Source organism: Paroedura picta, chromosome 6 (assembly GCF_049243985.1).
Source record: "Paroedura picta isolate Pp20150507F chromosome 6, Ppicta_v3.0, whole genome shotgun sequence".
NCBI classification, from domain to species: Eukaryota; Metazoa; Chordata; class Lepidosauria; order Squamata; family Gekkonidae; genus Paroedura; species Paroedura picta.
In genome coordinates, this window is record NC_135374.1 from 66,680,909 (window position 1) to 66,825,087 (window position 144,179).

At 43.4% G+C, this 144,179-nt stretch overlaps 1 long non-coding RNA gene across 1 annotated transcript; it reads right to left on the bottom strand.

Moving 5' to 3' along the window:
- Positions 1–18,828: 18,828 nt before the first annotated feature.
- Positions 18,829–79,440, bottom strand: LOC143840704 (uncharacterized). Its single transcript, XR_013232332.1, has 3 exons — positions 79,303–79,440; positions 27,333–27,437; positions 18,829–20,422 (listed from the first exon to the last, which is right to left on the bottom strand). It is a non-coding gene; the product is annotated as an uncharacterized LOC143840704 (long non-coding RNA).
- Between the last annotated feature and the right edge of the window lie 64,739 nt (positions 79,441–144,179).

Here is a 144,179-nt window from a genome sequence, read left to right on the forward strand (position 1 = left end):
GGCTACGGGGTGGAGACTGTGCTGGTCGCCTTGACAGATGATATCCAGCACCAACTAGATCAGGGCAGTTTGGTTGTTCTCATGATGCACAATCTGTTGGCTGCGTTTGATGTGGTCCACCATGAGTTACTGGTGCACCGCCTTGCCAGGGCCAGGATTCGAGGGACTGCCCTTCAGTGGCCATGCTCCTTTCTCCAGCACCAGATACAGTGGGTGGTAGCGAGAGAACTGTTATTGTATCCCTATCAACTCTCTCACATTATTTAACATCTTTATGCACCCTCTGGCACATCTGGCCTGGAGTTTTGGTCTGGATTGTCATCAATATGCAGATAACACCCAGCTCTATCTCTTGATGGACAGCCCGGACTCTCCTCCCCCCCAGATACATTTGTCAGATGTTTGGAAGCCATGACTGGATGGTTAGAGCAGAGTCACCTGAAACTCAACCCCTGCAAGATGGAGGTTCTGTAGCTGGGCAGGAAGGCGGTGGGTCAGGAAGTGTGCCTACCAATCTCACCCTCAGCCAGGAATTTGGGGGTGATCTTGGATGCCTCTATTGATGGAGACCGAGGTCATGGAAGTAGACCACATGGCATTTTACCATCTTCGTCAAGTGAGGCTACCAGCACCCTACCTGCCCTCAGACTGTCTGGTCGGTAATTTATGCAATGGTCACCTCTGTAATGTAATGCTGTAATATAGTGTAATTTCTGTAATGCTCCCTACAGAGGTCTACCCTTGTCCTTGACATGGAAATTGCAGCTGGTGCAGAATATAGCTGCTAGGCCCATATCCTGCTGGTTCTGGAAGGAGGGAGAGGCCATCCACAGAGTTGTTCCACCCCATACCCCCAATCTATCCCCCGTTGTATTCCTGAATGCAATGGTCTTTGCCCCTAATAAATAAATAAACTTCAAAGTTTGAGATAGAGATATTGGTCAAAGATTCTGGCACATGTATGGATCACATCATACAGATGTTTTGATTTTTCTAGTGTAATCTGCTAAAGTCATATGCTACTAACATAGCAAACATTTTTAGTCTCTAGAATTGTTTTATGATAACACTCATTTGCGACAAAGAAACATTAAAAATGATAAAGTACTGCTATAGAAGAGTTTTGTTTTGAACTATATCCAGAACATTTAAAATGTGAGCACTGAATTAATGAAAAAGACTATTCCTTTATGAGACTAGTCTATGAAAGCTCCAAAAATTCCAAGTCATATTTCGGGGAGGGGGGGGGGTCCTGGAATGAGTTACCTTTAAAGCATTTTAAAGATACGTAGATATTCCACGTTTCCTTTCAAGATTTACACATAGAATAGAAATCCTGCATGTAAGGTATTCGTTGTCCCTTGGTCCAAGGTTATTGGGACTTTTGCACTTGTCTTGGTCCTGAGCCCTTCAAGAAAATAGAGCTGCAGAGTAACGGACTGTTTTGAAAGTATGCAGTTATTTGTTACCTTTGTGGATGAGGCATGGATTCAGACTCACAGTTCTTTGAGGTTTATTTACAAATATTACTAAACATTATAAAGTTGAAGTTGCGTGCAGACAATGTACTCCTAGCTGATTGGCTCTCCCTGTGGGTGTGCTGCCAACAGAATCTTAGAGTTGAAGGGACCTCCAGGATTCCTGCACAATACAGGAACTCACAACTACCAGTCCACCCATAGTGACTCCATATTCATACCCCAGAGGAAATTCACTTACTATCTCATAGTGGTGATCAGCCATTCCCTGGGTATGCAAGGAAGGACCACAAGAGACAAACACAGGCACATCCCTTCCTGCCCACCCACTCACAATCTGCCTAAGTTCATAAAGTTCATTTCTGGCAGATGACTATCTGGCCTCTGCTTAAAAACTTCCAAAGGAGGAGAACCCACCACCTCCCGAGGAAGCATGTTCTACTGAGAAACCACTCTGTCAGGAACTTCTTCCGGATGTTTAGCCAAAAATTCTTTTGAAGTAATTTCAGCCCATTGGTTCTGGTACGACCCTCTGGGGTAAGAGAAACAACTCTGCCCCATTTTCTATATGACAGCCCTTCAAGTATTTGAAGATGGTTATCATACCATCTCTACCAATGAGGGCCAGTCCAAATTGTGTGCAGAGAACTAACTCCATACATGATTGGCCTTCCTTGGGGGTATACCACCAATAGGGAGGGAGCAGTCAGTGATGGACAATCAGTTCAAATTGCACTCTGCCAATGACAGTCAATCAGTTCAAATTGCACTCTGCCAATGATGACCAATCTGTTCAAATTGTATGCAGACAGCTTACTCCCTATCTGATTGGCCCTCTTGGGGGTGTGCTACCAGTAGGGAGAGAGCACTCTTCCAATGAGGGCCAATCATGGGGATTATCTGTCCTCTTCTCTTTGTGCTGCTTGCCGGGTGGAAAAAATGCTGGCCTATCTGAAAGGTTCTGCTGATGGTAAGTTGCCCCATCCTCAGCCTCTTTCCATCCTCCATCTCCCCTAGGCAAGGGAGGAAAGCTCATTGCTTAATTGGCTCATGTGAGTCAGGTGGGCTGAGGTTGGGCAGATAAATGAGGAGCTCTTGCAACAACTTTGGATTCTAAACCCTGGTTTTCTGCAGTTTCATTCCCTCCTGCTGGTCAGAGCTCTCTGCCTGTTGAACATTTGTTTGGGATATTCATCCAGCTGAGGCTCAGGTGAAACTGGAAGCTCCTGGCAAGGCTTTTCCTCTGGGGAGTCTTTCCTAACAGGGTCTGGGCTCACAACATTTCTCCATGGCCCTTCAGCTGGCCTTCAGAGTACTTTTTTCTTTCTTCTACTCTCCCTCTCCTCAGAGGGGCTGGGAGGGATCCAGCAGCCTTCCACATCAAGCCTGGCCCTTAGGAGATGGAGGATGGGAAGGAGGCAACCCCTCACAACCTCCCCTGCCTGGCCTGCCCTTTGGGAGAGGGGGGTGGGGTGGGAAGGAGGTAGCCCATCCCCCATAGCCTTCCCCAAGCAGCCTGGTCTTTGGGAAATGTGACGGTGGGTGGAAAAGAGGTAGCCCATCCCCTGTGGCCTTCCCCACCCAGTTTGGCCTTTGGGAGATGTGGGGGAGGGGTTGGGAAGAAGGCAGCCCCCTGCAGCATTCCTTGCCTGGCCCAGCCTTTGGGAAACTTGGGGGGGGGCAGTAAGATGGCAGCCCACACCTCCATGGCCTGCCTGGCCTGGCCTTTGGAAGATGAGGGGTTTGATTGTAAGGTGCGGACAGTGACCTGTGTAGACACTGTTGCATGGGGGTGGGGGTGGGGTGGGAGGGCCAGTGCCCTTCCTAAGTAGCTGTTTTATCCAGGAGAACTGATACCTTCCTTCCTTCCCTCCTTCCTTCCTTCACCCCCTTCCTTTCTCTCTTTCTTTCTCTGTCTCTTCCTCTCTCTTTCATTCTGTCTTTCATCTTCTTGAAGGTTTCCAGAAACCCACCTGGAAGTTGGCAACCCAGCTGGCTTCATATGGAAGAGGAGTCAGGAATCAAATGTAGTTCTTGAGATTAGAATCTGTTACTCTTTAACCACTTCACCACACTGGATCTCAAGACTGAGCAGGGAGCGGGCCAGAACTCAGGAGGGTCACAATGTAGGTGTATGTGCTAGCACCTAGTATATTCCAGGGTGCAATGGGCTTTGCCTCTTGTCAATAATAATAATAATGATGATGATGATGATGATGATGATGATAATAATAACAGCCCCTTTAACTTTCTTTGAGATTGCCCTGTTAGAGGCAGACGTTCTTGTTTAAGTATAAACAAACCATGTGAAATGCAAAGGTAGCGAATGGAAACATCAGGTTCTATTCTCAGGTCCCTTGGTCTTCCAAATGAGAGTGGCAACCATTTAGGTTCCTCTGTGCTGTACCTTAACTTGAAAGCTGCTTTCTTCGCTTCGCAGGATTGAATCCACATTCCATTTAAGTAAAGGGCAAAATTCCTAGTTATTTACCGTATGTTCTGTATTAAAACAATAGGCTGCACTCAGTTACAACCCATGATGTGCATTATAAACTCAGGTAATCATGCCAACCCAGGCAGAAGTGGATCTTAGGTAGATGACTGGTGTCTATTCAGGGCCTGAAAAGGCAGAAGGCACTTAATGTATCCGTTCCAATCTATTTCATGGTATACCCATTCTGGGTAAAGTGACCTGCAAAGTTTATGTGATTATACTGGCTTAGCACAAGAATGCTTGCAAATAAGAGGGTATTCCCATTTAAGTGTGCTTTATGTAGCACCTGAAAAACAATGGTCTAGATTAGTGTTAGTTATTGCAAAGCATTTACTTCAAGCTTCTGTTAATTGAGTTGCTGCAGTGTTATGGCTAGTATACTGGACTGGCTTTTCCTCCCCGCAACTGTGTAAAAATGTAAGAGCTTTGGATGTGATAAGGTACATAAGCTGTCAATTTGTAGTAATGAGATTTTTTTTTAAGTCCAGGTATTTCCTGTTGCTAGACCCACCTGCATTCCTGCACTTGGGCATGAACCACAATTTTACCACTGAATAGATTTTCTTTTCATTGTCATATTAATTTGCAACTCATTAATTGTGACAGAACTGAGGTGCTGCACTGATGCAGATTTGCATATTCATGAGTAACATATTAAACAAATAAGATCTCCCTGGCTTAAGTAGCACCCAAAGTAATGCAGCACAGTACATTACACCAGCCTGGATGTTTTATTTATTATGTTAATAGAATCAGATGATTTGAAGAATTAAGTAAATAATGCACAATTTTAAAATTCAGGATCATTTAAAAATTATTCACTGACCATCATTAGCTGTGGCTTCCCCAAATACCTATATCTGGTAAAATAGTTGTATTTGGGTTGATTAGGCCAGGTATGCATGGTAATTCTCCTCTTACACTTAGAATTGGTCCCCTTAGTATGTTGTTGTTATTGTTAGGTGCAAAGTCATGTCTGACCCATCGCGACCCCATGGACAATGATCCTCCAGGCCTTCCTGTCCTCTACCATTCCCCGGAGTCCATTTAAGCTCGCACCCCTTAGTATAAGATGCCATATATGACATGACCCTTCAAAAATCACCTTCTTTAGAACTGGAGCAATTTCTTGTGTGTTCTCTTTCATAGATACATCTGCCTGACACACATGTGCCTTCTTTGAGTTACACCTCTGATGCCTTATCCTTTATTCCTATGATAGTGTTTGGGGATCACTTTGTTCTGAAAAAGGCAACTGATCTTGACAATTCTTTGGCTGTACAGCTCCCAAAAGAACGACCCACAGATATCAGGAGTCATCAGTTGTATCTTGTATCTGCCTGTCATCTCTTCTAATTGCTCTATAGATGACTTGCATGTGATGCTTGCCCAACATAGCATTCAGATCTGTATGGATACCAGTATACTATAAGGATCCCAGTACCATAAAGGCTTTTCATTTTATGAGAGTCTATTTTTAGTATCTGTAACAAATGTCTACATCTTTTTTCTGGTTTTGATTTTACATGGTCTTTGAAGTTCCTATGTGTGGATCAGCATTTATGGCAGCTGTATAAGGACATTGGCTCAGGGAGCTGCGCTTGAAGGAAAGTGGCTGTGGGCACAGAGTGGAGAAAGGAGAGAGAAGCCCATGGCAAGGAAGTGCATGCCAACTGCAAGCCTGCCGGGAAGAACTCAAGAAAGAGGAGATGCTTAAGGAGAGAAGGGAGAAAGTGGCAAGACAGCCTCGGAATGATGCAAGGGCATGCCAAGCAAAGCAGAAAAACAAAAGTTGTCCCCAAAGATTTTAGGTACTAGGAGAGGCAAGACTCCTCAGTATATCATATCTCAGAGTTTGAGGAATCAGCTATATAGTAGGGAATTGTAGGGTCCTGCTTCTCTAGCATATTAACTGGCTAGCTGCCATCTGCAGTAGCATGCCTAGGATGGAATGGGAATAACTTCTAAGGATTTTGCAGCTGCAGTTTTAAAATGCTTCAGAATGAGGGCTGATCATACAATGACTACACAGTAAAAATGAGTGAGTTGGGGTTGAGATAGATGGAAGAAGTGAAATTGGGGGAATGAAGCTTTATTCTAACTAATACTGTTAGACCAATTTCATTCCAAACTACCCAAGAAGCTGAAATGTCTACTAAAGGATAAAAAGCCAAAAAGATGCTCCTGAAGCATCAAAAACTGTGGATCAGCTGGTGTTAAACTGAGAGTAGTTGGACTGGAGGATTTCCCAATTGGGAAGGGAAAGGGTTTCAGAGGGGTGGAAAGGAGCCTTTGCACCTGTAGAGGTTAGGAAAGCCTCTTATTGAATAGTGGGTTCAATGAGGCATGGAGTTGCTCGTGTGCCAAAACATCAGCTTTATTGATTGCACACAACTGAATGAACAAACAGACCACCACTGGAACTTATATACAGTTTAGGGGTTCCCACCAAAGCTTGTGATTGGCCCTAAGCAGGTTGGATCCTGCATGCCAGCCAATGGCAATCATGTATCCCCCACTAGGAACCTGCTCCCAGTCTCTGTTAATCCACATACACAACACCCCTAATAGGAATAATTGGAACTGACTCCAGGTTGGAAAATGCTGTAACTGTGGAGGGAAAGACTGACGTGGGGGCTGCCTGCCCAAAGTTACAAGCAGAGACCTCCAACCTGCTCTGCAATCACTAGCCACTAAGAGGGTGAATGTGGAACAAGTGAATAACTTTTCACCATCTTGGAGCCAGTGGAAGTCTGGGAAGATGTTGGGTCCTTGGGTGTTTCCACAGGGGTCACAACTCATGCTGTCTCTTTTAGCCTCCCACACAATCAACTCAGATGGCTGGATGTCCTCTCCCTCTCTCTCTCTCTCTCTCTCTCTCTCTGTCTCTGTCTCTCTCTCTCTCTCTCATGTCAGGGGAATGGAATCCTGATAGAAGACTAATTTATTTTGGGAGACACTGATACAGATGCCTCTGTAACCCTTGTGTGCATTGATCTGGTGGCTGATTCTGATACCAAGTCCAACATACTGTCCAGCATGGAGGAGGTTAATGGTTCAACAACACGCCTCCTGTTGTGCTGTGAAATGCTTGTGAAATGGAGAGGATGGATAATCTTCATAGAGAGGGATATCACAAAGGATCCGTATAGTCCTGTCTTCCTTGGCCAGTACATTCTTGGTAGCCAATGCAGTAAATGTGGTAACACAGTCAAACCGAAGTAGGGGTGGAGCAGTATGGGAAAGAAAGCATCTCTACTAGCCTAGTGGGAGGACATAGCTCAGGTTATTGCAAAAGCGGGAGGAAGATAGATGACCCAGGAGGAGGAGGGTTCTCTCCAAGGGGGGAAAGGTATAATTCTACATCAGGGATTGTGGAACTTCATGGTGACAAAGTGCATCTGGCTCTCTACAAAGAAATACAGACACAGAAGGTGAGGGTTTCACAGGCTGTATGGCTAACATTGACTCAAATGAGCAAATAGCTGAGTACTTAGGACAGTGGTTCTCAACCTATCTGATGTCGCAACCCCCCTTTGGGTTGCCAAGGAGGTTGTAGGGTTGCATGCTCCGGCCACTTCAGTGATCACAGAAGCCTGAGGCGGCCAGTGCCATGGCGCAGAGGGGAGAGGTGGCGCCGGCACAATAGCCAGCACCAATGCACCAGTCAGTGGCCACATGCAGGCACAGAGCTCTGCGCCTGCGTACGGGCACTGCCACCAGCACCAGCACCTCTCCCCTCTGTGCTGCGGCGCTGGCCACCTCTGTCTTCCATGATCATCAAATTGGCTGGAGCACGCGGGAGCACACAACCCTTGCGCCTTTAGGAAGGCAGTGGTGGCAGCAGCTTCTGTGACCCCTGGAAAAAGGGTCAATCAACCCCCAAAGGGGTCGCAACCCCTGGGTTGAGAACCGCTGGCTTAGGAGAACAGGAGAAGATCCTAGAGGAGGTTTGGAGTGACACTAGTTTGGGAGCACTTTACCAAGGATCCTTAGATCAGGAAGTGAAATGTTCTGTGACACTCTCAGAGCAAGTAGGGCAGATTAAATAGGGTCCCGTTGCCACAGGACAGACAAGTCCTGGGTAGCAGTTATCCAGCTTGTGGTTCCTGAAAATTACAGGAAAAGACTCATTAAGTTGGCTCATGGTATTCTGTATGCAGGACATCTGGGAATCAACATGATTAGGCAGAATATTTTGTTTAATTTCTACTGGCCCAAGTAATCACATAATGGGAGAGACTATTGTAAATCTTGCCAGCAAGTGGGCAAGAGTGGATGCTAGATGAAGGTTCCTTTGCAGTCTCTTCCTACCATAGAAGAGGCATTTTAGCAGATAGCTATTGACATAGTTGGATCTTGCCCAAAGCCTACACAGACAAGAGAGAGATTTACTCTGTAGTGGATCATGTCACAAGACTGTGCTGTTAGATTTAACCAAAGTAACCAAACTGGCTGAGGTTCTAGTGAAAGTTTTCTCTTAGTTTGTTCCACTGAGATTTTGACATAATTACTTGTCTGAGTTGAGAGAATGTCTCTTACAGAGTTGTGCGCTGAAGCATCTAAAGACAACTACTTACCACCCCTACTCAAATGATTTGACAGAGTTTGAAAGAAATGCTCAGGGCTTATGTTGATTTGCCTTTCTCTCCTTTAGAATTCATGTTGGGAGGAAAGTCAATGGCCTGTTGAATCTCATAAAGGGGAGCTGGGAAGAGAAAATTCCTAAGGCTGAGAACCTTGTGATAGATTATATCTTAAACTTCATATAATGGCTTTAAAAGATGAGTGTTGTCAAGGTGAACTCGGCTGAGGCTCAGAAAAACCAGAGTAGCTGGTATGGCAAAATGTCTATGACCGATTATGCACGGCGGCAACTACACCGAGCTGCTGCCATGCCATTGTGCCAGAGCCGAAAGCCCCGCCATCCCCTGATTATAGACAGGGGTGGAGCTTCCGGGGCACATGCCGGCTACCCCGGCGCAACGGCCCTGCACAGGCAACACGGAGCCGGAAGCGCAGGGCGCACGCTAAAGTGCCAGCAGCGGCAGGCACAGGTTTTTAAAAGCCCACTTAAGAACTTTTCTTATTAGTTTGGCAGTTACTGTTCTCTCCAGCGTTTTCATGGCAGACAATACAGGGTGGTTTGCCAGTGCCTTCCCCAGTCATTACCATTTACCCCCCAGCAAACTGGGTATTCATTTTACCGTCCTCGGAAGGATGGAAGTCTGAGTCAACCTTGAGCCGGCTGCTGGGATTGAACTCCCAGCCTCATGGGCAGAGTTTCAGACTGCATGTCTGCTGCCTTACCACTCTGTGCCACAAGAGGCTCTGAGACTAAGACTAAGAGGACACAAAACTCCAAGATGTAGTGGAATGTGTGCAGGTCCCTTCCCAGGGATCAATTTGGTAGGGTGATGTCATGAACATCCAACATGTGAGAACACAGTTCACAATTCATACTTAGATCTTACTGCATGAAAAATAAACATTTGGCAAATTTTGATGATTCCATTTTGGTTCTGAATCATGTTTAGTTGGCCTAAACTAAATGAAATTAATGCTTTTTCTTCCCATAGGTCAGCCTGTGATTTACTGGGATAGAGGTAGCACTAGAACATAAATGAAAGCACTCACTTTAGGATTAGGTATTATAGGCATAAGCAAACTTGCTATTTTCTATGGGAATCACATAAATTCCACCCCATCCTATTTCATATTTTTCTAACTTTTGAATACTTTGAACATTGAGTTCCCTGAGACTGGTAATCAGCGCAGATGTCAAAGCACTGGCTGGATGTGGGCCGTCCAAGATGAGCCAGAGGGTGCATGTAAATGTTAAAAAGATTGACAGAGTATTGCCCCCTGCGGTACTCCCCATGGGAGCCCAAAAGGGGCTGACAATTCATCCCCCACAGCAACCCTCTGTGTTCGGTTCTGGAGAAAGGATACCAGCCATTATAGCGCAGACCCCTAATCTTCATCAAATTTTGATGAAGTGGATCTCCATACCTGGAAGTATTGTAGTCCAGAAATTGTTAACCTTGGGGCACTGCATTTGTTGATGTATGTGGAAGAGCTCTGATGGCAAAACATTCTAGATACCTGCGCTCAGTGTGGTGTAATGGAAGTTGGACCAGGACTCGGGTGACTTGGGTTCAAAATGTTCTCTTTAACACAACTCATTGGCTTTGAGGGGCTTGAGGGGGTGGGTGGAGGCATTGGGCAGTCTCCCCTCCCTCCCTGCCATGCACAGTAGCTCAAATACTTTGGCCACTTCATGAGAAGGAAGGACTCCCTGGAGAAGAGCCTAATGCTGGGAGCGATTGAGGGCAAAAGAAGAAGAGGACGACATAGAATGAGGTGGTTGGATGCAGTCACTGCGAGCTTAAATGGACTCCGGGGAGTGGTAGAGGACTGGAAGGCCTGGAGGATCATTGCCCATGGGGTCACGATGGGTCGGACACAATTTTGCACCTAACAACAACAAATGTATCCTCTCAATGACCTATGAGGAGGGTGAGCTACAGTGACCAACCCAAGATCAACCAGTTTGCTTGGTCATTGATAAAGGATTTGAACTCCATCTTGTATGTTCAAATACAGCATGAATATTATACCACCATTATCTTTCCTTAAGATTTGCTTTTAAAAGATTACAAATGATTACAGTGATACAATCAGCAACTTAGTGATGGTTCTGAGTTTTAACAAATAAAAATGACTGATTACTCAAAACTAACTTTTTGTTATACTCTCATCTTTAGCTTGTATGTAGATATCGGAAAGGTGGGAGCCATTCACACGAACTTTATCTTACAAAAATCAGTGGAAAATCCCTATTGATCATGCAGGATTGTAAAGTATAAATCAAGATTAGTAGACATGTTAATTTATATGCAATAGTAGAAAATAATTAGTCCAGTAGCATTTTAAAGACTACTAAGTGAGCAGTGACTCGTGAAAGATATCCTATTACATTATTTTTTAGTCTTTAGGTGATACTGGACTCTTGTAACTTTTACTGCAATATATAGTCTCTTGATTTCAAATAATGTAATTCTATCCTGGTATTCCACATAGGTAGACAGCACTGTTGTGCATAATTTACAAAGAAGAAAAAAATATTTTAATCAGTCTTTTCCAACCTTTTTACTGTGGAGAGGCCCCTGAAATAATTTTTCAGACTTTGAGGAACACCAGAAGTGATGACAGCTGGCCACATCCCCAGAAATGACATCACTACCCACACCCTTAGCCCTCCTTTTGTTCCTCCCCCTGCCTTTACTACTACTATGTTGGCTGTGCCTCATGTAGGTTGGAAAAAAGAGCTGAGAAGACAGACCCCCCCATACCATGCCACTTCAGAGCTCCCATTGACCCCCTCAGAACTCCTGCAGACCCCTAGAGGTCCATGGACTCCTGGTTGGGAATCCCTGATGTAGATTATGACTTTCTAAACCTGTTTTTAGGGTTTTAGCAGAAAGTTTGCTAATCTACACTATTTCTAGATGTTTCTTCATCCTGGCCTTTCATGGTGTATAAGCAAATAGAACATTTTGTAGGACAAGAGTTGGAAAACATGCACTGAAATGAATGAAGCTTGTAAAGAGTTTGTACATACACTGAGTTCAGCATATCTTGAAAAATAGGTCCACCACTTCAATATTTGCCTGTAATGAAGTTCTGGTAGCAGAAAAAATAAAACCAAAATTAAGTGACTCTGTGTATCTGTTGTATAATTTATAAGAGAAGATCCTTCCTATCCCACAAATGAGATTCTCAGGGACTATGTTTTGAGTTGAAATCAATGTAAGTATCATCCAAACATAATAATGGTCCCAAACATATGGTACAACTATGTTAAAGAATCCAAACAAAGCCAGGAAACAGCATATGTTCCCTTGAATGTGGGGCCATATTGATGAGTGGTTATCTAAACTTTATTTAGGGGTACAGAGGGTGTTTCTGAGATATTTAGCTTTCATTTCTTTAAAGAAGTGAAAGTTTATCATGAAAACATATACAGTTTCTTATAGAGTTTTAGAAGTGAAAAGTTCATGGAACTCTTTAAAGAATCAGTTTCCTTTATTGGAGAGATCACAGGAAACATAAACCACACAAAACTAGGTTCATTTATGTTTACTGAAATTAATGGGCTAATGAAGCGTTTCTCAACCTTTTTTATTATTAAGAACTCCCCAAAACATTCTTCAGGCTTCAAAACCCTCCAGAATTGGCGTGACTGTACAGAATATGGTTGGGAAGCAAAGCTGTGTACATGCCCACACAGCCCCCCTTCCCCCCCCCCAGGCTCATCACTGCCCATTTTGGAAGAGGGGGGAAATGAGCTGACATGACCATATATGGTCATATTAACTCATAAACGTGTAACAATTCTTTTTAAAATGTAAAAATTAACTCCCACCCATTTGGGAAATCTTTCCAGGGCTATTAAGACACCTAGGCTTGAGGAAACCGGGGCTAATGCATTCGTAACACTATGTTGGATTGTTGTCATGGTATTTTTGAATTATCTATTAGTGATTGACCAATTTAGGCTCCCAAATGATGATGATGCATGTGGACCTGGAGAGCCTCCCAAAGGCCGTCACCGCCAGCTGGGAAGAAAAAGGAAAGTGTATTGTCTCTCTGTGTTTTTTTATTTGGAGAGAGGAAAATTTAAACCTGCCAATGATTTTCCTTTTTTTCTTTTACAGATGTGAGATTTTTCTGCACACTTAGGGTGTCCCTCAAGTTTGCAGAAACATCTGTTTAGTGTCAGTGTGGCTCCCCTGCAAATACTTTGGATCAGATGTGCTCTACAAGTTCTGTCCTGGGAGCTCAGTCTCCAACCACATGGGAGTCACGCCTGGCTCAGTGACAGGAGAGCCACTCCATCCTGGAGCCACTTCCTGCAACTGCAGCTGTTGCATTAGAGGAGGAGGAAGAAAAGAATTGGGGGTAATATCGACAAGAATGGAGAGCACAAGAAATAGAGTGGAGAAAGGAGGAGGGATAGATTGTTGGAGAAGGGGGGCAAATGGGAGAGTGGGAGGTTGACAGAGAGAAAGAGGAGAGTGTGCCAGAGAAAAGGAGGATGAAAAAGAAGAGGAAGAATGTTGGAGAAGGAGGATGAAGAAAGGAAGGAAAAAGGGGGGAGGGATGCACCTTTGTTGCAAGTTTCTTGTGGGTCTCCACTTCTGAGGGTCAGTCATCCCTATGCATTGGTGTGAGCTATTGATGACTCACTAATTAGTGTTGATCGTCCCCATAAGTGATTAGGCTAACAGAGAATCTAAAAGACTAAAAAAGCAATTACCCCAGTGCTTTTGCTATACTCCATTCCCTTTCTAACATGCCCTCCAATATAAGTGAAATATTGCAACATGCTTCCAGGAAATACTAAGAATTACAGCTGGATAAGAGCATAATTTATGGATTGTAAGGTCCCTGGTTCAAATCTGATGAGCCAGGAATTACTAGGTGGCCTTAGGCAAACATCTGCCATTATCTGCATTAGGAAGATGAAAAACAGTCTATATTTGTTAATGTGTGCCTAGCAAATATTAACTTTCATACATTATTATTATTGTAATATTACTTCCAGCTCCTTGATAAGTATGCAAAGCATCTTAGAACAAATCATTAAAACCTAGCTGTTGAAAACAGATAATAATAAATAAAAAGCAATAAGGAAAAAAAGCAACTCATAAAATATGCTAGCAATAAAACAAACACATAAAGTCACTATCAAAACAGTCAGCCACAGCAGAATAAAAAAGAGAAAATCAATAGGCAGGAAAGAGCCAAAAAAAAGAAATGTTCAATGGTAGAAGTAGCTGTGGATCTAGCCAAGTTCTACTCTTTGAGCTGGGAGCTCTTCCAACCAAAGACATTGCAGCAGACAGGCCATAACATTATGTGATATGGTTTGAACATTAAGGCATGTAGGAATGCTAAGCATTGTAATGGTTATTGTGACAGTTATGATAACAAAGATGTGGCAGGGTACAAGACAACGGAAGCACCGTTTACATGAAAGCATCTCAACTTGTTTGACCTTTGGTGACTTCTTCTTCAAGTCTGTACACAATCCTGAGGCGGTTCCTCTTTTGGGACTATATTAGGGAACACAGAACAGTTGCAAGGGGAGGTACAAAAACTGCAAGAAGTTGTGCAAGAATAGGCAATACCACCTGTGATGTTCAAAGCATTTGGCAGTAATTTTCTTTTTAAAGGTGGCCTTGATAGGGATTTTGATATTGTCCAAATATTGGATAAACATTTTCTGAAACAAGCTTGAGAGGCATGCAAGAGTGGAGTTGAACAAAACAAATATATAACATCATCCTTTCAGTTTATTTTGAAATATATCTCAAGAGCTGTCCAAGGCAACTTCGATACCAGTTGCAGCCATATGTGCAGTGTGATGGGTTTTTGTATGAGATTCAAAGGCAAAACACATGACTTTGGGACAGTAAAATGTATTTGCTTTATATGGTGTTCAGGTGTAGAAGAGGTTTAGCAGAACTTTGGTTTAATGCTGGACAGGACTGCAGAACACCATAAATGACAGCTTTTAAATATTTTGGTGTAGGTTTGGGAGTAAAATGTTTTGCTCTATTTGAGAATGAAGCAAAGAGAGATAAGATGAATGGTGTCTGAACTTTCTCTCTTTAGTTCTCTAATATTCATTAACCACAAAATGCCAGGATTGCAGGGATAGAGTGCTGCTTGAGGGCAATTCAGCTCAGCCCTCTGAAATTATTATACCTCAATATTTCTCAATTGTGAGCCAGCCTATTCCTTTACCTGCAGCTCAAGAAGCTTTTACCTTGAACTGAAAGGAAAGATATAAACATTTGAATAAATAAATACTTGTCCTGTGAAACTCTTGCTGCCTATGGCAGTTGCAGGAGACCCACACTTGGCCAACACACATTAATGTCCTTTATAGATGAATATTTGCAGGTGCATCAAGATGGGAAGATGAAATACAGCTGTATATTCAGATGTGAACAAATCAATAAAAAAAAACACTATAACTGACTTTTTTGTGAAAAAGGACTGCTGATAAAATTTTGGATTCTTTGTCCATTATTCCAGCACTGGGCTGTTTGGCTTAGTGGTCAGAGGGCAGGGTAAGAGTGAGTCAGCAGATAATTTACAGTAATTGCAGGGATGTTTTTCAATCAGCAGTTACCTAGATCTTGCCAAACAAAAGGACTGCACTGATCTTTCCAAAATGTTTATGTCATTCCTTCTGCTGGCTCAGTTGCTTTGCCATGGGTTTAATGTGATACAAGCATCAGCTCCTGTTTGCTTGCTGTTTTGTTTGGTACCGCCCCTTGCTAGTTACAGAGGCCGCCATTTTGCTTGCATGGTGTGCTATTCAGGCCTGGGTGGACTGAGGCAAATGTTTTGCTTGCAGCTCTGTGAGTTGAGGCAAAAACTATCCCAAGCAACACATGCTTGTCATCTCTCAATAACGTGTGGGTGTGGCAGTCAATAATATGAGGGACAGACAGAGCTAAACTAGATGACTAGCAAGAGATCTGCAATGAGGATTGAAGATCTCGCAACATTTTCAATTTTCCTTAAAAGCTGTGGGGAGGGGGGCATTTGGATTGGTTCTTTGCGGAGGAATAAGAGGGATAATCCTTATTATAATGCCACTTTCGAAAGAGAACTCTTTCCCCTCCCTTTTATTAGGCAGGTGAGGAAAAAAGAAGGACAACTTTCAGAGTTCATCAAATGAAGTTGTGTTCAATAGAGCAGTGGTCCCCAACCCCCGGTCTGGGGACCAGTACCAATCCGTGGATCAGTCGGTACCGGGCCGCAGCTCCTCCTCGTCTTCCTCCCCAGCTGCTGCCTCGGGAGCTGCCCTGCCACTCTGCCACCGGCTCACCTTTGGTGCTTTCCAGCGGCTGCCATGGCTGGGCTCCCCTCTGGTGTGGTACTGCATAGCTACAGCTGGCAGCGCCCCCCAGCGGGCAGCAGGAAGTCAGGGGCACCAGCAGGAAAGGAAGTGGAGCAGGAGTTCAGGCAGCGGCAACGTCCCTCGGCAAAAGACTACCCCCCCCCCGGGCCTCAGTAAAATTGTCAAGCGTTGACTGGTCCGCGGTGACAAAAAGGTTGGGGACCACTGCAATAGAGAAGAGTCGTTGGATATTTATGAGAGTGATAAGTGCCCATGTACCTAGCCTGTTTAGCACCGAGGGTAGATAATCTGACACTGCCCTCCTTCTATTCTGGGTGATGCTACAGGCATGGCATCCTCACCTGATGTCAATATGATGGGTACCACAATTCACGGTGGTCTTTATGGTGCAGCAAGACTCTTGGTTATTTGGGGACTCTAGTCCATAAAATAATTTAATGGTTGTTTTTTTTAAAAAAAACTGTCAGTCTTTTGGGAGCTACAAGACTTCCTTAGCAACCAGTGGAGCTCCTGAGGGGACTGTGGTTCTGAAACATTCACTGAAGCAGAGTCCTTTTATCTTGGCAGAGTAGGCTTGAGAAGGTTCAGATGGAACCAGAGCTAGCCATTCTCCTTGGAGGGAAAGACGGCTGGCTTTCTTTCCTCCCAGATTCTGAAACCACATCACTCAACATACTCCTTGAGCTGGCCCTATTCAGATGGGATGTAAGCATAATGGCGATTTTGATGTCTATGTCTGGGTCCCTTTCTCTTTGACTCTACAGTTTTTCTCTGCTTATTTATAAAATTATAGCCATTTCTTCCAGGAGGTTCGTGATTCTTCTACGAGGTTCGTGATTGATGATTGGTCTCTGATATTATGAGTAGCTGATAAGTGAGTTTGAACTATGAGGTCACTGAGCTGGGGGCTCAGAGTGTGATAACTCTGGTCAGGGGTTGTAAAAACAATGCTCTTGTTGAGCCATGCAGATGGGATTAGTGTTTGCCTAAACTCCAGGTGGAGATACAGTCAGGCTCTCACCTGTACAGGCATAATGACTCACCTTGATCAGTGGACATGGAGATAGGCAAGAACAATGAGGGTCATTAGTGTGACAGTAGGCTTCACTTGAGATAGACATAAGAAGATTTAAATGGTTAAAGCTTCTCTAGAGACAATCTGATGGTTTGGGTGGGAGGAACACTGGTCCTATTGTACTTCCCATAACTGCCCATTTAGGTTTAAGAGGAAATTCAGAAGGGAATTTCCCCCATCTTTTTCTAGCAGACAAGGTGGAGTCCAGTCTGACCTCCTTGATCAAGAAATACATCCAACAACTTTTTCACAGTCAGAGTAGTTCAGCAGTGGAATAGGCTGCCTAAGGAGGTGGTGAGCTCCCCCTCACTGGCAGTCTTCAAGCAAAGGTTGGATACACACTTTTCTTGGATGCTTTAGGATGATGTGGGCTGATCCTGCGTAGAGCAGAGGGTTGGACTAGATGGCCTGTATGGCCCCTTCGAACTCTATGATTCTATGATTCTAACTTTCCATACTGAGTATCTGTCAGTCTGGTCTCTGTGTGTGCCAGCCTGCACCGTGCCAGATATGTGCCAGGCATATGGAAGTGACTTCTTGAAGACTGCCTCCTATTTGGGGGCACCTGCAACCTTAAGGGATTTTAATATGCATTACAAGGATGGTGGATGCCGATGGAGTGTTCTTAGTAGTCTGTTATCTATGGCCTCAGCACAGACAAAATGAAAAACGTATGAGAACAAAATCTGCCTCAGTTGGTACCTTTAAGAACAACAGTTTTATTTTGGGTATAAGCTTTTGAGTGCATGTACACTTCTTCAGATACCAACAGTATCTGCTGCTTCAGACCAACACAGCAACCACCCTGAATCTATCTGCAAAACCCATGGTTGAATGAAGCAGAAGACAGCGTTTCTCTGCGGTCGGGTGGGGATAGGGGACTGAGGCATCTGTGTTTTCTCTCAAGGGTGGTTGTGTGTGTGACAAAGTCCTCCTCTGCGCCTCCTATCAGGGAGTCTCCAGCCGTCCTGTTGACTTAACCCCAAGGGAGGAGTCGATGGCCGGGGCCTCCCTCCCCTTCGGGAGTGCAGAGGGCTTCATCGCAGTCCAGGAAGAAAAAGGTCCAGGTGGCTGCAGGGCGCTTGCAAACTCGCAGCCTTCTCTGAAAGCTCGCCCCGCTAGGCAGGGACTCTCCGTAACATCGGCGCGCGCCCCACTCTCCGCCTCCAACTTCAGCGCGTCTTACTTCTTTCGCGCTGCGCTGCCTTTGGTCTCAACCGCAAACCAAACCTCTCTTGCGCGCGCACGCGGGAGAAGAAGGAAGGGCGCATGGCGTTTGGCCACGGCCCCCAAGCCTTCCCTTGAGTGCGCATGCGAGAGGGAAAGGCGCTCGCCGGTGCAGAAGAGTGAATTTGCCAATGGCAAAGCCCAAGCCGAAAGTCAAGCTTGGCGGACGGGCTCTTTGGGCGAGGGAGCTCTCCCTCAGGGACCGAGACGGTCCCCCCTCCCCGCCCGCCACCTTGGTACGCCCCTGCGGATATCAAAAGAGGGGACTGTGCGCGTGTCTACTTTCCGCGGGGGAGCGAACGTGCTGCTGGCTCCTGGGCTGTCCGGATCATTCAGCGTTTTGTCTCCCAGCTAGGCTTGCATCTGGCACTGGAGCCAGGCCGGCGGGGAGGGGGGATTTCACTCCCCTCCCCCAGGTGTTCTTCCATCTCCAGAGCGCTCCTGCCACTTGCGACATGAATGGTGGTTGTCCTCTTGAGTCCGTGCCTTCCCAGTCGGGAAGGGAGAAAAAAGGGCTACAAGAGAAAATGTACTTAATATTGAAACCAATAAAAATGAGATGAATAAAGAAAACTAATAGCTTTGATTTCTGGAAAATTCAGTGTGGTTTTTTATTTATAAAAAGAACAACAATCCAGAACAATGTTTTTAAATCCCCGAACAGAGACGGTAGAGAGTGGGAGACTGGACTCAGCAGAAAAGGAAGGTATTGAGGAGGGGAAGGGGAAGAAGCAATGAGGGGGGGGGGAGGGAAGGGCTGATTGGTGAAGTGGATGTGGCACCTGTGAATCAGGCTCCCCTGCCTAACATTAAGGCTGCAACTGTAACCCCACTTTCCTAGGAATGTTTCCTTGAGTAAAATAGGATTTACCATGCATAGGTTTGCTATCTAAATCTACCTGCCAAAAGTCAGCCAGGATGGTCACCCAGATTGCAGAGTGGCAAAGAGAGCAAAACAAAACAAAATTCAGGCAGTGCATCTTCATTGTAAAACCAATTCAAATGGTTCAAACAAATATGTTATGGCACATGCAAAGAGGAAGGAAGGTGAGATGCATCCCAATTCCCTTAGCCATAATGATCTATATACTGCTGGAGAATTTCTTCTCTGTCTCTGATAAGGAGATCAGTTGGTTCTGAGATTCTTGGTATGCAAGTATGATTTCTCCAGCTAAAACGTCACTCTGTATTTCAGTAGCACTTCAGCACCATTCAATATCCTCTTAGAAAATAGATACCAGGCTCATGTGGCACAATCTATTTTTATCATGCTGATCTTGTGTAGAGTTATATATGTAACATTTTCTTTTCCTTCTCAAAATACAATTCCTTTAATATTTGCTCTGGGACCTTATTCTCCATTGAACCAGCTCTGTTTCTCAGGACACAAATCTTGTGTTTATGGGAGGGGGGGGGTCAGTGGACTACTTGGCAGTTACTCTGGGGGCTTAATACCCACATTCATACCCTTCTTTTCACCTTTTGTTATGGCCTCCCTCTCCTTTACATTCAAATATTCTCAAAGAAAAGCCCCTGGTGCTTCCTCCCTTAGCACCCAGACACTGGACTTTGTATTTGAACAGAATATGTGACAACTGTTTGCTAATGGAATCTGAAGTGTCAAACAAGCATAGGACTTTCTCAGGTTACAGATTCCCTCCACTGTGTTAATGAAGGAAGCTACTTATATACAAATAAATTGTGATAGATCTTAGATTAATGTTTTTGCTTTATATCCCAGTTACTTCCTCTAATAGGTAAATTGAACTTGGGCAATTTTTAAAAATTAATTAATTTTTTTTAAAAAAAATAGTTAATATTATGAAATTTCTGAGCCGTTTCACATGAAAAATGGAAGACAGCAGGAGTGTGTACGTGTGTGTGTGTGTGTGTGCGCGCGAGAGAGAGAGTGTGTGTGCAGCTGCAGGCTACCAAAGCTAGAGTGGTTGGGTGGAATATTAGTGCATGGAATGTTTGAAAAGAAAACCACCCTTGTCACAGGAACAGCAAGGAAATCCCCCTCACAATAAATAGGAAAGTAGCAGGCAAATCAAAAAGTCTCTCTCTCTGTGTGCACATGTGTATACTGGACATGGAGAATTGTTTCAAATTCCCTTAAGAGAACAGTTGCATACCCAAGCGGTATGGAAGAGAAAATTTCAGTAGGTGTCTAGGATTGTCACAGTCTGGAAGCAGCCAGAAATCTAAAAGACAAAAATGAAGCATAGCATAAGTATTCACATGACATATTAAGCGGTGCAAAGATGACATAATAGGATCCTACTTCTAGGAAGCTATACACAGCAGAAGATATTAAAGGTGCCTGTAATTGTGATGTCATTCTTCTGGACCTTTATATCTTTATATGCTGTATTATCCTGTGGGAAGATCACTACAGTGCATTATGTGGGATTTCCACTGTCAGTTCTTGCAACCAATTGTACCTGCCTTTCCCTGCTCTGTTGCTAATAGTATGGTTTTAATTAGGGGAACAGTAAGGGAGGGGGAGATTAGGCCTCCATTATTGAAACCATGGCCCTGATCCAATTTGTGCATCCCATGGTCACACAAAATATGCTGGGAGTTTTCTACACATAGTGCAGTTTGGCCCTTAAAAGTGGCCATAAAGCCAGGGGTTCTTAACCATGGATGGGCTTCAGGAGGTCTATGAACTGGGTGGCAAGAAATGATTCCCCCCATTTCCTTACTGTTACTTTGAAAATTGTGTGTATATGTGTATGTGTGTGTGTGTGTGGGGGGGGAAAGTATTTTTAATGTCAGATTATATTTTAAGGCATTGTTTGACTCCAAGCAAGTGTAGGGTGGCATGAGAAGCTTCGGTGCACAATCAGTAACGGAATAATCATCATTACCTAGTTATGACATCTAGTTTTTCATTCATAGGAATTATGTTAATATTAGGGGACTGAAAAATAGGGCCAATGCTGATGGTGCAAAATCAAGAAAAATTTACAAAAATTGCCTACATGTTTTTGCCAACAGGCTTCTGTGACTGGGGCAGCTCTTTGTTTATATCAGGTCATCATGAATTTTAAGGTAAAATATTAGTCTTTTTAAGTGTTCATTGTGATTTTTGCCTCCACTCCAGACCGTTGTTATAAGGATCACCTTAAGTCTGTACATTCTGAAAATACATTGGGCACGTCATTTGTTTATATGTATATGTGCATTTTTACGAGTTTAGGGAGCTCATAACTTTAATCAGATTTCCAGTGGGGTGTGTGACCCCCCCCCCCACAAAAAAGTTAAGAACTACTTCGCTAAAGCCAAGGGAAACCTCAGTGAACGTTGATTCAATGGAAATGACAAGCAGGACGATGGAGTGTATTTACATAGCTGGAAAATAAAAAGTTAGGAGCCTGAGTATATGAAGCAAATCAGAGAATTTGGAGCTAAATGGAAAGAGAAAGATGGAAGTTAGTGGGAAGAAGTCCTTTCAGGAATAAGGAGAAATTTAATACATGTCCCCCCTGTGTCAAAATCTAATCCAGGAACTTGAGCAAGAGGGGAAAAAGCACACTAAAGCAATTCTTTTCAAGCCTCAAAGCAATTAGAGGGTCACATATATTTGAGAATTTCAGTCTTTGTCTTTCTTACAACTGCCAATAATTTTTAGCAGGACAATAGCTCTCCCAGATCCATTGTCATTGTTTCACTCTTCTGCAAAACACTCATAAAATGTTTTCATTTTCTTGGGATTCACAAAATACGCAGCAAATGGAGCGCATTCGGCACTGTGCCTGAATCACAAGATTTTATTGTGAAAGTAATAGTGACTGCGGAAACAGACAGACTTTAAGGAGCATATTCTAGCCATCCAGCCCAACAATACATGGGTAGTTCTGGAGTTAAGATTTGATGATGGGAGGAATGGAAAGGGAGAAGTGACAAGGAGAGTGACATGGTGCAAAAGGAAGTCTAAATTATGACAGTAATCCAGATTCAGTCAGGAACACAACACGAGTTCCCTTCTCTGAGCTAGTGTCAATATAAAATACTAGATCAGGGTAGCCAACCTTTTTGACCGAAATGCTTAAGAAAAATGCAACACGTACTTATAGAAAGGTTATGGTTCCTGTAAACAAGAGGGGAGGGGAGGTAAGATTTGCACTTGGTCAGACACACTGCAGAAGTAGCATATAAACTATTTTTTTCATGTGATGGACTAATAGAGCTGGAGGTAGATCAAGATGGGTGGCATGTAGCACTAGAAAAGAGTCCAGTAGTACTTTAAAGAGTACCATAATTTGTGGTAGGGTATGAGCCTTTGTGAGCTACTGCTACTTCTCTACTTCAGATAAAATTAAATAAAACTGATTTAGAAATGCCAATACAAATTTTTTTTTGCTTTTAGTGTTCACACTTAGGAATGTACATATATGTACAATGTATGTTCCTAAAAATGTTTTGTGTGCAGAATCCTAGTGGATCCTAGTGGGCACAAAGGCACGAGCTGCAGAGTTATACTCAAACTTTCACTCTCAGAGATACCATGCTCCAGACTTTAATTTTAAGGACTACCCCGTCAGAATCCTGCTGGCTCCCAGCTTGTTCTTCATAAGAATATAAGAAGAGCACTTCTGGATCAGACTAGTGGTCCATCTTGTCCAGCATCTTGCTTTGCACAGTGGCTGATCAGTTGCCATAGAGGCCCAACAAACATGGCCAAGGCTTTTCCCTGATGCTGCTTCCCAGTACTGTTTTTCAGAGGTTTGGTTCCTCTGAGTATGGAGGTTAGCTCACCATAGATGGTAGCAATTGGTGGACATCTCCACTATGAACCTTTCAACACCCTTTTAAAATCATTTTTTAATTTTATTTGTTATATTTTTATACCGCTGTCCTTTATGGCTCAGGCCGGTTTGCAATAAATGTTTGTAGCTTGCAGAGTTATAGCTTGCAGCTCATAGCACATAGAACACAGAACACAAGAGCATCATAACAGTTTAAATTTGTAACACCTTGAACAGCAAACACTGGCAGGGGCTCATGGGAATTATAGTCCATGAACATCTGGAGGACCACAGGTTGACTACCCCTGTTCTACATGGTAGCCTTTTAAATATTTGAAGGTGGATATCAGATCCCCTCTCAGTCATCTCCTCTCCAGGCTAAACAGACCAAGCTCCCCCAACCTTTCCTTATACATCTTGGTCTCCAAACCCCTCACCATCTTTGTTGCCCTCCTCTGGACACATACCAGTTTGTCTACATCCCTCTTCAATTGTGGTGCCCAAAACTGAACACAATACTCCAAGTGAGGCTGAACCCTAGCGGAATAAAGCAGTACCTTCACCTCCTGAATTCTGGAATGATATTCCCTTTGATACAGCCCAAAATTCCATTTGTCTTTTTAGGTACCGAGTCACACTGCTGCATTATGTTCAATATATGGTCTACTAAGACTCCTAGATCCTTTTTGCACATGCTACTGCCAAGACAAGTCTCCCCCATCCTATATTGGTATATTTGGTTTTTCCTACCTAAATGTAGAACTTTACATTTGTTCCTATTGAATTTAATTTTATTCAGTTTAGCCCAGTTCTTGAGTTTATCAAGATCATCTTGTATCCTGATTCTGTCTTCAGTTGTGTTTGCTACCCCTCCCAGTTTAGTGTTGTCGGTGGATTAACTAAGTACCTCCTCTAATCCCTCATCCAAATCATGTATAAATATGTTGAACAACACGGGCCCCAGGACAGATCCCTGGGGCACTCCACTTGTCACTCTTCTCCAAGAGGATGCCGAACCATTATCAAGCACCCTTTGGGTACAATCTGTCAATCAATTATCAGTCCACCTGACAGAATTAGGATCCATACTGCATTTTACCAATTTGTCAGCAAGAATATCATATAAGAATTCCAAACTTAACCATAGTTTAACAGTTCATAATGTGCAGTGGCTGGTCAGGATTTGCCCTATATTGTCTCTGTTGAGCATAGCTGGTGATTGGGAGATGGCTTCTGGGTTGGTATTGTTCCGCTGACCTCAACCAAAGGTTTGGTGGAAGAGCTCCATTTGGCAGGCCCTGTGGAACTGTTTTAGCTCCTGCAGGTCTCTGGTCTCCATTAGGAGCTCATTCCACCAAGTGAGAACCAGGATGGAGAAGGGCCTGGTTCTGGTTGAGGCCAGGCACACCCCTTTGGGGCCAAAGATCACAAGTTTGTTGCTGCTCGAGGAGCACAGAGTTCTTTTTTTTTTGGGGGGGGGGAGATGTAAGCAGAGAGGCAGTCCCTCAAGTATACAGGACCCAGACTGCATTTAACCTTGAAGGTGATTACCAAGACCTTAAGCCTGATCCAGAATTCCATCAGTAGCCAGTGCAGCTGTTGGAGCAGGGGCTGAATATTGGCCCTCCAGGATGTTCCTGTGAGAACTCTGGCTGCTGTGTTCTGTGCTAATTGTAGTTTCCAGAGCAGGGATAAGGGTAGGCCTGCATAGAGTGAGTTGCAGAAATCTATTCTAGAGATGACTGTTGTGTGGATTACTGTGGATCACTAGGTGGGGCAGGGTAGGGTGCTAGTAGCTTAGCTTGGCATAGGTAGAAGACCACCAGCTGTGCTACTCTTGTGACCTGTTCTTCCATGGAGAGAGAGGTGTCGAAGGTCACACCCAGGGTCCTGGCTGAGTGTGCTACTGATAACTGCATTCCATCCAGGCAGGGCAGCCATGCTTCCTCAGAGGAACCCTTCCTACCAAACCACAGAATCTCCATCTTTGACAGAATGAGTTTCAGATGGCTCTGCTTGAGCCAGCCCATGACTTCTTCCAGATATCTGGCTAATGACTCCAGGGGCGAGTTAGGATAGCTGTCCATCGGGAGGAAGAGCTGAGTGTCATTGGGAGGGTTCCTAAGTGTGAACACTAAAAACAAAATAATTGATTTTTTTATATTGTCATTTACATGTACTGGCTATCTGTGTTGTGAGGGGGTTGAAAGGAGGCAGAGCCCTTTAAAGCAGTGGTCCGCAACCTTTCTAGGGCTGTGGACTGGTGGTGGTGGGGAGGGTGATTGCGCGGCCGCAAATGTGCATGAACGGCACTTACATGCATGCACGTTTGCAGCCGCGCATGGCGCAAACATGCATGCACTGCCCTGCTTCCCTCCCCCCCCCCCACAAAACAAAGCTTGCCGGGCCGCAAGCTAATCGTCTAATTTGCTTGCGGCCTGGGAATTTTCTTACTGCGGGTGGGGGGGCGGGGAGAGGGAGCCGCGGCCTGGCACCGGGCCATGGCCCAGTGGTTGGGGACCACCACTTTAAAGAGCTGATGAAGAAGAGTGAGTAGAGCTTCTCACTTGATTGCTAGGATTGGGCTGAAAGGGCATGGATATTGGGGCCTGGAGATTCTCAGACTGTAGAAGGCATGTCAGATTATATTATGTCTCTAGGCTGGAGGAGCCACTGTGCTCATGGAAGGTGGGCAGTGCAGGGCATGAGAGGCATGTGTGTGAAGGTGTAAAGGCAAGACCATCAGTGTGGGTTAGGAAAGGAACAGGAGGCAGCTGGGAAAGGAAGAGCTGTGAACTGCTCTGAGGACCTTGCTCTATGGAAATGCCTGAATAAACAGTGTGAAGATACAAACAACTGCATGTGAAATCCTTTGTGGAGAAGGTCCAGCCTGTTGAGACAACCAGTGGTAGCACTTCAGGTGGATGTGGAACACGGCCTGGAGACTATGCCATCACGACATTCACTGATAGCACATTTCCCCTTTTAATTATTTGTTGAGTAAAGAAGTACTTCCTTTTATCCATTCTGAATTCACTGCCCATTAACTTCATTGGGTGCCAGTGAGTTCTACTATTATTATATAAGAAGGAGAACAAATTCTATTCCTTTTCTCTAAACCATGAATAATTTCATAAACTTCTTTTATGGCCACCTCTTGCAGTCATCTTCCCCCCCCCCCCCCAATACTGAAAGATCTCAGAATCACCAGCCTTTTCTTCTAGGAAAGGTTGTTCAACCCCTCGATGATTTTGGTTGCTCAGTAGTTTTCATGGCTCTGCAATGTCCTTTTTGAGATACAGCAACCAGAACTGTACACATGATCCCAAATGAGGCTGCAACATCACTCTATACCAGTGGTTGTCAACCTTGGGTTGGGATCCCATTTGGAGTTGCCTGGCCCCTTCCCGGGGTCGCCAAATTGCCCGCTGCTGCCACAGTGGGTATTGGTGGCAGGAAGCGTGCGGCGGCGTGCGGCGGCGGCTGGTGGCAGCAGTGGGTGGGTGGGTGGGTGGGTGGCGGCAGCGGGCGGGGGCATGTGGAGGTGGCTGGTGGTGGTGGAGGCGCTGACTGGCAGCCAGCAGAGGTGGGCAGAGGCGGTGGAGCCATGGCAATGGCTGCCTCCTTGCTGCCTTGTTTGTTGTGCACATGTGTGCACACACTACCCGTTCACATGCGTTTCCAGTGCCCCATTGGCTCCTTCTGCAGCTGCCCAGCCTGCCCAGATGGTTGTGCTGGCGCCTGCTGAGGAATGCGCCGAACCACTTCCTTCAGCTCTTTTAGACCTAGCAAGAAAGCAACCCCCCAGGGTCCAAAAGTTGTCCTATCCCGCTCAACTCCGTCTGGCAAGTTGCGAAACCCCCCACAGTTAAAAGAAGGGAGAAAGGAGAGAAGCGGTGAACCAAGGGAGCAAGACGTGCTCCCAACACCGGCCTGGAGTGGGACAGCGAGCGATGTGGGGTCGCAACTAAGAAAAGGTTGAGAACCATTGCTCTATACCAGGGGTAGTCAAACTGCATCCCTCCAGATGTCCATGGACTACAATTCCCAAGGGCTCCTGGGAATTGTAGTCCATGGACATATGGAGGGCCGCAGTTTGACTACCCCTGCTCTATACATTGGCATTACAATATTTGCCATTTGCCATTCTCAATCCCTTTCCGAATAATCTCCAGTATGGAGTTTGCTTTTTTCATTGATGCCATGGACTGAATAGATATTTTCTTTGTACTATCCACTATAACTCCAAAATCTCTTTTAGTCATGGTGTCTGCCAATTTAGAATTCATCAGGATATGAATATATTCAAACTTACACTTACCAATTCCAAACTTCATTTGCCATGTTGTTGCCCACTCACCCAATTTGCATAGATCCTCCTGTAGCTCTTCATAATCCACTTTGGTTTTCATCATCCTGAATAATTTTGTATCTTCTGCAATCCTGGCTATTACGCAGCTCAGGTCTAATTACAAAGAATTTATGAACAAGTAAAGTAACACCATTCCCAACACTGATTCTTGTGGAACCACACTGTTCACTTCTCTTCATTGTTAGAACTGTCCATTTATCCCTGGTCTCTGCTCCTTGTCATTTAACCAATTTTTAATCTGTAAGAGGACCCATCCTTGTATTTCCATGACTGATATTTGGGAGTCTTTGATGAAATACATTCTCAAAATCTGGGTCAAAAAATGAAAAGCATGCCTGCTGGGTGGGGGATACGCTTCTAGGTAACACTGTGTGTGAACGAGACCTTGGGGTACTTGTGGACTGTAAACTAAACATGAGCAGGCAGTGTGATGCAGCGGTAAAAAAGGCAAATGCCATTTTGGGCTGTATCAACAGAGGCATCACATCAAAATCACAAGATGTCATAGTCCCATTGTATACGGCACTGGTCAGACCACACTTGGAGTACTGTGTGCAGTTCTGGAGGCCTCACTTCAAGAAGGACGTAGATAAAATTGAAAGGGTACAGAGGAGAGTGACGAAGATGATCTGGGGCTAAGGGACCAAGCCCTATGAAGATAGGTTGAGGGACTTGGGAAATTTCACAGTCAGAGTAGTTCAGCAGTGGAATAGGCTGCCTAAGGAGGTGGTGAGCTTCCCCTCACTGGCAGTCTTCAAGCAAAGGTTGGATACACACTTTTCTTGGATGCTTTAGGATGCTTAGAGCTAATCCTGCATTGAGCAGGGGGTTGGACTAGATGGCCTGTATGGCCCCTTCCAACTCTATGATTCTATGATTCTATGATTCTATTATTCTATGATTCAAAAGACCTTCGGATGTTCAAGTATATAATATCTATCAGATTACTATATAATGTCTATTAGATTACTATTATCCCTATGCTTGTGAACTTGTTCAAAGAATTCCAAAAGTTTGGTGAGCCAGGACTTGGCAGAAGCCCTGTTGATTTTCTCTCAGCAGATATTGTTGCTTGATATATGCTTAGTAATTCTCTCTTTAGTAACAGTCTCTACTAATTTACCTGGAGAAATTGACAGGATAAACTGGCCTGTAATTCCCTGGATTCCCTCTGGACCCCTCTTTAAAAATCAGTGTGACATTTGCTACTTTGCTACTTTCCAGTAATCTGGCATGAAAGTTTCTTTTTTATAGCACAAATGACACATAATTGTTAGCAGTTCAATGATTTCACATTAGAGTTCCTTAAGAACTCCTGGGTGTATGCTATTTGGACCTTCAGTCTGAGTAGTTCACCTAGTAATCCTAGAATTTCGTCTCTTGGCTAAATTCTTCAGACACACTTCCCCAACCAGCAACTCCAGAGTAAGTACATGCTCCACTTTTCCACAGTGAATTCAGATGCAGGTTTTCTGCCATATCCCCATCGTTAAGCAGTCCTTTAATTCCTTTGTCATCCATAAAACCAACCACCTCCTATCTATTTTCTGCTCCTGATATACTTAAATAAATGCTTTTCAATTTTTCTTTCAAAAACAGTAGGAAGTAAAAGGAACAGGAAAGAAGAAACACCCCTCAGAATCCAACAACTAATTTTTAAAAAGTATGTATAAAGTAAAAACATAAATTTAACAACTATGATGACAGATCTACATATAGAATCATAGAATCATAGAGTTGGAAGGCCATCTAGTCCAACCCCCTCCTCAACGCAGGATCAGCCCTAAGCATCCTAAAGCACCCAAGAAAAGTGTGTATCCACCATTTGCTGGAAGACTGCCAGTGAGGGGGACCTCACCACCTCCTTAGGCAGCCTATTCCACTGCTGAACTACTCTGACTGTGAAATTTCCCCCCCTGATATCTAGCCTATATTGTTGTACTTGTAGTTTAAACCCATTTCTGTACGTCCTTTCCTCTGCAGCCAACAGAAACAGCATCCTGCCCTCCTCCAAGTGACAACCTCCAAGTGACAATACTTAAAGAGGGCTATCATGTCCCCTCTCAACCTCCTTTTCTCTAGGCTGAACATTCCCAAGTCCCTCAACCTATCTTCATAGGGCTTGGTCCCTTTCTAAAAGGAGTGTGTCCTGTGAGTTATCATGCCAACAGCTAGATATTTTACTCAATCCTTTACTAAAGAGATGATGCTGTCTGAGTCCAGTGTATTGTAACATCATTTTTGCTCAATAAGACAAAACTTAAGATCTGTAGAGAGAACATGTATAAACTTTAAGGTCATGTCCTATTGGCTCACCAGATTAGAGGCTGCCATTCTTAATCACTACATCACGCTGACTTTATATGAATGCTGAACTTAATAGCTGTTTCCAATCCGTGCAACATCATCTACATCTTGCATCAGGTTTCAAGCCCTGGTCAAAACCAAGTACAGAGTCACTACCCTATAGTTGGTTCTGTGGGCAGCTATTCCAATACACAGTCATTTATAATGTCTAGAAACCTTGTTTCTGTGGCATGATTCAAGCAAACATTTGATCAGTTAATGCGAGGGTAGTTGAAGTCATCCACTATTATGACATCTTACATTTTAGTCACCTCACTTATTTCACCCTCCATCTCAAAGACTGCCTGACGCTTTTGATCAAAGGAATAATAGTACATCCCGTCTTTTAAGTAATACTTGGAGTACATAATTGCCACCCATAGTGATTCTGTGATGGAAATTTCTCTAATGTTTTCTAGTTTATTTGTTGCCATATCCTCTTGATTATAAAGAGCAATGCCACACCCAACTTGACTCTCCTTGTCCTGTCTATAGAACTCCTATCCAGGGATAACTGCCCCATTAATTTCCCCCATTCTACCCAATGTATCTATATTATCATTTAGCACCAAGCACTCTAGCTCATCTTGGCTCAGTGCTTCTAGCATGAGCATATAGGTACCTGTATTTCATTCCCCTCTCTAAGGATCCCCCACCAGCCCTCGTATTCTTCACAAAGCCATTCTACTGCCTTTAAGTTCTAGCCACCTCCCACCAATATTTTCTCAAGAATTTTTTACTTGCTGGGTGACCTTGGGACACTCATGTACTCTCAGCCTAACCTACTTTGTAGGGATGTTGTGAGGATAAATGGGAGGTGAGGAGAGCATGGTAAGTTGCTTTGGATCCCCACTGGGGAGAAAGGTAGGATCTAAATGAAATAAATAATGTTCCTGTTAGCTTTCTTCCTGGAGTTAGTTTAAAAGCTGCTCTGCCAGCTTTTTGATATTAAGTCCCAACAGCCTGGTTCTCCCTCAGTTCAAATGAAGGCTATTTTTTTTGTACCTCTCAGCTTCAACCTAAGGTTGACCTCCAGCATAGTCTGGGCAATGGGCCCATGCTGATCCCTTGAGCTGCATTCCCCTCACATCCACTGAAGTCACTTCACCCCCTTCTCTGAAGGCTGCTGTTGGAGTCATTACTCAAAACATCCTTGCATGCTGTTAATATTGTTACTGCATCACTCAAGGACCCTGTTCTTGCCTGTGTTTTTGACTTGACTTAACAGAGTAGCCATTAGGAAAACCTGAGGAGAAATTCAGGCCTTCAAAATATTATAAAGTATAAGTACATAAGAGATTCCTTCTCTGGGGCAACAATCTTATCATCTTCATAGCCTTGAGGTATCATATGTTGACAAAACATGTGGAACACCAATTTGATACTGATAAAGGCTCTTGCTTGTAGTTTTGTGTTAACAAGATGGAAAGGGATAGTCAAAAAGAGCAGAGTTTCAAGGCTGAGAGTGTGAGGGTGGCTTCAACCCCTGCTCTCCACTGTTTCTCAAAAAATAGCTGCCACTCAGCTGGGAGCCATTTAAATCCCTGTTTTCTACTCCCCATGAAAAGTTGCATGGAGCAAACAGCAGGGGTTTAATGACCCTCCACTTTTTGCTCCCTGCTGCTTTTCATGGGGAACCAAAAGCAGAGCTTTAAACTTTGAATGTCTCACAAATTGATATGAACTGGGTCAGTTTGCAAACCAACCTCCTAATTTGTATTCTTTCATGGTTCAGCCACAAACTGAACAACAAAAATTTGGTTTGTGCCCATCCCTAAACCCTAGATTCAAAAAGTGATGGCTACACAGCTTCTTTTTACTCCTCCATTTATTCCCCCATATCTCTCCATGTGCTTTGATTGGCTGGTTCTAAATTCTCTGGTATACAAACAGAATAAAAATGGAATTAACAGATGAAAGAGAAAAGGACCACAAGGTCCTTTCTGTCTGGTAACTTTGTAATCTGGTCTTGGAGCATCCTATCCAAGTCCTCCACCTGGCCTGGTGATCTATACCAGACTAACACCATAATACCAGTATTATTTTCTACTCCTTTTATTTTTACCCAAAGACTCTCAGCTGAACTCTCATGCTCTCTCATGCTCAGAAATCTCATGTTGACTTCATCTGTTTTCTGTTTCTCACATCAAGAGTTGCCAGCTCTGAGTAGGGAAGTCCTTGGAAATTTAGAGACAGGCAGTGTTTAGAAAGGGAGCTCTTCGGGGATATGGTGCCAGAGTCCACCCTCTGAAGCAGGCATTTTCTCCAGAGGAACTGATCTCTATACTACAGAGATCAGTTATAATTCTGGGGGGATCCAGGCCCTACTTGGGGTTTAGCAACTCTCAGAACATCAGAGAGGCAAACTGGTGCCACTGCAAAGGAAAGCAAGAAGCAAACTCAGCTAAAGGAGGGATTTAGTGGCTTTGATCCATACAGTTTTTGAAGTCCAAACCAGAAGTGACATGAGTACTGGGCATGCACGCCCACAGTGGGATAAGTGCCATTGTCCTGGGGTTATTTTTTCCTTGGGCTATTTGCCCTGGGAAAATGGGGTGGGGGTAGTAGGGAGGCTGATGCTCTCACTCTCCTAGTGCAATGATGTCTATGTACATTTGACTCTGGCATACTTGCACACTTTGTTTAAAGGCTGTAATCCCAGGCAAGTTGTGTTCAGGAGGGTGCCCAGACCAAACATTTGCCATATGATGCCAGAATGTTTAGTAAAACCTGAATTAATATACACACTTAGGGTAATTGGCTCATTGACTGTTGCTTCTTACAGTAGGTTTTCCATAGCTTAGAACAAACTCAATGCCCAGGAGCCTTAGTACCCTCTGGCATATATATATTGCTCGCTGCCCTGAGTTCGCCTTTGGTGGAGAGAGCAGGTTATAAATTTAAAGAAATAAAATAAAGAAATAAAACAATAAAACAATTTACCATGATGTGCAAGAGGCTTTGGATTACACCATAGCATCACACAAAGCTCTGTATTTTGCTTCAAAGCCTGCAAGGAAATCCTTTATTTCTTGCATTTATAACTTCCTGCAAAATGTTCAGACTGGAAGGCATGGCCTAATTTTATCTTCACAATAGCCCTGTGAAGTAAGGTAGACCTAAAGAGAGAGTGAAAACAAAGAGATTCCTATTGTGGTTTGAATACACAGCCATTGTCCAGGGAAAATATGTGTTTAAATAATTTCCACTATACTTGCAATGTAAGTTATCACTTTTCACCCAAACTGTGTCATAAGGTTACTCAGTGAGCTTCAGGGCTGAGAAGAGGTTCAGACCCAGGCCTCTGTCTTCCTACCTACATTACTCAGACACGAAGCTTAGAAGCCAAATATTCCATTGGTTCCTATGAAAATACCACATTTTCCCTAAATTACTTACCATTAGAGACACTCCAATAAATATTTTTCTGCATAGAGTACAAATGGCAGACAGGCAATGTACAGCATTCATATTATTGCCAAGAGATGGCAATTATCTCTGTGCGTGTTTTATTCCATTATTTGGTATCTAAGCCTATTGGAATGAATGGAACTGTTAGGTTTTTTGATGCTGCTTTCACATTTTTTATTTTTTAAAAGAATGTCTCTCATATGCAAAGCATTCTGTTGTTAATGTTTCCTTAGAGTTCCTGTTCATGTTCTGTATTGAATCTGTACTTCGGGGAGGGGGTGGGTACTTCTAGACCATATTAGAATGAATGAAATATGAAGCAGCACTATATTCACATCCAGCCTTTCCCAATCACCATTTTGGCTGACCTTCGGTGTTATGATAAAGCATGCAGGAGACATTGGCGTGTACAATCCATGTGCAATAGACAATGTGACTCATTAGCATTGAAAAATCCTAAAATCTTCAGTATGGTACACATTGTGTTTATTTGTCCTTAATCATCATTTATATATAGTTCAGTGCTTGTGTAAGGGCTCCTTTTGTCAGTGTTGCAGAGGTGACAAAGGAGGGGCAGGGGGAGTGTGTGTCATTCAGTTCCTTTGGAGAGGCTTTCAACCAGCACAATGGACTGGCTAGGAGGGAGGGAACGGATGCAGCAGAGATTTCTGGTCCTCATCTTCCCGGCAGCCTGTGCAAAAGCCTTCTCAGAGGCGCCAAACTGGCCATTTCCTAGCCCTAGCCCATTCCCTCAAATGTCCAGTGTTTGTGTTTCTTCCAGTGCTGGTATATGGGCAGAACTAAGGGAAGAGTTACAATTTTAACTAATGAAAATTGGGGGAGGGGCAGCTGATACCTTCTTAGAGACTGAAGTGCCAGCTACTGCCCTGGAATGTGCAATCTTGAATCAGAAGAGTGTTAAGTATGATTGAAAGGAGTGTGATCTTTGTACTGTATGCAGCATTAACTTCTACTGACTTAGAGGGGTGTCACTCTGTTTAGGAATACACCACCAGCCTCCCGTATACCACAGCACAGGATACTGTGCAGTCTACGAAACACACGCAAGAACTAAAGTCATGGCCCTCGTTAAAAATGTGTGTGATCTGTAAGAAGCCGAGGGCATCTTTCAAACCCAGGGACTTTAATGTTACAGGAAAAATAATAATAAAAAGAGGCTTTACCAAACTCTCTTCCACCTGCTGTAAACGAATGACACCATCAAAACGAATGACACTAAGCAGATGCTGTTCCTACAGAGAGGTAGGCCAGTGATTGTAGCAGTGTGATCCAACTGTCCCACGCACTACAGTCCACTCATCCCAAAGGACCATTCATCAAAACATGTTCCCTGTCTCCAAATCCCATCCTGCCCCCTACCCTGCTTTTTACGGGAGAGAACCGGTATTTTGACCATCAATCTAGACAAGATAAAGTGGTCTTTGGGTACTGTTTAGTTCCAAGGGGGCTATAAAAGGCAGATGGTCTCATTAGAAACAATTTATGCATATCTGTTTCTAAGAAGGGAGAATACTGCCAGAGTAGGTTGAGCTGTTTCACTGTACAGGAGGAAATATCATCGCTTGCGAATGTTTCCAGTTTGCAAAATAATGACCTATCTAAACTAGCTAAGCAACTAATTCCTCAAATCCTTGAAGGTTAGATGCCATTATTATCACATTGCTGGTCTCCTGGGCAAACAACTTCACATTCCTCAAAGTGCCATCTCAAGCTATTACATGTTGCAGGGAAGTCCCCTCTTAATGGTGTGGCAGCGCAAGTAACCCTGTGCAGAGGCCATCCTTTCTGCTGTTATTCCCAGTCTCCTGATAAAAATGCCTTGTTAATTAGCAAGGTGTTTCTAGCAAATGCAGTTGCTCACAGGCAGTTCCCAAGTTCCTCAGATGTGATTTACTACTAGGAAGCAGAGCTCAGTGTTGCCGAGTGTTGAGTTTCTTTAACTCTTATGTAACTGACTGCCAGGTATCATAGCTCACAATATGTGAAACATTTTTTCACTTCCCAAGACTTGTTTCTTTCTGTTCTTGACACTGTCCTCTGCCTTCAGAACTCATTTCTCCACACACTCACCCTCACTTACCCATCATGCCCTTCTGCTGACAGCTCCAAGCAGCGGTTTCTTTTTCTTTTACCGAAACACTGCAAGTTCAGCTCATCATGCCTGTCTAGTTTCTGGTGCTGCTGTTGTTATGGGTCAAAAAAGGCCTTGGGAAGTGGATATTGTGTGAGTGACAACAGCTAACATACCTTTTGATTCCCTTGTCTGTGTTTGTTTAAAGCAAGGGATATTCTCTGAACTGGAGGGATGCAAATTCCCAGGGCCATTTCGCACGGCTTCAAAGTAGCACAATGGTTGCTATTTGGAAACGCTACTAATTTGCCATAACCCACGACGTCGTAGACAATCTGCAACAATCCTGAAACCAATCAGCAAAAAGCGCTTCGTTGTGGCGCTTTCAGGGGAATCCAGAAAAGTGGATTCACCCTCCGGATAGCAATACACTCCTGCAACCAATCTGCAACAGTAGCGCTAAAGACCTGTGCGTTACCATTGTTGCTGGTTCTTCAAAGTCCCTCCCCCTGGCTCTCTCCTCCAAACTTCCGGCGAAGCGATCGCCATTTTTTTTTCTCGGAGCGAGTGGGGATAAACGCACCGGCGAGCCTCTTTCTGTTTAGAGGCTTCCCTGGCTTCAGTCCTTCACCTTTAGTCACTAAGCACAAACCACTGAAAAGCCCGTTTGCTGAAATAAAGTCCCTTTATTTTTTACAAATAAATTCAGCCGAAAATCAAGCCCGTGAGAGGGGGGGGGGATTTTTTTTTTATCACTCGAGGCAGCGTGCAAACGATCATACAATCAAACGACAGCTCACATTAGGCAGCTGGATGGGTCTCTCCGTAGCAACGAATCTACCTAGATTCGTTGCTATGGGTCGTTTTTTTTTTTTTAAACCTTTCTTAAAGGGAAAGGGGCTGTTTGGGAGCATGCTAACGGCTGCCCATTGGCTGCTTGACGGCCAGGGGCGGGACGAGCTTGGCAATAGCGCTTCCTTTCTAGCGATTTCTGCCGAGACCGGAAGCCTGTGGGAAACGCTAAAAAACGCAACTGATTCCACTACAAAGGCAGGTATGCATAACGACGAATTCCACTATTTTAAATGGCGATTTTTCATTCCGCAAACAATTTGCAACAAAGATCCCTGTGCGAAAAGGCCCCCATTGTTTTCAAACAGCTGAAGGAACTTTTGCAGACAATGCACAACTCATTCAGAAAAAGGTTTGTATCTCCATTAGTTATTTATGTTATTTTAAAAATATTTTAATGACTCCTTTCCATCTAATCATGTTCCACAAGGAAGTGAACATAAAAATCAACAACATTTAAGCAACTGAGAACATGATCAAAATGGTAACACAATTAAGTTAAAACACAAATAACCAACTGTAGAAAGAGGGCCAGGAACCAGCCAAAACAAAAAAGTCTTCACCTGCTGGCAAAAGACGCCAATACTGGAAGACAGATGAGTCTCCCTGGGGAGGGAATTCCAAAATTTGGGTGACTGAGAAGGCCTTTTCTTGGGTTGCCCCTGTCTAGCTTTAGAACATTGGTGGTATTTGTAACAGGGCCTCCAAGAGGTAGGTTCATATCAAAAGTGGTGGCCCTTAAATTACATTGGTTCTAGGACCTAGGGCTTTAAAAGTCCAAACTGAGACTGGAAGCAAATTAGAAGCCATTGTAGATGGAACAAGACTGCAATGATATGATCCCTATGACCCACTAAGCACTCTGGCTGATATCTTCTGTATCAACTGTAGCTTCCAGGCACTTTTCAAAGGCATTGATGTAATCCAGGGGTAGTCAACCTGTGGTCCTCCAGATGTCCATGGACTACAATTCCCACAAGCCCTTGCCAGAATTTGCTGGCAGGGGCTCATGGGAATTGTAGTCCATGGACATCTGGAGGACCACAGGCTGACTTCCCCTGATGTAATCTACCAAGGCATACACCACAGTGGTAAGATGTTTTCTGCCCAGGAAGGGCTGCAGCTGGCTTACCAGCAGAGCAGTCTACCTCCTCCTGTTGGCCAGAACCCAATAGGCTCCCGACCACCTGGGATAATTCTGAATAGTTACAATGTGCGGTTGCAATGGGGGGATATAAATATAGTTTCTTTGCCACCACCACCACCACCACTATGGAGTAGGATTTCCAGTGAGCTCAAGCCCATGCCTTGTCAGATTTGTCCCAAAATTTTCTCCACCATCAATCTGTCTCCCCAATCTTTTCATTGAGCTCAGTAAACTAAAAGACTGCTTGGGCTCTTTGATCTGAGAAAGGCGGCATGGGTGCAATCATATCAATTGCCTGGCAATTGTCAATTTTTCCATTCCAGAGGTCACCCAGGCCACTGAAAAGAAAACCAACCATATCAGCAGGAATACTGCTTGAAAAACTATATGGTACATCTTAATTGTCCCCCCACACCTGTGGAGAATTCATGTCCCTGTAAGTCTAAATCACAGCAAATAACAATCTGTCTTTGATTTTCAATCCCACCCCCACCCCCATCTTCAGATTGCATTCTTCCTTCCCAGATAGGTTTGCCAGCTCTCAGTTGGGAAATACATGGAAATTTTGGTGGTGGAGTCTGAGGAGGACAGGGTTTGGGGAATGGAGGGACTTCAATGGGATATAATGCCATAGAGCCCACCGTTCAGAGTGGTCATTTTCTGCAGGTGAACTGATCTCTGTTGCCTGGAGATAAGTTGTAACGCAGAGAGATCTCCAGCCACCAAATGGAGGTTGGGAACCCCAGATAAAGACTGTGCCCTGCACAGTGTGTGGGGCCTGGCATTAATGGAGACAGGCTCTTGGGTGTCATGGAAACCATGAAATCCTGAGCTACTCCTGACAAGGTAGCCTTGACATGGATCCTGAAATCTTCCAAGACAATCAGCCAACGAGTCCTGAACACCACCTCCAAGACCACTAACACAAGCTCAGGCAAGGAGAAAGTTTGGCAGCAGGGTGGTACAGAAACAGAATCCCAGGCCTGTCTCACATTCCCACCAAGAGACCGGGCAGCATCCTGAGGTGCTTTCTTACCACTCTTTCTTACCACTCCTCTGTTTCCACGCTGCTTTGTTAGCAATCCCTTGTTGTCCCATTTTTTTAATGCCCCCACCCCTTTCTGAGAAGTGTTTCCCCATGTTTCAGAAAGAGTGGGAGCCAATTCTTGAAAAAATGAGACAGCAAGGGATTGCATATGAAGCTGTGTGGAACCAAGGCAAAAATGGTAACAAAGAGAAATTAAACTGGAATATTAAGGCTGGACAAGGCATCAAGCCATGAGAACAGAATTTGGATAGACTACAAGGACCCCATTTCCCGTTCCACTAGGCCCATGGTAATATATCACTTGGTAGGGGGTATAGTTTGGAAAGGTTAATACCTCTCTCCTTTCCCCACCAGGTCTCAGTGATACCAGGGTACATTCTAATACCCAAAATGGGCTTTGCACATTCACAGTCATTTCCCTCCTTTTAGTTCTCCCTTTCTTTTTCCCAGGCAGAGAAAAGTCACATCTCTACCTTACTGAGAGCCGGATGCTTCATTCATTAATGTATCAGTTCAAAACTGCATGGGTTCTCAGGCACCGGAAGAAGCATATCAGAGCTAAATGTGAATGTAAATGCTGATTACTGCTGAGCCCTCATTCAAATCTTTAAAAAGTGCCCTTGTTCTACACATGCGTGTACATTGTTTGCTTTCACTGCATCTGGTGATTGCCCACTGAACAGATCAATCAACACTGTTGGAACACTCATCCTTTAAGTTGGGACAAAAGTTGTGTCCAGGATGTTATATCTATGAAACCTATTTACATGAAACCACTAAACATTGCAGAAATCTAGTAACAATCCAGAAGTATATCAACAAGCTCTGAGGCTCCTGCCTGTGAGAACCTATATTCTAGTAATTTCTGCCATTTTCAAGCACGGGCCACATCTCCATTGGCTTCTGCAGGAGAGAACAATACTTTCTGGGAGTATTTCACCTAGTCATCACATTTATTTAATTACACTATGTATTTAATTACATTATTTATAGTTTGCCTTACTCACTGAGATTCAAGGAAGAGTGTAAGTCAATGGAAGTGACAGGATGGGATATCCAACAGGCAATGTAATAAGATTATTGAAACCTGAAACCAAGCGCAAGTTGGAAACAAGGAGTGCCAGGAGTGAGGCACAATCTTTTTGGGGTGTACAGCAAGCGTATTTCTGAATGTTGTTGTCTATATACCCCAATTTTTCAAGCAAAATGATATGATAAAACCATGGAACTTCTAGATTGTTTGAAATCCTAATTTCAATGCATTTAGAGTGGTATAACTTTGCTTAGTATTGTCCTGCTAAAGGTTGCCCCTCCCAATTGCTTACTGTGATCTGGAGAAATTCTATAGCCATTTCCGCAAGGAGGGGTAAAAGGCGAGTGGCGCCCGCTTACAAATTTGGGATGGTAAACATCGTGTTTGCAGCCCTCCTCACAGGCTGACCCCTCCCTGTTTTCCCTCTACTCCATCACGGCTTTCTGCCTCCTGATGAGACTGCAAGGGAAAGCAACACCAACTTCTCCCTCCGCTCCTCGGCTTGTCAAGTACAGCAAGCCACTAATCACAACACAGCAGTTCTCTCATGGACTGAAACTTTCTTTGCCCCCAACCCTGAAATTATTATTTTTTAAAAGGCATTTCTGCATTGCTGTGCAGTAATGCCACAACACAGATGTATTTTTAAAATAGAAATCAGCACTGCCACATTGCTATGGAGAGACACCAGAACGATACAACATTACCCCCCCCCCCTTTTTGGGAAATGCCTTTTTGTGTTCTTTTTCACTTTATTTCTGTCTGGGTGGATTTATGAGATCATAAACATGATAACTGGAGCCCAAAAAGACATTTGGTGCTAATGCTTGGCTTTGCAACAAAGTTCTCAGACCCCATATGATTGGTAGAAGGCAGCCAGATCACCCCCCCCCCCATTCTCAACTCATTTCCCATGTCCAAAAAACATGAACGGGGCTGTTTTTGCCTGCTCCAGTTGTGAGAAAGCTGGACAGGTAACTGAAGCCTAAAAAGACATTTTTGTGCGAATGGTTGGCTTTAAAACAAGCTGCTCAGACCCCTGTATGATCAGGAGCATGATGCTGGATCACCCACCACCCTCTTTCCCAGCTCATTCACCACCCCCAGAAAACAGAAATGAGGTTGTGTTTTGCCTGCCTGATCCCAAAAAGACTGTGGACACTTTAAAGAAGATTTCATTTCACTTTTGATAATGTAGTTTGTGGTCACACTGCAACACAGACCGCACCATTAAAAAAAATACCCGTAGCTGGAAATTGAGAGGGGAGTATGGAACAAAGCTGCCAAGACTATTACGTGTTTCCCCCTCCATACAGTTTTATCCCTGGTTGCTCACTGGTGTTTTACCGATGGTTTGCACGATTTAGGGTGGTAAATCCAAGACATTTCTGCACATTGCCAAAAATACCGTTATACCAGCTCAGTGGTGTAGCGCTAAAGATTATTGCTCCTCTGGCCATTCCTCACCTTCTTGCCGTCTTGCTGCAGTCTGCCACCTTTTCAGGCTTCTTGCATTCTGCATGCCTGCTTGAAATGGCCAAAGAGAGCAACACACTTTACAGGCAACTCTCTTCTGCCTGTCAATCAAACCATGCAGCCAATCCCCTTCCTCAATTGACTAAAATGGGAATTTCAGCTTTTCCACCTTTCCAGGGGCCTGGAGGAGTGGAGGTTTGAGATACAGCTCTTCCCTGACTCCCCGCCAAATTTCAAAAGGATTGGTTCACACGGTCAGCTTCTAGAGGCTCCCGAAATGGGTGTCCCCATCCCTCCATTCTATTATATGGAGGGATGGGGCATCCACTTCGGGAGCCCCTAGAAGCTGACCTTGGACTAATCCTTTTAGGAGAAGGGAGAGGGAGGCGGGTGGGAACTGTAGGCAGAAGTAGCACTATTTCAGCTCTGCACATTTCCTTGGCGTGTGGCCTGCTGGTTGCTTTCTTCTAGCTTGTGCTTTTTAGCTTGGGGAATCCACTTTATGCAATTCCCCAGCTACCGCTTTAAAATGGAGGATGTAGCTACTAGTTTGGTGCTTAGATGCTGGATGTTGGCGATGTTGTGCAAAATGCCAAAATATGGCATCTGCAGAAGGTAAGCATTTCACTATATTTATGGCATACGGAAAAGCGCTCAGTTTTCTGGATTCCCAAAATTGTGATTTAAAAATGGCCAAATTGCAACCCAGCTACTGGACAGCTTTGGGATGTTGCCAACATCATGTGGAGGGGGCTCTATATACTGCAAATATGCAAAGGCTGTCCAGGAACATTTTCCTTGTGTGGAAATGACCAATATTATACTCTGGGAGTGGTAGGCACCCCACCTGCAGCTGCTGCTCCTGATCACAGTTTTTGGAAGGGTCCTAGTATTTACTTGGGCGGTCATAACTCAGACAAGCAAACAGTTTTCTTCAGTGGGGAACTAGAAAATATATATAAGGGTGCACTCCTCAATCCTTTGTCAGAGTTTTTTTCATACATTAAATTTTCCCAAACATAAATATTTTGATATTTTGTATTAGTGGATCCGTTCAAGTAGTTTATGCTGATTTCAGTGATTTACAGTGATGCTGCTTTAACTAAAATTCCAAGGTATCAGATATATTGCGATTGTTTATAAAACTAACAATAATTGATAAAAATATGATTAAAAAGAAACTAATTTTCAGTGGGAACTAATTTTCAGTGGGAACATACATTGAATAAAGAAATTAAACAGACATTGGATGATTTAACATTTTCCTGATGTGTTGGTTGTCTAGTTCATTACTCATTTGAAATCAACCAAGTCAATGCTATTTATTAAGGAACTCCAGCAACAGGTTCAGGAAAAAGCCTGCCAGGGACCATGTGCTTTTTTGCAGTCAGTAAAATGAATGGGTAATTTATAATAACCCAGAAACGTTTACAGTTGTGTAAAGCATTGAGCAAAGTGCAAAGGATAACCCCCCCTTTTTGTCAATGAATGTGAAAGCCAGCCCCCAACTAAATTAAAAACAGCATTCCTTTTACAAAGTGACACACCATCAAAGACAAAAACAGGTGAAGAAACCAGTGCCTGTCAAGTGTGCTGATCTTTACAACTCGTGAGTTCAACGCTAATGAGTTATGGGCAGGCCCACGAAAACATAATGTGTAAATTAGGAATTTAATGATGTGTAAGATTAAAAGCTGTGTGGGGCTGCATGAATTTAAGGCTGCCATCTTGTGTTCAAAGAGGAATTACTGGATCACACCACATCCCTTTCACTCTGCTTAAAAAGATTCTGTTATGCCCATTAGAAAGGGCATCAGGGTTCTTGGAGCTGCCAGCTGACAATATGAGCCCTTAGCAGCTTTCTCTGTAGCTCAGTGAGGAAATGAGAAAGAGCAAACAGAGCACAGGAAGATTAGTCCTCTATGCCTTAAGGAAGGTACAGCTTCATTCAGTACATGATTTCAACTGGGGCTGCACCTGCATTCATGAAGCAGCCCACTGGAATAAAATGTTCCTAAGAATCTCAGTTCTTACTTGGTACATATTCCTAGGCACATCTGCACACTTATGGAGACAACAGTTAAAGTGAATCCTTCAGGAAATGTTAGGCAGTGGGTAGCCAGCTTTAGAGCAGACAATTTGGGCAACACAATGCATTGTGTCTGAGCCTTTCAAGGTGATGGTTCTGACCATTTCTTTATGGAGGCAGATGTACCTCAACTCATTCCTCATTTTACAGCTACTGTTTTATGTACCAAAACATAGCTACAGCAAATTAAAGGTCTTCAACCTATGGAGCAGCTGTTAGTGTCTGTAATTTATGGAGATGTCAGTTATTCTCCTGTGTCTCCTTCATATCCTGCAGAAAGGTGCCTGTACCAATGAGGAGAAAACATGAAAATGTCATGTACTGGAAATTGTATGCTTTTACGATTTAGATTGGCTAGTACAGCCTTTCTGAAACTTTTGGAAACACCTGAACATTTTTTCCGACTTCAAAGCATATTGGAAGTGGTCATCAGGCCACTCCTCTCTGCCACACTCCAGAAATGATGTCACTCAGACTTCTCTCTCTCTCTCTCTCTCTCTCTCTCTCTCTCTCTCTCTCTCTCTCTCTCTCCATACACACAAACACATACACAAATCCTGGTAAAAACCAAACTCTTTAAAAATAAACCTCTAAAAAAAGCTATCCAAGCCAGGCCACCCTACCTGTAATCCAAGGCCCAGTGCTTACTATGAGCCTTCTACAGCCTGGTGTCTGGCTGCGGGCAGGCACGAGGCTACAGAAAGCCCCTCTTCTCACCATCCAAGGCTCAGAGCTCACCTGGGGTCTTCTACTATCTAGTGCCTGACTCCTGGTGGGTGCAAGATTGTAGGAGGCCCCTCTCCTTGCCACCAGGAGTGGTTTAAGGATTTGTGGGGCCCATAGCACCAGACTAAGTTTAAGGATTTGTGGGGCCCTAGCGGAATACAAATTCAAGGGGGAGAAGCCAGACTGAGGGCAGAGGGGACCCCTACAGTGGAAAACGATGTCACTCCAAGTGTCTTTGAAGAGGGGAAAGGGGGGAGGAGAGAGGCTATGGCACTGATCCGTTGGGGGAAGGCATCATGAAGGGCCCCTGGAAACGTGAGGCTTGTAACATGTGGAACATGTGCTACATGGATAATTTGGCTTTGCCATGCCACCCAAGGCCCGAAGATCATATAAGGCCCCTCTGCTACCCCAAGTTAAAACAAAAGCCCCCCAAACTCAAAGAAGGATTCATTTAGCTCAACTCCAGCTGGCACCAATGACACATATCAACAATGTGGTAGGAACCTCAACTAGAACAGGTTTGAATGGCTGGGGCCCCTTCCATTTCTCACCTACTTCATGAAACTCTGAAGCTGTCCTGTGACTGCAGTATCGACTACCTTTTCCAGAAATGGCAGTTGGCTGGGTCAGAATAATCCAGTGTTCGTTTTTTCAAAAGTGACCTTACCACAGCCTCCTTTAAACTCTCTGGGAAAGTCCCTGTGTGGCCAGGGACAAGTTAATAATCTCCCAGAACAGGGCCTGGATTTCCACACCGCCAGGCTTCACCAGTCATGAAGGACATGGCTCAAGGGGCATGTGGGAGGCTGAAGGCCTGCCAGGATCCTGTCCACTTCAGCTAAGGAGAGCAGACTAAAGCGGTCCGAAATAAGATTTCTCAGGCAGCCAAGTGGCCTCCAGTTCTGTGACTGTATCAAAGTTGGCAGGCGAGTTGTGGCAGAGTGTCAAAATTTCCCTTGCAAAAAAGCTTGCTAAGGCCTCACAGCTCATATTCAATTGAGTAGTTTTGGACATCATCAAGGACATCATGATCAAACTATGCCAAACAGTTGTGCTGTTCTCTTTTTGTGGCCTTTATTGCCATCTCATAAGAATTCATAAGCATCTTACAAGATGTTCTTGACACTTTGTCGTTAGTTTTGCCAAACTTGCTCTAGTTGTCTCTACTCCTGCTTTTGTTTGTGCAGCTCATCAATGCCAAGAGTCTAGTTTTGGACAGAAGCAGAGCGGGTGTCAGGGAGCAATTTCATCGATAGCCATGGGGAGACGATTGTGCCAGTCCTTTACTAGAATCATAGAATCATAGAATCATAGAGTTGGAAGGGTCCATACAGGCCATCTAGTCCAACCTCCTGCTCAATTCAGGATTAGCCCTAAGCATCCTAAAGCATCCAAGAAAAGTGTGTATCCAACCTTTGCTTGAAGACTGCCAGTGAGGGGGAGCTCACCACCTCCTTAGGCAGCCTATTCCACTGCTGAACTACTCGGACTGTGAAAATGTTTTTCCTGATATCTAGCCTATATCGTTGTACTTGAAGTTTAAACCCATTACTGCGTGTCCTCTCCTTTGCAGCCAGCAGAAACAGCATCCTGCCCTCCTCCAAGTGACAACCTTTCAAATACTTAAAGAGGGCTATCATGTCCCCTCTCAACCTCCTTTTCTCCAGGCTGAACATTCCCAAGTCCCTCAACCTATCTTCATAGGGCTTGGTCCCTTGGCCCCAGATCATCTTCGTCGCTCTCCTCTGTACCCTTTCAATTTTATCTACGTCCTTCTTGAAGTGAGGCCTCCAGAACTGCACACAGTACTCCAAGTGTGGTCTGACCAGTGCCGTATACAATGGGACTATGACATATTGTGATTTTGATGTGATGCCTCTGTTGATACAGCCCAAAATGGCATTTGCCTTTTTTACCGCTGCATCACACTGCCTGCTCATTTGCCCATTTTTCCATTGTGTTCAGATCTCGTTGAACTCTGTCTCTATCTTCCGGAGTATTTGCCAGTCCTCCCAATTTGGTGTCATCTGCAAACTTGATGAGTAGTCCCTCCACCCCCTCATCTAGATCATTAATAAATATGTTAAAAAGTACCGGGCCAAGCACCGAGCCCTGAGGTACCCCGCTACTCATCAGTCTGATGAAACACCATTGACAACAACTCTTTGAGTGCGGTTCTCTAACCAATTCCCTATCCACCTGACTATCTGAAAATCCAGATTGCAGTCCTTCAATTTATCCATCAGAACATCATGGGGAACCTTGTCAAAAGCTTTACTAAAATCCAAGTAAATGACATCAACCGAATTTCCCCGATCCAGCAAACCTGTTACTTGGTCAAAAAAGGAAACCAGGTTGGTCTGGCAGGACCTGTTGGAGACAAATCCATGCTGACTTCCTTGGATCACCAAATTGTCCTCCAGATGTTTGCAGATTGCTCCCTTTAATATCTGCTCCATTATCTTCCCCACAACAGAGGTCAGACTCACTGGTCTGTAGTTTCCCGGGTCATCCTTCCTCCCTTTTTTGAAGATTGGAATAACATTTGCTCTCTTCCAGTCTTCCGGGACATCTCCAGTCCTTAAAGAGGTTCCGAAGATGATGGACAAGGGCTGTGCAAGTTCTCTGGAAAGTTCTTTGAGTACTCTTGGGTGCATTTCATCCGGACCAGGGGATTTGAACTCATCCAGTGCAGCTAAATGCCTCTCGACAACCTCTCTATCCATGTTAACCTGCCACCCAGACACTGTCCTTTGGCTATGGCCATCTCTAGATGTGCCTAAACACTTTGACCTATGGGGGAAAAAAAGTGTAAAATAGGCACTAAGTCTTTCTGCTTTCTCTGCATCTTCCATTAGAGTTTGTCCATCCGCACCCAACAGTGGGCCTATTGCCTCCTTTACTTTACGTTTGCTCCTCACATAACTGAAAAATCTTTTCTTGTTACAATGGGCTTCCCTGGCCAATCTGAGCTCACTCTCAGCTTTGGCCTTTCTTATGATTGATCTACAGTGCCTAGTAACTTGTAAGTACTCTTCTTTAGAGCTCTGTCCTTCCCTCCATTTCCTGAACATTTTCCTTTTCTTTCTTAGTTCCTTTTGAAGTTCTCTGTTCATCCAAATAGGCTTCTTAGAGCTCCTGCAGTGTTTTCGTTTTTTTGGGATAGTCATTGTAGCAGACACCAACCACCACGCTGTTTGTTTTCCCCTCGCTTATTTTCACCCAGATGCTTTCCACTGTAGATATGCTTCACTAGAATTTCCTGACAGGTAAGCCCTTTCCTCACATACAGTGCCACTCCTCCACCTCTTCGATCTATTCTGTTTTTTCTGAACAGTTCATATCCATCCACCATCCACCATTACAGTTCATATCCATCCACCATCCACCATTACATTCCAGTCCACCAAGTTTCTGTGATGCCTAGTAGATCATACCTTTCCATCAGCATGAGAAGTTCCAGCTCTTCCTTTTTATTGCCCATGCTTCGGGCATTAGTATAAAGACATCTGAATTCTTTTACTTTTGGTTCCTTATGAGCTGGCCTTGCCGGTTGGGCTGCCTCCGATCGTTTTCCTTCCATACACTCCCTATATTGATCGTCTCCTTCCCCTAGTGGCTTTAGTTTAAAGCTCTCCTGATGAATCTCCCCAGGTTCCTGCCAAACACATTCTTCCCCAGTTTCGATAAGTGCAGTCCATCAGGTGCTAGTAGGCCTTCCTCAAGAAAGCCTATCCCATGGTCCCAGAAACCAAACCTCTCCTGCCGGCACCAACTACGCAGCCAGTGATTCACCTCCATTCTCTTCCTCTCCCGACGCATTCCTCTTCCCTTGACAGGCAAGATTGAAGAGAATACCACTTGTGCCCCCATTTGCTTGAGCTTCCTCCCCAGATCCTGATAGTCTTTTTTAATAGGAGAGATGGTATTCAGGGACATGTCATTCGTTCCCACATGGATCATCACAGATTTGAGGAGTTTGGGCAGCCGTTCTGAAACATCTTTAATTTTCGCCCCTGGCAAGCAACACACCTCTCGGGTTAGGGGGTCGGGCCCAGCCACATGGCGATCCATTCCTCTTAGCAGGGAGTCTCCAATTACCAGTACTCTCCTTTTTTTTTCTTCTCAACTCCATTTCCTTCTGTCCCCGTGGCCTCTTCCCTTTGTCTTGGACTTTTTTTGGGGACCTCTTCCCTTGTTGACCCTTGCACCTCCTCTGCAAGGGCCTGAAATCTATTCTGGAGCTCCAAAGGCCCCGAGAACTGTCTCGCTCTTCGCCGTTGAGTCTTTTTCTGAACTGTCAGCAGAGGCTTCCTATTGTGGTCAATCTCCTTATCCTCTTCAGGACTAGTTGTATTGTCTTTATTTCGAGTTGCAGGGCTCTGGTCTATCAACTCCTCCCCTTTCTTACTTTGGGTCAGAGTAATAATTCTGTTTTCTAATCCCCTAATCTTTTCCTCCAAAAGTCTTACCAGCTTACACTTGGGGCAGCTGTAGTCCATATTGTCTTCTGGGAGGAAGGCAATCATGTCACACTCCCTGCAGATGATGGGATGAGTGTCCTGGAAGTCCATTGTAATGTCTAGGCAGTGCAAGTACTAGGGAAATATAATCTACTGATGCTAATTGCTCGGCCAAGAACCCGAGGCTAAGAGCCACAGGCCAAGAGCCCTTTGTCTCTCGCCTCTGGCGAGGAGCAGCCCTTTTTAATCCTCCCAACAATTACCCAGCAATCACCTCACCCAGGCAGCACAATAGCCTCACCTGGTCAGCAGCAACTCTCCCCAGTAGCTCTCTCCACGTGCTCTCAGTTGTCTGAGCGAACATTTTCTGAGTTGAACATTTTCTGAGTTGCTGGGGGGCACAGGATCCCTCAGAGCATTCCAGAATCCTATAGGATCTATGAGTTTCCCTGGGTAGGCATAAAATTTCTCTCTGCCACTATTATTTATTTATTTATTTATTTATTTATTTATTTATTTATTTATTTATTTATTTATTTATTTATTACAGGGAACAGGTGGATTACAGGTGGATTTTTTGTTAGTTCTGTTAGGGTAAGAACAGGGTATCAATACAATTTTAACTGGTATAATTTTTGCTGATTTGGATGAATGGTCTCTGTATCTGATAAAGTGAGCTCTGACCTGAAAAACTTATACTGCAATAATTTTTATTAGCTTTTAAGGTGCAAGTGAATGCCTGTTTAAGTTTGCTACTGAATATTTACACAGCTGCCCTTATGAAATGTCTGGATTTGTAACAGGATAAGATCTTTAATGTTAAAAAAGACCCTGAATATAATTTCTAATAAATATATTATTTCATTTATAAAAAGGTTTACATATGATGATAGGTTATCAAAAGGACCCTCCATGCAAGAAAAATGCTGTACTTTGCAAATACAACCCAATCACGTGATTTGTTTTGTTGAAATGTTGGAACTAGAAGTGGGTATAACAGGATATGTCTTGGGTTAATTTACATTGTTCCTTGTGGATCAGATGCAGAGGTCTGCTGTTAGAGAGAAATTATTGGAGCAGAACTTGTCTGTGGGGTTTCACATAGTGTTGTCAGGCCTCCTGCTATAATGGGAGGTAGCATTGTCAGGCCAAGCCAGAGAACTGGTGGAGGGGCTGGGGGCAGAGACATGATGAACAGTTCCTGGTGCCAGCATGACAGCATCACCCTCACAGAAAACCCAGAAGTGATAGGTCTAGAAACAGACAAGACAGTAGAGTTTCTGGAAATTCCTAGAACTACCTGCTATCTAGTTCCATAAGACTCATTTTTATTTGGTTTTAAATTTTATATTTCTTGGTCTTTCAATGGTCCTAAAAGATGGGAGTCAAATGTTTGGCAGGGGTGCAAAAGCTAGTTAGAATCAGCTCTACCCTCCAGCTTTAATTCAGAAAGTGAAAGTTGGTTGGCTATTCCCAGCCCTCTGAGATCACCCGAACCTTTAGAGTGATGCACAAGAAAACTGAGAACAGAGTTACAAGCTAGGTGGCAAAGTGAATGTCTCCTGGTTCAATGTTTACTATTTGCTGATAGTGAAGAAGAGTCTTTGCATGAATGTGTCTGAAAAGCTGGAGTGTGGCTATAAAGTCTCCTGTAAAGTGTGGATGCAACAAGTACAGCAGGTGCTGAATTGTCAAACCACTTTGACTCCTAGCAGTCTGATCCTGGACAGGATGACATTGCCTTGATTAATTTCTGGAAACCTGATTTTGGACTGGAATGACACTGAACTTTTGAAACCGCCCTTGGGCTTTTTATCTTTGGAGAACAGGAAAAGATACTGTAGCCTGACAAAAAAGCTGGACAACCCCCCCCCCCAAAAAAAAAATCACAACAAATAATGGACTATTTATCATATAACTTGGTGATATCAGATGGTAAATTTAAATGGGGAAGAGGAAATGGACAGTTGGATACTGAATTCATTAGCTAAGAACATTTAAAATCATAGTTCAGGGACAAATAGTTGTGAAAATAATCATTGTGGTCATGAAAGTATAATTAATGGGAAGAACCTATGTTTAACACTCCCATAACTGCATGATCCAAAGGAATGGAAGGGTGAACCTCTTTGTCTGGCCCATGCTAGTGGGTTTCTGTACTTTCCTGGCAAAACTTATTGTGCTGCATTTACTGCTATCAATTTCCTCCCTTATCATGATAACGTTTCTTCAGCACTCAAACTGCAGTTTACTCTTTTTGTGAAATGAGATTCTCGCTTCCATTCCGAGCTGACAATTCCATTAAGGCTTGGAGTGCTGTGCAGGCTGAAGCTGCATAGGTGGTATCGACCAATGGATAATTCCCATGACACTACTTTCAATGAATGGCATGCTCTCCTTCTGTAGTCACTCCAGTTTGTTAAAAGTGGGGTTTAAAACATTTTAACTGTATTTGCCTGACTTTAATAGCTGGTTACTCTTTGCTATACTACTCTAGCAGGAGTACTTAAGTAGACTTTAATTTTTTTGCATGCTAGGAGGAATAGTAACTACTACAGCAGCAACCCTTCTGGTGAAGGCCCCATTCTTTGCAAAATGACTTGGCTATTTTGTGAAACTTGTTTTTGATTGTACAACAAAATTACTTGCTGTTTCTGTGATTAATCTCTAGGCCTTAATCAAATATATTATTTTTCTTTGTAACTTACGAAGTAAAGTCCCTGACAGAGAAGGTGAATCCCCTCTTATCCACAGTTTGGAAACAGGATATTAGGGAAATAAAACAAGCATTCAATTCATATGTGTGGATTACTCCTCCTCCTCTCACATCAGGGTTGCCAATGAGGGTTTGATGGACAGCACTTTGAAAGATAGGTTCACATGAAGAGTTAAGAATCTTCATTCAGTAGAGAGAGCCAGAAAGACAGGCAGTTCTGAGTGCTCTGATTGGCCAGCAACAGCTGAGAGGGAGATAATATCCTGGTTCTGTGCTGAAAGAGAGTTCATTTGTTCTGAATTTGATTCTGACAGAACATGAGAGTCTCTGCTTAGCTGACCATCTACTTTGAGAAGAAACTCTAACTGGAGAACTAAGTTTTCAACTGACAGCTAAACCACACAGTGTCTGGACACCTAGAGAAGATATATGGCAATGGGAATTTGGGGAGTGAGGTGTAAATTCCCAATTTGGGCCAAATTAGAAGGAAAATTCATTTAAGAAAAGAAGGAGGATCCCTGACTAGTTAAAAAGGGGATATCAGGACAGTGTATTTCCTCAGACTCATGTGTGGAGGAATTCCTTCAGACTTCTTAGTAGGCAATGAGATACTGGTACTTCTAGGAAGGGGGAAAGTGTTGGTACAAGGAAAGAGGGCCCACATTCAAGAAGCCAAGGGAGTTCCAGAGAACTCAGTAGATAAAAAGATCAAAGAAAGGCAAACAGATGAGTTTTTAGACAAACACAGGTCCATTCTGCACGACTTCAAAGTAGCAGAAGGCTAGCATATTGTAAACGCTACTAATTTGCAGTTCCACAAGACGTCGCACACAATCTGCCACACTCCTGCAACAGTTCTGCAAAAAGCGATTTGTTGTAGCGCTTAAAGATAAATCGGGAAAAGTAGATTCACCCTCTGAAAAGCGCTACACTCTTGCAAACAATCTGCAACACTAGCGAAAAAGACCTGTGCATTCCCATTGTTGCGGTTCCAGCAAAGGCCCTTCCCCCTGGCTCTCTCCTCCGAACTTCCGGCGAAGCGATCGCCATATTTTTTTTCTCAGAGCGAGCAGAAAGCAACGAACCAGCAAGCCTTCATTCACCCAGCGAGGCTTCTCCGGCTGCAGTCCCTCCACAGAAGTGCTTTAAAGCTTCCCTAAGTCCCCAAGCACAACACAGCCCTGTTTGCCAGTTCCCTTTATTTTCGGCCAAAAATCGCGCCCGTGCAGGGGGGGGGGATTTTTTTTCACTCGGGGGAGCATGGTAACGATGAATCGCCAGCTCACATGCCAGCTGCCAGCTAGATGAGTCTGTTCATTAGGAAGAATCAAGGCATATTAGTTGCAACGTGTTTTTTTTACTTTTCTTAAAGGGAAAGGGGCTTTCCCGGAGCATGATAACAACCGCCCATTGGCTGTTCATTTGACTGATGGCCAGGGGTGGGACAAAGCACAGGAAAAATCGCTTCCTGTCTAGCAATTTTTGCAAGACCGGAAACCTGTGGGAAACGAATGAAACGCTACAGAATTCTACTAAAAAAGCAGGTATGCGTAACGCCGAGATTGCACTTTTAAAAAAGAGTTTCCGCTTTGTGGGACCTATTGGCAACATTGGTCTTTGTGCGGAATCAGCCACAGTAATGAAACATCTCCATTTGAAAGGATAAGCCTATGAACATCTCAAAAGTCTATAACCAAGAAATTCTAACTAGTATTTGTTTTATATGTAAAAAGCTTGATTCTAACTTCTGTATTTCTCTTTGTAAAATAAAATATTTTATTTGTTGTTAAAAACACCTCAGTGTCTTTCTGACAAAGGGTTATGATAAAAAGGGCTCTACACCTTCCCAAAAGTTCTAGTGTTGTGTAAAACCAAAAAGATCTGTCAGTGAGCTTCATTTTATAGCTAAGAAACCACACTACAAGGCTAGCTCAGTCTGTGAGGGAAATGGCTTAAATATTCAGAGACTTTGTGGTATCCTGAAACATAGCCAAGTGCCTTAATATGGCTAGTAAGTGCAGCGTTTGAAGAGAGCATGTGGTGAGAAAAACAAACAAAGGAAAGCATGTTCACAAAGGTGATACTTAACTTATATAGTAACTATTTATTAGAGAACTTAATTCTACATACTTAGAGGTAAAGATAAATTTCCTATTCTAATCTAAATAGCTGGATGGAGAGAGATGCTTGAGACATCTCCGCTCCATCATATTGCTAGCAGCAGGGAGGAATGGAGAAGAAGAGGAGGAAAGATTCAGGGAACAGGAAATTACTCTCTAGGGACAGGTCAGGGAGATCAGAAGTTGAAAGGTCAGTGTCCCTATTTATCTCACTAACTCTACAGTGAAGAAAGTTCCTGTTTGAGTCTCAGTTCAGGAGACATTGCACAGAGAACTGTTTCCAACACAAGGAAGCCTGAGCACAGTAAAAGGCACTCTACTACTGGCTAGACTTGTCTTTCTGCAAGAAACAAACTTACCTAATTAATCATGATAAGCCCATCAAGCAAGCTAGCACTGGAGCAAGACAAAACAGTGAGCTAATGACTGATGCAGTACTTGCCATCTTGTAGCTTGCTAACAACCTAGCCTTGCTGTCTATGGATGACCATAAGCCAGTTCATCACAAATTTTGGTTGGTTCCTGTTTCACAAAGCAATGTTTGTGAGTTGAAGAACCACCATGAACTTCCATCAATTTTGGTGCAGTTAAATGGCTTGGAGCCATTTAAACCAAACAGCTGAGCATTGGTCCTGCCATGCATCTGTTTGGAAACCTCTGCTTTCTGCCTTCTGTGAAAAGCCACAAGGAGCAGAAAGCAGGGGATTACCATAATTTTCCTCCGGGATTTTTGGAGGTTCTGCCTAGAGCCCCTAGTCTTAGTCTGTGGATAACTGAAACAGGTAATGTAGCTTTAGAGAAAAAAATGGAGGAGGTAGAAATATTTTTGGGGGCAAGCAGGGAGGAAGTACACTCCAAGGAGCAGGAAGTCTCCAATGAGCCAATCAGGACATTGAAAGAGAATATTTGAAAAATATCTTGAAAGTTCCTAAACTAACGATGCTAAATACACATGTCCTCCAATGCTTCCTGTAGGGTATTCTTCACATCTTTCTGAATCATGCACACTAAAGATACTGTATATTCCAACAACATGCACCTTTAGAGAAAATAAATGCAGAAGAAACAAGGATATTTTTCTTTTTTGTTCTGTGCATTTGTACATGGGAGGGAGGAGTAAATAAAGCTTCAACCAAATAAATGCTCCCTTTTAATGCATGTCAGGGTATCTGAGAAGCTATTATTTTGTATGGATCCTGATATGTCTTTGGAGATTCATACTTAGTATCTAGTATGTGTGAGCCATGTGTTTGTTAGAGTGCTGGTTTGAACTTGGGGAGACCGGATTTCAAATCTTGACTAAGCCATGAAGCATACTATGGGAGCAATCCTACGCAGATCAACTGAGTTTTATTCATTGGAGTTTACTCTCAAGAAAGTGTTCTCAGGATTTCAGCCTGTGACACATTGGGCCAGTCATACTCTCAGCCTAAGTTGTGAGGACAAGAAAGTGGAGGAAGAAGTATTTCTTTTTATACATGAACAAAATATTTATTCAGATTGCTTCAGTGAAGGAGCTCAAGCCATCTTTCCTCTCCTCTTCCACAGTCCTCTTTCTTTGACTGAGACTCAGCTATGAGTGTAAAAGTTAGATTTGTAAAACACAGAATTGATTGCCGATGGCATATGTTTGTTTAAAAAAAACTTAATATAGATGACTAATTATGAGCCTGTACAAGGTTCAGTCCAAGTGTCCTCCCCCCACCCACACGAAACTGAGAAGCCTAGGCCTTTAGATGCCATGGAGAATGGTTCTGTTCTCACTTTCTCTGTGTCTCAAAATCTGTCTTTTTCATTGTATGAACCTGTACCAGTGTCAGTAGTCTCCCAGAAATACATGTCTACTAGCTGAGGGGCAAAATGGATGTGAGGCTAAGAGATCCATGATCAGATATTCTCATCACAGGATCTGACTGTATGATTCAGATGAAGGTCACATCTCAAGTGGGAGAAGAAAATGTATTTCTCCCCCGCCCACATTGTTTTCTTAATCTGGCATCAAAGGCTTTTATGAAGTATAGAAAGAACCTTATTTGGACAAGAGTAAGTGGAAGGATATTGTTTTTTATTAATGAAACTGTGAACGTGAGGAGGAGGTTAAAATCTACTCTCTTCCACTACAGTCCCCACCTGAGTCAGGATTTCACACATCAGGATGTTTTAAAAGGAAAACAAAAAACCCCACCCTGGCACTTTCCCACTTGCATCATTTTTCTTGCAGAAATTCTACCCCTCCCTGAATGACTGTTCGTTGTTGGGAATAAGATGGACACATGTATTGTACTGGTCTTTCCCACTCTTACAATACTCAATAGCAGCTCATATTTTCGCTATGTGTGATTTCTAGAGGGTTCTCCCCTGTGCCACATCCATGCCTCAAATCGGCCCTCCTCAGCTGATTTTTAACATTAAAAGACGTCAGTAGATCCACACACTGACTGATCCCATGTCACATAGTTCAGCCTCAAGAACTAGGCCTGGAATGGAATACATATTGCCTTTTCAATGCTGGAATATGCAAGAGCAGTAGTGTGCATGATTCAGAAGCACGTGAAGAGCGTTTTGCAGCATATGTGTATTTAGCATAGTTAGATTAGGAACTTCCAGATATTTTTCAAATACTCTCCTCCAGTGTCCCGATTGGCTTACTGGAGACTTTGTGTTCCTTGGAGCACACTCTTCCTTCTGCTTGCCTCCAGAATCAACAGACAGAATGCGAGGCTGAGACAGTTAGACTGTAGGACCCTCTTTCTCCCCCTATACAAAGTTGTTTAACTTCACACTCGAAGTGTTTGATTTTTTAAAGCTTCCAGGTGCTGTGATCCTCTTTGCATATCTAAACTCTGCCAACACACATCCCAGGATACCAACATCACCATCACTTTAAGCATGTGAACCGCTTTACATGTTTACACTCTGCCAACATACTATATCTCAGGTTTTTACATTTGTCAACTGTTTTAAACATGTAGTTAGCTGTCTCTAAATATGGGGGGGGGGAGGTAGTAAGGGTAGGACACTATAAAAGTTTAGAAGGAGTTTAAATCTGTTTAGGTTTGCACTGTATATATTTTTTACATCTACAGTATGGTACATTTTTGCATCTGGATGGGAGCTCAGTCTTTAAAATGTCACAATGGAATAAGGATTAGTGATAGGGAAAAAAAAACACCTGAAAATTGCTGCCTGAAGCAACCGCAGTTCTAGATATTGCTGACCTTGTAAACACAAATAAATAAAATGCATTCAGAAAATAATAATAAAAACTTCTAGATTAGGATTAATATGTGATGGGAACTGAATATGTATGTTAAAAGAGGATGGCAAACCATATCAAACCATATCAGCTGGTCGCTTTTTTTCTCTTTTACTTTTCTGTAAATGCTTCATATAATAATAAATAATAAAATTATATATAAAAAACAGAAAATAATAATAAGGAACCTTAGCTAGGTCTCAGTTCTGAGTTTAAAGCAGATGCTTAAAAACAACAGAGGTTTTCATTTAGGATTCAGAAATTCTCCCTTCTATCTATAATCTTCACTGTTTCATAGGACTCTTTAAGATGTGATTATATGAAGCCATTGATAATATTCTACTCTGCTACAATTAAGAGAGAAAACCTGCAGAGAATTGGGGTGGTAAGGTTAATAAATTTAATTACATTCTCAGACAAGAGACAAAATCTCATTTTGTGCTTTGGTTTGGCAATAGCCCTATACATTGTTTACAAAAGTCTTACCAAACAGTTTACAAATTCATCTCCAGAATATTGTGAACAGGAGGAATGTAAGTGTGGGACAAGAGATGGTGATCATAATGCAATCATTTTTATACGTGACACTTAGGCTAAGTTCAGACACCACATGAAACTATAGTTTAATTAAACTTGTTGAAAATAGTTTTCTGTGCAATGTCTCCTGACTTGTGAGATTGTAAATAGGAACTTTACCATAGAATTAGTGAGATAGACAGGGACACTGACCACTCATCTTTGATTTCACTGATCTGTCCCTAGAGGGTAATTTCCTGTTTCCCTAGTCTCTCTCTTTCTTCTCCATTTCTCAAGCCCGCAATATGATGGAAGGGAGAGAATTCTTATATTAGTTAAATACCACATTGCTGAATGTGCCTTTCTTTATTTGTTGTTTTCTGACCACCTGTGCTCTGCCCACACTGCGCTTACTTGCCATACATAGGGCATTTCCGTACATCAGCTAAAATAGTATTACGCCAGTTGAATGGTGTAGCGCTAAACATTATCATGCCTCCAAGCCCCATCTCATCTTTTTGCTGTCTTGCAAAGGGAGGTGGGGTGATGGCGGGATGAGGCAGGCACCTTTAGCATGTTTGAGCCTCCATACCTTCCCTCTGCTTGTTGCCTGCTGGTTGCTCTCCTGTAGTTCGCGTTAAATTGGTTGAGGAATCCAATTTATGTGATTCCTCAACTAGCGCTTTAAAACGGAGGCTGTAGCCGGCCGGTTACTGCGATGTCATATCGAGGGGCTGGAATATAACATAAGCATTAAGGTAAGCATTTCACTATATTTAACGGGTGTGGGAATGCCCTAAGGTAGCGATCCCCAACCTGTGGGCCACGGACCACATGTGGTCCTTCGACTAATTGGAGGTGGGCCCCGAAGGACGCCTTCTCCCCCCCTGGCCCTTTACTTCATCCCCCCCGGCCCTTTACAACACACTTTGTCTCCCATCACTTCCATTGTCATTGTCTCCCATCACTCCCAGATGGGACTATCTCATTGCAGAGAAACAAGCTCAGGGTTCGCATTGATTTGTCATTGTCATGAGTTAAAATTTCCATGAAAATAAAATGTTCCTTATGTTCATTGTTGTGGCGTGTCTGTATCTTATTTTGAAGGGATGTTTAAACATTACCATAGCGATCAGAGGGCAGTGGTTGAGAGTAGAGGAGTAAACTACCCCCCCCACCGGGCCTCAGTAAAAGGCATTGAGTGGTCCCCGGTGATAAAAAGGTTGGGGACCACTGCCCTAAGGCACTCTGCTAACTTTCTGGATATTACCAATACTTAAGATCCTTCAAAACTAACCGTAGTCAAGTCAAGTCTTTATTATTACGGTACGAGACATAACTAACCATAGTGTCTGAATGCAACCTATTTCACTCATCATAGTTCATTTGGGAACCCCAAGCAAGAATCTGAAGATCGAATATGGTTGGTTTATTCAGCATTGTTAAGTCTTAACCATAGTTTTATGTGATGTCTGAATGTTGGTATCCTTGGTTTAATCCTGGCTTTTTCTTTGGTATTCTAAGGTTATAAAGAAAAAGAAATGCAACCAGCAAACCAGGATTTCTGAGACCTCAAGGCAGCTTTTGATAACTAACCATATAGTAAAGAAACGATGTTTTTGCATTAGGCCTGAATCAATCCAAATAGTACCTTTCTTTTTGTCTTGTGCTATTTTTATGAATGTTATTCATATGGAATAGGAATTAGAAATTAAACAGGAGTCCATTGGCACCTTAGACTAATAAAATCTATCTTGCATAAACATTCCTGAGTCAGAGCATGGGAGATACATTTATATTTAAAGCAAGAAACAACAGAAGAGCAGGAAAGGAAGAATATAAAAAGATTTCAGACTTGAGGTGTGTGTGCTCAAATGTAACAAAATGGAGCTGGAAGATGACTGGGAGTTTTTGCAATGTGATAATGATTGACAGGTAAAACAAATGGCAGGAAGTTTTCGCTTCTTTTCCTTTGGTTAGTGCATGCAGACACAAATATGGGGGCAAAGGGGAGGGGGAGAAGCGGAGCAAAGGCTCCCCGTGTGGATGTGGGAAAAGGAGAGCCATCGCAAGGCAAAAAACTAGGAGATAGCTTCGTGCAAAAAAGTCTATATGGCTACCCTCTGAAAATATCTTCATTGGATTCCTCTGGGACTGACTCTGCACAGAGGCATAAAACTCACACTGCCACTTGCTTGCAAACAGGCGATTGGAAGCCATGCATTTGCCAGCTTCCTAACAGGAGACCCCTCCCATGTTTTCACCTCATCGCAGCTTTTTGCCTTCCGATGAGGTGGCAAGGGAAAACAACCTGCAACCCTCCGCCCCGCTCCTCAGCTTGTCCTCACTGCAAGCCACCCATCCCATCACAGTGGTTGTTATGGGAGTTCAAACTGCCTTCCCCCCTGAGCCACAAAATTATTATTTTTGAAAAAATGCACTTCTGTCTTGCTATGGGGAAATGCCACAACACCAAAACATTTTTTTTAAAAAACTAAGACTTCTGCGTTGCCATGGGTTTACGCCACAACAATGAAACATTTCCCCTTAGATCTCTTTTTGGGATTCTCATAATGGGCTCTCTTTATTTTTGGGAACATTTTTGATAGGCTGGCCATGGTAACTGTACCCCAATTGTGTGTTCATAGTAATGTTTTAAGACAGAGAGCACGGACACCAAGCTAATAGGGAGAGGGCAGCTTCATCACCTACTCCCCCCAATTTCCCTGTTTATACCTCACTGCCACAAAACACACACAGGAATGTGTTTTGGCTGCCCGATCACAAAATTACCAAGCATGATGAGTAGAACATTTTATTATTATGGAGGGCACATAGCTTTGCGGTCCTGCAGCAATGTGGACTGCACCATTAAAAAACAACAGCTGTCAAGGATTCTCGTCCCTTATGTGGAACATCTACATAAGGGGCAAGAATCCTTGTCCCCTGCCCACTCCTTCCTCCTCTCTACCCTCCCACCCTTTCCCTACCTGCGTGCATGGCTCCTGGGTGCTGTGGATGGCACAGCCTTGGCAGCCGGTGCCTGTGCTAAGGTGCGTTTGCCGCCACCACCCCTGCCAGTCTCCCGAGGCTTCTCCCAGTCTCCAGAACATGGGAGTGGCTGTGGAAGCCTAGTGGAGGTGGTGCCAGCCAAGCAAGCCAGGGCTCTGAAGCGTGCTTGCTGCTGCCAACCTCACAGGTCTTCTGAGGCTGTTCCTGCTTCTTGGATGGTGGGAGCAGATTTGGAAGAATGGCAGTGATGGCAGCATCAGAGCAATGAGCACACCTCAGTGCTAGGCCTCACTGCTCTGGCGTCACTGCCACATCTGCGGGACATCTACTGGTGTGCTTTCTAAGGCATGATAATGGTTGTCATGGCCATCTACATTTCTGTCTGACGGAGCATGCCAGTAGATGTGCAACATAAAAAAAAAATTCAATCCAGAAATGGAGGGCAGGTGTGAGGGCAGCCAAAACACTACAGACTGCTCTCTCCACAGGCTTGCCTCTGTTTGGTCCCCAGATCATAGTCCTACAAATCACCATTTTGTGGCAAATCGCGATTTTGTGATTTCTGTCATCATGGAGCAAATCTAGGGAAAACTTGTGCCAGCCACTTGAGAGCTCTGGGTTGCTGCTGACGTCATGTGGAAGCAGCACTGAAAACCACGAGCAATGAGTGGCTGTCTAGGGACAAATTCCTCATGCGGAATTGGTGTGGGTTCTAGGATTATTATCAGGATCAGGTAGGCAAGATAGGCAAAATGGGATTAACATAAAATATATTCCAGGAGCATATGAAGATGAGCCATAATAAGCAGATTCAATTAGAGAAGAACAGAGACGAGATGAAGATTACTTGAACATATTAGCAGGGTGGGTGATACTAAGATATCAGCTCCACTAGTGAGTGAGAAATCTCAAATCTCAATAATGAGATAATACTGAACTTCTTGATGAATCCTACTTCCACATTTTTGTATTAGATTCTCCCTTTGAACTTCTTTTGTGTGTGAATAATGACTCTTATGTGATCAATACATCTTTATTCACTAGGAAAGTTGCCATAGCTTTTAACTGTTTCGATACCTCCCACATAGTAGTGCCATGCTCAAACATTGTGCAGGTGTTTTCAGAGTCTAAAATGTCACTAACTGATAGCATTCAGTACACAGCACAAGCAAGGACTGGGAAACACGTAGGAGTGTTGTGCAACAAAAACTCATTCTTCAAACCAGTTCAGCTTGCAGCACATCATTCTCGTATATGGATATTAATTTATGTGCTCACTTGTATACAAAAGCTCCACTGTCTCTATAAGTTATAGAAGCAATCATCCAAGGAAGCACCAGAAACACCTAAAGTCAATTCTGGTGTCATAATTTCCTACTCTAACCTGAGATGCCAAATCATAGCTCTTTTAGATGAGAAGCAGGTGTGCCAAAGGACTCCTCCCCCCTCCAGAACAGCAGACTTTATTCTACCATAAAATAAATTTATGTTAGGAAATAATAGGTGGCTAGCGTGGCGCTATAATATAAGGATCTAGGTTTAGGTGCCAAGCATTCTTTACTGCAGAAGAACTTTCAGAACTGGCAGAAGGAGGAATCTTATGTTGCCACCTTAAACACATGACATAGAAGCATGCTCTCAGTCAGAACAATGGAATTTACTTCTGTGCATTGTGTTCCAAGTCAGGATGCCAGACTCCACAGTATGGCGCTGCCTCTGCTCAAGTAAGACTTATACACAAGAAGCAATCAGGGCTGGATCCTTGCCCAGGTGCCCCAAGTCACTGCTTGTGGTTTGGATACAGAAGGAGGTAACAAGTGTACGGCACTTATTCTTACTACCTGTTCTCTCCTCCTGCACCAGTGCCATTGCTACGAGTAGTCCAAGGTTATCCCTCTAACCAGTCAACTTGGACTCTGTCTAGATGGCGTGAAAGAGGTGGGCTATCTCTTTCATGATGCTGCAGCCCATTTATGAGCCTCTGAACCTAGCAACCCACCTCAGATGGTAGATTCTGGCTGGGGCGGTGGCAGCAGTGAAACTGCACATCTCTTCTTCATGAGATCTCTCTGTGAGCAGGGTCAGACATGATACCACGGTAGACGGTAGAACATGGGCTGCCTGCATGTATGTAGCATTCCAGAAAAAAAGGAGTAGGGAATCAAACCCAGTTCTCCAGATTAGAGGCTCCCGTTCTTAACCAAAACATCAAGCTGGCTCTTTCAGTTAGCTGCTTCTCCCTTGATCCCCTGAATGTCATTCGTTTTCCCTTCCTCAGATAAAAACAAGAAGCATCTTCAATATGGTAGCAAGAAGTTGCAAAAATTTAGTGCTAAGGAGTAATTGGAAAGTGCCATTCTCTAGATTCGTTGTACTAAGAAACCTATTTGCAATATACATTCACAGTACCCTTTTAGCAATATTTTCCTTTCCTGCTGTCATAAGAAGCTACTGCTGGTGAAATTAGGGCCCAGGTGCAAAGTACATGGAGGTCATATTAAAAATGTGCCACACCCAAACTGTTCCACAAATATTGCACAATTTGCAGGTTACCTCATGACTGGATTGACTTTACTCAGGCTTGGTCTAGGCCATCTCCAGTTAAAGAATGGCAGATACCAAGATTTAAAAAGACACCTCGGAGTATTGCTATCAGCCACAGACAGAAGACAATTGGTCTCGTTGGTAGAAGGCAGAACTCAAAGGAGCTATTTACACTCCCTTGGGCTGCACCCCCACATAACAGTAGCTTTTTAATACTGTGGGCCATTCTGCATCCAATAAATATAGTGAAATACCTTATGCAGAGGCCATATTTTTGCATGATGTCGCCAACATCCAGCGTTCAAGCAGCAAACCGGTAGCTACATCATCCATTTTAAAGCGCTAGCTGGGGAATCGCATAAAGTGGACTTCCCCAACTAAAAATGCAAGCTAGAGAAGAGCAACCAGCAAGCCACTCGCTAAGGAAATGTGCGGAACTGAAGTAGTGCTACCTCTGCTTCCCTCTCCAGGCATTAATAGGCATTAAATCATGCAGGCAAAACACCCCCCCCCCCAGTTAAAACACAAAACATGCCTCTCTCAAGTCTCTCCCCCCCAAACTGGGAATGAGATTAATTTTTAAAAGATTCAAAGCTCATGATTTCAAAAGGGGTGGCATAAAAAAGCACTATGCATCTATGATTAGATGCATAGGCATCTCAACTGGGAAGTTTTACTTAACTAAAATTAGCTGGCATCGCGAGCCCTTTAAAACATGGAGATAGACGATTGTGCCTGGCTTGATTGACAGGTGGAAGAGAATCACATGTAAAGCATGTTGCTCTCTTCTGCCATTTCAAGCAGGCATGTGAAGTACTAAGAAGCGCAAGAAGGCAGCAGATGGAAGTGAGAGAGCCAGAAGGTGAGGAATAGCCGGAAGTGCGTTATGTTTTAGCATTGTGCCATTTCGCTGATGTAAATGCTATTTTTTTTCAGTGTGTGGAACTGCCCTGTTTCTCCTGGAAGCCACATGCATGACAGCAATTAACAAGAATCATTAGTAGGGAATTATTAATAGAGAAGGAATTATACCTGTGTCTGTTTTGGAGGCAGTTTTGGATAGTAAGCTGAGGACACAGAAGTGACTCGATGGAAGCATTTTTGATACGAAAGGAATCACAAGTATACTTCCTCAATATTGGGCTGGAAAGGATTTCAAAAGTTAAAAATATTTTTTATACTCAGTCACCCAACAAATGAGATTATTCTAGTTCTCTTCCCAGTTATAAACCGCCCCGAGCTGTACAGGAGGGGAGGGGGGGTATAAAATCTAATAATAAATAAATAAAAATAATGTTGATTTTAGGAGGGACTTGGAGGAATTTTATCACAACTGATAGGAGAGGGAATGGCCAGGACAGTTGATCTGCTTCTGATATAATGAGGTTGCTCCCATTTCCATAGAAATTGGCTGCTCCTAAGAAACAGCAACACTCTTGCTGTGGGGTCCCCAGAGACTTATACTGAACAATTACAGTGACATCTTTTTTCACCCGTTCTCATTACCCTGATGTGGCTGCTTATGAAGAATAGAAACCACATGGCTTCTATTAGTGTGTGAAGCAGCTCCCCGTGTGGCTGGAACTTCGCCAGCACCCCTCCTCCCTTTGCTGGTGTTTCTAAAATTGCCCAACCCTCATGGGGAGCCGCTCTGTGCAGTTAGAGGTCCACTTGGTTTACGTCGTCAGCCACAGCCATCCCGCTAATATGGCATAAACATGTCTCTCTGGTGGACCTGGCGGCATATGTATAAGACTGTGAAGGCTTTGGAGGGACACGTAAATTGAAAGCTAACATCCCCTCCCCATCAGAATCACATTGCAGACCAATGTGTTGTGTTAAAGTAGGTTTTCTCAAGCATTTGTGAAACTAGCAAGATGCTGGGGAAGAGTTAACTGAGAAAAGTGGAGCTGAAATTTCTGTGCAAAGATGATATACAATGCCTATGCATTTTATAGCACTAGATAAGTAATTTAATGTCTCAGCCAATATCAAACACTTCATTTGCAAATCTGAGTATGGCAAGCTCCCTAGTGGTTCAGGCAATAAAATGGGATAGTTAAAGGACACATCCTTGCATTAATTTTTTTTTCTAAATTTGAGGGGGGTTTGCCATTATGTAAATATTTACTGTAATTTACTGTTGAAGTACTTTTGTTGGTCTAGTTTGCAGCCCTACTCCGAATCTGCCATTTTTGGGCAAGATGAGCACATTTTCCACATCAGTTCAAGAGATAGAGATAGAATGTATTTGTTGTGAAGATCACACAACTGGGACCAAGATCAACCCCACTGTAATACAGACAAAAATATGTATATATTTACTAATTTTAAAAACCCTCAACATCCTGCTTCTCTACAAATATACAGGCAGTGTACGTGTACCAACAAACATTAAAAAACAACAATAAAATGATTAACTATTCTAAAAACAAAACTATGCATTGGCAAGAGAAATACATGTGATCTTAAACTTTCAAAAGTAAAATATATCAGATTCAATATATGAGATAATAAATCTTAAAATGGACCTAATATCCTCAGCATGACTGCATGTTGTATAAAATGCATGAGAAATTTAAAAATGTCTTCATTTGGTGCTGAAGAGAATTCAGACATTTTACCAAGTGAGCATCTGTAGTGGATCTCTAGTTCCACAATATTAGGACCACTCCAAAAAGGCCCTATCTCAAAGCCTATCCACCTCTGTTCAGAACATGAGGGTGCACAGAACAGGGCCTCTGTTGACATATTCAGTTAGCAGGCAAGTACTGATGGGAGAAGATGGTTGAGCAGGGTGGTACACACAGAAACCAGCCTGGCAGAGACTGCCTATGGAGTCCGTAGGGCCTCTTAACAAACCTAGGAGGCCAGGCCAGGTATACATCTTGTTTTGGCTTCACTAGATTTCTTTCTCTTGTCTAGAAAAGCCAGGCCAGATTTCCATCTGGTTTGAGCTGGTCTAGAACCTTTTCTTCCATTTTCTGCTTGCCCAACGGACTGAGCTAAATGTGCATATTATCCAAATCACCCCCTCCCAGCCAAAGACCATTAGACTATCAACAGGAAAGGAATATCCCTTCCAGCTACTAACTGCAACTTCTTTTGTCTCTTTTGTCCAGTGAAATTTCTGCCTAGCAGCATCTCTTACCCCCAAATGTCTTCCCCCAGTCCTTCCTGATTAAACAGGACAGGGCCATTAGCAACACATTACACCTAGCCAAGGTATTGTTCCACTTGATGAGATTACTCCACACCTCCCACTCACAGTTCAATGTCACCTATCAGATAGTCATAATATCAGAGACCAATCATCAATCACGGACCTCCTAGTGGGTAGTCACTGGGGCTGGCCCGGGAATTTCAAACATTATATAAAGACTTGTGCACACCCAAACGTGTGTTGTGCTGATCTCTCTACACCCAACATCCTGTCCATCCCCTGATGTTGTCAACCTTGTGTCTTGGCTGCTTGGATCCAAGACAGGTGCAGTATCTTGAACTTGTCCCCCTGTAGAACTGAGTGTATGTATGTTTTTTTGCTTCTCTGTGTGTTTTGAATGTACCCCAAATAAATCCCTTTGAGTGTAAACTTAATTGCTGTCTTCATTTAAGAAGGGTTTCTTCCAGGGAACAGACCCCGTAAAAATTGGTAGTAAAGATTCTGCGTTTTGCTACATTCATGATTCCCCAGCAATTTGGGTAACAGTACACTTTACAAACCTTGATTGTCTTCTTTGTTAATCAACAGGATGTCAGTCATGGCTTCATTTTTCTTTTTAAAGGGACAAACAGACATGATTTTAAATTAATCTACAAAGCATTCAACTGGGCAGTGTGACTTGTTCAATACAATGTTGGATTCAAGCCTGGACAACTCCATAGCAAACCACTGCTATGCCTGTATCACTGCCAAAGACTTACTGTGCATCACTGGGAACACTTGATATGTTTCCACAGTCACTAAAAACTTCCTTACAGCACTCATAAAGCTCCACAGAATTTCCAAAGGGGGGGGGAGGGAATGAGCCACACAGCATATGGAAAAGAGAGGGGGAGGAAGGGAGAGGAGAAGGGAGGATGGCAATAAGAGTAAGATGTGAAAACAAGCGTGGGGGGAAAGAGGGCATTTTTCTGTTTTGATTGCATTAGGACACCATTACGTAAGCGCACATGCTTGGATTTTTTTTAAAATGGGAAGGGAGACAAGGTGGGAGCCAGGAACACTGACTCTCCCAATGGAAGTGTAAAATACAAGCTACGAATGGACTCCTGGGCAGTGCTGGAGAATACCACAAATATAGAATGCCAGGTGCAAAATCAGGGTCGGCAACTCGGCATGTCTATGCCGGCATGTCCCTTCCTCTCCCCACAATAGGATTGAATAAACACTCAAAGTACTTTTCATGTCTCGAAGTGTGACATAGTTGATCATCAGCCCAAATGATCTGCCTTGCTGGAGGAATTCAAATGTTTAACTAGTCCAGCATTTAGTTTCCAATGTTGGCCAGACAGTTGACTCTAAAGTTCACAAGCAGTGAATTGTAGCTGTAAGCAGGTCCCAGAATGGCCTGCAGCTGTAGGACAGCAGATTTGGCATGTGATCTATATGCTACTAAACTATGGGCAGTTTTACTTGCATTAACGTGGTATTAAAATAGCATTCAGGGTGCTTGGCTTCTAAGATTCCCAGCTAACAACCATGCAAATTTCTGAAGCTGAAGCTGGATTTATGTTCTAAAGTGAGATGGTTTAAAGAATGAATGTTGTGCTTAGCAGCAAAGCGAAATGCACTGCAAACACAAATGACTTGATATTGTGAAGTGGACTCAGGATCCTGGGCACTGAGCCAGGAAAAGCTCAGCCTCCTGGTTAGAGGAAAGCAACCTGCCCTGTGCTAACAGCACTTTTACGTGACCTTTCTGTGAAGCAGAAACAGCAGAGGCTCTTCAGACGTGCTCTCCAGCACCCACCCAGGTAGAAACAAATGCACTTCCCTCCCTTTCCTGCTTGCAAAACAAAAGAATCAGCTGTAGGGGAAAGGATAAGCATGCAGTGGCCTTACAGTATTCGGCTTGAAGACCAAAGTGAATACATTAAAGAGGTTAAAAAATGTGTACCATTTTTGCTGCCTCATAACACTCCAGGCGCTGTTACCTTTCCATCTTTATTTAATTTGGCTCCATTAAAATGTACCCCTTCAAAGTCTTAGGGATGCTTTACCTTGTAATAGTGGCTGCCTTTGTATGTTGATGCTGTCCTGATATATCTGGTGTCCTGCTTATTGTATACTACATGCTTCACATGGTAGTAAGAGGCTGGAGGGCAGAAAGAGATGTCCATAGTGGGTCACATGGTGGACATAGATGTCAGTGGTCTACAAAATAGAGCAAGACTCTTTCGTAACTATCAGGTCCTAAAATTATTCAGAAGTAAGTCTAACTGATTTCAATGGGACTTGTGTTGTCTTGATAGTATAGTAATTGCAGGGAGATTTCTGTTTTCATCTGACATATTTTTCTTATAAGAGCCACCACATGTATTTAGCATGTTGAGCTGGTAACTTGTCAGTTCAATAATCCACCTCAAGAATTCTGTGTGGCATTCCAAATGTTATTCGACCAGAGGATAAGACTGTCAGAGCTGTTAGCCATAGAGTTCTGATTCCAAACCACCTGAAACAATGGAGACTGTTAAGATGAGTGCTCAGGGTTATCTTTCATTATATCAACGAATGCAACTTCCATGAGAAATCTTGTAAAACCTTATGGAATAAGAAACCTCCAGAGTTCTGGGAGGAGGGGACATTTTTTGCAATGGGAATTTTTTTAGAGGAAGAGTTGGTTTTTATACCCTGTTTTTCAGAACCCAAAGGAGTCTCAAAGTGGCTTGCAATTGCTTTCCCTTCCTCTCCCCACAACAGATACCCTGCGAGGTAGGCTGAGAGGGCTCAGAACTGTGATTGGCCCAAGTCACCAACTGGCTGCATGTGGAGGAGTGGGAAATCAAATCCAGTTCTCCAGATTAGGCGCCACCATTCTTAACTACTGTACCGAATTGTATATCGTACATGTAGATTAAGTATTGCACAATCAACACTTGTGGCGAACACACCAGATATCTTGTCACCAACTTGGAACACGGTAAGCTATGTTGTCTATGAATGATATTAAGGATTGGTAAAGTATTGATATCATGAAAGTTAGCAGAGTGCCTTAGTTTGGCAATTAACGCAGTGGGAGGCAGAATGCACGTGGAGTGAAAACAACAAAGAAAGACACGTTCACAAATGTGGTACTTAACTAATATAACAACTTTTAAATAAAGAACTTAATACTACATCCATAGAGGTAAAGATAAGGTTCCAATTCTATTCTAAATAGCTGGATGTACCCTCCCTTGTACATCCAACATGACCTGCCATCATGTTGCAGGCTGGAGAGATTGAGAAGAAAGGGGATGGAGACTGAGGAAACAGGAAATTACCCTCTAGGGACAGGTCAGTGAGATCAAAGGTGAGCGGTCAGTGTCCCTGTCTATCTCACTAACTCAGTGGTAAACAGTTCCTGTTTACAGCCTCTCAAGTCAGGAGACATTGCACAGAGAGCTGTTTTCCAACAGTGTACACTAAGTCTTACTTCCAGATCAGTTTCCAAACTTTTTCAGGTTGAGGACCATCTCCGGGGGTGGGGAAGAGAGGGTGGCCCAGGCGCCATGCATGCGCAGCAGCTCTGCATAAATGTGCATGCATGGAGCTGCCGTGCATGCACATTTGCACCTGCCAGCGGGGCACAAACAACATGCGTGACAACTTCGTGCAAATGTGCATGCAAGGAGCTGTTGCACATGTGCTTTTGCACCCATCGGTGAGGTGCAAATGTGCACGAACAGCAGCTCCGCTCAAATGCACATGCGCGGAGCAGCCACATGTGCGCGATTGTGTCCGCTGGGGCGCAAACGTGCATGCGCGGCAGCTCTCTGCATGCACGTTTGCATCTGCCGGTGGCCCGGTACCAGGCCGTAGACCAGGGGCTGACAACCCCCGATGTAGACCATCCTATTTCAACCCTTCTTTTTCACTTCTGGAAAGAGATGCATGCTCTCTGAAGTACACATTTTATCCCATCACCACTATTTTTTTCTGTAGTGTAGGACACCTTTGAGAATGACTGTTCACATTACAACATCTCATCTCTATTCCGAAGTGTCTCTTTGGTCACTGCCTCCCAAACCAAATACTTTGTCTCTTTCCATGACTCTGGTTTCCTTCACTGTCTCACACTCACTGCTCTTCAAGGCAGCTGGAAAGGTCTCTGATGTATTTTTGCTACAATAATTACTGTATTAGCTTCATTTATAGTCTCCCTTTCTCACTGGGCTCAAGGCATATTACTAGCACAAGTGGCTTTAGCATGGAAATAGAAAAAATAATGTAAGCTAAGTCAGTGGCTATCAGCCATGATGACTAATGGCACTCCTATGTTCAGAGAAAACATATTAACAGATGGAGAGCAACAACATAGGGAGAATTTGATCACTGTGGTTTTGATTTTGGACCTTCCAAGGACACCCTTCCTTGATGTGTGCTTGTCTGCTCAGACTCTATCTTGGTTAAACTCAAACCATGGCAGCCATTTTAGAAGGCTGCAATGTCTTGCTTAGGAGAAGGTGAGGATGTAGTTATGCTAAGGACTGGCCAAAACCTTGGGCAGAAGACTGATTCACTTATGGGGACATCTGCATGCCTTCTCATCACCAGGGTGTTTTCAACGCCAGACTCCCACCTCAACCCATCAATGTAATTTTGTCAGCAAATGCAAGTCCTCCTCAGTGCAGAAACCTAATGACGATCACTTTTACAGACCTTGTCTGAATGCATCCAGCCACCCTGCCTCAAGCATGGGGGAAGCTTCTACTCTGCCAGCTCATTTGTCCATCCGCCTGAGTGCAATCTTTACATTCTGTTCTTGTCTGCCCAGGATATTTCCCCTGCCTGGATGCAATCACCTTTTGTTGTCCTTCTGAGAAGCTCCCCCCCCTGCTTAATTAGAGGCAAGAAATCCATAGAGGCTCTATCTGGACTTTCCCCAAATTCCTTGACTTTACAATAGTTTCTTGGTTGTTCTTTTGTGCTGGCTCCTTTCACTGCTCTGCCAGCCAAAGTGTGGTATCAGTCTCTTCCTCTCTGCTTGCAATGAGGCTGCCAACTCTGCTCTTTTTTCTTTTGAGACTCTGGGATGTTTTCTGACCGAAAAGGAGCATCCCTCCATTGCTCTCCCTTTTAATTATTTCTGGAGACATTTAGAGGCTCTTCCTGAAGTTCCCTGTTCTTCAGTCTCTGGATCATCAAAATGGACAACGTACTTTACTCAGCTCAACTGACCGAGGATAGAGTCCTCACTCAGCCAGAGGCCTGCTCTCTTTCACATCTCCTTTCTTTCATGTAACTCCTCATGTGCACATTCTATGGAACCCAGCGGTTTCACTATTCTTATCCTTGAGTAACTTTTCAATTCATGTAACCCTAGATTTCCCTCAGTGATGCTGCATCTTGTTTTGTAAAAGTACCGCTTGTTTCATGGTTACTTGTAGCTGTAATAGAAGCACTATGAGCTTGCTTGCCCACTATCCAGGGCTGATTCTGAGCTTACTTTGTGTTTTCTGTTGTCAATCCCACTGAATTCAGATTTGAACCCGGGTTTTCCTCCTTCCTCCCCCCCCCCCCGAATTGAAACAGAAAGTATTCTGCACTTGACTTGGGAAGCTCAGAGTGGGGAGGGGAGCCAAGCACAGCAGGAGACCTTTTCTTTCTTTTCCTGAACTGGGGGGGGGGGGGATAAATCCAAGAGGCAAATCTCTGCTGAGAGAAGTGTGGGCTTCTGGAGTATAGTCACTTTAAAACAGAGCAAAAATAAGTATTGGGAGGAAAGTCTTGCAACTAGGAACCAGGAAGTCTTTGAACTGACACCCTGGCCAATCAGGGAAGACTGCTTTGCTATGGCAGCATTGTAGGCATGGGCAAGAAGGTAATCCGAAAAATGCAGAACATCTACAATTGATACTGTGGGCTTTCAAAGGCGTTTTTTTTTTCAAATATAACAACTTATATCCACTCCTGGATATCTTGGGGGAAAGGTTGGGTCACTATGGATCAATCCTGGATGTTGTAGAGGGAAAAATTAAAGCTCACAAAAGCAAACTCAAACTTGAATACAGTGTAGAGGGGAAGGAGTTATTCAGGCTGGGAGTGGATAAAAAGCAAAGTGTAGACTTGACCCAGGTAAAGCAAATTATGCTCCCTGTAACTGATGAGTGGATTGGTTTTCCAAGCTAGCCAGACTGCAGAAGCAAAAAGAGGTTTTCTTCTGACATAGAGTTTAAATTATTCTAAATTGATTGTGATTCTGGGTAAGCATCTGAAATCCAAGTTAGAGAACCCATGTTTAAGATTCACATGAAGGGGAAACAAAATGCTGAACTGAATGGACCACTGGTGTGATCCAGCATTTCTTTTATGTTCAGGGCAAAGCCCGGTCAATTGCCCACCACTATTGATACAAATAGTAACATCTAGAGGGAATGTGAAGGTTCAAGGAAATTTGGGCTCGTGAATTGATGAAACCCCTTTTGTGATCTTGCCAGTCTTGATAGAGCTTGGAGGATATGCAGTGACATTTAAAGCTGGAGAAGCATAGCCTATGAATGGTGTTAATGCACATTAACCAAAGCAGGGGAAGATTCCCAAGTAATCCTTAAAGCACCTGAAAAATGCACGGGTGATTTTGGCGATAGAAAAATACACACAATTGCTGTCAGCATCTACCTCATAGGGTAGCTGTTAAGAGAAATGAGATAAAAATTGTAAAGCCCTTTGTGCACAGGAAAGTATGATTAAAATGATAGATAATAATTGACAGGCTGAATGTTGAGTTCAAAGAACTGGGCTCATTTGCTGGAATGATAATGCAACCTGTTTTCTTTCTCTCCCCCTTCCTTAAAAAAAGGCTTTATTAATCTTCCCACCATATCATCTCCATCTAGAACATCCTTAGCAGTCTCAGCATGAAGGTACAGAAGAGGGACACTGAATTGTCTGTCTGAAGAATTCCGGTTGGTGAGACCCCTGCATGTCTGATGATTCTGCTGCGGAGGGAGCTGCAGTTTTATGACATTAAATATTAACAGTGGGATATTAATAATGAAGGCTGACAGCTCCTTTCCTAGTGTCTCTCCCTCCTAGTCTGCAAGTCCAGAAGGACTGGTGCTTTTTCCCTGCCTAAGCAGCATGGTCAGGGGCCTCTGATCTTTAAGGTCAGAAGAGGTATGAAAAATAACACATTGGTGTCATCAATGTGAATGGGAGCCATCTCTGTCTGACTAGCCTCCGTGATGCGTGGTCTGTCTCCCTTTCTCTCTTTCCTTAGCCGGGTTGCAGAATGGATCAGAGAAAAGGCATTCATTGCTAAAGGAAGGGAAGGGCAGAGGTAATATGCAATGCTAATAAACAAAAAGCACAGTAACAAGAGACCATGAAGATGCTCCCCCCCCCCCAGTACAGATTGAGATATATTATTATTTCCTATTAATGCAGGCAAATGTATGTAACTGCAAAAATAGCACACCCCTTTCTATTCAGCAGGCTCCTCAACTCTCCTGCCAACTTCTTTGTCCTGCCATTCGATGTTGGCTGCAAATGTTCGCTACGATGCAGCTCCTGTCCGCAGCATTCTGAGTCTTGCTCCTTGGATAATTTACTGGGGATGGTAAAACCTCTCCTTCCTGCCACCAGCATCATTGCAGCTGCCTGTCAAGTCTGCGGCTCAGATTGGGTTGTCTAAGGACAAAGGAACATAAGTCTTGTTTTGAACTCATGACCCCGAGTTTTGCTCTGCAGCCTGCTCCTAGCTGCTGCAAAGTGACCTTGGGAGAAAACCACGTGTAGTGGGTATGTTATTTTATTCATTCATTCATTCATTCATTCATTCATTCATTCATTCATTCATTCATTCATTTATTTAGATTTTAATGTTCAGATTGAGTGTTGAATATGCCAAAGCTGCCAATAAAGACAGTTGATAGTGCAGCCCTTATAACTGTGTCATCTTCTCTCCAACCATAACACAGAAGAAGAAGAGTTGGTCCTTATATGCCACTTTTCTCTATCAGAAGGAGTCTCAAAGCGGCAGGAACAGTTCTGCCGGGCCTGCAAAATGGAGTTCTTCCTCCAAGTCTTTGGTTGAGGCCAACAGAGCAACACCACACTTGAAGCCCGCACCCAACTACCAATGGCGCCCAACCGATAGCAACATAGGGTGACTCCTGACCCATCCACCCATTAAACAAAAGCAGCACTCACGGCTGAGTCACAAGAACTGGTTCCGGGAGTGGCGGGTAATAAATCTAACTAATAATAATAATAACAGTTGAACGTTATACAGTTTATGATTGTTAAAATATTATTGTGTTCAAACTGTTATAAGTCCAAAACGTATGATATATTGTCTGTACTGTACTGTATAAAGTGTTATACGTCCAAAATTGTTGTGTTCATTGTACAGTGCCAGCATCACAGCATCATATAGCTATAAACTCTTACTGTGAACCGCCCTGAGTCACAAGGGAGGGTGGTACAGAAAAGTCACAAAACAGACAAACAAACAAATAAATAAAAATTCTTCTATGTCAATTGAAGTCAATGGGCTTGGAAGGATGCAGCACTGCTTAGGATGGCACTGCAAGGAACAGAATACTAGAACAAGTAGAGTAAGAAATAACAAGAGGGTTAGCAAGAACCTTAGCAAATCTATAAACATAGAAAATAATTTTATCATATCTTTAAACCACTCGGGGAGTGGTATAAATAATTGGTTAAGGGCTAAATGGGTGGAGAGTGGGCAGGGCCGGGCCGGGTGAGGGCCCAATAGAAGGCGCTTCATGCCCTCCGATTGGGCCCTCACCAGGACAGGACAGAGTTTTAGCTAGTTAGGAGGAGCAAAGTGCCTCCCGCCCCCCCCCCCCTATGGATGGTTGCCAAGGGGGATAAGAACAGAGGCTTGGACAGGCTGCGCCAGCCCTTTTCGCCCCAAGGCTGTCCTAACTGTCGTGTCCAACTGTAACTTCCTTCACTTTGCCTCAGAGCACTGACAGAGCTGGGAGGAGGCTGGTGAGTGCTCTCCCTCCCCCCTCCCCCCTCCCCCCTCCCTTCTGGCCTGCTGCGAAGGAGCCTTTAACAGCTCCTGACTGAGGGAAGGGAGGTGTTTCTGAGAGCAACACAGGGGAGTCTGAGGGCATGGGTGTGGGTATTCCTTCTGGGGGGAGGCGCTTTCCCCTTCTGCCAAACAGCTGGCTGACAGGGAGGCCACAGAAAATCCCTTTCTCACTTAAAACACTGCTCACTTAAAATACTGCTCTAGATACAGCCAAGCCATGTATATTTCTTCTTCGCAACTCTCTGCAGATTTGAGGCCTACTGCACAGCATTATTCTGCAGATGAAACTGGATGCTGTTGTGGAGGTTCTTTTGTGTCCTCATTCATCTGCACAACAACCCTGTGCAGTAGGCCTCAAGACTTTCAATTCAACAGCAACCTGTGTGGGAGGCCTTAAATGTTTCTTCTCCACCATAACCCTGTCCAAAGTAGCCCTTTCTGCCTGGGCCGATCTTTATACCCTGAAGATGAGCTGTAATTCCAGGAGCTCTCCAGGCCCCACCTGGAGGTTGGCTACCCCTGGGTTGTAAATATTCCTGGAGGTTTGGAGGTAGAACTTCAAAATTATACAATGCCTCAGAGTCCGGCCTTCAAAGGAGCCATTTTTGCCTGCAGAGCTGATCATTATAATCTAGAGATGAGCAGCCATCTAGATACTATGGTAGAGGCTTGCAGACTGCAGTTGGGGGGGATTTGTGCAGGTGTGTCCCTCCTGAGCTCTGGGCTATGGCCAGCCGTTACCAGCAATTGTTTGTATTCTGGGGTGCAGACAGACAGACCAGCATCGGTACTGTGAGTCTGGAAAGTGCAGGAAGAACTAAATAAATATTTACAGCCTGAAACTGTAAATAGTGCACAAGTAAATGGCTGGAAAGACATGGGAACTGAAGTGCCTTTTTTGCGAGCTTGGCCTGGCAAAAAACAGTATAAAATCTTACTAAGGTCAAGACTGCTGTGCACAGAGAGACCTCCTCTTAGGATTGCCAGTTTCCATGTGAGGCTCTCTACCCCATCTCCATCACAGGCAGTCTGCTATGGGGAGAGGAAGGGAAGATGATTGGAAATTGCTTTGAGACACCTGAGGCCTGCTGGGTCACTGTGGCCCATTGTTCTCTCAGACCTCTCACAGCCCTACATCCCTTATTAGTTGTCTGTTGTGGGGAGACAAAGGGAAAAGGTGTTTGTAAAGCGCTTTGAGACCCCTTTGGGTAGTAAACAACAGGGTACAAAAAAACAACAACTACAGTTCTTCTAAGGAGCAACCATGAAAGAAGCATGTGGGTACATAACATTTTATCAACAGTGAAAAAATGGAGACAGAAGGAGCAGGATGGACATCTGTGTACTGTGACTACCCCATGTGTATTAGGGTAGGGGGACATTTTGGTGTCTGTGGCCTAATTCACACAAGAAGGGAAATGACACAGAACTGGGAGGAATTGCTTTCCATGTAATCTCCACCTAAGAAGAGTATCCAGTCTGATTTTCCCTCCACATATCTGAAGACATGGCTCTAGAAAGCCCATCTGTAACCACTATGCCATAATTCACAAAGGTCAGTCCTCTCCCACACTCAATGAACATTCCAAACCACAAGTTCTTGACACCCATTCCTCCACACCCACGCACTCTTTTGTCACCAACCTCCCACACAACACACACATTCAACCCCATGCCCTTACAGACTGAACAACTCCTCCTCTTCCTCTTCCCACCGCCAAACCCTAGCGCCCGTTGTATTCCTGGATACAACAGGCTTTGCCCCTAGTATTTAAAATAATTCCATACTTGTAAAGTGGCAAGGCCTTGCTCTAAAATTCTGCTGCCTCCTCTTGAATCTCTGTTATTGTAACGAGTTTTGAAAGTGAGGTAGACAATTAAGACAGACATTTTTACCTCTGCATGCAAACTCATCTTTGCACATGCAAAGGTTAACAAGTTTAACTTGAAAAAAAAAGGAAGATGGATTTCTCATGACTGGGGAAATAGTTCCCATGGGATGGCTTTACATTTCATCCACCTACAGTAAAGTAAGCTGTAAGACACAGATCCTGACCCATATCATGACAGCATGCCATATTCTTTATGTAAATCTGGGTTACGTGTGGTAGAGAGGATGGATGAATAATGCCTTTCATTATATCTCGATCCTGGAAGGTTTTGGTATGTCCTTTAGAAATCTGTGTTAATGACTTAACTCATAGGCAAATTGATTCATTCCTGGAACAGGAAGTCCGTTCATTGTATGATGAAAGAAGCCACAAATAAAACAATATCTATACACTTTGTATGCAAGGATCAAGAAAATTCAGTCATGGCTGATGAAACCAGCTAAATCTTCCCCATATTCATATCTGACAATTTTTCAACTATGACTCTGGTCATAAATATAAAGTGTGTACAAATGTACATGATTCTAATATGCTGGGTGGACCTGTTCCTGTGAGCACGCTGTGGAAATACATCCAGTGCCCATATTGTGTACGGACGACCTTCTTCCGTGGCATGTTCTAATGGACACTAGATTTATACCAGGCTGATTGGCTGGACCTGCTTTGGTCATAGAGCAACTTATCTTCCCTGTCAGAAGAGATTTCAAGTTTTAAATACTGAATAAACAAACTTGTTAAAATTAAAGAGTCAAGAAAAAACACAAAGGACATAAACATGGAGGAAACCAGGGGAGGAAACACCAAAATTCATCGAACAGCCTTCCCAAAGCATGAAGGCTAAGGCCATTTTCCATCTGGAGGCTGTTTGTGAAGGGTTGCCAACTGCCTGGAGAAAAAATGCTGTGTCCTTTTAACAGAGACTTAATAGGTTGTTATTTACTAGGACGCATTATGCATGGCGGCAGCACTGCCTCTGTGACATTGCGGCGGGTCCCAAAGCCCTGCTGTCCCCCGTGGAGCTCCGGCAGCTGTGCTGGCGCATCAACCCCATGCATTCAATGTGGGGCCGGAAGTGCTGCTAAGCGGCGGCAGTGGCTGTGGGGGGGATTGGGGGCAGGGGCCCCCACTGCAGGGTGGTGGGGAGCACCATGGTGGGGGCGGGGGGGTCACCCCTATCAGGTCCGCGGAGCCGTGGAGCCAGCAGGGGCGAGAGGCGTCCCTGCAGGGACGCCGTAGGTTGGGGGAGGAGCCGAGTCGAAAGCCCGGCTCCTCCAATTATTCACAGGGCTTGGTTGGGCTAGCCCTCGCCTATACCCTTGGGAGTCCCAGGACTCCAGAAGAACCCACGTTTCATTAATGCGGGTCTTCCACGGGCCTGGGTCCAGCTCATTCATAATGGTGATGCCATTAGTCCCCATGCCTTGAAAAGCTTCAGCTGCCTGTTTGCATACATTAAGCGTCCATTTAAGGTGAAAGACCTTTCCCACCAGGCCTGTTGGAACCTCTAGTTGAGGAGCAAAGGTGCCTGGGAGTGGTGGTGGGGAGTGGCAGCAGAAGCACAGCTTGCTCACCAGCTGAAAAATCTGCACCTGCTACTCTTTGAAGGTATGCCATTCACATGGCATATACAAATATAAGCTTTCACAAGAACTAATATCAAATATCATTTGTAGTTTCACTGTGAAACGAGCACTGTATTGAGCAGAGTATGCACAGCTTTAAATGGTAATTGCCGGAACTACAGCTGTTGCAGGCACAGTGTAAAAAGTAGATGCTATGAAGAAAATATTTTTCCATGACATTGAGGGAAAGTGGTCACAGCTCAAACCAGGCCTCTCAAAGAGTGGTTTCTGGAAAAGATCAAGCTTGGTATTAAACTTGGCAGAAATTTGTTCCTGGATACACTCTGGGACAGTGTTATGAAAGCACACACACAGTTTTCGTCCTGTCCTTGGAGTAAGTTTAGTAAGCCTACTGTGGGCTGGTGTTTCTCTCTGGGCTCTGGGATTTGGGTTGGTGCTCTGACATTTACAGCATGTAACCAAACATGATTCTCCTGGCCACCAAAAATAGATGTCATGGGAACTTTAACAGAAGTCTACTGTAACCTGTTGCCTTTGGACCCTGTTGCTGGACTTCAGCTGGTCCAGAATGTAGTGGCTGATCTTGATTCACTCAGAGTGAACATGTGACAACTTAGCTTAATTAACGGCACATCCTTCCTGTTAGAGGTACTGGGAGATCTGTGAAAGAATGTGGGCTGTGGTTTGGACTGGGAGAGGAAAGGAATCAGCTTCTTTGTCAATCTTGTGGAGGCTGGTTCAGACTTTTTGGTTAGGGAAGCCTTTGCAGACCAAAGCAGGTGCCAGGTTTACTCCTGATACAGATTGTAGTACTCACTTTTGCTTGTTAGTCTGACTAAATCCTTTTATACTGATTTTGCTGCATTTTAATCTCATGGAAGATGCCTTCAGGACTTGTGTTATAGCTAGAGAGTGGGATGCATGTTTAAAAATAAAAGTAATTAGAATCATAGAGTTGGAAGGGGCCATACAGGCCATCTAATCCAACCCCCTGCTCAACGCAGGATCAGCCCTAAGCATCCTAAAGCATCCAAGAAAAGTGTGTATCCAGCCTTTGCTTAAAGACTGCCAGTAATTAAAATAATCTCCCATAGTAATCCCAGGGAATGTCTTTCATGGGAACAACTCTATGATTCTATTATTCTACAGCCCTTTTGAAGTCAACAAAATAGTATACAAATTACAGGTCCTTGCTTCTGGGCTTACTGATGTGATTTATTAGATTTCTGGAACCACTCCTCTCAGCACAGCTGTCTCAGGGCAGTGTGCAACAATGCTGGAGACAAATCTGTGCTGACTTCCCTGGATCAACAAGTTGTTCTCCAGATGATTGCAGATCACCCCCTTTAAAATCTGCTCCATTATCTTCCCTGCGATTGAGATCAGATTCAATGGCCTGGAGTTTCCCAGGTCATCTCTCCTACCTTTTTCTGAAAATTGGGATAACATTTGCTCTCCTTCAGCCTTCTGGCACCTCTCCAGTCCTTCAAGAGGTCCTAGAGATGATGGACAATTCAGTTGCCTCCAACATGCACTATAGGTTGAATCAAAGGAAGAACTGAGGAACAATGTCCATTTTAATTGAAGGGCAAACATTTCTAAGAATTCTACTGGCTCTTGCAGTTCCTCTGATTGGACATGCAAATGATTAATAGATCAATGTAGGATTGGCAAAGTGGGGCTTGAGCAGGTGCTAGTCATCCCATGAGAGTGAAGGTCATCCTGTCATTACCAGTCTTTTTCATACCAAAATGGTTTGGTCAGCCTTGGGTTGGGCTCAATGAGTATTCTGTGCACCTGACTCCTCCCTCATCCACTATGGCAGAGTGTGGTATGGGTGTGCAGTTTTACAGCTCTTAAAAGGAAGTTGATAAAATGCTGCATATTGACATGCATGAAGGCTCTTCCCAAATTTAAATTCTAAAGGTTTCTCTTTCTTGTGTGTGTGCCTTATCAGAAATACATACAGTTTATGCACAGTGGGCAAAGCTTTCTCTCTCCTTTGTAGAAGATCAACTTTAATTCTACTTTCCTGGTCTAATGATTCAGATGAAATATTAAAGGTCCCCTGCATAAATCCCCTTGGAGTTACAGCCATAAGGTTCTGTGGCTGCATTGGGAGGGGTGGAGGCATGGACACCATTGATTAGTTGGAGCCGCCTGCCCACCTAAACATCTCAGCATGCCCTTCTGTGGATTGGCTTGCAGGCTTGGCTTTTGTACAAGCTGATTTGTACGGGCTTGGAAATAGCCAAAGTGTGGCAGTCGTGGGGGTGGGGTGTGTGTGTGGAACAGCGCAACTGCTTTTTTGATAGGTTGCTGTAGCTAGCAAAGTCCTCTGGTGAGGGGCAGTGAGGTGAAGAAGAAAACAAAAGGCCTTTCGGAGGGTAGCCCAAGCAGACGTCAGTTCAGAGCCAAGAATCATTCACAGAAGAGGAACGAGGCAAGCAAAGCAGATTATGTTTATTTTCTACAATGCACTAATATGGCACCTCTTTGTTCCCCCAAACAGAAGGAAAGCTAATCATCTGCTGTTTTCCATCCCTCCCACCTGATACGAATGAATAACAAAAGCTTCTTCCTTGCGTCAAGTTTTCTGGAGGAAAGTAATTTTTTTTCCAGCAGGCAGCTCCTGTTTCCCTTGCTTATCCCTGTACCTTGAAGCTGCGTTTTTCTGGCTCCAGCAACCTAATTGGTTGATTGCAGAGCCTCTTCTGTTTCAATTACTTTTGATTGATTTCCAGGTCTGTGTCAGCCATTCAGTGCAGTCGACATCCCAGGAACAAATCCGTAGCAGCTGAAAATGAAAATAGCTTCCACAGCCAGTTAGGATGGGGATTTGGGCTTCCTCTCTGAATGGGAGACTGCTGCTGGCTTCACTGATGAACAGCCATGACTCCGGTCAGTCCCTGGGCCCTGCTTTGCAGTGGCCTAGTATACACACCCACAGCTACTCAAAGCTACCGACAAATGTATCCCCCGCTTCCGGGCTTCCTGCTATAAAAAGTGCCAGTGGCCAGTTTGGTCTTAGGGCGTGCTTTCAACAGCCTGGAGGAGCAGCAATCCATTGTCCCTTCTTGGCTTAATTCTGACATGTGGAACTAGTTATGTAGACCAGTTTTGGCATTCTAAATACTGTGTTGTGCTCCTGGAATGGTTGGCAACTTTAGAGGGTTCTGTTTAACAGTGAATATGCATGTTGCAGGAAAGGGTGTACTTGAGCCTCAAGTAATATTTTATAAGAAATATTTTCCCAGGAGGGAAGAAATAACAACAACAACAATAACAACAACAACAGCAGCAGCAATAACAACAACAACAACAATAATAAATCTTGATTTACAAATATACACATTAGACAGGTAGAAATCAAGCAGAGTAGCCCCAAAGAAGAACGAGGGCCTTCTGTATTTGAGACCATTTCCACATGGAAATACAAGCCTTGTGCCTCCTGCTTGCAAAGCCATGGATTTGCACACCTCCTCATGGGAGACTCCTCCCACATTTTCCCTCAGCTTCATGGTGGCTTTTTGTCTCCCAAGGATGCTGCAAGGGAAAACAAGCCGAACTTCTCCTCCTGTTCCTTGGCTCGTCAATCACAGCAAGCCACCAATCACAGCACAGCGGTTCTCTCAACATTTCTCCTTTCTCCTTTGATTCCTCAACCAGTGGCTGCTCCTCATCCAATGTTATAAACTGCTCTCTTTCCTCCCTTGCTGGGCATGACAGACAGTGACTGAGAGAATTTGGTTTGTGGTATTTTCTGGTCTCCCCCACCCCCTTGTCCTTGACCAGGCCCATCCCCTATCTAGGAGGGTACTTCTGTATGCACGACCCCCGCAGTGGCTGAATCATTTCTGCTCCACACGGTTCATTGCGCAGGTTCCACAGGCAGTATCAATAAAAGAGGTTGAACAACCTGGGCTACCTGTGAAAATGAAATCATCCTGTTCTTTCTTGGGGCTTAAGAGAAAAACCCAACCCCCCTCCCCCGTACTACCCCAAGTGATTCTCTGTCAGGGCAGGCCTACAATGAAATCTCTTCAGGGAAGCAGACATATTTTTGTACAACGGCATCTTCTCAATTCTCATCAGAGCCTTCCAAATAAGTCTACAGTTATTACTAGCCCACATCCTTTAAAAAACAGTGTGCCTGTGTATATATGGTGGGTAACAATATAAACCACATAAAACCATAAAATTACAGTAGCAACCCACTTTGGCAGCATAACCCCCCCCCCTCCAACTTCGCTCTCACTGTATTGCTGCACTGCAGGGGGCCAATGACAAGGGAAGTCTTATGTCCTGGCAGGGAGGGGTCCTAAATCTTGATTGACAGGCTTCAGCCATAGACCTCAGCTGAAGGCCTGGCGGAAGAGCTCTGTTTTACAGGCCCTGCAGAACTGTGACAGCTCTGACAGGGCCCTCAGCTCTCCTGGGAGCTCATTCTACCAGGTCGGGGCCAGAACAGAGAAGGCCCAGGCCTGGGTTGAGGCCAGGCAACCCACTTTTGAGCCAGGGATCTCCAACAGATTTGTACCTGCAGAGCGAAGAGCCCTGTAGGGGCATAAGGAGATAGGCGGTCTAGCTTGTTGTACTTCAATGTTTGGAAATAACAATAATAAAGAACAAGCTCCTTGTTTGTTTCAGTTTGCAAATGGCTCTTTTGCCTGCTCGCATGCAGGTGATTCTTAGAACAGATGAGCTAAAAGCGATGAAGCCTTTGTACGGGAACAGAAATAGTCAGTGATGAATTTTGGCTGGTTTGTACTTTGCAAAGTCAATTTCATCACAGGTCAAGTAGCATGACCTTTCTGTGAACTTTGAAGTTGTTTATGAAAGTTCATGAATGGATACATTTTCAGACAGTCTACAGTCAATCAAAATGTTTACCAAACTTCAAAGCAAACTTCAAAGCAAAGGGGGGGGGCACTGGCTTGTTCCTGAGCCCTTCCATAGACTATGGCACTGCAAGCAGAAGAGGACTAATGCCAAACCACAAAATCCCTGCAGTACAAACTGAAGGGAGGGGGGAGCATTTTTTCAAGCACAGTACAGTGTACAGAACACCAAGCAGAATTCAGTACCACTGTGACAATTCAAGCTTCAAAGGACTGATCAATCTCAAAGTGTCACAAGAAATCCAAGCGGGGTGGGGGGGGGGGGGAGGGAAGGGATTTTGCAAGCTCTGTGCCAGAAAATGGGGACACAAAGCAAGAACCCCTCTTGAAAATGATAAGAGTTGTTTGAAACTGACAGGAGCAGTGGAGAAACCACTAGAGGGAGGAGGGTGTGGGGGGGGGGGGGTGAGAAAGAACAACCTGCACCTGCCATTTCCCCAGAAATGGGGGCTGTAAATCAATGGCTGTAACTGTACGGCAGGTAGAGAGTCAGTAGAGATCCTCTGCGAGGTTGTTTCTTTAGCATGCCAGAGAGCCATTCTACTGGGTCATGAACCACAGTGGCTCATTTGGCACTTAAAAATTTGTGATGGTTCACAAAGTGGGAATGCCACAAAGTGAACTGCAGTTTCCTGGTTCATGACCATCCCTAATGAGGACGTGGGTACCACTCAAAGTACTACATGCTTATGTGAATATGCATTCACATTGACCATACTGTAACCTTGAATAAATATTAAAAGTCGATGCAGAACTGCCTGTGGTGTGTGTCACAGTATCATGGCTATCCGTCGATATGGGAGAGGGGAACAAGAGCAAAAAGGAAGCAGAGAGGAAATCCACCTGAGACGCAGCAGTCCTGCTGCAGAAGTGGCAAGCAGTTTTCTTCTATTGGTATCTGTTTCTTGGCAGAAAGAGGCATTCTCATGAGAATTAAGCAGCTCTAGAGTTAATGCCTGTGTGGCAGACTGTCAAGGGTTAATGCCTAGCAGAGCCATTTTCTCTGGGAGAACTGACCCTCGTCATCTGGAGATAAGTTGTAGATCTGGGAGATGGCCAGGCCCTACCTGGAAGTTGGCAACCCTATGCTACACCCGCTATGAGACCCCCCCCACATGCACACTTTTCAATATAATCTTTGCTGCTCTCCTGAAAGGAAGGATCAAGCTTTTACTGGTGCAGCTTCAAGCACCATGGAAACCAGCAAAACTAGGGACTAGCACAGGACAGGGGGGAAATGAATGTGTGAGCTCCAATGTATCACCCCATTCCTCTAAGTTGCGCACACAGACTTGATCATGCTGCGGCCCTGTCAGATAGACGAGTGAATCACTCCCATGAATGGCGACACGATCATCTTGTCTCCTGATAGTGTGGTGACCTGGGCAAAGCAGGAGTTTCAGAAAAAGAATTACTTTGCAAATTAAAAAGGACTACTTCTCCCCAGACCTGCACACAAATAGGCCAGCCAGTAATGACCATGCTAATTCCTCTCCAAGGAGGCCTTCTCCTTCTTGATTAAATGCTGTGGGCTGTTGAGCATCAGCTAAAGGGGAAACATGAAAATAGAGAGGGGATTGGCCTGCTTGATCCCCTACAGTTGATGGTACCCTGAAGACATCCCCCCTTACCCTAATCACCCTACTCCAGAATTGTATAATTTTTAAAGGGGTCTGATGACTCTGACACTATACTGAGGGATAATTAGGGTCAAAGGGAAAGCACTTCTTCATGCAAATTAATTGCATCATCTCCCAAATACTCTAAGGTGGGAAGAGGCAGCAGCAGCGGCAAGGGTAGTGGGAATGGGGGGGGTGTGGATGCCGTTTCCACCTGCTGTCACCCCACTTGCAGCTATGGTCAGTTTGGAGGCTGGGTGATTCATGCCACGAGATGCACAATTCTTGGTTCAGTTCCTCATCTCAGGTCTTCCACAGTAAGAATATCGGTCTGATCTGTCTGATCTGCTTCAATGCTAGATGAAAAGCTTCCTGTTCTGTTCCCCCATACCTCAGCAGTCAGGCCCGTTCTACTACAGAGACGTGCACAGGATCTGCTGTTCAGGAGCAGTTAATTTTGTTCAGTAAGATATTTTGCTTGCATTTGTTAATATCATCGCGTTTCATGTACAGAGCCATCATATACCTTAAAGATTGCTGCCTTTATTTATTTATTCATATTTTTACACCCTGCCACTCCCGTACCCGGTTCATGGTGGCTAACAATAGATAAAACCCCACAATAAAATCTCCCTAAAAATCCAAACAATAAAATCAGGAAAGTTGGCAGCGGCTAAAAACCCATCCTCATCACTGCTCACAGAGAACATAAAGGTGCCGGACTGGGGCAGTTTTTACTTGTTCAGGAAGGGGAGTCCACATCTTATCTTTGGTTTTAATGATAAATAAACTCATGCCTGAGAAATGAACTCCTGCCTGCTTCCCCATTAATTGGGATGGAATTCCTAGAGATCATAGTCCTTACCCTAGAATTCTTCCCAGCCAAATTATAGGCGGAAAGGAGAATTCACCCATTTTATAGGCCAGTGAAACTCTGGCAGAGCAAAGCATGGGGATGACCCCCCCCTACCCCACTGGTGCTGATATGAATAGAGAGATGTGATGCTTCTTTGGGGCTGCCTCTCTGTGTATGATCTCCTTGGGAACAGTGAAAGGTGAGGCCCCAGCTAGCAGGATGCCATTCTTGAGGAGGGGAAAATGGAGAAGACTTCCTTCTCCTAGGCCCATTCTGCAAACACTAGATAATGTGCTTTCAATGCACTTTCGAAGTAGATTTCCCCCTTCTGCACAGAAAAATCCAGCTGCAAAAGCACACTGAAAGTGCATTATCCAGTGTGTGCGGAATGGGCCCTAGCCTGAGAACTGTGACTGGCTCAAAGTCACCCAGCTGGCTGCATGTGGAGGAGGAGTGGAGAATCAAACCTGGTTCTCCAAATTAGAGGCACTGCTCTTAACCACTAAGCTCCTGCTTTATTTTGCTAGAAGGAAGAGTTCATTAATTCTCTGGACTTACTGAACTCTACTACTTAATATGAACTTGTCTTTGGGGGCTGTCTGCATCCATCCGCCCATTCTTTCAAGTTGTAAATATAGAAACAAACATATATTTCTCAAATCCCAGTGACAAGAGATAAGTTTTCAAAAGCAACCTCCCATGTTGCTTCCCATCCCAAAAGAAAGAATCAGATGAAGATAATGGTTATGGAGCCCTGCTCCTTAATCTTTTATCAGATGTGGCCGCATGCATTCAGGACTGGCATCTCATCAGACAAGGCATCACACCAGTCCTTGGGACTGCAAACAGCCATACGTGTCCATGGGTCTTGTTAACTGTAGTAAGAGGAAAGAAGTGATAACTGTAGTAGTTTAGGTCTTAAAATGGGAGCGGGAGAGCATGGGAAAAAATGTCCATCTTTTAGGGCATGAGAGAGTATAATAATTTAATTCTATTTAGAGGTGTCCTCCTTCATAAGGCTTCCCAACTAAATGCTGTAGTGAAGAGGTCCTTGGGATGAAATTGCATCTTCCTGCGAAGGCTGATTCCCCCTCCCCTGCATAGTTCCCCCTACTGTTTTCACAAGTCAGTTACGGCACAATCCTTTTGAAAGCCCTGAAAATGGTGCCAAGCGAGCATCATGTCAGCAAAGCAGCAAGATTATTAGTGGCTCACAAAAAGATGTGCAATATTAAGAGTCAGTAATCTCTCTTCCCTCTTTGCCATGGATTGCTAAAGAGCCTGCAGATTTTCTGTGCTCAAAACACTATGTATATGCTGTACCCTCAAATCTATAATGCTAATTTTCAGCACGACCCAGCGGGTGAGAACAAAACATGTCCTTTTAAAAACAACAGCATGAACAACACAGAATACCACAATTTGATGAGCTTTTCATGCCATGTAAATGCAAAGCTCAACCTTTCTCTCCCTTGCAGGCAGCACCCACATATGCCTCTCCCCTTTAGTCTTCCACATACGTATTTAGAAGAGGAAAGAACAGCAGAGTGCTTTCTGTGATTGAACACATGCTTCCCTAGAGTTTCCTTAAACAAGACACCTGAGTTTTGGGAGGAAGTGGAGAAGGGGGGAAACTGGCTGGTTCTGTCCAGGAGAATCATTTTACACTTGTTCTGATAGCACAGCCTGGTGTCATATTTCACATCAGGGTAAACTGAAGAGGAGCAAATTGCCCTTGGAAAGGACCTGCTTCCTGCCTCCCACAAAGAAGGGGGAAAGCCTGCCCAGCCAGCCCAGAGCAGGACTTGCTGGACCCCTCCCTTGTTAGGCTGTGGCTGGGTGGCATGGTGAAGGATGGGAAGTGTATGTCCCTAGCCATGATGGCCAATTGCGAGTGTGGGCCAGGTGCCACCTTTCCTGTACCCCCAGCATGGATGGCAGGCATTCATTCCTGTGGCCGCTCTCTTTAAGCCAAAGTGACCCAGGCTGGATTGGCCCCTACTATTCCATGTCAAATTTTCACCTCTCCCTTCCCTCCTTAAAAAAGATTTTGCACACATGAACAAAGTAAGCTTGTCTGATAGAATGTGAATTTGTCACAATTAAGGGGAAATGAAATTTAGGCTCAAACTTGTAACTGATTGTGACTCACTTATTCAGACTAGGGATGTGCATTTGGAAGGTAACAAATCAAACAAGAGCCAGCATGGTGTAGTGGTTAGTTGCAGTGGTTTGTAATCTGGCGAGCCAGGTTTGATTCCCTGCTCCTCCTCCACATGCAGCCAGCTGGGTGACCTTGGGCTCGCCACAGCACTGATAAAGCTGTTCTGACTGAGCAGTGATATCAGGGCTCTCTCAGCCTCACCTACCTCACAGGGTGTCTGTCGTGGGGAGAGGAAAGGGAAAGCGACTGTAAACTGCTTTGAGACTCTTTCTGGTAGAGAAAGGCGGCCTATAAGAACCAACTCTTCTTCTTCTGTTTCTAAACTGGGCGCAAACATGCTTCACCATATTACGGATTGGTATAATAGTGGTTAAGAGTGGCAGCTTCTAATCAGGAGAACCAGGTTTGAATCCTCCACATGAAGCCAGATGGGTATCCATGAGCCAGTCACAGTTCTTTTAGGGCTTTTCTCACAGAGCAGTTCTGTTAGAGCTCTCAGCCCTACCTAGCTCGCAGAATATCTGTTGTGGGGAGAGGAAGAGTAGGTGATTGTAAGCTACTTTGGTACTCTTTTGGGTGGTAAGCAGCAGGTTACAAAAAACAGCTCTTCTTTTTCATATTTTCATTTCTCTCTTCTTCATTCTTCCTTTCTCTCACCCTGCTCCACCCTTCTTGCACAGTGTAATCCTGAAGGCCAGAGAAGAAAAGTCTTCAGGAGTGGAAAGGGCTTATGCTAGTGGATCCCAGGGCTATACCGTTTGTAATCCCAGAGTTACGCTGACATATCCTAAAGCCATGGTATCACAGCAACTGGCTGCGGACAGTTGTCAGTCATGGCTGTCTGCCCAAGAGACCCAGCTGTGTCTGCTACTCCAGTGCAGAAAGAGACCTGCCTTGGGGCTTACCTGGGGGCTTTCCACACAAGGACCAATTTTGCTGAATGTTTTCAGTATGCAGAAACGCTATATTAAATAGTGGAATTTCGTCATTCTGCATACCTCTAATTTTAGTGGAATATTGAAGTTCCAGTAGCGTTGTATTCATTCCCCACAGGTTTCTGGTCTCATGGGAATCGCAACAAAGGAAGCGATATTTTTCCACGCTTCTTCCCGCCCCTGGCCATCAATCCAACTGAACAGCCAATGAACTGTTGTGTTTGTGCTCTTGAAAAGCCCCTTTCCCTTTAAAAACTACTTTTTTAAAAGCTGAAAACACCAGTAGCAACTAATATATGTTCATTCGTAGCAATGAATATGTGTTCATTCATTGTCTTAGAAAGACCTTTTTTGCTGGCGTAGAAGCTGGTGCTTAATCGTTTACATGCTCTTCAAGTAACCCCCCCCATGGGCGCGATTTGTAGCCGAAATTACACCCAGTATCAAACAGGGGGCTGCATTGTGCTTGGGAACTTTAAAGTCACTTGCAGTAGGGAGCTTTGTTTTGCTGTTAATCACTTCTGTGGAGGGACTTTAGCCGGAGAAGCCTCGCTCGTTCGTTGTTTTCGCCGGTCTAAGGGGGGGGGGAATGGCGATCGCGTCTCCGGAAGCTCGGGGGCGAGAGCGCTACATTATGAATGCACATGTCTTTTTCGGATGTGTTGCAGGTTGTTCTCAAGAGTCTAGTGTTTTTTTTAAGGGGAATCCACTTTTCTGGATTTCCCAAAAAGCGCTACAACGAAGCGATTTTTGCGGGAGTGTTGCATGAGTGTTTCAGATTGTGTATGACGTCATGCAGAATGTTGAATTAATAGCGTTTACCAAAGGTAAAACTTCTGTTACATTTAAGTCGTGTGGAATGGCCCCTGGAGTTAGTTCCTTAAGCCAATCCAGGCCATCAATGTCCCAGCTCAACTGTGGCATAGCCCAGGGGCATACATGCAAAGGGAAAGGCCCAGATTCTCTCCCCCCCCCCCCAGACCTAGTCCTGCTCCAAGACCTGATATAGGTCAGGATGTTGACTGAGCCACAGCCAATCACTCCCAACCCCAAAGGCTTTCCCCTTGAAATAAGAGACCCCCCACCCCGTATAAACCCCAGCCAGGGCACCCATAGCTCAGATGACTGGGACGCTATCATTCAGGCTCCCCAGGTGCACACACAGAACAGCACACTGGTGGTAAGACAGGCACAGAGAGGGCACTTAGTACCACGGGAGGGCACTAGAATTAAAATTGCCTGCAACCTTAATTGTGTCTTTTCAGTGCAGATACTTTATGATGCCTTCTTTAATTACAAGACCACTCGCAAGATCTCTCCTTGACATAATGCCTGGGAAAGGTACACAAGGGGGCAGGCATTTGTTTTTGTGCTAACTTGCTTGTTGTGTGCTGCCTCTTCAAGAGGCTATCCCAATAAGCCTCAGAGCAAGAAGGAGACGCTCAGTGCTTTTATTCTCAGTCTACCTGCTAGCAGCCTGCAGGAGAGCAGGGCCTATGAAGAATCTGCAGAAGCAGGCAGGACAGCCATGGTCAAGAGCTCCAGAAGCATCTTTTTCTGAGAGCTATGTTACCTGCTCTACAGAGACTGTTAATAAAGAGGGCTTCAACAAAACAGAACGGGGTGTTTGTTCTTCGCTCCACTACACAAGATGTGGCAATGAGGATGGGATCCCCCTGCAATTAAAACACCCAGGAAGCTGTGGGAATAGGCTGAGATCAAACAAGCTTGTTCCTTGCCTGCCTCTCTACAGGAATGGCCGCACTTGGCCATAGAGAAGAGTTTGATGTAAGTCAACCCACCTCTTGGGATTGTTATGCAGACAAATTTTCTTACTATATACAAGCTAAGAAGATCAAAGGGGCAGAACAAATGCAGAACATTTTTGCCCAACACCATCTGTTACTCTACAGAAGTTTTCTCTTTTAAAACTGAATCAGTAAGCCAGTGGAAATATAACTGAATACACTGCAGCTTCAAACTGCCCCTAATTTGGCATGTTTCCCCGAGGAAGTAAAAGCATGCAGTGCACCCAGGTGTGCTGCCAATAAGGGCACTGGCCTTGGCCTTTTTTCCACACAGACTTTGCTGGCCCCTTCTAGGGCAAAACCATCATCATTATTTTGGGTTCATGTTCAAAATGGCTCGAGGTAGCCATCATTCCTGCTGTAACCTTGAACGCTACCATCAAAGTTCTCCATCAGCCTTTTGCAGCTCACAGAGTGCTTGACACAATCATTTCAGAAAATGGTGTTGCCTTTCACTTTGTTTATGGGATGTCATCTCAGGACATGCCTAGCTCATGCCCACCTTGATATTACACACAGCTTGCAGTCTGAAAAAGAACAGGAAATGTATTCTATTTATTATTATTTATTTATTTCTTGGATTTATATCCCGCCTCTCATGACTTTGTCGCCTCAGGTGGCTAACAATTAAAACCGGTGGTCCCCAACCACCGGGCCATGGCCCGGTGCCGGGCTATGAAGGCCCTGACACCGGGCCGCGGCTCCCTGCCTCCGCAGGGCTGCGCTGGGCCACGCATGCGCGAAAGTGCCATGCATGCACAGCATGCGCAGCTGGGCGATCGCCCTCCCCGCTGCTGCGGGTCCGCAGCCTGAAGAAGGTTGCAGACCACTGATTAAAACCATAACAATTTACCCATAAAACCCCCATTAAAACAATGGCAGTACACATAAGAACCTACAAGATGGCGGAATAAACTATCACCCGACATAATTTACTAAGTCCAACCAGGCAATCAGCATTAGTTGTTATATTTACAGTGATGCTCAGCTACGGTGGGACCCCTGATCGAACTCCGGTCAACCTCCTCCTGGCCTCCACAAAAAGCTCGGTGGAACAGCTCTGTCTTGCAGGCCCTGTGGAACTTAGACAGCTCTGTCAGGGACCCTAGCTCTTCTGGGAGCTCGTTCCACCAGTCTGGGGCCAAGGCCCATAGGCCTCACACTGACATCTATGAATATGTGTACCTTCTTTCCTTAGGAACAAGTATGGGATTTGAACTATGGAAATGGTTCACAGTAGGGTTGGGTGCTTCGGTGCGCAAAGCGGCTGGTCTCTCCCAGTGCAGTGACCGCCATACCCTGGGGGGAGGTGCAGGTGTCAGTGTGCCAGCGGGGGATGCTCAGGGGATGAGCCAGCAAACCCTCCATGATGGTGGGAAGACGTTCCCTCATTTGGTCTATGTGACAGCACAGTGTGTCACTGCTGGAGGTCTGCACCATGTATGAGACCAGCCTTCTACTGTGAAGGACCTGTGCCAGTATCCAGCCGGGTCCACCAGCATAATTCTGGACATACATTGTGGACCTACTGGTGAAGGATTGCGGAATCTTCCAGTTTTCCCAGCTGGGAGGTTGAGTTGAAGTTAGGTCCGGACTGAGCCAGTCTAGTATCGAGGATAGGTGATGGCCTCCGGTGGTGGACAAGGGGGTGATGTTCTGGTGCAACAGGAATTCAGTCCCCATGTATGATCTGCCTTAGCGCATCCTTTATAGTTTGCATGATTAGTTCAGCTTTCCCATTGGTTGGAATGGTGCCGAGGAGACGTGCTGGATGAGCTGGCTGGAGGTGAATGCCCAGAATTCTTCAGACACAAATTGGGTCCTGTTATCAGAAACCAGAGTGTCCGGCAGCCTGTATGTCACAAAAAGTGTGCTTTTATTACTGTTTTGGATATCATACATGAAACTGACACCATCTCAAGCCATTTGGAAAAAGAATTGACAGTTAAGAAGAATGTTTGCCCCTGGAAAGGGCCAGCAACAGTAAATATTGTTATTCCTAATTCCAAGTTACCTGCCCTACAGTTATTGTTAATAAAGAAACCTTCAGCCAAATGGAACTGGGGGCCATTCCGCACGAGTTTAATGTAGCAGAAGGCTTACATATGGTAAATGCTAATAATTTGCAGTTCCACATAACGTCGCACACAATCTGCAACAGTCCTGCAACAGTTCTGCAAAAAGCGATTCGTTGTAGTACTTCTAGGGAAATCGGGAAAAGTGGATTCACCCTTCGAAAAGCGCTACACTCTTGCAAACAGTCTGCAACACCAGTGAAAAAGACCTGTGCATTCTCATTGTTGTGGTTCCAACAAAGTCCCTCCCCCTGGCTCTCTCCTCTGAACTTCCGGCGAAGTGATTGCCATTTTTTTTCCTCAGAGCGAGCGGGGAAAGCAATGAACCAGCAAGGCTTCATTCACCCAGCGAGGCTTCTCCGGCTACAGTCCCTCCACAGAAGTGCTTTAAAGCTCCCCTAAGTCCCCAAGCACAACACAGCCCCGTTTGCAAGTTCCGTTTATTTTTGGCTGAAAATCGTGCCCGTGCTCGGGGGAGCATGGTAACGATGAATCGCCAGCTTACACGCCAGCTAGATGGGTCCCTCCGTTGCAATGAATGAATGCATATTCGTTGCAATGTGCTTGTGTGTGTGTGTGTGTGTGTGTGTGTTTTTTTAAACTGTGCTTAAAGGGAAAGGGGCTTTTCCAGAGCATGATAACAACCGCCCATTGGCTGTTCGTTTGATTGACGGCCAGGGGCGGGACCAAGCACAGAAAAAATCGCTTCCTTTCTAGCGATTCCTGCGAGACCGGAAACCTGTGGGGAACGAATGAAATGCTACTGGATTCCACTACAAATGCAGGTATGCATAACGCTGAGATTCCACTATTTAAAATAGCGTTTCCGCTTTGTGGAAACATTGGCAACATTGGTCCTTGTGCGGAAACACCCTGGGTGTTGTTTGCTCTACTTCACAAAATTGTCAAACTTGCATTTCCTGGATTTTGATTATTTAGCCTAGCATCCCAAGCACTATTTGTTCCCCCCTAGAATTTTAGTGTATACACTAAAATTTAATAGAAAGTCACTACTTTATATTAAAATGGCTGCAAATGCATGATGGAGTTGGGAATACACTGCAATGAGAGGGAATGGCTGCTAGTATAGGAATTCCAGAGGGTAAGTGTGTTTGTCTGTAGCAGCAAAAATAAACAGGACTCTTGTGGCACCATGAAGACCAACAAAATTTTATTCCATTGACTCTAGGGATGTGGAATTAGGTCAGGGATCTTATCTAGCCGATGTGTTTTGCTTTATTTTCAGCTTGGCTTTATGGATTATTCAGTTCAGTCAATTTGACTCTGATTAGATCTGTATTTGCCCTGACCTGGATGGCCTAGGCTAGCCTGATCAGCAGATCTTGGAAACTAAGTAGAGTCTGTCCAGAGTAATACTCGAATGGCAGGCCACCAGTGAAGTCCCGGACTGCTACACAGAGGCAGGCACTGGCAAACCAACTCTGTTTGTCTCTTGTGAAGAAAACCTTATGGGGATCGCTGCATAAGTCAGATGCCACTTCCCAATTCCAGACCTGTACCTCCCTCACATCTCTGCCTTGAACAGAAATAAACTTTCCCCCCTTCTTAGAATAAGAGTAGTTATGTTCATTTAAGCTCCTGCCCTTGTCAGGATTTTCTCTTGACATGGCTAGAGGGTTGGGTCGAACTGTCATATTCTTAGAAATGCCTACTAGTAGTACCAGCCCAGTTAACCCCTTCACTAGGTATGTGTGAATTCAGCTCATCTGAACTGAAACAAAAAATAATGGAAAATACCTTACTAGTAGTTTGGAGTATTTTCTAAGCTGAAAATAGATTTTCTGATCTGTTTTAGCTATCGCAGTAGCTGACCCCAAAATATGTTTTTTTCTGGCTTTTATTCTGCTATACTGATCAGCTGACCATTTCACTCCCTGCCTTTCAAGTGAGGGGAAGCAAAAAAGACTGCTGAAATGACTGCCAGACTTTTAAACCAGCAGTTTGATGGGTCCACTTGTCAGCACTTAGGTTTAAATGACTGGCAGCCATTTAAACCCTCCGTTTAGCTTCTTCCCCTTCCAAATGAAGTGAAACAGACAGTTGAAATGGCTTGCAGTCATTCCAGTCTTACAGTTGGTAGGCCTGACCACCGTCCATTTTATTTATTTATTTGTTTGTCTGTTTATTTTGCTTCCCTTTGTTTGAAGAGGGGGAGGCTTCCAGTCAGAGAAGCCAGGCCAGGTTTGGGGGTGGCAGGGAGGAGCTGACAGTTCTGCACCTCACCAACTCAGCTGTGGCCTGCATTTCTTACTTGAAGCTTGATAAAATGAGCTGCCAGTCAGAGGAGCCAGGTCAGGACTGGGTGGGATATGCAGCTTGAAGTTTGAGTCTGAGGCAGTTAAAGGAACTTCAGCCCCTTTAAATGCCTTGGCCTCAGGAAGCAAAAGAAATTTGGCTTTACCATTTTCCCCCAAATCCAAATACTGATTTGGGAATATTGGGAGACACTAATTGTTTTAGGGCACAATGTACTCAAACCTGAAATATATCAGTTTGGGTTTTTTTTCTTTTTGTACACCCCTAGTTGGCACTGTTAGTGAGGAGTAGACCTTCCTCCTTCCCACATTTACTGCCTACACAAACCCATCCCCCGAATTACCTGTTTCAGGGTTCCCAGCACTAATGCCATTCATGCTCAGACTGAAGATCGAATCTACCCCCCCCCCCCGTGTCAGGTTTCTCTCTGAAAGAAAGTTGTGACCTTTCATAATTGTGTTGGTTAGACCTGCTGAACTCCAGGATCTCTGTCATTCTGGAAAAAAAATAGCTGCTGCTGTTCTGCCAGTAGTGATGAGATCCATAACTTGAGAATGGCACATCACTTGGTAAGTGCTTCTCTATGGCAAAGTTTTTGGTGGCAGCATCTCTATGGTGAGTGTAATATCCAGGCTAGTTATTAGATGGGTACACAAAAAGGATGTGATGGTTTTATTTGTCAGCACAAACTAGCCTAGTATGTTTGTCCTGCTCTGGCTTCTTCTGGAGAGGATCTTTATCCTTCATTTGCTGGTCTTCCCCTTGGACCAACAAGGATCAGCAGGGTAGTTGGTATATTGGTTGGTAGGAATTATAGGATGAAAGAATTTTGCTAGCTGCGCTTTGTCATGCAGGAGGCAGAAAAGCTGCAAATGCCAAAACCTGATCATCGGGGGGTTGCTTTGCAGCTGACTCATTATGACTGCTTAACTTCTTTTCTGTTGTTAAATTCTCCCAGGCATTTTTAATTACAATTGTGTTTATTGATTGATTATTTTTCATATTTCAAAGTTTGTTCACCGCTTCAAGCATGGCTTGCAATACAGTATGCAAACTTTGCATAAACAAATCCAAACAACTCTTTATTATTATAGTAATATTCTTTATTTACAAATCACTTCAGGATCTAGGTGGAATTAAAGAGAAACAGGTTCTTCTGCTCAAAGGCTTTATAGATTCAATTTCTCTGTATTACATACTTGCTTGTTTCTCTCCTTGGGCAAATAGTAACTTGTAGGCGTAGAGGGTTTAGGCTGAGAAAATGGCACAGGGCAAAAGGTGGACTCTGCCATCACCATGGTCCTGATTCCCTTTGGAACTGAAAGATTCTCTGGAGATCTTGAGTACAGATTTCCTTGATAATGTCTGGTCTGACAACAAGTGAAAAGCTTATTAATCAAGGAAATATTCACAAAAACATGGCTGGGATGGGATGAAATTTGAAAGAAGGAAACTGCTTGCCAAAGGAACTGCAGCAATGTTCAGAGTCAATGTGGTATTGTAGTTAGATTAGAGAGATCTGGGTAAATTGTGCACTGGGCTTTGGGAGCTAATTTGGCTCAGGTAAGAAAAATCAATCTGTGCCTGAGTAAGGTGTCCATTCCGATGCTCCCAGCCCCCCCCCCTCCAAATCTGCACTACTCAGGATTGACCATGAAGTTACTTAACATCCTCCCTGGCATATCCGAAAGTGGATTTTCTCCACTTAATCTTAGCAATGTACGCCCATCGTACTCCCTTCTGAGTACAAATGCAGTGTCTCCTTTGGATTTTCTCCCCCCTTCCTGAAAGCAACTGATTGCAGTATCAAAGCAGCCCCTGCTGGAAATTAACCAATGAGCAGAGACCTCTGCACAATGCCAGTGCTGGAGGCATGGCTGGGGTCGTGATGGGGAGAAAATCCAATAGAGACACTGCACCGGAAGTGAAAGCCCTGCTCCTGCTGGAAATCACTTAGCAGAGACCAACCAATAGTGCACACACATGCATGCCCACGCCCACACACTCTCTCTCTTTCTCTCACTTTCTCTCTCTCTCACACATGCAAAAGATAATATTTTTGTCATGATGAAGCTCCCTGCATCATTTTTTTTCTGTCTTGACTCATGAGGTTGCTGTAACTATTAAAATGGAGTAGTGAAGAACTGTGCAGTCATCTGAGCTCCTTGGGAGGACAGGACAGTTCACAACAGTTTATAATTAACATGAAATCATATGAAATCAGAAAAAATAATATAACATCCTAAAATTATTAGTATTAAAAGTAAATCTCACAATTTCAGACAGGCACCTCTTTCCCTTTAGAGAGAGAAGGGCACATAAAGTGTACCATCAGTGGTAGGGGTTAGCTTGTATTTTGGGCACTTTAGGTAGGAAGGCTAGAATTTTGATATTATTATTTGGCCTGGTGGGGCCTGTGTTGTTCAACATATTTATAAATGATTTTGATGAGGGATTAGAGGGGGTACTTATTAAATTTACAGACGATACTAAACTGGGAGGGGTAGTAAACACAACAGAAAATAGAATCAGCATAAAGGATGATTTTGATAGGCTCAAGAACTGGGCTAAATTGAATAATATTAAATTCAATAGGGACAAATATAAAGTTCGGCATTTAGCTAGGAAAAGCCATACACACCAATATAGGATGGGGAGACTTGTCTTGGCAGTAGCATGTGCGAAAAGGATCTAAGAGTCTTAGTAGACCATATATTGAACATGAGTAAGCAGTGTGACTTGGTGGCTAAAAAGGCAAATGGGGTTTTTGGGCTGTATCAAATGGAGTATCGTGTCCAGATCACAGGAAGTGATGGTACCGCTTTACTCTGCTTTGGTTCGACCTCACTTGGAGTACTGTGTTCAGTTTTGGGCACCCCAGTTGAAGAGGGATGTAGAAAAACTGGAGCATGTCCAGAAGAGGGCAACAAAGATGGTGAGGGATTTGGAGACCAAGACGTATGAAGAAAGGTTGGGGGAGTTTGGTCTGTTCAGCCTGGAGAGGAGATGACTGAGAGGGGATCTGATAACCATCTTCAAGTATTTAAAAGGGTTCCATATAGAGGATGGAGCAGAGTTGCTTTCTCTTGTCCCGGAGAGATGGACCAGATCCAATGGGATGAAATTAATGCAAAAGAAATTCTATCTAAACATCTGGAAGAAGTTCCTGATAGAGTGGTTTCTTAGTGGAACAGGCTTCCTCGGGAGGTGGTGGGTTCTCTATCTTTGGAAATTTTTAAAACAGAGGCTAGATAGCTGTCTAACAGAGAGGCTGATTCAGTGAAGGCTCAAGGTGGTGGCAGGTTACGGTGGATGAGCGATAGGGTTGTGAGTGTCCTGCATAGTGCAGGGGGTTGAACTAGATGACCTAGCAGGTACCTTCCAACTCTATGATTCTATGATTCTATGATTCTGGAACAGCTCTACTTTACAGAACCTGTGCAACTGTTTAAGATCCTCTGAGGCCCTGATCTCATTAGACTAAATGTTCAAACAGGATGGATCCAGGGTCATAAAAGCCCTTGCCTTGGGGCCAGTTTGACCTCTTTGGGGCAAGTGATCTTCAGTGGGTTTTGCTCACCAGATTTTAAGCTTTTTGGGCAGATGTAATAAAGGAGAGGCAGAGGAACTAGAGATCAAATTGCCAACATACGCTGGATCATGGAGAAAGCTAGTGAGTTCCAGAAGGACATCTACTTCTGCTTCATTGACTATGCTAAAGCCTTTGATTGTGTGGAGCACAACAAATTGTGGCAAGTTCTTAAAGAGATGGGAATACCAGAGCATCTTATTTGTCTCTTGAGAAACTTATATGCAGGTCAAGAAGCAACAGTAAGAACTGAACATGGAATCACTGATTGGTTCAAAATTGAGAAAGGAGTTTGGCAAGGCTATATATTGTCGCCTTGCCTATTTAACTTGTATGCGGAGCACATCATGAAAAAGGCGGGATTAGAGGAGTCACAAATTGGGATCAAGATTGCAGGGAGAAATATCAACAACCTCAGATATGCAGATGATACCACTATAATGGCAGAAAGTGAAGAGAAATTAAAGAGCCTGTTGATGCGGGTGAAGGAGGAGAGTGCAAAAGTTGGCTTTAAACTCAACATCAAGAAAACAAAGATCATGGCATCTGGCCCTCTCAATTCCTGGCAAATAGATGGGGAAGAAATGGAGATAGTGACAGATTTTATTTTCCTGGGCTCCAAGATCACTGCAGATGGGGACTGAGGCAAAGAAATTAAAAGACGCTTGCTCCTGGGGAGGAAAGCTATGTCAAATCTAGATAGCATCCTAAAAAGCAGAGACATCACCCCGCCAACAAAAGTGCGTTTAGTCAAGGCTATGGTATTCCCAGTTGCAATGTATGGCTGCGAAAGTTGGACCATAAGGAAGGCTGAGTGTCAAAGAATTGAGGCTTTTGAATTCTGGTGCTGGAGAAGACTCTTGCGAGTCCCTTGGACTGCAAGGTGAACAAACTGGTTAGTCCTAGAGGAGATCAGCCCTGACTGCTCCTTAGAAATCCAGATCCTGAAGATGAAACTCAAATACTTTGGCCACCTCATGAGAAGGAAGGACTCCCTGGAGAAGAGCCTAATGCTGGTAGCGATCGAGGGCAAAAGATGAAGGGGACAACAGAGAATGAGGTGGATGGATGGAGTCACTGAAGCAGTAGGTGCAAACTTAAATGGACTCCGGGGAATGGTAGAGGACAGGAAGGCCTGGAGGATTATTTTCCATGGGGTCGCGATGGGTCGGACATGACTTCGCACCTAACAACAACAATAAAGGTGGTGGTCTTGCAGATACAACGATTCCAGATTGTTTAGGCTTTAAAGTTGAGAGCCAACACCTTGAACCTGATTTGGTTCTCAATCTGGAGCCAATGCACCTAGGAGAGTACAGGTTGAGGTTGTACGATTCAGCAGCCAAAGCGGCCGTTCCTGCCCATAGCAGCCACACACAGGCGCATCTCTGTGTGCATCGACCGCCTCACCCTCTGGCGCGGTGCTGGCTGCTACAGGCGGGAACAGTTGATTTGGCAACCCTTGTTGAAAGTGTGCTGTCAACTGGTCCCTGTGAGGGCCTGCGTAGCCACATTCTGGACCAGTTTCTGGAAAAAACCTTTGACTTCAGAAAAGACTGGAGCAAATTTTCTCTTATAAATGGCAAAGGAACTTCTAGCACCTATTTCCCCTCTCTGGGCAGGTTTCCTCCTCTCAGAAGAATTTTCTTTCTTTTTGGCTTGAATTGGGAGTATCAGCTAACTGCCCAAATTCCATCTGCCAAAATAGCTGTCCATTTCTCCAGACATTATACAGATCGGCTTTCAGCCTTTTGTAAAGATTCTGTAACTGAAATTTCTCCTCAGAGCCGATGTTCAGCTAAGCACAGGCAGGTTCTGTCAATATGCCAACCAGAATCAGAATGAACATCGTCCAGCATAAAGCTATTTCATCTCAGCTGCTGCTGGCCAATTAGAACACTTGGAGTTACCTGTAATTTATGCTCTCTCTTAACGAGAAATTTTAACCCTTCACTCACAGTTACTTCAGCACTTGGAATCTGACTTTTATAATGCTGTCCTTCACACAGGGGATTGAAACTGGAATCTTCGGCATAGCAAACAGATACTCTACCAGACCATTTATGCACTGGGAACTTCACTGCCCCAGCTCTTGTGCAGGAGCACAAATTGGGGGCAGTTGAGGTGCACCAGGCCAAATGCTCCCCCGTATGGGTGCAGGAAGAGGTGGGGCAACCTGCCACAACTAAAACTCCAGCCTGCAGCCTGGCATGAAACCTCCAGTGCATAAACGGTCCCACAGTATCACAGCCTTCTCAGCTTCACATCTAGTTTGGACAACTATCTCTAGAGTGGTACTGAGGGTTGCCTTAGTGCCCAACTTATTTCCTAACACATGTTTGTGTTTAAGGGTTGGAGATGAAATCAATCGAACAGGAGGGGAAAACACCAAGGAGTTTTGAGGTGGTCCATGCCAGCTCACTGACTATTTATTATTTACTTTGTATATATCCTACCTGTGTCACCAATGGGGACTCAAAGCAGCTTAAGTTGTTTTCCTTTACTCCATTTTCCCCTCTTAACAACCTTGTGAGATAGGTTAGGTTAAGAGAGCATGACTAGCCCAAGGTGATACAGCAAGCTTTCATTATAGAGTGGGGGTTAGAACTTGATTCTCTCAGATTTTAGTGTGACACTCTGACAGTTTCTGTTAAGTTAGGAACCCAAAGGCTGAGCTGCAATTTTTTTTAATGTTCAAATATTTATTACATAAAGTGCACTAATTCAACATACTAAAAACATAGTCATCATAATTTAAAAACATCACATTTCTAACTGCACATGAAATAGACCAACATAGAATGGACCAAATATGTTTTGACCTTGAGAGGTCCGCAGTGCTCAAATTTTTGTGAAGAATGCACTAATGTATAAAATCAAAATGAAAAGGCTTGCTGGGTGGCAAAGAAAAATCCTGAAAAAATAAAATTTCAAAACATGTTAGAATGAACATATGTTTAAAAAACATCAAAAGTAATTTATTTTATTTTATATATTTAATTTATATAAACATGGTGGTAACTCACTGTTAGGTGCTGCTCCAACTAGTCTTTCTAATGTAAAGATATCTGATTTAGAGCCCACCTTCTAAAATATGCACTTCCAGTGGCCACCACTCTGTAAATTCGATGGAGATTAAATTATACAAGTCAAAAACAAAATGCCCAGGGTCCATCTCAAATCTCTTGAAATCCCCCAATCCAGAGTTGGCAGCCTTGTCATACTAGCAGACTGCTGAGCTCATCATGGGTGTCACACCCGTGTACTCTTGACTTGCCCAGAGACCTTGGTTGAATCTGCATGGGGCTTTTTATCCTTTCTCAGCCCAAATAAATCCCTCCCGTCTGCACTGAATTCAATTTCCATTTTGATTTTGGGCACTTCAAATTTTCTTTCTGCAACATGCATGATTGATCCATGGTGACCCTACCTTTCCCCCCACAATATCCAAGAGCAGATATAAGTTGCCATATTTGAAAAACTGCCTGTGAAAGCCATCAGTATAAGTGTAGATTTCTGCTTTTTGTGAATTAACATCCTGCTCCATGCCTGCAACACTGACGTAGCAAAGCAGTCTTCCCTGATTGGCCAGGTAAAGGTAAAGATAAAGGTATCCCCTGTGCAAGCACCGAGTCATGTCTGACCCTTGGGGTGACGCCTTCTAGCGTTTTCATGGCAGACTCAATATGGGGTGGTTTGCCAGTGGCTTCCCCAGTCATTACCGTTTACCCCCCAGCAAGCTGGGTACTCATTTTATCGACCTCGGAAGGATGGAAGGCTGAGTCAACCTTGAGCCAGCTGCTGGGATTGAACTCCCAGCCTCATGGGCAGAGCTTTCAGACTGCATGTCTGCTGCCTTACCACTCTGCGCCACAAGAGGCTCATGATTGGCCAGGACGTCAGTTCAAAGACTTCCTGGTTCCCGGTTGCAAGGCTTCCCTCCCAAGACTTATTATTTTTGCCCTATTTTAAAGTGACTGTGCTCCAGAAGCCCACACTTCTCTCAGCAGAGATTTGCCTCTCTCTGAGAGGCTGCTGCTGGATTGGAAGTCAAAATAGAAGAAATAAAGCGCTAATGCTGGCTGGACTTCACCTGACCCCCCCTCCCTCCACTAGTTCAGGAAAAAATAAATAAACAAGGCAGCTTCATTACCACTGCCCCCCTTCCCAAGCTTGCCCAATCAAATGTAGAAAGCTTTCTGTTTCAATTGGGGGGGGGGGGGAGAAACCAAACACCATCTTTCCCACATAACAAACAGCCAGTCTGAGTTTTCCTCTGGTGTAGGAGGTACTAGCCCAAGGAGGTATCACCTCAGCATCTCCAGGGAGTGTTCTTTCAGAAACCACTCACACCATCCTTGAAAGAAACTTGATTTGGAGCCTCAAACATTCTGTGGACCTTGCAACATTTTGTGATTGTTCTCATCTTTGAGGTAACAGTTTCATGATTGGCCTCACCATTGTAGTTGCATCTACTGCCCTATCTATAATATTTGCAGCCTATATACTCATATGTACCAGCTTCTGTAGGAGCTCTTGACCTAATGAAAAACAACAAAAATATAAAACAATAGCAATGGAAAAATCAGCAATTATAGCAATAGAATAGTAGTATTAAATAGCAGTATTAAAATACTTCAGCAAAGGCTAACCCAAAGTACCTTTTAAAACATTTTGGTTCTTAAAGATAATAACCAGCACTTTGAATATGCCCAGAAGCTAATTGGCAGCTATTGTGGTTCATAAAACGTGGAGGGATATGTTTTCTACAACTTATACTTTCTAACAATCTCAGCACTATTTTTGTTATCCAAACACATGGGCCTTCATTTTCAGAAATTAATTTAAGAATGAATGCACATCTCTAATGGTATCATCCCTGACCTGGATAACCCAGGAAAGCCTGATCTTATGAGATCTCGGATAATAAACAGGGTTGACCCTGTCTAGTGTTTGGATGGGAATCCTTCAAGGACCCAGAGGCAGGCAATGGCAAACCACCTCCAAATGTCCCTTCCCTTTTAAATTTTTTCTAAAATGACAACAGCAAAATTCCTCATGACATGCCTGATGAGGTCAGAAAGGCTCCCACTCTCCTGGCATTTCATAAACTATGCAAAGCTGAATTATTCAGGAGGGCATTTTTACAAAGGTAATAGGACTTTATTCATTACAACATGAATGTTGCAGCAAAAATGCTTCAATAAAACAAAAGATTGTGGACTGTGCAATTCTATATACTATGTACTATTTGTTGCTGTATGTATTGTGCTATTATGCGATTTCTGCTTTGTTTAATATGGCATGCTAATACTGATATTTTGTTCCAGGTTTTTCACTTGTTTTTAATTTCTGCCTCCTAATCCTATTACATGGCTTTGTGGATGTCCTTGTTAGCTGCATTGACTTATACTATAACACACCTTGAGTCTGAATGAGAAAGGCTGACTATAAATAACATCAATAAATAATATTAGGCCGTTTTCTGCCTTTTTATCTGAATTTAGTTATCATTGTATAAACTGTTTTGAATCCTGCAATATGGGTAAACAGTGGGATAAAATATTTTAAAATACGTATTTTAAAATAACAGAAAAACAAATCTGAATGCTGCATTGTGTTTGTTGCATCATTCTCTTTCCGCCTGGCTGGGATCTTTTCACAATCACATCGCTAACTAGGCCAGAAAGACGCATGTAGCCAGAGTGGACCCGTTGGAATTGATGAATGGGACTAATAACGTTCAACGGCTACTTCTTGTGGTTTCCTCCCAACTTGTCTTTGATCACGGCAGCTTATACTGCATTTGCAGTTGCTGAGACTCAGTTGCAGGATCTCTGTGTGCTGCTCTTTTTACTGGAATTGCTGTTTACTTTTATCATGGCATTACGGTTATGTTCTGGCAACTAGAGGCCTATAAGCCTGGGGCGTTTTGTGCTGCACATCCCACAATGTTATGCAGATTAAAATACCATTCAAAACAGAGTCTATCATTGTCTCCCAATATGTAAACATGAAAATATAGATTTAAAAAAAATTGCAGCAGTTGGATGCCGAGAAATCCACATATATTACTGCAGCACAAGCTCTGCTCTGAGCTTCTGAAAGTGCATATAGTCAATCTCCCCACCAATCAGTCTGCCTGCTTTTTATAAGAGGCAATGAAGAAGAGCTGGTTTTTATACCTTGCTTTTCACTACCTGAAGGAGTCCAAAAGCAGCTTACAAATACATTCTCCTTTCTCTGTCCAATGGACATCTTGTGAGGTAGGCAGGGCTTTGCCAGAACAACTCTAAGAAAACTGCAACTAGTTCTCTTAGCTGCATATGGAGTAGTGGGGAATCAAACCCAATTCTCCAGATTAGAGTCCACTGCTCTTTCACCAATACACTGCACTGGCTGTTAAAGGACGAGTTCTAATAATTTTGCAATTTTCATAGTTCAGATCAGATTTTTGATGTGGAACACATCTTCTAGCGTGCTCCCTGAAATGGATGTGACTACGGACATGATGTTCACAGTCCCACCCCAGGGAGCATGCCAGAAGAGGCAGGGGGGATGGTTGGTGGGGAAGGACAAGACTGTGGCTGAGGCGGTGACTGTGAAGCTACCAGGGGTTGTAGTGGTGGCTGTGAAGCCGCTGGGGTGCCACCCCTCTGTGGGCTGAGGTGGCAGCCATGGTGGGTTTTGGCAGCAGCTGCAAGGCTGCTGGGGCACGGCCTGCAGAGCCTCTGTGGGTCTAGGCAGGTGCAGCAAAGACGCTGGGGCCCCGGATGGCAGCTGTGCCGTCTCTGTGTGCTGGGGTTGTGGCTGTAAAGCTGTTGGGGGCTGGGGCAATGGCTACATGGACTGTGGGCTGGGGCGGTGCCTGCAAATCCACCAGGGGCAAGGGTGGTGGCCACGCAGACTAGACAGGCTGTGGCGACCAGTGTGACGGGAGCCGGGGCCCTGGCTGTGCAGCCTCCAAAGTCTGTGGCAGGCTGAGGCGGTGGCTGCAAAGCTGCTGGGATTGGGGTGCTGCCCCCCAATCTGGAGAAGGCTGCGGTCCTACTGCCTCAAGAGGTAAGGAGGGAGGGGGAAAGTCTCAGTGTGTGTGTTTGTGTATGTTTGTGTATGAGAGAGAGGGAGGGAGTGGGGAGAGACCAGGGAGGAGGTTAGGGAAACAAGAGGGAAGGAGGGAGAGGGGAGGGGGAAGTGGGGGAAGGAGTCTGCATTTGTGTGTGTGGGGGTGACATGCAAAATGTAGCTGGGCAGCCTCTAAATGTTGGCATATTCAGGCCCCTCCACGTGATGTCGGCAACATCCTGAGGCTGTCCAGTAGGCGGCTCGCCATTTCACCATTTTTAAAGCGCATTCTAAATTGCGCAAACCACTGGTGAGCCACCAGTGAGCAACCAGGGAAAAGAGTGCATGGAGGGTGAAATGTGCAATAGTCTCGGCAGCTTCGTCCTGCCCTCACTCCTGCCCTCTCCTCTCCATTTCCTGTGATTAGTAATTTTTCTTTTTTAAAATGTCGCAGTCCATCTTGCAGCACGACTGCAAAGCTACATTTTCCAAGGTGAAATAAAATCTTCTTTAAAGTGCCCGCCGTCTTCGTGGGATCAGGCAGGCAAAATAGCCCCATTTCTATTTTCTGGAGGTGGGAAATGAGGTGGGAAAGGGGGAGGTGATCTAACTGCTTTCTCACGATCATTCAGTCATGTGTGTGCTTTGCTTTTAAGCCCACCATTAACACAAAATGTCTTTTTGGCCTTCAGCTACCTCTCCAGCCTTCTCACAACTTGGGCAGGCAAAAGCAGTCCTGTTTGTGTCAGCTGGAGGTGGGAAATGAACTGGAAAGGGGGGAGCATGGGTGATCTGGTTGCCTTCTCCCCATCATTCAGCCATGTGTGTGCTTTGTTTTTAAGCTTACAATTAGGAACAATGTGCACCGTCTCAGAAATCCACCAACAGAAATAAAGTGGGGGAAAAATACAAACCCGCCCCCAAAGGGGGGGGGGGATGCTGTATCATTCTGGTATTTCTCCATAGCAATGGGGCAGTGCGGATTTTATTAAAGATTCGTATGTATTATGGCATTACTGCATAGCAACGCAGAAGTGCCTTTAAAAAAATTAATTTCAGGGTTGGGGGGGGGGGGAGAAGAAAGTTTCAGTCCAGGAGACAACTGCTGTGCTGTGTTTGGTGGCTTGCTGTGGTTGACAAGCCAAGGAGGGAGGGAGAAGTTCACCTTGTTTTCCCTTGCAGCCTCTGCAGGAGGCAAAAAGCCTCAGTGGGGTAGAGGGAAAATGCAGGAAGGGTCTCCCTGTGAGGAGGGCTGCAAATGCAAGATTTACCATCCCGCGTTTGCCAGCAGGAAGCCACTTGCATTTTGCCCTTCTTTGTGGAAATCCCTTGTTATCAAGGAAAGAGGGTGTCTGCTTTTATGTGAAATCTAAAACAAAAGTTTCAGAAGTGTCAGAAATCTGCTTCTCAGTAACCACTCAGGGATATCATGGGTTCATTATCTTTTACACCTTGCCCCTAGTTTTCATGAGAAATCTTTTTTGTAGATGCCTGCCTTCTAGAATGCACCATCAAAATGTCTATCCCTATCCCTGTCCCTATCCCTTGCATGGCTCGGCCCATCTATGAGGGTGGCCTCTGCCCATCTTTCCTGAAGGTTCACTGCCTATTATAATATTGTGTATTGGAGCCTCTGGCCCTTTCTGCTCTCAGAGGTAACTCTGGATTTAGCAACTCACCACAATAGCAATCTGTCAGCTATACTCAGATCTGTTTCTTTCTCTCCCTCCCCCCAAGTTGGTGTAAATTATCTGCACCACATCTAAGAATGTGGGGAATGTGGGGGCTGGTTTGTTGGGGGAGGGTCTGGAAATATTTTTATGTCACTTTGCATAAAGTTCCCAGCTGGTCTCAAACGTGATTGGCATGTTTATGTGGACGTGAAGGTTGCTCCTCCCTCAAGCTTTTTTTGTTTACTCTTGAAGAGCTGTTTGCACAGAGTGTTGCCCCCTTCCAGCCTTCCTCCCTCCATGATCGCTCATCTAACTGCCAAGCTGCGCCCCTTCACACCATTCTCTCCAATGGGGAAAACCTTTTTTCTATTTGCCACATTCTTTTAATTTTTTCACTTAAAAATGTCAGGGACCAAGTGACTGAGCAAATACATTTTCTTTTAAGTTTCAAAGTTACTGTTTAAGAGAATCAGTAAATATACTCAAGCCAATGGAGCTACTCTCATGTAAATCCTGGTGACATGGGGGCACTCCCCTGGTCCCTTCCTGCCTGCTCCCAACAGCAGTCCACTCAGGGAAGCTGCACCTGCCAGCCTCACCTGCAAGGCCAGTCCAATGTGGGGCTCTAACCCTGCTGAGCAACACAGGTCTAATATACGAGGTTCCAGGTTTGATTTTTAGTGACAGCCCTCCATGGCAAAAGCTGGGCAGAATGCAGCGTGATAGCCATCCACAGGTACAACCACCTTATTCACGTAAATGTCTGACCTGTGGGATCTGGGGTGTGTAAGATCCCAATCTAGTCAGTGTTCTATTTGCCCAACTACACAGAAATGCAGCAGTACTTTCTGTTCTTAGCAAGATGTTCTAGGAGATGAAAAAAATTGTTCTTTTTCTTTTCCAGAAATGATCAATCTAACATTGAATCCATGCAGGAGTCAAAATTATGACTCCCTTTAGTTTTTTAATGCCTTCACCTTTTAATTATTGCAGTTTGCATTATGATGATGATATTAGCCATTCAGTCGTGTCTGACTCTTGGCAATCCTTTGGCTCAGCTGTCTCCATGTCTTTCGATCTTGCACCACTTCTTTTAGTTGTATATAGCTGTTTCCAGCATCCAGTTTGATTGTTTCTAACTGTCGTGTGTTCGTTATGCGGTATTGTTATCAGCAACACTTCATTGTCCCTGGCTTTTAGGACACAAAAGAATATCTAGGGTTTTTTTTTGATGATCCCTGACTGTAAATCAACCGCCAATTCCTCTCTTTGACTCTAAACGAAGGTCAATAAAAGCCAGCAGGTAATGTGTGCTGATGCCCTCAGAAGGAAAACGAGCAGCAGTTCTCTGTGAGCCGATATATGGAGAGCTGGCAAAGCCTCATAGACAACAAACCCGACCCTGGAGTCTGTAGTATAATCCCTTTGATCAGCAAGACTGGGGTTACTGTAGGGTCAACGCTGACATAAAACCAACCAATCAACCAAGACCACCTAGGTATTTAAATTAATCTCTTTTTTTCTATGAAGGGGGAAAACAATTTTCTTCAAGGATTTCTTTCCCCTTGAACGGGGGCTCCCTGTGCTGTCTGCTTTCTTTCCCCTCCATCAGTGCTATCGAACAGGGTGTTGTTATGGCAGGAGGCACTTTGCTTCCACCACCATCGTCAGCATCATCACAACAAAGAAAAATGCCATTCATATAGCTATATCTATATCTTCTTAACCCACAGAACCTGCCAGTGGTCAAGCTATGTTACTGTGGCCCATTTTTTGAAAGGATTCCTTTAAATTGTACATGTGATTAAATAATACACAAATACTCTTTTTTGTTCCTTATTTCTTCTTGCAGACAGCTAGCAGAATCAATTTGCTATGGTTATGCTTCCCATCAATTGTTTAGAATTTCCAGGATTTAATCTTTCATCCATGTGTATATCCTCTATTTACCTTTGAATGAGATAATGCATTATGCATTGGGCTTTATAGAAATGAACCATGAAACCCTATTTCTCCCCCACCCCTGAAGAACAGAAAGTCACACTCTTCTTTCTTAGGAGAAATATTAGTCACCATTATTAGAGCAGCTGCCAAGGATGGTAAAGGTGAACCAGCTTAAGCTCTAGTTGAGAGAGCGCTCAGCACTTTATGCACTTATGTTCAGGGCAGTTTTTAAATGACACAGAGTAAAAGCTCTTGATCTCAGAGTCCAGCAGCTATTGAATACCAGTAAAGTCTCACAATAGGCAGCTGGCAATAAAACATGAACATATTTACTTCTGACCAATGAATCAAAGAAGCATTACTGCTTCTTGTTTCACTGCAGTACCATCAGTGGATTACTTTAGGATTAGTTGCATAAGATGTTAGCCCAGGATGCTACAGAATGGTCAGCTGGTGTAGCTATGCTGTAATAGTCCACTTGAGCCAGATGCATCTTTGAGACCTGTCAGAGATGTTGGCTTGTCTGCTGCTTGTCAAACTAATGGGCCTAACTTTCATTCCCTAGAGCTTCCCTGCTGCTGTAGAAGCATGGGGTGTTGCACCATTGAGGAGGCCTCTAGTTTATCTACATCTACATTTGGTCATCTACATTTAAAGAATCTCAAGAGTTCAGGAAAAAAAAAGACTGCCACTGAAGTCAACCGGTCAATGATCTCATTCACTGTCAGAGACATTCATTTGATCAAAGGTATTAAAAACTAATGATTTATTGTCATTTTTAGAAAACTTTTAGTGTTTACAATCTTCACAGTTGCGCTGTAAGGCTAGCTAGGTTTAGAGATACGAAAATTATTAATTGCTTAGATGACTTTGAATAGGATTTATTATGCAGTGTAGTAGTTACTTGAATTGCAACTACAACTGCCTCATTTACTTACTGTATATACTTGCATATAAGCCAACCTGCATATAAGCCGAGGCACTAATTTCTCCACAAAATGCTGGAAACTCGCATATAAGCCGAGGCTGGTGTTTGGATAGTGGCTTTCCCCCCTCCCCTTCCCTCTGCTCCCCTCCCCTCCCCTTTTGGGTCGGATCTTTTATCCCCCCTTTTCTTCCCACCCCCTTCTCCCTCTTTCTCCTCCTCCTCCCTCTTTCCCTCTGACCCTTCTTGACTTTTTATATCCAATCCTTCTTCTTATCCCATTCCCTTCTTCTTAGCTGGGTGTTCGGTCCCCTCCACTTTCCATTCCTTCCACTAGGGGGATTTCTTCCTTCTGCTCTCCCTCTGAGACAGAGGCTTCAAAGCTTCCTGCAGCAGCAGCACATGCTAGAATCATACTAGCCTCGTTAAGGCAGTGAGGGGGGGAGGCGGAGACTTTGCTCCCCTCCCTTCCCTTCCCCTCCCACTGTCCCCTCCGGGCTTGCTGCGTCTCTTCCTGCCTCTGCTTCTTCAGTTAAGTATACTTGTCTCCCATCCCCACCCTCATATCTAGTCTGGCAGCTTAAAAAAAAAAAACCCGCATATAAGCCGAGAGAGACTTTTTCAGCTTTAAAAAAGGGCTGAAAAACTTGGCTTATATGCAAGTATATATGGTACTTGCTCATTAAGATTCAAAGGAGATAGCAGAGTTTTAAGAACAAGACATTAAGGACCAGTATAATACATATAGTAGATACAGTGCTGGAAGATGGAACTCCAAGATTGGATAGCACTCCGTTGGCTAATGGGGAAGAACTGACGGCAACTACAACTAGTGCTATTCTTAAGTAAGCCACTGAACTAAGGCTGAAAGGATGTCCAGTTGTTTGCAAAAACAAAATTCAAAGTTGTTTGACTCATATAATAAGGAACATAGATTGTGAAAAGTATGAATCAAGGTAAACTTGAAATAAAAAATGAGAAATTGTACATTTCAACCTTGCAATCCTGAGAGTGAGTGAACTAAAGTGGATTGGAATAAAACATTTTAAGTCAGAATATTACAAAGTATTTTACTCTGGAAATGACAAACACAGAATAATCAGAGGGCTTTTTTGCATTGGTTGTTTCCTGTACTTTCACAGTACATTTACAGTGTTTGTTTTTTTTAAGTTCTGTTTTCCTGTCAATTTCACTGCTCACCTCAGTTGGGTAAAATTTTGCCATCTGCTTTGATTTTCCTCCCTTCAGTGTTCAGTTTGGTTTCTGGGTGCTTTATCTCTGGGTTATTCGAGAGTGCATCTGGCTTGGTTTTCCCTGTTGCTTTGACGTAAAGCTGAAGTTAATTCAAAACAGAAATCAGTGTCCATCTCTAAGACAGTGCAGGAGGAGGGGGTGGGAAGAGGACTGCAAGGAGAAAATAAATGATGAAGAGGCAAATATCAGGAAAGGTTTATGCAAAGAAGCAAAAGGATAGTGGGTGAGGGGATATACTTTAAAAGAGAGCTCATGGTTGGTCAGTTGAATAGCTGATGGTCAGTCAGTCTTATCACTGAAGGGGGTAGAAACTTCTGCTAAAATACTGACCAGCCACTAAATGCAGCTGGAAGAACCTCTTCTTACAATTAAAAACAACAACAACAGCAACACACCCTGTGGGAAACTGGCCAATGGGGAGAGACCAACAAAAAATTCTCAGTAGTGCCAGACTAGACCAGACTATTAATTTTTTCTTATTGTATGCTGAACAATTACTCTGCTATTCCAAAGAGAAAACTGGATTTAAAAAGGTGCAGAGGACAAGAACAGGATTCTAATTAATGAAATAGCAACGCAGGGATAATCAGATGTTAGCTGTGTATACAGATTACAGAAGAAGGAATATGCCCCCCACACATGCTGGCAAAGATTCAGGTGGAAGGTCAACAGTTCATGGAGTTCCATCTCTCCTACCTGATGACCCACCAGTAGTCTGGCAGACTTCCATAGCATGTTTTCACAGGCATGTGGAATAATGCCCAGGTGTAACTGTAAGGTATCTGGGGGTGACATGAGAAGTGCCACTCTAGTTGGAAGTCAGGGTTGAAAAACTGAGAATTAGAACAAAATACAATTATTTATTGTCTAGTGTGGAGGTTGTCAAGCCCTGGTCTGCGGCCCGGTATCGGAACGCGGAGGCCTTGGTACCAGTCCACAAAGGCCTCGGTACTGGGCCACCGGCGGCCGCACCTGCCTCTTCCCCCCCACACAGCGAGAAGCTTGCCAGGCCGCAAGCGAAGTCGCCGCCAAAGCAGCCGCTTCGCTTGCGGCCCGGCTAGCTTCTCTCTGCGGGGGGGGGGAGGCAGGCGCGTTCACCGGCATGAAGTTGGACACAAACGCACATGCACGGTAGCTTTGCACATGTGCATTTGTGTGGAGCTGCCACGAGTGCGCATTTGCGCTCTCTGGCGGGGTGCAAACGTGCATGCATGGCAGCTCCGCACATGTGCGTTTGCACAGTGTTGCTGCACGTGCGCCCTGCCGGTGGGTGCAAATGTGCATGTGTGGCAGCTCCATGCATAAGCATTTGTGTGGTGCTGCCACGCGTGCGTGGCACCCAGGCCGCCGGTTCTCCCCCACCCCCGGAAGTGGTCCTCAAAAGGAAAAGGTTGGGGACCGCTGGCCTAGTGCACATAAATTGGATTAAAAACTAAAAACTACAAATGTCATTAAAATATGAAGCCACATTTGCAACAACCTATGAAATGTTGTACATAAAATTCCTAAGAATAACATTAATGGTTACACATGCTATGAGATATACAGATGACACCACATTACAGGCAGAAAATAGTGAAGACTCACATGACTCCTGATGAAAGTTAAAGCAGAGCACCAAAGCAGGACTAGAGCTGAACATCAAGAAGACAAAAGGAATGACTACTGGGGAATTATGCAACTTTACACACAATGTACATGCAATGAACAATGCAGTACACTGGATGACACTATTAAAGAACAATGTAATAAAATGGTATAATACATCCAATAGTCTGGATTTTACAAATTACAGGAACCAATGAACTGGATTTCACAATTGAAGAAAAATTAGATATAGTATAATACATCCAGTAAACAATGAAGTGGGGGGTGGGACAACTTAGGGGTGAGCATGGTTTTCAGCAGTAATATTGATGCATGCATTTATTTAAAATATTAATACTTAAGTGTTTCCCCAAGAAGCTTCCCCAAGTGACTTCCAAAAACAACATTCACTGTCTTCAATAATAATGATCAGAAACTCATTAGAATTATAAGCACCCACTAAACATAAAATTTTGTCAGCAAATGAGACATTTTCACTGGCACAACTCTATATGCCTGACATAGGGCAGTTGCCTTTTATATGTTCATGTCTGACTTCTGAAGTGAAGGGCTCCCCTTTGGGTGTTTTAAAAGAATACAAATTAAATTGAAAGAACCGTGCTGAGAGAGAGGGGGAGAGAGAGAGTTTCCTAGACCCATTATGCACGGGGGGAATAACGCACATTCGGGGTGGAATGGCGGCGACTAAAATAACTGATAATGCATGGTGCCGGCTGCAACCGGCTGCAGCTTCGGTGCATGCCGCCGAAAAAGCCACGTTAGCGAAACGCGGAAGAAAGCGCAGCTTCCGGGTGACCGGGGCGCAACCAGAGGCGGCGCCGGGATCGCTGAGTGCATAATCGGTTACTCTGGGTTTTGCCGCTATCGCACCCCGTCCCGTGCATAACCGGTGTGCTTCGCGTCTTCCCCCTCCGCGTTTTCCATGTGACCCGAAATCGCTGTTTCGGCGGCCGTGCATAATGGGCCATAGGGAACAAGATGTCCTCCACAGTTTGCTTGGTAGTTACATCCCGTCTTATTACCTACAGGTAAGGATAATTGTGATAATTTACTATTTACTTATTCCTAGCATAACTGTAAACTCTATTATGGAGAGATGGACAGTATTCTGTGAAAATAAATTATATGATGCTGCCTGCACCTGTTATAATTTATCAGGTATTGGAATTAAATGAGAGCCAACAGTACCAATACCCATGATTTCCTCACTATGGAAAACCCATACTATAATTTTTAAAAACTCACTTGGAAAAGATAGAACAGTTTATAAAAGTTGGGTGTTTTTACAAGCTAATCTAGCTTTCAAATAAGTTTGTCTTTATTTGCAAGTACTTCAGCAGAAATGAAGAAAGAAAGCTAAGTTTTACACGTGCTACTCATGATATGTATTGGATTAGACATTTACTAGTGTATAAGGATCTAAAGAAAGTTTAGCGCTAGATTAACATGGCAAAAATGCTGAGGGAGGATAGCAAACCCTGGTAAATAAATACCACCTGATGTCTATGACAGTGCAGAGGTCTTGTGAGTTGTAAAATTTTACAGGATCAAGGTGAACTATAAAAGGCCATATGTGTATCTGGATATGGTTACCCTCAGGCTGAATTCCAGTGCTACAGAATTTGTTGAACTTTTTTTTCTAGTACAAAGTTATAATAATTCTTGACATAGACTCTCTTGCTGTTTAATGAATTAGTCAAGAATTCATGGTGAAGAGCTAGGGCTATGTTTACATCATAACATATTCTTCCAGAAACAACAAATATGCTCAGATAATGCAGTTTTTCTTCAGCCTGTGTCGTTGTATCCTAGTCCGTTGCATGATGGCAGTTGTGGTAGAACAACATTGTTCCAGGGGGCCTACTAGCATGTTGACTAAAAATGACACTGTGCAATGGAAAAATATTTCCCCAGAATGCCTTTCTTTCTTTACAGCTTCCTTTTTTATTGCATTGTTCCTTTCTGCTGCTCAAAGAAAACAGGCACTGTTAGAGGGTGAATTGAAGGGTTCTGCATCGTTTAAGAAGAGGCTGAGGTGCTTCACAGTACAGACATGTGGCTTCTGAACATGTGGAGACTCTCCACAGGCTTCTCTACAATTTGAACTGGGACTGATTAATTTTAGATGCCAAGTAAGTTCCATTACCATGGACGGTGTTAGGGTCATAGAACAGGTATGGAGGAGGTAGCTGTAGGGAAGGAAGAACTTAATTACTCTTGCAACTCCTCTGGAGAGCCAGCTTGGTGTAGTGGCTAAGAGCAGGGGCTTCTAATCTGGTGAGCCGGGTTTGATTCCGTGCTCCCCCACATGCAACCAACTGGGTGACCTTGGGCTTGCCACAGCACTGATAAATGTGTTCCGATCGAGCAGTAATATCCGGGCTCTCTCAGCCTCACTTGGTGCCTGTTGTGAGAAGAAAAGGGAAGGCGATTGTAAGCTGCTTTGAGACTCCTGGTAGAGAAAGGTGGCATATAAAAACAAACTCTTCTTCTTCTTCTTCTTCTTCTTCTTCTTCTTCTTCTTCTTCTTCTTCTTCTTCTTCTTCCTCTTCCTCTTCCTCTTCCTCCTCCTCCTCCTCCTCCTCTTCTTCTTCTTCTTCTTCTTCTTCTTCTTCTTCTTCTTCACAGGAACTCCTGTTGTAATATGCCTTTATAGCATTTTAATAATTGGGATAATTTGTGGTCTCTTCTGCAAGTAAATTGCTTAGTGGTTATCATGACTACTAAGCAGTGTATGCTTTATGGTATTGTGAGACTTCTTACAAATGTCAAAGGGGAAAGAGATAGCCTGGGGCAAGTGACATTCTCAAAGTTAATTCAACCAGAGGGAAAATTGTTGATGAAACTAGCCAAGTGTTTACCATCCAAACAAGATATGGAATTATGATTATCAAGCAGGAAAGGACCTGAGGCTAAGGCTAGGAAGAGAGACAGCCACAGGAAACATCTGAACATAACACCAACAATAGAACTTTAAGCATAGGAATGGAACAGTAAAAGGATGAAGAGTATATTTCAAAATAGGGATATGATTGTCTCTTGAAAGATGTGCCTCAGCTCCCTCAGCTGGATAAACTCTGTATGAACAAAGGGGTGAAAAATATAAACAAGCAGAAAAAGGCAGTGTGGACCTAGGAAGCAGGGACAGGTGCAAAGAGACTCTCAGAGAGTTTCTGCATCTACTTTATATAAAACAAGGAACACAGGTATAAGTGATAGAGTTCCTGTACATGCAGAATTATGAAGGGATAAGCAAACTTACCCCTACGTAATTCAAAGTTCAGAAACACTTTATTATAAACTGAATATTGTATTTTGTTTGCTGGATCTCAGGGTTGGTTTGACATTTTGGTGTACAGTGTTCACATTATATCCTCTTTCTTCTTTCTGAAGTTTTGGACACATGCCTAATTTCCCCCTTCCCACAATTCCTAAGAAACACCTACTCAGCTGTTTGGTCTATCCCTAATGGAACTGAAATCAAGGTGCGCATCTAAAGACTTTTGACAATTTTTGTGGCCACTTAAACTTTGCTAGTGTGAATGTGCAAGTGGAGACGGTGTTACAAGAATCGTGCTTACACACATGTCCTGTGACACAGGTGTATTAAGCTGTGGGGAAATAGCAGAGCAAGAGGGTGGTAACGTAGTATTTAAGGTCAATTTTACCAATGTTTTACGAGGTGATTATGCCCTTAAAAACTCAAGGCGGACAGTATTGGTAAATTGTAAAAATAGTCTTTATTGAAAAGAAAATTATAAAAAGCATAAATATATTTAACATACTAACAAGCAGTCATATAGAGAAGAATAGGGTGGGAAAAGAGGGTCCAGTAGAGTAGATAGGCAAGAGAAAGCAGGCTGCACGGGAAGCGTACAGGGTATTGCAGATGGGTCCCATATCTGAAATACACAAGGGGAATGGGGATGGGGCCTACATAATGCAAGCCAGATGGGAAGCTAGTTGGAAATTTCCACTAAGCCTGGTGTTGGGCAACTGCTGGCTCAATCTGGAGATGGCTGCTAATGGCCTTAGACAAAAGGAACTGTCCTAGAGATGGTTCTGCCTATTGACTGGATGATGGGCTTAACCTCTGGCAGAGCTGCCAGGTGTGAGGAGACAAAGAAATTGGCCAGGAGCCCCTGACCAAATGAGTTCTGGCCAGACCATGCTATCTGCAAAACCATGGGGTTGGGGGGAATCAGTCCAGAGGCACCTGAAATTCCAACCTGTAGCAAAAGGCAAGCCGAGGTATGTCCTGGTTTCCAAGATGGATTCTGTCTTGTCAGGGTGTTTCAGTGTGTTCCTGTGTCTGGCTTGCTCCCAAGCCTAAACGGTGGTGGTGTACTACCTGTTATGGAGTACAGTGTGCCAGCATGTGAGATAGGGATGCTGCCATACTTAACAATTGATGCCTTGTTTCCAGTGCTGAGATTGTGATGTTAAATGATGGCAAGGAGTCATAGCTTCAGCACCACCCTCAATGTATTCTTATAAGGCAGGTCTGTGAATATTTTGAGGCACCCAGGTCAGAGGACTTGAAGGTTCCACTGCTCCCAAACCTTAGGTTTTTCAGCCTTATGGGGCATGACAGGTAGCTTTATTTAAGTCTAGCAAAATACTTTAAATTGTTTCAAATTTGCTTTTCCCACTGATGTTTTTAAAGATATTACAGAGATATATGGTAAAAGGTGGTGGTACACTGCTTGTTAGCCAGGATGTTCAGAAATGATCACATGAAACATCGGTAGTGGATTGGCAGACATCACTGCTAGTGACTTGAAGGAATAGCGCTTGTCTTTCTTATTTCATTCAGTATGTACTTGGCAGGGAGTTGCTCAGGGAGAGCAACCCCAACTTCAGCAGACACACAGTAGTAACATTACCCCAGTGATAATTAGATGCACGCATCATTAACCACAGTACAAGAATTAATACCAGCAATTATATAATACCAAAGTTAATTAAGCCCTGTTGGTAGTGTCTATGGTGCTGTGCCTTTACTGCTGGGGATTATCCCTTTGGTCACAGAAAAATGCCGATGCACCTCGCAAATTATACCATTTCTTAGTGACTATAGCATTGTGTGGTCACATAAGAACAGCTGACAAGACTTTACCCCACTGGTACTGGACCTTCCTCATCCCCTCGTGTGAGAGTGATTGTAAAAAATGTCCAGAGAGCCTCCCTAGTGATTTAGTATCTGTTTATTCAGCAGAATGCTTTAGGAAAACAAGCCTTCATTCTGATTCTGGGTCAGTGGGCAGGAGCCATTCAAATTCAGCACCTTGCTCCAAGCCACGTAGCACACAAGGGACCATTTCTTACTCTGCTTCTTCCTATCATGCTGTGAGTTTGTAGGGGCTTATGGCATTACTGCAAAACACTCTGAACATGCACAGCATGAAGAAGCAGGATGAAGAGTACTTTGGGATGCGCTGCACTGAAATCAGATAAACTCACAGGATTCACGGGGTTTGGGATGTCAACTGATTGCAATTGGGAATTAATAAAACTCACATTTGGTTATCACATGCTGTGCTCACAAGAAGGAAGTCTTGTGAATTTTTAACACACTGAAATTGTTAGGTACCTTTATTACTTAAGACACAAATCTGCCAATTAACAATGGGCAGGAGTGTAAAAACTACCTAAGATATATTTAATGTTTTTCATCAGTCTGTCAGTAAGAAACAACTACCCCTCTCTGCAAAGTTAAACAAAATAATGGCCCTGCTTTCCCTCGAGTCAGCAGAAAAGCTGCTCGTTGTACTCACTCAAATGCAGTTTCTAGCAGAAATTATATTGAACTGATGATGATAATCGTTGTTGAACCCCGGACAAAATGGAATGTTGGTCCCATATCAGTAAGCCTTGGCAGATGTAAATCTTTGACCTTTTCTTTTCATTTTTATATGGTAGATTTCTCTTATATTGTTAATAAGGATAACCACACAATTCAAGGAGCCACCATTGCAACGTTCATCTTTCATCTTAACTACAAATTACACTGGTGGCAATGACTATCCTTGAAGTCAAAAGTTCCTTTGTATATGCTAAAAAGAGTATAGGAAAGACAAGAATCTGACATACTAAAAACACTCTTGTGTGAATAGTAGTTAATTCTAGATGGACCCTACCTGGCAGAGCTTCGCCATATATTGACTGTATAAGCAGTGTCCCCAGGCAAGGAAAGGGAGAGTGGCACAGGTGAGGTTTACAGCATAAATAGTAAGTTGGTAGAATGAACAGAATTCCCAAAAAAGGGGTTGTTTTGGTAGATTCAGAGAGGCAATGAAGGGGGGGGGTTGGAGGGGGACCTAGAAATAGTGGAGCTGGTGGAGATGGCCTGGAGGGAGAAGGTTTGAAAGCAGGGATGCTGTGAGATACAGAGACAGAGACAGAAAAAGAGACAGAGACAGAGACTAAGGGCCATTCCGCACCCAGAAAATTTAGTGAAAAGGTTACTTCTTGCAGATGCTTTTTTTTTGATGTTTTACATGACATCATCAGCATCCAGTGTTCCAGCAGCAAACATATCCTCCATTTTCAAGCGCTAGTTGGGGAATCAAGGAAAGTGGATTTCCTCAGCCTTGTAGTGCAAGCTGGAGGAGAGCAACCAGCAACCACTAGCAAAATCGATGTGTGTAACCAAAATGGCCAGAAGTAGCATTCAACAACTTTTCCGCTGCTCCAAACAGATGAATGTTCTATCTCGATCTACCCTGCAAAGCTGTTGTGTGGATGGTGCCCCCCCCGGCCAAGCTGCTTGCCCTGTCGTGACCCCTCTGAAAGGGTCATTCGACCCCCAAAGCGGTCCCGACGGCCAGGTTGAAAACCACTAATGTAAAGAGATGAGCTCTGGAGTGGTATTAGGAAAAGAAAGACTATCCTTGAAGTCAAAAGTTCCTTTGTATATGCTAAAAAGAGTATAGGAAAGACAAGAATCTGACATACTAAAAACACTCTTGTGTGAATAGTAGTTAATTCTAGATGGACCCTACCTGGCAGAGCTTCGCCATATATTGACTGTATAAGCAGTGTCCCCAGGCAAGGAAAGGGAGAGTGGCACAGGTGAGGTTTACAGCATAAATAGTAAGTTGGTAGAATGAACAGAATTCCCAAAAAAGGGGTTGTTTTGGTAGATTCAGAGAGGCAATGAAGGGGGGGGTTGGAGGGGGACCTAGAAATAGTGGAGCTGGTGGAGATGGCCTGGAGGGAGAAGGTTTGAAAGCAGGGATGCCGTGAGATACAGAGACAGACAGAGACAGAGACAGAGACAGAGACAGAGACAGAGACAGAGACAGAGACAGAGACAGAGACAGAGACAGAGACAGAGACAGAGAAGAGGGTATCATTCATATACTGCTTGTGTGTAGCCTGTGAATCTCAGGTACAATTGCATGATGGTGGAAGGCAGAGCATTTGAGTGTTGGGTTTTATTTTGTTTTTTTGATAAAATCACACCTAGTTTGTTGAAAATGAACTAAATTTTAAAAGAGAGTTAAATATATATACAAAACAACAATTAAAACATTGGCTAGGAAAGAAGGATCATAATCAAATATCTTTAACATAAAACACCAATTTATACTATTTATACTATTCCAATAGTATAAATTTCTGTGAGTCTCAGTGCAACTTTCACCATCTTTTCTGACCGCTGGTGTAGCTGTGGAGTAGCTCTTGTATTGTCTTTTCATCACTTCTTTTTCCATTTGTTATTGCATGGCATGTATGTAATGTAATCAGGAGATCCTAAGATTGGCTGGCTGCCAGGCAAGAAGTGTTTAGAGGTGTTTTGCCGTTGCCTGCTCCCACATCATGCAGAGCTTGACCACTCCTTTTAGGGGGCATCAGATACCCATGAGTCTGCCTAAGCTTGTTTAGTTGACATGGTTTCCTTAATATCTTAATATTCCTTAATGAATGGTTTCCTTAATATTCTTCTGTTTCCTTGAAGTCTGTGGTCTTCTCTCTTTCTCCTGTTAATTTATCCAAAAGTCTCTCAGCAGAAGTAGAGGGATGGTTTCTGTCAGATGTGTGAGAAGTTGAGGGAGCCAAGCCAGGTATTACATCAGTACCTGTAGGAATAGTGGAAGTCCCATTAACACCACCTGAGTCCTTAACTGAAGAGCATTTTCCCCAAGCAGTTTGCAGATGAATTGAATGTAATGGGTAGGGGACTAGATGAGTAGCAAGAAAGTCTCTCATCCTGAAAATCATAAAAGGTATGGAAGAATTCTTGAATGTTAACTGGATCTCATAAAAGCAGGTGAACTTGGAAGCCCATCAGCATCTATTATATCAACATAGCAAGGATGTGTTCATAAAAGTTTGCTCAGAGAGTACTTGATTGGTTATTGTGACTTCCACTTGCCAGAATTTATTCAGATAGAGGCACTTGGTAGCATAACTTGATTCATTTGTTAAACCCATTTCCAATTTCTGTTACCAACAGACCTTAGAAGTTGAGTTGTTATGGAGCTCTTCTTCCAGCTATCCTTGCTTTTCTTATCAGGTATACAGCCCTTTGAGGACTCAGCCATTTGAAAGTTCAGCAAGCCCTTGGTTTTACTTGAAAATTTCAGAACAGAAGTATCAAAGGAGTTCTTAAGTTGGTGATATTAGACACTGCTCAGAGATTGAATAACTGTGTGAGCAGTCAAAAGACATTGGTTTGCTATGACTGCTATGGGAATATCTTGCAGTTGTTGTAAATTAGAGTGATTATTTGAAGGAGTGTTTCCCACATCATTATCAAGCAAGTCCTCCTGGCAGTTATCCGAGTCCAAGTCAGACATTGGTGCTAATGAGGAATCAATGTTCAGAGACTCTCCCCAAACCGAGAATCTATCTGAAGTGGGAATAGCTGGAACAACATGATTATCATTTACAGTCTTTAGTGAATTGAGCATATCATCAATTTTGAGTTGCTAAGATAACTTTGTTTGTACCTAGGTGTCTGGGCTCGACCTGCAATGTTTTTCAGGTCTCGTCACAATAGCTGTGTAGCTGGTAAACAATAAATATCTTAAAAGTAAAGTTATCAGGCTTCAAGGATGCAATCCGTCATTAAAATAGTCTCTGTCTTCCAGGTAACAGTGGCCTTGAATGGTAAACAAATGAAAAGAAATTAAATAAAAGAGAAAACCTGGGGCCATTCCGCACCGGGATCCATGTAGCAAATTGTTTGCTGAATGAAAAATCGCCATTTTAAATGGTGGAATTCGTCATTATGCATACCTGCCTTTGTAGTGGAATCCAGTTGCATTTCTATCGTTTCCCACAGGGTTCCGGTCTCGGCAAAAATCGCTAGAAAGGAAACGCTATTGCTGAGCTGTGTCCCGCCCCTGGCCGTCAAGCAGCCAATGGGCGGCCGTTATCATGCTCCCAAACAGCCCCTTTCCCTTTAAGGAAGGTTTTTTTTAAAAAAAAAACACCCATTGCAACGAATATGTGTTGATTCGTTGCAACGGAGAGACCCATCTAGGTAGCAGGTGGTGTTTGAGCTGCCGTTTCATCATTGCCACGCTCCCCCCGAGTGAAAAAAAAAATCCCCCCTCCCTCACGGGCGCAATTTTCGGCTGAAAACAGTGTGAAAAATAAAGTGAAAATAAACCAGCAAACGGGCCTTTATGATGCTTGTGCTTTGTGACTTTAAACAGAGGGACTGCAGCCAGGGAAGCCTTGCTGGGTAAACGAAGGCTTGCCGGTGCGTTGATCTTCGCTCGCTCGGAGAAAAAAAAAATGGTGATCGCTTCGCCGGAAGATCAGAGGAGAGAGCCAGGGGGAGGGACTTTGCAGAAACCGCAACAATGGTAACGCACAGAACTTTCCCGCTAGTGTTGCAGATTGGTTGCAGGAGTGTAGCGCTTTCCGGAGGGTGAATCCACTTTTTGGGATTTCCCTGAAAGCGCTACAATGAAGCGCTTTTTGCAGATCGGTTTCAGGAGTGTTGCAGATTGTCAACGACATTGTGCATAACGGCAAAACTGTAGCGATTTCAATTAGTAACCATTGTGCTATTTTGGACGAATGCGGAACGGCCCCTGGAGTGGCATTGACAACCACTGTTAATCAGACATCACCTTCCATTTATGTATGCCTGTTTTGAACCAAAGAAAGTTCTGAATAAAGCACTTCAGTGCATGTTTCTGTTTTCTGTTTAGCATTACGCAATGTGAAATAAGTTTCCCTTGATGTAAGCTTTCTGAATTTGTGCTTCTCACTACCATGTTTCTGTAAAAATAATTTAAAATATTTTTTTAGGTTTTAAAAAGTCATGATGGTAAGGGAAGGAGAAGTCAAGGAAACAGGGATCTCAAAAGAACTCAAGGAAAGAGAAAAAAGATGTAGTATAGCCATCAGGCAAGAGGCAAGAGGAGTCGGAACTGGCACTGGCTTTTTCAAATAGTTCCAGCCATTTTCCCCACAACTGGCTGCCTAAAGAAAGGTCCAAGGGAGCCCACCTGTAACCTGTGTAGTCTAAAGATATGTGTACTCTATACATGTGTTAGTGTGAACATGACCCACTTTTTCATTGAAATTAAAATTCTCTTTGTAATAATTTGAGCATTAAATGGTTACCTTCCTTCTGCTCTTTCCTGTGCTAATGAAGCTACAGGCTTAGCTTATTTCACCCTGTTTAAAGTATGCTCCAATATGGGAAGTGACTGATACTGTACTTGGGAATAAGAGAAACCTCAACAAGTCTGGAAAGAAAACCCAGGGCTTTTCTGTACACCAGAAATGTAGTGTCATACTCACCCCTTCAGATGCTATATGGTTTGACTGACAGGCAGAAGAGAATCACGTATAAACCATGTTGCTCTCTTCTGTGATTTCCAGCAGTGCTTGTGGAGGGTGAGAAGTGTGAGAAGGCGGCAGATGAAAGCGAGACAGCAAGAAGTTGAGGAATGGCCAGGAGGCGTGATAATATTTAGCGCTATGCCATTCTGCTGGTATAACGCTATTTTTAGCAATGTGCGGAAATGCCCCCAGAATTCAGAAAGTAAGCATAGAAATACTGTTAGGCGGGTAGCTGTGTTGGTCTGAAGCAGCAGAATAAAGTTGGAGTCCAGCGACAGCTTTAAGACCAACAATGTATTATTCAAGGTATAAGGTTTTGGGTGCAAACACTCTTTTCCAGGACTGTATCTGAAGAAGCATGTTTGCACATGAAAGCTTATACCTTGAATAAAACTTCGTTGGTGTTAAAGGTGCCACTGGATGCAAACTTTGTTCACAGAAATAAAGGTTAGTGAGAGGAAAATATATATTGTTCACAGTATATATATTGTTCTCTGGAAACATCACAGCAGCAGTATCCCAGGCTTCTGGAATTTACAGCCAAAATAGCTACCCATAACCCTTTCTAGCCAGGATATTGTTACCCAAAATGGTCCAGTGTGGGGGAATTAGTTGAGCCAGATGAGTGCCAACTAAAATATTTTCCTGTGGGTATATGGGAATCCAATTCTTTAGGGGAAACCCTCATAAAGAAGCAGTCCAGAAATAAAACAAAAATGTCTTTATTGAAAATAAATGAAAATGAAATAATAAAAGAGCCATATATTTATTACAAACACATACCACACCTTTATCACACACTAAGTTCTAAGGGAGTTTTTAAAAAGGGAGACAAATGGAAATTATACAAAATCTGTCCTGGAGATAGATGAATCAAGAGAGAAAGAGAGAGATTAAGTTGGAATCCAGCACCTCCTTCAAGAAGCAACACTGGGTGTACAATGTACCAAAGGAAGCACACTGAGCACACCCATATGGGCTCTGCAAGGGTTGATATACTATTTGACATTCCCAGGCTGACCCTGGGACAGGGTGTTAAATTTGATGTAAGTGATTGGTGAATAAGTTACAGACAAATCTGACAGGTGAGCTGGCATGTGAGATAACTAGAGTGGGAGGGTTGGTGTTAGGTCATGTAAGTCCATCAGGTCAATCAATACTTTGGCTGAGCATATTGTGAGGAGATGAAACTTATATATGGTTGGGAATCCCAGGAATGTGGTTATTAGCTCTCTGCCTACATTTATTTAATGGCCCATATTATCAAGCTAGGAAGAGTTCCAGGGGAGCACAATATGGACTTAAAGCAAAGGAGATCCTGCTAGACAGAAGTTACACTGAACAAATAGACAGCTTGAGGGTAAGGAAGCAGGACTGGAAATAGACAAAAAAGAGATTCTAGTTAGTTTATTTTTTAAAAATTTTATTAGTAACTTTATTAATAATACATTTCCATAATAACATAAATCTTGTAGTCTTCCAATATAACATGATTAAACTTCCAGTAACACTTTATACAACATATTGTATAATTTTGTACACTGAAACAAATGCAAATAAACAAATTCTGAACCTCCTATTTAAATCTCAACTGAGGATTCCCACTCCAAATGTATATATGTTTTCCCCATATAATTCCAAAATGGTCTCCATTGATTTTTATACTTTTCTAAGTCTGTGTCCTTAAACAATGCTGTGAGTCTAGCCATTTTTGAAAAATCCAATAATTTCATTTTCCAATCCTCCAGCGATGGGGTCTCCTTTGTTTTCCAAACTTTTGCTACCACCATTCTGGCTGGTGTTAAGGCAAACAATAACAATATATTCAATTATTTAGGTATTTCATCTCTCGTTATACCTAATAGAAATAGTTCTGGTTTCTTTTTGAAGTTAACACCCAGCATTTTCTTAAGTTCTACATATTTTGTTCCAAAATTTAACCATTCCTGGGCAGCTCCACCACATATAGAAAAAGTGGTCTTCATTTATCTTACATTTCCAACATGTCAGTATGCTGAGACCATTCTGCCAATTTTGACTGAGTTAAGTACCACCTAAATTACATTTTATAAAAATTTTCCCTCAAATCATAACTATCTGAGAACTTAATTTGTTTGTTCCATAAATGTTCCCAAGTCTCCATATCTATTGGATAGCCTAGATCCTTGGCCCACTTAACCATGACTAATTTAACACTTTACATTTCAGTGTCCCACTCTAATAGCATTTATAAGCCTTTGATATAAGTTTATCATCCTTGTCTATTATCTCTATCTCAAATCTGGATTTCTCAAAACTAAAGCCCGTTGCTTTGTCTCTCTTAAAACATTCATATAGCTGGTGGTACCATCCATCCACTGCCTCAGACATTTCTTCCCACCTCAACATTTTAGTACCTTCTTTTGAGTTAGTCAAAATATCTCTGTATCTAATCCACTGATCTCTCATATTCTTTTCTGGTCTTTTAACTATCTCTTTAGGAGAAATCCAAAGTGGGGTACACTTCTCTAACCTAACTTTATATCTATTCCATGTCTGCAGTAAGGCTCTTCTTACAAAATGATTCTTAAAATCTTTATGTGTCCTCTCTTTATCATGCGACATGTAAGCATGCCATCCAAATCGTGTATCAAAACCCTCAAGATCTAATAGTCTGGCAATGTCACCCATTCTTTAATCCAAACGAATTTAACAGCCTCATGATATAGATATAGGTTTGGAAGAGATAGACCACCTCTTTCCTTTGAATCTGATAATATTCTATAACTAATTCTTGGTCTTTTCCCTGCCCAAACAAAATTTTGAATATCTTTCTGCCATTTTAAAAAACAATTTTTCTTAATTATAATCGGGATTGATTGAAATAAATACATCATACTTGGCAACACATTCATTTTTATAGCTGAAATCCTTCCTAACAAAGAGAGGTTAAGTTTATTCCATAAAATTAGATCTTTCTTAATATCCTCCCATACTTTCTCATAATTATTACGGAATAGTGTTATATTTTATTAGTCAACCAGATACCCAAATATTTTACCTTTTTTTCACATCTCAAATCACTCATCTCCTGTAAATTTACCACTTCTTCATGCTTCATATTTTTAATCAATAATTTCGTTTTACTTTTATTCATCTTAAATCCTGCTACCTGACCAAAGTCCTTAATAACTTCCAACATTTCATTCATATTGTTTAGAGGATCCTCTAAGAACATGACCACGTCATCAGCAAATGCTCTCAATTTATATTCCTGCTGACCAATTTTAGTGCCCTTAATCCCTTGTTCAGATCTAACTTTATTACATAATACCTCAAGAACTAATATAAAAAGTAGGGGTGAGAGTGGACACCCTTGCCTCGTCCCTCTATATATTCTAAATTCTTCTGATAAATCACTATTTACTATAATTCTTGCCTTTTGATCTAAATAAATTGATCTTATACTCTTCAAAAAATGTTCCCCCATCTGCATCTTTTCACAAACTTGCATCATAAAATACCAAGAAATATTGTCAAATGCTTTTTCAGCATCAACAAAAATTAAAGCTACCTTCTTTTCGTAATGTTTCTCATAATATTCAAGGATATCTAGTACTACTCTCATATTATCTTTAACATTTCTCTTTGGTAAGAAGCCCACCTGATCTTTGTGGATATACTCGCCCAAAACCCTTTTCAATCTTTGTGCCAGTATACTCATAAAATTTTTGTAGTCATTATTTAAATGGGCCTAAAATTTGCTATTTCCTCTTGGTCCACATTCCCTTTAGGTATGAGTGTTATATTTGTCTCTTTCCATGAGTTTGGAATTTCACCAAATTTCAGTACCTGGTCCATCATTTCAAGTAGAGGTTTTACCAATTCTTGTTTAAACATTTTATAATAAACCGCTGACAAGCCATCAGGTCCTGGTGATTTATTTAGTTTTTGCTTACTAATGGTTGTCTCAAGCTCTTCTAAACTAATTTAACTATTTAATATTTCCCTCTGTTCTTCAGTTAAACTTCTTATTTTTTGTTGTTCAATGTAATTTCTGATTTGATCTATTTTTGGTTCTTCCTGTTTATAAAGATTGGAAATTTTTTTTACAAACTCACTCTTAATTTTACTTGGATCAAATATTAATTCATGTCCCGACCTAATTCTGTTAATAATTCTGCTTTCTTTATGTTTTTTCAATTTCCAGGCTAATAATTTCCTAGGTCGATTTGAGGTTTCGAATGTTCTTTGTTTGAGACACTCCCGATTCCACTTTAATTCTTTATCCATAATTGCTTCCAATTCCCTTTTAATAATATTAATCTCCTTAACAATAGATCTTGTTTTCTGTATTTGAAGTTGTTTTTCCTTATGTTGAATTAGTTCTGATAATTCTTTTTGTCTTTTTCCCCTCTTCTTTCTAATAATTGCACTTTGGTTGATGAAGAAACCCCTCATAAATGCTTTCTCCGCATCCCATGCATTGCCTATACTTGTATTGTTATTCCAGTTAGTTTCCATATATTCTCTAATTTTTTCTTTACCTTTTTCTATCACCTCCATATTTTCTAATAATCTCTCATTCAATCTCCATCCCCTCTTTTTCCTTCTACTCTCTTTATAGGTCATTCCTATCGCTTTATGATCTGAAAGGAACCTAGGGTGAAATTCCATATCAATGGCTTTGTTCGTAACTCTCTTTGTTGCCCAAATCATATCAATTCCGGAACTGGAGTTAAATCTATTTGAGTAGTATGTATACTCTCTCTGTCTTGGATTTCGCTCTCTCCATATATCCTTCAAACCTAACTGACTTACCATCTTGTGAAAATTTTGGGGAAGTGATCCATCCCTTTTGTCTTTTATATTAACTTTTTTGGTACTATCTCTATCTAATCCTTTATCTATTACTCCATTAAAGTCACCCATCAAGATCATATCCTCATTGGGTAACTCTAATAATTTCTTTTCCAATTTTTTATAAAAACACGCTTAACATTCAGTGCATATATACCAACACAAGTCGTCTTAACTCCGTCTACCACAATCTCAATTATTAAGATCCTACCATCCTTATCACTATAAATCAATTTTGGACTTAGTTTCTCTTTAACATAAAAAATTACTCCTCTCTTTTTCTTCCCATAACAAGAAGCAAATTCAAGACCTAAATTTCTCCTTATCAACAACCTTCTATTGTTATTACGTATATGTGTCTCCTGTAAGCAAATTAAATCGACTTTTTGTTTATACAAAAAATGGAAGACCCTTCCACGTTTGCTTTTCCCATTCAACCCATTAACATTCCATGAAAAAAAACCTAAGACTCATTTATAGAAATAAAAAAAATCAAAAACTTACTAAAGTTATTAACCACTTAGTTATCTAAAACTTGATCTGGGTTAAGTTATTTCTTGTATTTTCGCCAGAAAGCTTGTGTCTTGATCTGTTCTGTAAACTTATATTTTCCCCTCAGTAGCTGAAGGATATTACCTCTGGTAGCTCCCATCTGTATTTTATTCCTTTGTTCTTTAAGGCTGTGGACAAAAAATTATAATATTTTCCTTTCCTCAGAAGCCTTACTGGAATCTCTTTTAAAATTTTAATACATTCTCCCGCAACACAAAAAGGTGTTTTATAATGCTCTTGCAGAATTTGATCTTTCATATTCCTTGTAGTAAATTGGATAAGACAATCTCTGGGAAGTTTATGTTGTTTTGCATATACAGAGTTAACCCAAAATACTGTGTCAACTTGGTCTTCCATATATTCCGCATTAACGTTTAGTAATTTGACCAGTCCATCTATCATAAATTTCCTAATATCAATATCATCCTTATCTTTATCTGGTAGACCCCTAAATCTTAGGGTATGCTCTCTTTGTCTGTATTCCAACATGGCCATTTGGTCCTCAAGTTTCTCCCGTTCTTCTCTTATAGTTTCTACAGTTTGTTCATTATTGTCCATTCTCCTTTTAATTTCTTTCAAATCTTCCACTGTTTTTTTTGTTGTTCCTTCCAGTCCTCCTTGTTTTTTGGTTAACTCTTTTATATTCAAACTCAGTTGGTTAATTGCCTCCGTATTCGTTTGCAAGATCTGCTTTATTGTTGTTAGTGATTCATTTAATTCCACATTCATCTTGTCACTTCTTGTCTGAGAGGCTTGGGAGCTTGGGTCCCCTTTACCAGCAAATGAAAACCTTCTCAGGGATGTCTGGTAATTCTGTTGGCTTTTACCTTTATTCATTTGTTTATTCACAGTCTGCTTATTCTCCAAATGGCCTTCTAGCCGCACTTCCCTATCAACAAGTTTGATCAGGAAAAACCAATACTGCATTCCCTCTTAAAGAGACCATACATATTTAGTTTAATTTATCCAGAGGTATTCCAAATCAAGACACAAAGCCAAAGATATTTACTTTAGCTGACACATATGAAGGATATTTTCTCAACAATCATGCTGTTTCAATAACCTTGAATTCCTGTCTTCACCTCCCACAGCCTTAAACAAACTCAGCTGGAAGGTAAAACTCCTCCCCTCAAGTGGTTCTTTTACTCACACAGTTCTTATCTCTTTGTTGTATTCAGTGGTACTTCATATTTATGCCTTTCTCTTAATTATCCATATTAAATGAAGCTGCAAGGTTCTGGTGAGGTGTTTATATTTTGTAAAGGGAACGGCCAAACTTTCAGAGCTGTGCCGCTCTTCTGTTGCGGAGAAGGAATTCCCCTTCGTCTCCGCTTCTTCTGAACAGCTAAGCTTACAGCAGGTACCTACTTTTGTTCCCCTTTCTCCAGGAACAAAGACCGGACTCAATATCTCCGGCAAAAGAAAAAAAAATTCCCTTTAGCAGCCTTGAGCTCTAGAGAGCAAGGAAGGTCGTCTCACCTCTCCCCCATGCAACCGGAAGCTCTCTCTTCTAGTTAGTTTCTAATGGGCTATTTCTTTCTTACTGACATTCCGAGGACCGTGGCTAGAAACATCCATAATGTGCAAGTTTCTGGAAGGAAGGCAGAAATAGAACAGGTGTTTGATTCCATTCAAGTCCAAACAAGATGGAGGTCTGGACTAGCTTTTCTAGATTTGCTAGTGGGCCCTTCTAACTCCATCGTCAGTCTCTGCCAGGCCAGTTTCTGTGCACACCAACCTGCACAGAGTCAATGATGGGCTAGGTACACGAGAGTGAATTTAAGAAAGGCACTCTCCCATTATGGTCTACATTTTGGGGTAACAGTGTGGGTGCTGCAGTGCCTCAATAGTCTTACCTAAATTTACAAAGTGTTGCAGAGTGCCCCCTTTATTGCCCCCTGACTTACAGTTTTGGATGTACCTTCAGGATAGGCATATTACCAGCAGCAGTTCACAGTAAGAGCAGGGGTGTACACAAAGCCACAGTAGAACCATAGAATCATAGAATCAAAGAGTTGGAAGGGGCCATACAGGCCATCTAGTCCAACCCCCCGTTCAACGCAGGAACCGCCTAAGCATCCTAAAGCATCCAAGAAAAGTGTGTATCCAACCTTTCCTTGAAGACTGCCAGTGAAGGGGAGTTCATCACCCCCTTAGGCAGCCTATTTCACTGCTGAACTACTCTGACTGTGAAAATTTTTTTCCTGATACCTAGCCTATATCGTTGTACTTGAAGTTTAAACCCATTACTGCGTGTCCTCTCCTCTGCAGCCAACAGAAACAGCATCCTGCCCTCCTCCAAGTGATAACCTTTCAAATACTTAAAGAGGGCTATCATGTCCCCTCTCAACCTCCTTTTCTCCAGGCTGAACATTCCCAAGTCCCTCAACCTATCTTCATAGGGCTTGGTCCCTTGGCCCCAGATCATCCTCGTCGCTCTCCTCTGTACCCTTTCAATTTTATCTACGTCCTTCTTGAAGTGAGGCCTCCAGAACTGCACACAGTACTCCAGGTGTGGTCTGACCAGTGCCGTATACAATGGGACTATGATATCTTGTGATTTTGATGTGATGCCACTGTTGATACAGCCCAAAATGGCATTCGCCTCTTTTACCGCTGCATCACACTGCCTGCTCATGTTTAGTTTACAATCCACAAGTACCCCAAGGTCTCGTTCACACACAGTGCTACCTAGAAGCGTATCCCCCATCCAGTAGGCTAGGCATGCTTTTCATTTTTCTGACCCAGATGCAGAACTTTACACTTATCTTTATTAAATTGCATCTTGTTCTCATTTGCCCATTTTTCCATTGTGTTCAGATCTCGTTGAACTCTGTCTCTATCTTCCAGAGTATTTGCCAGTCCTCCCAATTTGGTGTCATCTGCAAACTTGACGAGTAGTCCCTCCACCCCCTCATCTAGATCATTAATAAATATGTTAAAAAGTACCGGGCCAAGCACTGAGCCCTGAGGTACCCCGCTACTCACCTCTCTCCAATCTGATGAAACACCATTGACAACAACTCTTTGAATGCGGTTCTCTAACCAATTCCCCATCCACCTAACTATCTGAAAATCCAGATTGCAGTCCTTCAATTTATTCATCAGAACATCATGGGGAACCTTATCAAAAGCTTTACTAAAATCCAAGTAAACGACATCAACCGAATTTCCCCGATCCAGCAAACCTGTTACTTGGTCAAAAAAGGAAACCAGGTTGGTCTGACAGGACATGTTGGAGACAAATCCATGCTGACTTCCTTGGATCACCAAATTGTCCTCCAGATGTTTGCAGATCGCTCCCTTTAATATCTGCTCCATTATCTTCCCCACAACAGAGGTCAAACTCACTGGTCTGTAGTTTCCCGGGTCATCCTTCCTCCCTTTTTTGAAGATCGGAATAACGTTTGCTCTCTTCCAGTCCTCCGAGACATCTCCAGTCCTTAAAGAGGTCCAGAAGATGATGGACAAGGGCTGTGCAAGTTCTCTGAAAAGTTCTTTGAGCACTCTTGGGTGCATTTCATCCGGACCAGGGGATTTGAACTCATCCAGTGCAGCTAAATGCCTCTCGACAAACTCTCTATCCATGTTAACCTGCCACCCAGACACTGTCCTTTGGCTATGGCCATCTCTAGATGTGCCTAAACCCTTTGACCTGTGGGAAAAAAAACAGATGTAAAATAGGCACTAAGCCTTTCTGCTTTCTCTGCATCTTCCGTTAGAGTTTGTCCATCCGCACCCAACAGTGGGCCTAGTGCCTCCTTTACTTTACATAACTGAAAAATCTTTTCTTGTTACAATGGGCTTCCCTGGCCAATCTTAGCTCACTCTCAGCTTTGGCCTTTCTTATGATTGATCTACAGTGCCTAGTAACCTGTAGGTACTCTTCTTTAGCGCTCTGTCTTTCCCTCCATTTCCTGAACATTTTCCTTTTCTTTCTTAGTTCCTCTTGAAGTTCTCTGTTCATCCAAATAGGCTTCTTAGAGCTCCTGCAGTGTTTTCGTCTTTCTGGGATTGATTGAGCATGCAATAGCTCTTGTTTGAGTAGCGCCCACCCTTCACATGCTCCCTTTCCTTCCAGCATTCTTGTCCATGGTATGACAGTCATCATGTCTCTGAGTTTATTAAAGTTTGCCCTATGAAAATCCAACATCTGCGTCTGGCTACAAGCTTTCTTGGCTCCCCATCTCAAAAGGAATTCTATGAGGACATGGTCACTTCCCCCTAGGGTCCCCACCTCCTTCACCTCATCCACCAACTCTTGCCTGGTGGTCAGTATTGTCCAGTGTGGCTGAACCTCTTGTGGGTTCATCTACCATTTGATAAATGAAATTGTCAGCCAGGCAGGTCAGAAAGTTGCATGACTGAGGACGCTTCGCAGAGTTTGTTTCCCAGCACACATCTGGGAAATTGAAGCCACCCATGATGACAAGGTCCTGCCGCTTGGATATTTTCTCAAGCTGCTCACAAAGTGCAGCATCCACATCCTTTCATAAATTAGACTCTGAGGATTAGATTATGTGGGACACTGGGATTCTGTGATTGGAACACCTAGTGTTGCTTTTTGGCCCTTAGAAGCAGTGGGGAGCATCAACTGGTGAAGAATGTGGAATCCTATTCCTATCCCCTTTTTCTGTGAATAGCTTTCTTTCTGGATAACTATAAAAATATAACTTGCTAATATTTCATTCTTCTTAAATGAACCACAATAATGCCTAATGGATGCAGACTTATTGCACTGAATGAATAAAGATTTATAATTAGCAAAAGACAGAAAATCTCTCTAACACATACACACACACTACTGATGACTGTGATTGCCGTTGTTTAGCCTTGGAAAACACTATCACCTGTAGTCAGAAGCAATATAATATGAAACACAATAATACATACTGTACTTATTTCCATATGCATTAGCCTCAGTCATTTTTGTTTTGCATTGCTAACCTTTATTTATCCATATATGTGATTTATAATGGACTTTGACGTGAATGGATTTTTTATGGTATTTTTTAGTCAGTTCCAGAAAGTTTGGATCACAATTCTGTGCCTGGCCAGTAATTGGACATCTTAACGACCAGGTTTATAATTAGGATGTGTTGGTTTTCATGTATTTTAAATTTTAACGTGGTATGGATTTTTATTTGCTAATATAAGCTGCCCGAGACCATTTGGAGAGGGGCAGCATATAAATAAAAATAAATGGGCCAAAGTTTTTTTCCAGGAAAATTTTGCCAAACAAGGGACAGCAACAAAAGAATATGCAACAGAACATATTCTTTTCATCCTTCAAATTGCTATGCAGGAGAGTCTTGTATGTTCTAAAGATTGGCACCTTCTCCAAATCCACATGCAGCAGGTAGAGGGTGATGCAAACATGCCAGTAAATGTGGGCAGCAGAGGGCAGCATGCAGCCCTTGTTTAGCTGGATTTGGGACTTAGTCTGAAGTGGACTTGAAGTGTCCTGAATTTGAGGCAGGCCGGTTGCTGTTCCCTAGGGAATCAGCAAATCCAGCCAGTGTTTCATATGACCTTGTTGGCACTGAAATGAGGCTCCTGTTGCCCCAGGGAACTCAAGTGGGAACTTGTTTAGGTAGGTCATGGGGAACAGCTGAGGCAGCTAGGAATGGGAGAGCCTAAGGGAATTACAACAGTTGGTCCTGGTTTGACTACCCTTCATCTTTGATGGTACAGATAGTTTTGAACACTGCATCTGAAAACTAAAATGTATTAAATGAAGACACTACGTTATAATCTGCAGTGTTAATCAAAATTATCTTGTTCCTAAACAGGCATGTTTTAGTCTCACGATAAATATAATTCTTTTTTGGACAGAGGAGAATAGAAAGTAATATAAACACTAAAGAATGAATAGATACCTATTGCTGCTGATACCTCAGCATTCTTCCTTTTGTGTGTAGGTGTAAAACAACATACATCAGCAAATTTGAGGAAATATCATTTTCCCTTACGTCACAATAGCAATGCTTAATTATTATTAGGGTTTTCCTCAGGAAGCAATAAAAATAAGTCGTATATATGTGATTTATACACATTTTTCTTAATAGTCTTTGCTGAGTAGTCCTGAATCTAATTTCCACACCACAGTTCAGTCAGAAATGCAAAATGCAAAATTAATTAACATTTTGACTACTGAGTGACCTGGTTCAAGCGTCTGCATTATATCAGGCATATACAGAGTATTAATAAGCAGTATAAAGGCATTATATTAAAAATATAAAGTTATCATTTATGAAAAGCACCAGCTGGTGAGAACCTGAAAGCCTTATCTGTAAGAAAAGAACAGAAAAGCTATTGGCAGCACCCTGAGCTCTACAATAGAGGTAAGCTAAATGGGACTGTAGCATTTCTCTTCAGTCATGAAAAATGCAAAGACTGATTTAACTGTAGATGGGTGGCTGAATGACTGATCTGTCCTCCTGAGCAAAAATTAGTGTTGCATGCGCACACGCATCCATATACAAATGGATACACACACAAACAATGTATGGGTCGGAGTGGCAGCTGACATGGTGGCAGTGTAGAAATCTGCCTTGAAGATAATTTTGTGGAAAGATAATTAAGATTAGTGAGGTGTCCACCCTGCACAATTCACCTTTCATTTTCTTCTTACAAAGTATAGTATTTCATAGAATCCTCAGGAATTCTTTGGGCTATGTGAAGAAGTGTCTGTTCATATAAAGGGTGCTTTCCGGCCACATTTCCCATATATGGTAAGCATATATGTAATTAAAAGACTATTGCAAGTAACTCAAATAATTTTACCTTCAATGTCATACCAGAAATAATTATATCCTTTCTGGTATTTGCCAGAAGTGATGTTGCACTCATGGTGCACTGCCATTTACCCCCATTCCTATGGCAGTGCACCACTTACCAACCATCAAAATTAGTGTACTCTGAGCCCGAAACCCACAAAAAATCTAGCAGTTGATCCAATACTGACAAAAATATCACTGAACTCCATTAGGCAGTCCCTGGACTCTTCAGTGGTCTGACACCAACCACTATGTCATTTCAAGAGCTGGCATCTGTAACTGCAGAGGAGGAATCCAAAGCAGAACCTGGTAGAGGGGAGACATGGCCCTTAGATTAAGCTTTTTGGTCTTTGTATCTAGGGCTTTACAAGGTCTTCTTAGAACACTACAAGCATAAAATACATGTAATCTTTAAAAAACTAGTAAGATAAAAGATTAAATATTTCTGTCCACCAGTTTTGCTCATAAAGGTAGATTATATCCTGGCATGTACACTCAACCAGCAATCTGAACATGCTAACTTGCTGAATTATCCCTGTATCTAGGATAACATTGACAAATGTAATTAAATGCATATTAGCAGTCTGCTAGCTCATTAGCTAACACATACTGATTAATAGACATTAAAATAACACTGTTTTATTATGTGTTAGCCTGCTATAGAGATAGGTCCCAAAAGAAAAGCACAATGGCATAATAGAGGGTATGTAGCTAGCACCAATGTGGGCAGAGCAGAAAAACAGCGAAGTAAAATGAGCTTCTAAGTTAAATTATTTTCTTTCATATTTATATAGAACCAGAATTGTTGTATTATTAAGGAGATTATATGGCCTCAGTTTTGTTATGTTCATACAGATTAAGGAAAAGCATTCTGAAGAAATCTGTGGAACAGATAAATAGTCAGTTAATTCCAAGGCATCAACAACCTCCTGCTGAGCCAGTCCTGGAGGCAAGAGGCCAGTTAACGGCTGAACCGCTCCTTTAAATGGGCAGTTGAGCCCACGCACAGGCCCCTCGGAGCCTCTCTGAGCGACCCATGCGCAAGCCTACAGCCCTGCGCGCTTTCATCCTGCCGCCCCTCCCCATCCGCATTGGCAACTTGCGGCCATGCGGTGAGGCGCAGCCGCGATTCTCAGAATACAAGGAACCATAAGGGCATTAGGGAAATAGGTGGTAAGTGCCTATTTACACTATTGTAGTAGAAACTCTGTACCAGTATCATCTTCAGAAGAGTTATACCTTCCCCTGGCATCTCTGTTTTAAAAGATCAGGTGGTAGGTGACACTAAAGGCCTCTGCCTGGGACCCTGCAGAGCCTTTGCCAGTGTGAGTAGACAATTCTGACCTTGATGGACCAGTGGTTTGGTTCTGTATAATGCAGCTCTTTGTTTAAATCTACTGGAGTAAATGCACTTAGGTAAAGGTAAAGGTATCCCCTGTGCAAGCACCGGGTCATGTCTGACCCTTGGGGTGACACCCTGTATCGTTTTCATGGCAGACTCTATACGGGGTGGTTTGCCAGTGCCTTCCCCAGACATTTACCCCCCCCCCCAGCAAGCTGGGTACTCATTTTACCGACCTCGGAAGGATGGAAGGCTGATTCAACCTTGAGCTGGCTGCTGGGTACTTAGAAAGCTGTAATTCCTCTTAGGATGGCCCTTGAAAGTTCTGACATTGTACTAACTGTTAGTTATGTAAGAAAATAATTGTGGGAACAGTAAGAATTTAGAAATGTAGAGCAGTAGCAAACCAATTCCAAGTTTTCTTCAGCAACTCATCTGACCTAGACCCTTTCCAGGCTGGCTTCAGGCCCAGCTATGGGACAGAGTCAGATCTACTAGCTTTAGTTGGCAACCTAAATCTGTGTATACCAGCTTTTCTCAACTTTTTAACCATTAAGAAACCCCTGAAAGATTTTTCAGGATTTGAGAAACCCCAGAAGTCCAGGCTCATCATTGGCAATTTTGGGAGGGAGAGTGAATTGACATGACTACATATGGTCATATAACACAATAAATAGTTAACAAATTAAAAAAAAATAAAAATTAATTCTCTCACACATTTGGGAAACCCTTCCAGGGCCATCAAGAAATCCCAGGGTTTCACAAAACCCCTGCTGAGAAAGCTTGGTGTATACAAAGGTCAAGCTCCTCTGTTGTGTTTACTGGATTTATCTGCAGTCTTTGATACAGTAGATCATATAATTTTGTAGAGGAACCTGGAGGCAGAAGTATACGTTGGGATATGTGTTGAACTGTTTTAAATCATTCCTCATGAATTTGACTCAAAGGGCTGCTGTTGGAAATCAGTTGTCATCTGTGTGAGATGTATCTTGTGGGGTTCCAAAAGATGCAATTCTTTCCTTCGTGCTTTTCAATTTCTACATAAAGCCCTTAGGACAAGTAATTCATAGGTTTGGGGTTTATTTATTTATTTTTCAACTAGCATCCTGCCCCTCCCAGTGATACCAGATTGCGAAGGCTAACAACATATTATATAAAATACAAAAACACAAAAATAGCAGTTAAAACACAGTAAAACAATCCTACCCACTGTGTCGTAAGCCCAGATCACCTCAGTTCCCGTTTCCAAGAGGGGTATCCATATAGAAGGAGCCCAAGATTTTAATCAAGTCATCCAGATGTTCATTGGCTTCAAACAAATGCCTGGCAGAAGAGCTGTCAGGGCCCTCAGTTCCCCTGGGAGCTTATTTCACCTGGTTGGGGCCAGGGCTGAATATGCCCTGGCCCTGGTTGAGGCCAGACATACTTTTTTTGGGCCAGGGATCACCAATTTATTTGCATTGGGTGATCTTAATGTCCTTTGGGGGGCATAGTCAATTAAGCAGTTCCTCAGCATCAGCACCTTAAAGGTCAGCATCAGCACCTTAAAGCAAATCCAGAATTCAACCAGCAGCCAGTGTAAGTGTCTCAAAACAGGTTGAATATGGCTCCGCCATGGTGTATGAATGAGGAGCTCCACAGCCATGATCTGGACTAGCTGTAGTTTTCGGATCAGCATCATGGGAAGGCCCACATAGAGTGCATTACAGGAATCCAGCCTGGAGGTGACCATCACTTGGATCACTGTGGCTAGGTGTTATGGGACCAGGTGGGGAGCCAGTGCCTTTGTTTGGTGAAGATGGTAGAATGCCAGCTGAGCTATCTTGGTGACCTGCACTTCCATTGACAAGGAGGCATCGAAGATCATGCCCGAATTCCTAGCGGATTGCACAGCAGTCAGCTGTATACCATTTAGAAAAGGCAGTTGTGTTTCCTTGCCTGCTTCCTTCCTACCCAGCCACAGGACCTCTGTCTTAGAGGGACTGAGTTTCAGATGGCTCTGCTGAAGCCAGATACTTTACAGCTTCCAAATATCTGGTGAATTTTCTGGGGGAGAGTCGGCCCAGCAGTCCATTAGGAAATAGAGCTGGGTGTCATCTGCAGATTGATGACAACCCTGTCCAACCCTCCGAACTAGCTTGGCTAGAGGGTATGTAAAGATGTTAAATAAAGTGGAAGAGAGAACTGCATCCTGCAGTACTCCACAAGGGAATTGGCAAGAATGCTGGTAGTTTTCTCCCACTGCAACCCTCTGTTCATGACCCTGGAGAAAGGAGACCAGCCACTGAAGGGTTGTCCCCTATATACCAGTGCCAGCAAGGTGGTGAGCAAGAAGCTCATGATTGACAGCATTGAACATGCTGAGAGGTCTAATAACACAAGCAGTGAGGACTCATCTCTGTCCAGCCGTCTTTGGAGGTCATCCATCAGGGGGACCAAAGCCGTCTCTACTCCATGGCCATGGCAGAAGCCAGATTGAAATGGGTCAAGAACCAAAGCTTCCTCTAGGTATGGCAAGTGTTGGTCTGAAACTGCCTTCTCAACCACCTTTCCCAGAAATGTTAAATGTGAGATGGCACAGTAGTTGGCCAGATCCCAAATATCTAATGATTTTTTTCCCAGCAGAGGCTGGACCACCATCTCCTTTCGATGCTTTGGGGATTCCCCAGTAGATTGATTATCTCTCGAAGGGGCCCCCCTATCCTCTCATCACTCATTTTAAGAAGCCAAGAAGGACAGGGATCTAAAGGGCAAGTGATTAGTTTCATTGATGTTAATAACTTATCCACTTTGGTCAGTGAGAGTAATCTGAAGCTATCAAACACCCTCTGTAAAGGCAGTCGAGGGGCCTCCAGTTCCGTATCAAATGTGGCAGGGAGGTTGTGGCAGAGCATCACGATTTTATCTGCAAAATAGCTCTCAAAACGCCTCACAGCTAATCTTCAATTGACTATTCTTTTGGTGCCTTTCTTTCAGAGCAGTAAGAGATCAAATTACCCTAAATAATTGTGCCACGCATGAGCTAGCAGATGCAATCCTGGTAGCGTAAAACTCTTATTTAGCGACCTTCTCGTAGGCTTTCATAAGCATCCTGTAACATGTTCTCCAAGCTTTGTCACGAGTCTTTATCACACGTACTCTAGCTACATGTTGATGATACATAGCTGTGCCTGGCCACAGTGGTTAACTGGCTTTGTTGTTGTTGTTGTTATGTGCGAAGTCGTGTCCGACCAATCGCGACCCCATGGACAATGATCCTCCAGGCCTTCCTGTCCTCTACCATTCCCTGGAGTCCATTTAAGTTTGCACCTACTGCTTCAGTGACTCCATCCAGCCACCTCATTCTCTGTCGTCCCCTTCTTCTTTTGCCCTCGATCGCTCCCAGCATTAGGCTCTTCTCCAGGGAGTCCTTCCTTCTCATGAGGTGGCCAAAGTATTTGAGTTTCATCTTCAGGATCTGGCCTTCTAAAGAGCAGTCAGGGCTGATCTCCTCTAGGACTGACCGGTTTGTTCGCCTTGCAGTCCAAGGGACTCGCAAGAGTCTTCTCCAGCACCAGAGTTCAAAAGCCTCAATTCTTTGACGCTCGGCCTTCCTTATGGTCCAACTTTCGCAGCCATACATTGCAACTGGGAAGACCATAGCCTTGACTAAACGCACTTTTGTTGGCAGGGTGATGTCTCTGCTTTTTAGGATGCTGTCTAGATTTGCCATAGCTTTCCTCCCCAGGAGCAAGCGTCTTTTAATTTCTTTGCTGCAGTCCCCATCTGCAGTGATCTTGGAGCCCAGGAAAATAAAATCTGTCACTATCTCCCTTTCTTCCCCTTCTATTTGCCAGGAATTGAGAGGGCCAGATGCCATGATCTTTGTTTTCTTGATGTTGAGTTTCAAGCCAACTTTTGCACTCTCCTCCTTCACCCGCATCAACAGGCTCTTTAGTTCCTCTTCACTTTCTGCCATTAGAGTGGTATCATCTGCATATCGGAGGTTGTTGATATTTCTCCCTGCAATCTTGATCCCAATTTGTGACTCCTCTAATCCCGCATTTCTCATGATGTGCTCTGCATACAAGTTAAATAGGCAAGGCGACAGTATACAGCCTTGCCGAACTCCTTTCTCAATTTTGAACCAGTCAGTGATTCCATGTTCAGTTCTCACTGTTGCTTCTTGACCTGCATATAAATTTCTCAAGAGACAAATAAGATGCTCTGGTATTCCCATCTCTTTAAGAACTTGCCACAATTTGTTGTGTTCCACACAATCAAAGGCTTTAGCATAGTCAATGAAGCAGAAGTAGACGTTCTTCTGGTACTCCCTAGCTTTCTCCATGATCCAGCGTATGTTGGCAATTTGATCTCTAGTTCCTCTGCCTCTTCGAAATCCTGCCTGTACTTCTGGAAGTTCTCGGTCCACATATTGCTGGAGCCTAGCTTGTAGGATTTTGAGCATAACTTTGCTAGCATGAGAAATTAGTGCAATGGTGCGGTAGTTTGAACATTCTTTGGCATTGCCCTTCTTTGGAATTGGAATGTAAACTGACCTTTTCCAATCCTGTGGCCATTGTTGAGTTTTCCAAATTTGCTGGCATATTGAGTGTAGCACTTTTACTGCATCGTCCTTTAAGATTTTGAATAGTTCAACTGGAATGCTGTCACCACCACTAGCTTTATTGTTACTCAGACTTCCTAAGGCCCATTTGACTTCACATTCCAGGATGTCTGGCTCCAGGTCAGTAACTACCCCATTGTGGTCATCAGGGATGTTAAGCTCGCTCTTGTATAGCTCTTCTGTATAATTTTGCCACCTTTGTTTAATCTCTTCTGCTTCTGTGAGGTCCCTACCATTTTGGTCCCTTATCATACCCATCTTTGCATGAAACGTTCTCTTCATATCTCCAATTTTCTTGAAAAGATCTCTGGTCCTCCCGATTCTATTGTTTTCTTCTATTTGTTTGCACTGTTCATTTAAGAAGGCATTCTTATCTCTTCTAGCTTTTCTCTGGAATTCTGCATTCAGTTGGGTGTATCTTTCTCTTTCTCCCTTGCCTTTCACTTCCCTTCTCTCCTTAGCTATTTGTAAAGCTTCCTCAGACAGCCATTTTGATTTCTTGCATTTCTTTTTCTTTGGGATGGTTTTAGTTGCTACCTCTTGTACAATGTTGCGAACCTCCATCCATAGTTCTTCAGGCACTCTGTCTATCAGATCTAATTCCTTAAATCTATTTGTCACCTCCACTGTGTATTCGTCGGGGATATGATTTAGTTCATACCTGAGTGGCCTAGTGCTTTTCCCTACTTTCTTCAATTTAAGCCTAAATTTTGCAACAAGAAGCTCATGATCTGAACCACAATCAGCTCCTGGTCTTGTTTTTATTGACTGGATAGAACTTTTCCATCTTTGGCTGCAGAGCACATAGTCAATCTGATTTCTGTGTTGACCGTCTGGTGATGTCCATGTGTAGAGTCGTCTCTTGGGTTGCTGGAAAAGAGTGTTTGCTATGACCATTGTATTCTCTTGACAAAATTCTACCAGCCTGTGCCCTGCTTCATTTTGTACTCCAAGGCCAAACTTGCCTGTTATCCCGGTTATCTTTTGGCTTCCTACTTTAGCATTCCAATCCCCCATGATGATAAGCACATCATTTTTGGGCGTTGCTTCTAGAAGGTGTTGTAGGGCTTCATAGAACTGATCAACTTCATCCTCTTCAGCAGCAGTGGTTGGGGCGTAGACCTGGATCACTGTGATGTTGAATGGTTTGCCTTGGATTCGAACTGAGATCATTCTGTCATTTTGGGGATTGTATCCCAAGACTGCTTTTCCTACTCTCTTATTGATTATGAAGGCTACTCCATTTCTTCTGTGAGATTCTTGTCCACAGTAGTATACCTGATGGTCATCTGAATTAAATTCACCCATTCCTGTCCATTTTAGTTCACTGATTCCTAAAATGTCGATGTTCAGTCTTCTCATTTCTTGTTTAACCACGTCCAGCTTGCCTTGATTCATGGATCTGACGTTCCAGGTTCCTATGGAATAAAAATCTTTACAGCATCGGACTGTCTTTTCGCCACCAGTTACTTCCACAACTGAGCGTCCTTTCGGCTTTGGCCCAGCCGCTTCATTCATTCTGGCGCTACTCGTACTAGCCGTCTGCTCATCCCCAGTAGCATATTGGACACCTTCCGACCTGAGGGGCTCATCTTCCAGCGTCATATCGTTATGCCTATTGGAACTGTCCATAGAGTTTTCATGGCAAAGATACTGGAGTGGTTTGCCATTTCCTTCTCCAGTGGATCACCTTTTGTCAGAGCTCTCAGCTATGACCTGTCCGTCTTGGGTGGCCCTGCACGGCATAGCTCATAGCTTCACTGAACTACGCAAGCCCCCTTGCCACAACAAGGCAGCGATCCTTGAAGGGGGGGTTAACTGGCTAAAAGTGAGCAAATTGAAATGATACGCTAAAAAGACAGAGGTAATGCTGGTTAGGAAGGAGAAAGTTGACTCAGTTAAAAGCCTTGGAGTTATATGGAACCAGATTTATTACTGGAGAAGCAAGTTAATGGAGCTGCAGAAAAGACGAGCTGCTTGGATCCATGCCACAGGGATCAGACTACTGTAATGTATTGTACATTGTTCCCCCCTCAGATGTACAACTTAGAAACTCCAACTGGTCCAGAATACCTTGGCTTGACTATTAATTGGAGCTAGACAGATATTCTGTAGGTGCTTTGTTGGCTGACCACGTTACCAGACTCAGTTTAAGGTATTGGCTACCATATACACATCCTTTATGGCCTTGGCCCCTGTTATTTGCAGGACTGCCTCTCTCCCATGTTCTGCCGGGATAACGTCACATAAATCAGAAGGGTCTTCTGTAGGTGCTCAAATTACCAATAGGCAAAAGCAACAACTGCCTGTATAGGAGCAGTTTCTTCACTGTGATTCCTGCAATGTGGAATGGCTTGCTTAAGCTGGGAAAGCTCCCACTCTCCTGGCTTTCTGCACACTATGCAAAACTGAACTATTCAAGATGGCTTTTCTGTGCAAGTTATAGGGTTGCACTGCACAAAATGGGTAAATGGTCAAGAAGGTTAAGAAACAAAGGAAGTGTGGACAAGGTTTGCAAACACTGTGTGTGGGGTTTTTGTGAGAGTTTGGGGTTCGAGGCTCGTGATGGCCCCCTACCCCCCACAAATGTCAATTTTTCAGGTTTGTGCCCACCCCTAGAACTATCGACAGTGTGTGCGGGGGAGGTGGCAGCGGCAGCAGCGGCAAGGCCTTGCAGG